Source organism: Rhipicephalus microplus, unplaced genomic scaffold, assembly GCF_043290135.1.
Source record: "Rhipicephalus microplus isolate Deutch F79 unplaced genomic scaffold, USDA_Rmic scaffold_42, whole genome shotgun sequence".
In the NCBI taxonomy this organism is placed as follows: domain Eukaryota; kingdom Metazoa; phylum Arthropoda; class Arachnida; order Ixodida; family Ixodidae; genus Rhipicephalus; species Rhipicephalus microplus.
The window spans coordinates 1,136,464-1,274,966 of NW_027464615.1; the positions used below are offsets into that span (position 1 = coordinate 1,136,464).

Below are 138,503 nucleotides of genomic sequence, written 5' to 3' on the forward strand. Positions count from 1 at the left end.
CACTTTGGCATGTAAATATAGGAAATACGCTCATTCCTCTCTTCCGTGTGTTTGCGAGCTCCGTAACAAATTGGTGGGAGTGCTGGGTAACGAAGCGCCATACAACGGAGCTCCGCAGTGGTCGTCAAATCGGAGTTTCCGTGATGGAACACGGGACTGATCCCACGGCCACCTCTCCATCGGCTTCGGCGACGCCCGCACCATCCACGGCAACGCCTCCACTGGCCCCACCCCCACCCACGTACGTGCTGACGCATCCGAAGCATCCTGGAACGTTCTGCGGTACGGACCAAGTTGATGTCGACGACTGGATAGCCGACTACGAACGCACCAGTGCTCTCAACCGGTATGATCCGACTCTTATGCTGGCCAATGTGCTGTTTTACCTGAAAGGCACGGCCAAAGTCTGGTACGAGAACCATGAGGAGGAGATCGGCAGTTGGGACACCTTCAAGGAAAAGCTTCGCGACTTATTTGGGAAGCCCATCGGTCGAAAGGCGGCTGCAAAGAAGGAGTTGTCTATACGTGCTCAGACGTCCACAGAGCCGTATATCTCATATATACAGGACGTGCTGGCTCTATGTCGTAAAGTTGACAACGACATGTCGGAGTCTGACAAGGTTGGCCACGTCCTCAAGGGCATAGCGGACGACGCGTTCAACCTGCTAATGTGCCGGAACTGTGCGACCGTCGACGAAATTATTGAGGAATGCCGGCGTTTTGAACTGGCCAAAAGCAGGCGGATTTCAAGATCATTTACTCGACTGCCGAACACCGCAGCGACGTCCTCCTGCGAAGATGGACTGTCCTCCCATCGGCAGTCTTCACCAGCGTCTGAAATTACGCGAATTGTCCGGCGGGAAATCGAAGCAATTACACCTACTCTTCCCGCCAACGGCCACGTCGATTTGCAAGTACCTCAGGTTTGCTTGGTACAGTCGATTGTGCGGGAAGAACTGAGCAATTTGGGCTTCGATGTCTGCGCCGTTGCTCAGTCTCGACCAATTGGCTTCCGTTCAAGGTCGCCGCCTCGCCCCAGGTCACCACCCCAAGAAAGGTCTTATCCACGCTCTCGCAATCCGGCCGAATGGAGAACTGCGGATGATCGGCCGATCTGCTTTAACTGCCGCCGCATAGGTCACGTCGCACGGTATTGCCACAACCATTGGTCTTCGTCCCGAAACCAGTATAACACTGCTCGCCGCACCGATAGCTACCGTCGTTTCCAACCTCCTGAGCCGATCGCCGACAACTACCGCCGGCCTCTGCCCGTCGATTCCTACGCCTGCGATGCCCCTGATACGCAGCACAGCCGCTCACCGTCGCCTCGACGTCACCAGTCTCGTTCGCCGCCAGGACGTCGCCCGTCGTCCCCTTCTCCTCTACGACGACGCCCGACCTCCCCGCTCAATTCTCACCAGGGAAACTAAGCGGTGCAGCTCTTGGAGGTGAAGCTGCATCCTCGGTACCGACCTCAAATCCTCTCCTTGTACTGCCGACACGACGAAATTTGATCGACGTCGACGTTGACGGCCTGACTGTTTCTGCACTTGTTGACACTGGGGCGCATATTTCTGTGATGAGTGCCCGACTTCGTCGCCGCCTGAAGAAAGTGCTCACACCGGCTGCCCCTGGCGTTATTCGTGTCGCCGACGGAAGAAGTCTTGCCATCACAGGAATGTGCACAGCACGCATCACTATCGCCGATCACCCCACATCTGTTCTCTTTGCAGTTATTGAGCAGTGCCCAAATGACCTAATTCTTGGTTTAGATTTCTTGTCCACCCATGCTGCTCTCATCGACTGTGCAACCGGCGTTCTTCAACTTGAACTGCCTCGACTTGGACCTGTGCCGTCCTCACCGTCACACCGCTTGTGCGCTGTTGATTATGTTCGGCTGTCACCGCAAGCCACCACGTGTGTTGCCTTAACGATATCACCAGCTCTTCCTGACGGTGACTACATAGTGTCTCCATTGGTGGATGTGCTCTTGGCTCGAAGTGTTGCTGTGCCGCATACAATCGTGACTATTGTGGACAACTACGTTCAGCTTCCGCTCCTTAACTTCAGTAGTTCGACCCAAGTTCTCCCGCAAGGCATTTCGTTAGCCCACGTTTCCCCACTTGATGCATGTAGCATCGTGGCATTGGACCCTGAAGACTGTTCGTCCCCTACTGCAGCCAGCCGAGCAAACGCACCTAGCGACGAAATCACGATGATGATCGCCCCTGATCTTCTGCCCTGTCAGTTGGCGCAACTTCACCACGTTCTGACTACCTACCGAGATATTTTCGACTTCGATGACCGCCCTTTAGGGCAAACGTCCTTCGTGCGTCATCAAATACATACCGGCGATGCTAATCCTGTTAGACGGCGACCGTATCGTGTTTCCCAGTCCGAACGCCAGGTCATACAACGAGAAGTCGAGAAAATGCTCTCCAAAGGAGTCATAGAGGCCTCTTCAAGTCCATGGGCGTCACCTGTTGTTTTAGTGAAAAAGAAGGATGGCAGCTGGAGATTTTGCGTTGACTACCGTGCCTTGAACAAGATAACCCGCAAAGACGTATATCCGCTGCCACGAATCGACGACGCCCTTGATTGCCTTCATGGCGCGCGATACTTCTCATCTATTGATCTGCGTTCGGGCTACTGGCAAATTTCTGTCGACGACTTAGACCGAGAAAAGACTGCCTTCATCACACCGGACGGCCTTTATCAGTTCAAGGTTATGCCTTTTGGGCTGTGCAACGCCCCGGCAACGTTCGAACGCATGATGGACTCTCTTCTTCGTGGTTATAAATGGTCCATCTGTCTTTGCTACCTCGACGATGTGATTGTTTTTTCCCCAACATTTGAAACTCACTTAACTCGTTTGTCGACCATTTTAGCCGTTTTTCGTCGAGCAGGACTCCAGCTGAACTCGAAAAAGTGCAATTTCGGCCGACAACAAATCACGATCCTTGGTCATCTTGTAAGTGCTGCTGGCGTCCGACCTGACCCTGACAAGATTAGCGCTGTCAAGAATTTCCCTCTGCCTTCTTCAACCAAAGATGTTCGGAGTTTTGTGGGCTTATGCTCGTACTTCCGCCGCTTTATACGCGATTTCGCTACAATTGCACGACCACTAACTGATCTTCTCAAAAAGAACGTGCCCTTCTCGTGGGGCCAAGACCAAGCAGCTGCGTTTTCCACGCTGATCGACCTGCTCATTTCACCACCAATACTGGCTCACTTTGACCCGTCTGCGACGACTGAAGTACGCACAGACGCCAGTGCTCACGGAATCGGCGCCGTCCTCGCTCAACACCAGGGAGGCCAAACGCGTGTTATTGCGTATGCCAGCCGCCTTCTCTCCACATCTGAGCGAAACTATTCGATAACAGAGCGCGAGTGTCTTGCGTTGGTCTGGGCTGTAGCGAAATTTCGCCCCTACTTGTATGGCCGCGAGTTTTCAGTTATTACGGACCACCACGCTCTGTGTTGGCTGTCGTCGCTCAAGGACCCAACTGGTCGCCTAGGTCGCTGGGCTCTACGTCTCCAGGAGTATAACTTCGACGTAATTTATAAGTCGGGCAGGTTGCACCAAGATGCTGATTGTCTCTCGCGTTATCCGGTGGACCCTGCTAGCCTCGCTGTCCATGAAGGCGATTCTTGTGTGCTCGCCATATCTGATTTGCACGACATCGGCACAGAGCAGCGCCGGGACGCAACCCTCAAGAAGGTCATTCAGCGAGTATCTTCAGGACATTCCGACCCTTCTCTCCGTCAATATGTCCTTCGCAACGACATTCTGTATCGTCGCAACATGAAGTCTGATGGCCCGGAATATTTGTTAGTTATTCCCCAACACATGCGTGCCACTATTCTTCAACATCTGCATGACGCACCGACGGCGGGACACCTGGGTTTTTCACGCACCTATCACCGCGTGCGGCAACGGTTCTTTTGGCCTGGCATGTATAAATTTGTGCGCCGTTATGTCGCTGCTTGCGAGCGCTGCCAGCGTCGGAAACGTCCTGCTCTCCGTCCGGCTGGCCTGCTCCAACCTATCGACATTCCCCCGGAACCATTCTTCCGCATCGGCCTCGACTTGCTCGGACCTTTCCCGACGTCCGTGTCAGGCAACAAGTGGATCGCTGTCGCAACCGACTGTGCGACCAGATACGCGATAACTCGTGCATTGCCAACTAGCTGCGCTACAGACGTCGCAGACTTTCTCCTAAATGACGTCATTCTGCGGCATGGAGCTCCGCGCCAGCTTTTGACGGATCGGGGCCGCTGCTTCCTCGCAAAAGTTATCGACGAAATCCTCCGGAGCTGCTCTACCGAACATCACCTTACTACTGCCTACCATCCCCAGACTAACGGTCTCACGGAGCGTCTCAACCGAACTCTTACAGACATGTTGTCTATGTACGTCTCTGCTGACCACCGTGACTGGGACGCAATGCTCCCCTACGTTACATTTGCATATAATTCGTCAAGACATGACACCGCCGGCTACTCTCCATTCTTTCTTTTGTACGGCTGCAACCCTGCGTTGCCATTCGACACACTCCTTCCTTCTGCTACTATCCAACCAACGGTGTATGCGCAGGACGCTGCTTCTCGAGCCCGCGTCGCTCGCCAAATCGCGCACACTCGGCTCAGTGCTTCTCAGGCCGCACAAAAAGTCCGCTACGATGACTCGCACCGCGACGTTGACTACCCTGATGACTCTCTTGTCCTACTCTGGACGCCGTATCGACGTGAAGGTTTGTGCGAGAAGCTCCTCCCACGATACACAGGACCCTACAAAGTTCTCCGCAAGGTCACCGACGTCGACTACCTCATCACTCCCGTTCAACCGCACTCATCCTCTGCTACACCATCTACTGATGTTGTTCATGTGTCGCGCCTAAAGCCCTACTATACTGCCAGTCCTGATTGACTTAGGGGCGCCGTGACGGCGCTTTGTTCGCCGGGGGTGATATTACGAGGCAGTGGGCATGGCTCTACCGTCGTGGACAACAGTTCGATGAAAAAGAAGTGGACTCGCCGCGCGAGAGACTGGCAGCTCTGAAGCGTCACTTTGGCATGTAAATATAGGAAATACGCTCATTCCTCTCTTCCGTGTGTTTGCGAGCTCCGTAACAATATCTCACTTTGGACTTACTCGGACTCAGGTTTACCAAAAGTTTACTTAGCCTTACTGACTAAGACTCACGCTCAGAAAAATTTTATTCTACTGGATTTACTGGGAGTCAGACTCATTACGATATTACTTGCTCGCAATCACTCAGATTAATGGCTCGATCTTAGTATAAGTGAGTTCGAGTGAGTTGAGACATGAGTGAGTTCGCCGACCTATCGTTTGTAGAGGCTGTGTTGTGCTTGAACAGATGCAGTGTTTTACGAAATCTGTTTTCACAGATCAAGCGGTCACGGCTCGTAGTTTACTGTAATGGTGGGCTGCTGGGGCAGGGGATTGAATCTTCCCGAATATAATGTTGGACATAACCATATTTACTTTCGGTTAGTACTCTAGCTGCTAGATGAAAGATTTTGAAAATCGACTCCGCATTTTCTTGTGTTTAATGAAAAAAAATTCGAATGAGGACAACTGGAGTAATTTGTCACCTACTGTACTGGTGAGTCCTAGCCATTCCACTTAATGGCTTGGAAGAATACTACGGCTTGTACAAATGTGCAACGAATGTAACAGTGACCTAACACGGTTTATTAAAAAAAAACGAAAGGGCAAGATTTCGCAAAGTAGCTTGAGTGTCGTTTACAAGGCAGTCACTCATGCGCTTTAGCCCATCAAGAAAGCTTGCGTGTGCACGTGTGCTGCCAAATGTGCTGGGTTTATTTCTCTCTGCTCTCTATCTTTCCTCGCCCCCATCCTCCTCCCATGCGCAGGGTAGCAAACTGGCAGCCTAAAGGCTGGTTAACCTCCCTGCCATTCTTTTCCTCCTATTTTCCTTCCATTCCTTGCATTCGGGTCGGTTTGTCATCGCCGGCCAGTTGCATATCTGCCGCTCAATGTCGAATACAGTTCCCCGGGCACACTTCTGGAGGTGTGGTTTGGAATTCGCGCAGTGATAGTATTTGGTGCAATCGGACTCGTGCGGCATCAGGGCATTTTCATTGTCTTCTCTACAGATCTCATCGGTACTCTTTTTCGTCGCTGCCTCTGTAGCTGCAAGAGTCGATAACTCTGAAGGCAACTGAGCAGGTGTCATTGTCACTTCTTCATCGATAGCGGGCGTGCTGGTTTTCACGGCAGGCGGCACCTTCTCGGTTGTACTCGGCACCATTCGCGGGCCATTCGAGGAAGGTACTGATACGGTTGACGATGCTGCCTCTTTAACCGCGAGAGTCGACGATTTTGAAGGCAACTGAGCAGGTGTCACTGTCACTTCTTCACTGATAGCGGGCGTGGTGGTTTTTATGGCACGCGGCACGTTCATGGTTGTACCAGGCCCCATTCGCGGGTCTTCTGAGGCAGGGGCTGTAACGAATGACGACGCTGCCTCTGTAGCCGCGAGAGTCGACAATGTTGAAGGCAATTGAGCAGGTGTCACTGTCACTTCTTCTTCGATAGTGGTGTCGGTGGTTTTTATGGCAGGTGGCACCTTCTCTGGTGTACTGGGCACCATTCCTGGGTCTTTCGAAGCAGGTGCCGTAACGGATGATGTCACTGCCTCCGTAGCTGCCAGAGTCGATGATTTTGAAGGCAATTGAGCAGTTTTTGCTGTCACTTCTTCACCGATAGTGGGCGTGCTGGTTCTTACGGCAGGCGGCACCTTCTCGGTTGTACTCGGAATCATTCGCGGGTCATTCGAGGCAGGTACCGTAATAGATGACGCCACTGACTGGCCTGTTGTAGGAATCATCGTGCTCGCTGGCTCTTTGTTGTGAGTCCGCGTCGGCACCTCAGGTGGTTTTGTCGTTGTCTCCTTCGGAGGCGGGGCGGTGGTGGGCATCAGTTTGAAAATGTCCTCGTCCCACCATGAGGCCGTTGGTGGATTGTAAGGGTAGTCCTTGTCAGGCGCTGCTGTGTCAAAGCTAGAGCGAAGCATTTTGACCAGGTTGGACTTTCCCGTGCATTTTGAATTGCAGTCGTCCAGGTCGACGCTCCTGACAACCGCGCCTCTGAACTTGCGACCGATGATCATGCTTGCCTGCGATGTAGCAAGAGGTGTGACGCCAATGATTGATAACTTATCACAATGGACGCATTAAATTACGGCACATTTCTAGATGCTAGCGACATCGGCATGCTTTCTTCAACATTATACGTTAACTTTCAACTACGATGTACTTGACGAATTTAATTAAGGCACTTATCAGCTTAATAAAACAGAAATACACCTTATGGCGAACTTTTAATAAAAACCCAAGTATAACGCCTTTGTTGTGGGCAGAATAACTCCGTTAGGATCAAACTATTTCACGCTGATCAGAAAGCTTCCCTACCTAAAGAAGAAGTAAGGTACCTTTTCTCCTTTTTCACTCCTGTCTGTCTTTTAGAAGACAGACCGACTCTTTTTGGAGATTAACATGCTTTTGTCGGAGAGTAGTGGCACCCAAAACAGAGTTGATGAGTCGGCTTCAAGAGAGTCATATTTGTGGAAAATCAAGGCTCACCGAAAAGACTAACGCATACAGTGTCTTTTTTAGTAGCGAGCAGCGTGAAAAAAATGGACACACAAGAAGAAATGCCAAAACACGCCTTCTTTCTATGCTTCATTCTTGTTTTTTTTGCGCTACTACTTTTTACCATGAATCCAAACAAACTTGCCCAGCTGTCTAGGCATCTGTTTTTCTTAGAGTGCACACCTACTAATGAAATTTCTCTTGCAGATTACCAACTGGTACGTAGCCCATAGTAATGCACTTTACGCGCTCTTATGCACTTGCTCCCATCTTTGAAATTATAATAGATGATCGGGACAGAGCAGGACTAGATACGCATGCATGACTTATAGAATATCCGAGTATTCAAACGAAAAAAAAGCAAGTATACCACGTCAAAACAACCAATGTTTGGGCCCTAAATGTCTTCCTCAAGTGCAATGTAACATGGGACGCACTCGAGTTTTTATTTCTGAACGTCAAGTTATAACCTGCGTCTCCAAGAATGGCTGTTCGTATCAGGTTATCTTCGTCAGTTGCACAATACACGTCTTTAGCCTGGAGTTACGGAAAATCCTTAAACATAGCCTGTCGTAGGAGCCACCGTCTCGCCATATGGTCTTCTTTTAGAAAGCAGCAGCAACAAAACTTGTCGAAACATTGCCTACAACAGCATTCCCCTTGTAGAAACATTGCCTACAACGGCATTTCCCATGTATGAAGACTTTTCATGCGTCCAGACTTCCATGTTTCCCCGAACGTCCGCCTTATCTAATGTGGCGCGCATAACTTCCCCACAATGTCCTCAAATTGAATCTTTCAGGTTTTTTTTGGGGGGGGGGTTGGGGGGGTTAGGATGAGGTGGTTTTGTTCTTTTGGCGTTCCTAATGGTATAGGTGGTGTTCGATTTTGGGTAGTGCCATTCTGCTATCGCGGAAACGGACACCAAGGGAAGATACGCGTGCATATTATTGTATATTGAATGATTTCGCAACGGTAAGCGATGGGGCAGGTGTACAGTGAATATGCCTTTTATAAAAGTTACAGGACCTGAACAAACAGGTGTCACCAAGCTAACCTATTTCATGTTCACAACTGCTCCTCGTGGCGTCTTCAGGGGTCTGAGCTTACTCAATGATGGTTACGAAACGGAAAAAAGTATTGATATCGTACGAATACACGGAGCCGTTTTATTTGTTAGTTTTGCCTTCAAAAACTATGGCACGTTCTCACGGGGTTCTTCAGAATAAGTGAATTACACGTACTTCATTGCATCATTGGCCACAACGTCCGTGAGAAAGACGGCGAGGATTCTTTTCTGTTTGCTTCCCTGTATCAAAACAACACACCAAAATAGACACGCAACAAATACCCTATACAGAAACACAACGCGATGCCACCCAGAAAAAAATCCTTGAAAAGCAAAGCACGTGAGGAGTTCCACCACGAGAGCGCCTCATCGGTGATTGCTTGAAGCTTATGCGGAGTCCGTCTACTCAGAGGAGATGAAACAAGGGATTGTCGGTACCACAGGTATTCGGCGAATATCAAGGAGACGCTCAGATTTAGGCACCACGCAACAGGTAGTTGCCAAAGACTAGGCCGATGAAGGCAGGAAAAGCGCGAGGTGCGTGCACAAGAGCATGAGGCAAGGAAGGCTTGCGAGAAGGCGGCGTTAGACAAGAACATTTCGTCGCTTCGTTTGCGTCTAGTGGATGCCGAGGCACCTTGTGGTTGACTCAATGGTGACTGAGCTGGTGACTGAGCTGGTTGACTCAATGGGTCGACTCAATGGTGACTGGTGCTTCGCTTGACCTCAAGCTTCGATGGCCCACGAAGCGAGCGGGAAGTCACCGTAGCCACCAGGTCCACTGTCAGGCGTTTGCCCGAGTCCTTGGCTGTGGCCCCTGGTCCACGCGTCCGAGAAGAAGACTGCCTGACTTCGTCGGCCCTGTCTTCGACACCTACCTAATGTGTCGGTGCATACGCGTGAGCGTCGCCCTCTTCCTCGCCGAGTTCCTTCGACGACAGCATCCTCGTGCGGGTGTCTGCTCCCCGTGTACGTCCCCGACGCCTTCTAGTAGAACTCACCGGTCTGAGTCTTTTGGTTAAGTGTGAACTAGACTTGTTTATGCGACTGCTCAGGGCTGTTTGAATAGGTTGTGGAATGTTTTATTGCCATTAGTACGTGTTATGTGTTTTATGTTCGTGTGTTGCTTTGATAAAGTGAGGGAAACAGAAAGCAGCCTCGCCGTTTTTCTTACGGACGTTGTGGTTAATGACGCAATAAAGTCAGTCTAATTCAAATATTTCTAAGAACTCCATCCCACACGCACGTGTTCTGGGGGATTGGCCAAAGAAGAATAGATTAAATCTTGAAAGGATATTTTAATACATTCGGAGATTTAAAAACAAAATTATAAAATTGACAGGCCCTACGTACAGTGGGAATTGAAGATATGTGAAGCGCGAATTAAAAAGGTTGATATGTCATTTTAAAATCAGCACGACGTTATGAGGTGGAGATAAATGATGCCGCACATGACTTTCTTGTCATGATTATAACGTGTGGATGTGTCGTTTACCTCCGTCATCTATTCACGTCACGTGATACCAGTTGTAGTATATGTGGAGCTAGCGAAACGACCGCGAGCACGCTATGAGCGTGGTATGTTGTCATGTTCTCACATGACCCGCTTCTCAGGATTATCATGTTTGCATCAGTCATATATTTTTGTCATCCATTGACGTCCTTTAACGCCAAATCTGGTATATGTGGAGCTAGCCAACTGGCCGTGAGTGCATTATGAAGGGCCCGATATACTTCAATGCAGCGTTGACGCGCACGCATGCTGGGCACAGTGACGCTACCTTAGCAAAACGCGAGCACTCTATAGTCTGACGCCAGGCGCGACCACGCGAGCAGCGTCCGTTGGCGCGGTCCGACGTCAACAGGTGCGAAATGGACATGCTGCATTTGGCGCCGATAAATTACCCAGACAACACTGCGTATCCCTCTTTTTCGTGACGGAGAGACGCCGGACGCGCTGAAACGCGCATGCATCAAAGCAACGCCGCGCGACGCGCGCCTGCCAGTATATGGCAGGACCGGCGAATGGCGTCGCAACGCCGGCGTGACGCGATGAAATGAACGCCGGCTAGCACGCGCACCGCGTCACGTCGAAATGTATTGTGGCTTGGACTGCGGCATGTAGTAATGTTCTCACATGACACAAATCTCTTGATTGCCATGTTTGCACCAGTCACACACCTTCGTCATCCATTGATGTCATGTATTACCGAATTCGGCATGTGTGAAGCTTGCGAAACGACCGCGAGCGCATCATGAGTGTGGCATGTAGTCATCATGACACGCATCCCATGATTATCATGTTTGCACCAGTATCATACCTTCTTTTCCTATTCACGTCCCGTAATACCAAATTTGGTATATGTGACGCTTGTGAAACGGTTGCAAGCGCATCATGAGCGTGCCTTGTTGTCATGTTGTTACATGACACGCATCTCATGATTATCATGTTTGCACTATTCACGTACCTTTGTCATTCATTTGCGTACTGTAATAGTAAATTTGGTATATGTGACACTAGCCAAACGGCCGCGAGTGCATGATAAGCGTGGCATGTAGTCATGTTGTTACATGATACGCATGTCATGATATTTATGTTAGGGTCTGTCGCTTGTGTTCGTCATGCAATCGTGTCATACTATACCAGTTTTGCAACATGCCATGTGAACGAAACCACCGCAAGAGCTGCAGGACCATGAAATGTAAATCATGACATTCATGACATAGATGTCATGATTTTCATGTTATGACTTGTCAAATATGTTTTTCATACAGTCGTGTTATGCCATACCAAGTTTGGTATTGATATCATTATCCAAACGGCTCGGAGAGCTAAAGGTCGTAGGCGGCTTGATAGATAGATAGATAAATAGATAGATAGAAAAATAGATAGATAGATAGATATATAGATAAATAGATACGCTCAGAGTCGCCCAACTTCGCTAAAAAATGCTTCGCATTTAAATTGGTAATAATACGTATTGCAATAAGTTAGGACTACATGTATTATGCTTTTAGTTCGTATTTCAGATTGCCGTAATAACCTGATAAGATCAATTTTTAAGAGATTACTTATACCTTACCGCATTTTAATAACGACAATTTTTGAAGAACACACAGACATGGTACTCGTGCAAAACTTGAATATCGTGGACCCGACGTAAAGTAGTGTGCAATATTTTGGTGTTCTGCACAGATCTGACAGAAGCGTGATATCTTCAAACCAGCACTGTGTAAGTAAGTTTAATGAGGAGACACGGCATCAAAATCTAGCGATCGTCACTTGTGACTGACAGGACTGGCTTGAATAAGCATTGCATGAAAAATACGGGTGCTTCTATTTTTTCCACGTTGTTACTGATTCCATCTTATCTGTGTGAGTTGCTAATTTTTTACATCTAATTGCGGTGAAGCATTCTACGACTGGAAGTACCTGCACTATTCGGAGATATAGTGATGCCCACGCTAAAGCATAGACTAGTTCACTCAATCTTAACTCATAGTCACCTGGCATCCACCCTAATATTGGGCGCTTGAGCTGAGACGGAGCTAACGATAATAACATGTTGAGAGCACGATAGTTTTGTGAAGCTGAAAGAGCTTGGTGGTAGAAACATTTATTGCCACTGTGTAGCGTGGGGGCCGAGCCCCCTCATGGCACGTGGGTGCACCCTCGCAGTGAGGAGGCACCCTTACAAAGCAAAGGAAAGCCCTTGAAGTGCGATCCTCTTCATGGCGCACGAGATGATCCGGCGCTGATCGAACGCAGAAGTGCTGGTCATGATGGTCTCCCAGTATGACACTGCCACAGCCGGAGGTGGGGGATGTGGGAAGGTGGGACATGTGAGGAGGATGTGGAGGAAGTCTCCTGGTTTGTCGCAAAGTTTGCATGAAGAGGGGAAATGGTCTGGGTAACGGGCGTTTAGTAATACGGGGTATGGAGCAGTTCGAGTTTGTAGGCGTCGCCAATGTGTGGCCTGCGCTATGTTTAGGGATGGGGCTGGGGGTGCGTATATTCTTCGTTGTTCCCGGTAATACGATAGAATATCACGAAAAGAGAGCAAGCGCTCCTCGACCTGTGGAGGGGGCTCCATTTCTCCTGCCCGGAATGTGAGACCTCGGGCTAGAGAATGAGCCTCCTCGTTGCCAAGGAGGCCGGCATGTGCTGGCGTCCAGATCAGGGTTGTGGAGCACTGAGGCTGCCAGAAGCGTAGCAAGCGAGCAGCGCTACATGATATCAGGCCATTGGCGTAGTTAAGAATAGCTGATTTCGAGTCGCTAATGATAGTGGTGGCAGGTGTGGAGATGAGAGCAAGCGCGATGGCTGCCTCTTCTGCCTCTGTGGAGGAATTTGTGACAATTGAGCAAGAAGTTAGGAGATTTGCCTGATTGTCAGCCACCGCAAGGGCCATGCGGGATCTTGACGCATATTCCGCTGCGTCAACGTAGACTACATTCTGGTCCTCGCCATATTGTCTCTGGAGGGCCCGGGCCCTTGCCTTTCTGCGTTTCTCGTCGCGCACAGGATGCATGTTCTTGGGAATGGGCGGTACGTTTAGGTGAGAGCGGAGGTTAGAAGAAAGAGGGACCCTTCCAGGTGATTCTGTTATTGGGGATAAGTCTAATTGGGTCAAAAGAGCGCGGCCACTCACCGAATTAGACAGACGACATATTTGTGCCGTAAAGGTGGCTTCAGCGAGTTCCTCAAATGTATTATGTACACCAAGTTTGAAGAGTCTGTCATTGGATGTGCTTGGGGGAAGGCGTAGAGCTGTTTTTGTGCAACTTCGTAGAAGCGCGTTAATGCGGTCTCTCTCTTTTTGTCGGAGAGGTAGGTATGGGAGGGCATACGTGGTGCGGCTGACGATGTAAGCCTGGGTGAGGCGAAGCGTGTTTCGCTCGCGTAGGCCAGCCCGACGGTTCGCTATGCGACGAATCAGCCGAATGGTCTGCTGAGCATGTGTTTGGAGAGTCCTGATGACTTCTCCATGTGCGCCATGTGAGTAGAGTACTAGCCCTAGCACCCGAATTTTTGAGACAAGTGGGATGGGGTGGGCACCTAGCGTGAGAGAGATAGGGGGAATGGCTGAAGCATGCTGCTTCGGTCGGTAAAGAAAGAGCTCTGATTTGGAAGGGGAGCAGGTAAGGCCACGTTCTCGAACATATGTGTCGATGGTGGTTAGTGCCAACTGTAAGTGTTCTTCTATTTCGGCGTCACTACCACGGTTTGCCCAGACGGTGATGTCGTCGGCATAGAAGCTGAAGTGGATGTCGGGGATCTGACCCAGTTTTTGGGGCAGATGTAGAAGTGCTATGTTAAAAAGAATAGGTGAGAGGACTGCTCCCTGGGGCGTACCACGGGCTCCAAGCGTGATGCCTGGCAGGCTGTGATCGCCAAAGGTAAGTGTTGCTGTGCGGTGGCTGAGGAAGTCGCGGACGTAGTTGTACATCTTTACGCCGACTCCCAGGGTTATAAGGTTCTCTAGAATAGCTGAGTGCGCAACGTTGTCAAATGCCTTTGTTAGATCTACTCCTAAGATAGCTCTGGTATCGCAGGTTTGAGAGTCAAGAATGTGATGTTTTAGTTGTAGGAAAACGTCCTGTGTGGAAAGTCCAGGGCGAAATCCAAACATGCAAGCAGGCAAGAGATTCTTGCCTTCTAGGTACTGGCAGAGCCTGGTTTGGAGTACGTGCTCCATGAGTTTGCCGACACAAGAAGTGAGGGATATGGGCCTGAGGTTAGACGTAAGGAGAGGTTTCCCAGGTTTGGGTATAAAGACAACCTTGGCCTCTTTCCATTGTGGTGGGAGGATGCCCCTTAGCCAGCACTCATTAAAGTATTCAGTAAGCTCGGCAATTGATTGGTCGTCGAGATTACGGAGTGCTTTGTTGTGAATATTGTCCGGACCGGGGGCTGAGGAAGTGTTTAGTTTCTGTAGTTCGGCTTGAACTTCGGCTACTGTAATGGGTTGGTCGAGGAGCTCATTAGGAGGACCTGTATAATCGGGATACAATACGGCAGGGTATGTTGGGAAGTACTGATTTCGAAGTTCCTGTAGTAGTTCTGGTGGAGGTTTATCGCAAGTATGTAGGAGTTTGGTGAGGTTGTGTCTTTGGGTAGTCTTTGACTGAGTTGGGTCAATTAAGTGTCGGAACAAATTCCAAGTCTGAGGCATACTCATATTGCCATCTAATTTGTTGCAAAGCGATTCCCAGTTCTGTCGCGAAAGAGTGGCTGCATGGGTCTCTATCTCTTTGCTCAGGCGGGCCAGGCGACGTCTAAGAGTTCGGTTCCAACGCTGGCTTTGCCAGCGTCGTTCTAGGCTTGTTTTAGCGTCCCATAAATGTAGGAGACGAGAGTCAACTGTGTCGCTTGGGCAGTCCTCTCGTACTAGACGAGTTGCGGATCGGACATCACTCCGGAGTTGTTCTGACCATTCAGTGATGTCCGTGATAGAGGCGTGGGTGCGTGTTGCCCTATAAGTGCGGAAAAAATCCCAGTTGGTAAAAGTGGAACCTCTGAGAACCCTGCGGGGTAGTTGCATATTTAAGAGAATTTCGATAATGTAATGGTCACTACCCAAATTCTCTTGTGTGTTGCACCATGTGGCATGAGGGAGGCGATGTGCGAACGAGAGATCTGGTGTAGTGTCCTTGCAGACACTATTCCCTATGCGTGTCGGAAAGGCAGAATCGGTGAGCAGTGAGAGGCCGGCTTGCTGCGCTGCTAACCACACCCGACGTCCTTTTGGTGTGTCGCGCGGATAACCCCAGGCTGTATGTGGGGCATTGAAATCTCCCACGACGAGTAGGGGGCACTTATTGGCTATGCGTTTCGCGAGCGTAAAGAGGCGCTGGAAGTTGCCCTGTAAGCACTTAGGGCTGCTGTATACATTCAGGATGAAGAGGCTTTTAGCTCTGGCATGTTGCGGCACAAGCTCAATTAAGAGGTGATCAATGTCTTGGACTGCTAAACAGTGGGAGATGGTGGTGATTGAGCGATTAATTAGAAACGCCACCCGAGAGGGTGTAGGGGATGTGGGTGTAATAGAAGTATAGCCGGGTAAGGTTAGGGGGTTGGAGGGTTCTTGTAGGGCAAGGATATCGGGTCCCGCAGCGCAAGATAGCAGTTGGTGGACAACATGACGCTTCTGGCCAAAACCTCGGCAGTTCCACTGCCAGAGTGTCAGATTACGGTTTAGAGCTGCCATCATGAGAATTGAGAAGGGGCGTAGCCGCCGCGCAAGGTTGGGAGTCGTTAGTGACGTCAGGGAGTGGATTGTCTTGCCCTTCAGTTGCTTTGGGCTTCTTGCGTTTACTTGGGGTGAGATCCCGTTTTGCAAGGCATGTTGCGAACAAATTGAGCTGTGATTCAAGATTGTTGTAGCGGTCAGTTAATGTTTGAGCTAAAGCATCAAGACGATGATTAAGTGCTGCATTGTCTGTTGTTACACGGATTACCGCATCTTGGAGCGTTGTGCATTCCTGATTGATGCTGGTGATACCTTCCTGCAATTTTGCCTCAAAACGAGCAGTAAAAGACTCAAGCATGGTTGGAATATCGGCTAGTGAGCTGTGTGTTGAGGGACGCGGGGTAATGTCCCGATTTGTGTGCCGAGGAAATGCCGTGTCGATATCTAACTCAAGCGAATCAGAGCAGGATGTCGCGTTGACATGGCTGGGTGGGAAAGACATGCTAGAGGTGTTGGGTGGGTTGTGCGCAGGAGTTTGGGATGTAGTAGGAGTTGGGGTAGGTGGAGTGGCATGGCTTGTGGCGAGAGTACTTATCTGGGTCTCCAGCTTCGCGATGTGTTCTCGAAGGGCAGCGGCTTCAGCTCGGGCTGCTTGAGCTTCTGCTTTGGCTGCCGCTGCCTCCTCCCGAGACTTGGCCAGAGCGTCTTGCAGACTGGAAGTCACTGTTGATGATAGTGCGTTCTTGCAGGGCGAACGGGGAGGGCCCCAATCTTGTTTAAGCGGCTCGGTCCAGGCTTGCTTGGGTTGGCTGAGTTGGCTGGGCTGAGTGGGTCCCGCTGACAACTGGGGGAAGTTGTCCCCGTGTGGAACCGGTTCTTGTCGCTGCGTTTGAGGTTGCTTTGTCGTTTTGCGTGGCTGGTGAAGGTTGCGTCCTTTGCATGAACCAGTGCCGGTAAGATGAGGGCCCTCGCACAGAATGCACTTAGGCGTGCAAGGAGGTTCCTGGGGTGAGTGTTGGCTGCCACAGCGTGGGCAAAGATTAGTCTTGGGGCTTGGGCATACGTCGTGACGATGGCCCGGTAGTCTGCAGTTCGTACAAGCATCCGGACTTCCGCGGTATGGAGTACAGCGGTGAATGGCTCCCATGTATTTAATGGAATGTGGCACCTCATTGGCGTCGAAGGTGATGAGAATGGAGTGCGTCTTCCCCATTCGTCGGGCTGCGAGTATAGAGTATTCAGGATTCCGTTTGACCAGGTCTTCGTACAGCTGGGTTGGCGTCTCGTCGTCAAAGGCGTTTGAGATGACCCCTCTTGTAGCTCCTGGTGGGGGTGCCACGTAAGCCATGCAGGGGTAAGCATGGCCACCAATGGTGAGTGAAGTCAGCGTCTTTAGGAGCTCGGCTGCGGCGGAGTGTGTTGTAGCTGCCGTGAATGTATTATTAGTGGGGTGTATGCGCAGGCAGAAATCATCGGGCAGAGTGGTTTGAAGTGCGGCCTGCACTGCCTTCATGAGTCGAGGCGTTGGGACATCTAGGAGTCGCAGTTGACCTCGCGGACGAACAACGACGCGAATAGCGTTCGGTGGGAGTGGCGGCAGTTGCTTGCTGCGTTTTACAATGATGCGCGTCTCCTTGGTAGCAGGTGGTAGGTGGGTTGGCGTCTTGCCTCTTCCAGTTGCAGCTGCTTCGACGCGCATGGCGTTCGGGTTGGTCTCCTTGACGGTAGCGTTGGGTTGCGAAAGTGGTTTCTGTGAACAGGCTGGTCGAGACGCATAGGCTTTATAGAGAACTGGTGTCCAATTGCCTGCCTGGAGCTCTTCAGCGGAGATGGTGTGGCCCTCAACCGTTACTTCCATAATAACGGGAGGCGTTGCTGCCAGTGTCGACGAAGGAGCGGAGTCTCAGAGAGGCTTAGCTCGGATGCTCAGCGTCTCGGTTCATGAATTGTTGCACACAGAACGTCGGAGCTTGCCCGGAATGGGCGTCGTCTCTGTCTTCCTCAGACCCTTATGTCGCTGTTCGAACAGGCTAGTGACCGCAGGAAAGGTTGGTAAAGAGTAGCCGCTGAAAGAGCTTTGCTTACCGACAGTGAACCAGCTTTTACCACCCGGCCCTCATCTGTCGAAAGTTTTTGCACAGCCAGGATGGTATGCGTTCTGTCTACCATGCGTTCTGTCTACCATGCGTTCTGTCTACCAGGATGGTAGCCACAAGCTTGAGCTTCAAAAACCGGAGTGAAACCGGGTAGCCACACGGTGAATGACCAGCGAAGCGACAGGCAGATGGCAGATGCCCACACCTGCCGTTTCCTCATTCACGGAAGCATCTGTAGATATTACATTACGTGTTTTTGCATGTACGAGAAAATATTCTAACCTTGTTGCGAATGCTCTCTTCATCCTCGTAGGTCACGTAGTCTTCGTCGTCCTTCAGATACGGACAGGAATCTGGACTTGAGCGCCATTGCTGCCAACCGCTTAGAAGATGGTCGCAAACCTGGAAGGCATTTTATAACAACAGAGAGCCGAGCTTATGGGTCAGTACTCGTGCCCAGTAGGACATTCTGGTACACACTTGGGTACTAAACGCAACAACAAAAAAACGTGGGCTGCAAGGGGCCTCTTGATGAACTCTTCCTCTGTGTATGGTCGTGTCGTGTGTGTTTTTATATTGCAGCACTGTGATAAGGTATGGGAACCTACATTGATGGGTAAATTCGTAAAGTTTCATGATTATTGACAAATCACGATGAAAGCTATCATGCAAAAAAAAAAAAAGATGTGTCCGGGGTAAATATAAGCAAATACCGATCAAAATGCGTTTGTACTCTCCCCCTCGGAAAAAAAAGAGAAATTGGCCTTGTATCTGCGTTCTTCGCTGGAAAAGGTCGTCAAAAGACGATAGCCTTCTGTCTTCAGAGAGAAAATAAAACGTTTATTTGTCATCGGTGAGTTGGATACTTAGTGTTGTATCCCATCGGAGTGAGTTGCTGTGAGTAGGCGCTGCATTAGATATAGACGCTATCTGACCGTAATTTCAAGAAACAAACGTTTTTCTAGAACCACAGCTACTGGTATGCCATTGATGTGCCGGTATGGCTCATTCAGGGACGTTTGCTAACTACAAACACCAACGAAACCGAATTGTGCGCATCGCGACATGTGCGTACGGTTTTCAGAAGTAGAGCTGCTGTAGCGCTGGATCAGAGGAGGGATAAGTGAGAGCGCTGGCGAAGCTCCGTTTTCCAGGTACACCCAAAAATGGCCTAAATGCCTCGGTTGCGAACAAAGCGGTAATCACAAGGAGAACACAGAAGAACAGCAGCTCTGCTGTTTCTGCAGATTTCGCACTATATGCAATCGTGGTAAATTGTTATTTACAATTACGCTGCACTGCAACCAAAATTGGGGTTATACAGTTTAAAATTTTTTTTTATAAGGTGAGTAAGCCAGTTTACAAAAAATAAGCTAACTTCAATCTTCTTGAAGTTGGTTTCACGGTGAATTATACGCGCAATGCCAAGAAGATTATAAAAGGGTACTATCAACTTGGGCTTCGTATTACGCGTAAAACATGCACCACTAGTGTCTTAATTGTAGGCTTCCGACCATGTAGCAGCAGAACCACTCTGCATTTTCTCACCTCGAATGACGATAAGAATCCTTGTTGCTTGGTGTATTTACCCGCTGGCCCGGCGAATAAGGTGCGCCTACCCGAGCCCGTACTCGTGACCGAGTAGGTGCGACCTGACAGGGGGACTTCCAGAACAATTCTCGTGCGCTCGGCTCCCCTTTTCACCATGAGTTCTATTCTGTCAATCTGCGAGATAGAGGAACAATAACGCGACGAATGTAGCCAATCCTTGATACATTGAAGACAGTTGGATAGGCAAGTTATTTCGTTGCGTGAATGTCTGGTTGAACTGAGATTCGCTTGTTCAAGCGAATGCAGACGCAAAAGACACTGTCTTACATGACAAGTGCCGAAATAAATGCTTAAATAATGCGGAATCCCAATAAAAACCAATGGCCATAACGCAGTAATAATATTAATAATATAATAATAATAATAATAATAATAATAATAATAATAATAATAATAATAATAATAATAATAATAATAATAATAATAATAATAATAATAATAATAATAATAATAATAATAATAATAATTATAATAATAATAACACACGCTCTTTCAACCTGACATCTGGCCACCGTAGCTTCATGCTGCGTCGCTGGAGACCACTTTGCAGTGGCCGAATTCAAGTGCTAATCCGAAAAAAAATACACGCCTGACGCACCATGACAGTGTAGGATTAGCGTTCCCGAAACCTGCGTATGATTCAACCATATCACCACTGGCCCTTAATGAAGTTCTCATTCATCACTTCAATCATCATCTCAGCATATCGAAATTACGTATAAATCAATTTGTTATAAGTGTCCCAGCATAGAGGAACTCGAAAATGAGCAAAATTAAATGCTTTGTCTTAAATAAATTTCGTCATACTGTAGGAAAAAAGAAACAGTAGAAAAAATAGTATACAGTAGCAAAACACCATAGCCTAAATGCACTCAGCGTGAAATTTTTTTCGGCAAGGACGTGACAATGACGCATAACTTCATTGAACGTCCGTGACAAACACATCTTGCATGATTTATTAACGAAGCTGCGTAGTGACTGAATGCATTCTATGCATTTCTGCTGAAGGGTTATTTACTAGAAATTTCACGAACAGTTATACCGAGAGTTAGACGGATGACAGTAAGAGCAACATTACAACAGGGAGGTGGTTTTCGCTTGAGAGATCAATAATATATACAGAAGCATACAAAACAGTTTTGCAAAACCTACGAACGTAAACCAAAGGTGACGTAGTCACGAAAGAGAGCTGCACATTAAAATACCGCAGATAAAATATGCGTCTGCTCGTTTTTTTTTTAACGCGGAGCTCGTTTCGCTGGAATTACAGCCTCGGCGTCAGTCTCCGCGTCAGCGTCGTTGGTTATGAGCGGAAAATCATCAAATACTGCGTGGCCGAAACAGCTAAAACGATACAAATAAAATAAAAAAAAGCCCTGGGTGATTGTGGGGACCAAACCCGAGTTGTTTGCGTGGAAAACGGATGTTCTACCACACGGCGATGCGTTTGGTTGTGAGTACATTGAAAATAACTTCCTCTGCACGGAAATACAGTGAAAGTCCCACATGCTTTACAAACATCCGCGTCCCGTGTACATGCTTCACAATACAACATAAAATATTGCAATAGTAATGCGTGGTCCAGGCGCCCACGCAATCAGGCTTCAGAACATATGCTTAGCATAATGACATCGTGGTTTAAAGGCATTGACCCACTGCGAAAGGCACACACGTTATTGTGCCCTTAAGGCCATGTGGCGGGTGCATAGGATGTTCGAAGCAGTGTCACGCACTAAGTGTTTGAAGTACGCACCAAAAACAGGACATCTCTATGGCATTCAACTCCTAAGGGTGAAAATTAGGGTCCTATAATTTTTAACACTCTTCATCAGCAAGAGGTTGGGGCAATGATAGGGAGGGAGAGAGTATAATACAAGAGAACGTGAAATAGAGACGTCCGGTGCATTCGTTGGAAAAATGTTATATGGGAGTTCATTTATAATATGTTTTTTTTCTTATGCGAGTATTTCACTGCCCATGCTGAACCAGACGAGACGGCAGTGGTGTGCTTACATCAGACATGTCCATGGTCGTTGATACGTTCAGCCGGGCAAGCTGTGGAAATTCGAGGCAGTCACTGCTTTTCACAAAGAAAAAGTTCACCTGCCTGGAAAGAAGAAAAAAAAAACGATAATATCACGTGTATTTCAGCGAATGAGTGAGTGCATAAAGTGTTATTAGGCACCGCAAAATGTGATAAAACGCGCACCGGGCTAATTCCACGGTGAGACCGCCAGGTGTAGCCTACCGGCCCGATCAAAAGCACCCTAGGGGGCCAGAATTTGTTCTTCATAGACGGGACTTCGCAAGAGCATGTCGCATTCTTCGTCGGTGAACATCCGGTCCAGTGACTCACGCTCCCAGAGAATATGAAAAATAGTACCAACTTCGCGACAGGCCACGCAAAAAGCTTTTGTGTACTATAATGTGCATTTCTCCAACTGTTTATGCAAGTATTCTGTCCATCCTCAGGCATACCGATGCACAATGACGACTTTGAGTTGTTTCGCGCTGTCAAAGAGTTTTGGCCAAGCTGGATGACCATGCGCTTGCATGAGCACTTTCATGTTTACTGTGCATATTTTCTGATTAGTTCAACGAATTGCAAACTTTTAATGTGAAAGCCTTAGACTATTGATCAAACGAAAAAAACAGACCGTTGGTGGCACTGACACGAGTGATGTAACAAAAAAATGATCCGTTTACCATGGCTCAATATTACCTCATCGTGGCGTCACCTTGACGCCACTTGATGACGTCAACGGTTGACGTTGTCACTGGACACATTGGACCAGGAAGAACAACAAGAATGGTTTCGCATTTTCGTTATCTTAAGAAGATAATAATACTAATAACTTACTGGGTTAAGCACCACTAAGCCACGATATGGTTATGAGCGACGCCATAGTAGAGGGCGCCAAAAATTTCGACCACATGGGTTTCCTTAGCATGCCCCTATATAGAACACTGGTCTCAAGCATTCCCACCTCTTTCAAAAATGCAGCTCCTTTGAAATACCGCAACCTACTGGTAAATAATAAATTGCCACATTCTCTGGACCACCATGGCTGGGGTCTTGGCGAAAGGCATAAGGCACAGTGCGACTTTCGGCGTACATAGAATGATGCCATGTTTAGCATCGTTCAGCATTTCACCTGTCTGTTTCATTCTAGCCTTACGCGTCATCAGCTGCATTTTGCGTCTACATGCGCCCGATCCCTATTTTCAGTGGTGACGGGTCGATGTGTCTTACTCCAACTATGGCGCTCTTGGAAAGTCAGGCGAGAAAGATAAATACACATTTGACATAGGGCGTCACAAACATCTACCGCCACCGAATGCCACAATATTTCGGCTTACCACACCCGCTTTTCATAGCCGAATAGTTGACACAAAATCGTGTACACTGGCGTGGACGTAACGTTTACAAGAGGTCAGAAAAGAAAGAAAAGTCTAACAGCGATAATTCTCCAGATTTTGGTTCGCGAAATCACCACATCATTACGAGACGACGTTCAGGCCCCATTTGGGTTCGTTTAACGTGCACCTAAATATAAGTGCGAGCTCGCCCTAAGCCGACGCACAATATACTATATTTAAGCTTGAATTTTGTGTATAGAAAACCCACTAGTGTATATGAAGGCCTACGTAGTCAGAGAAGTATTAGATAAAAGGTTTGCCAGCCATTTATAATTATACTACGCAACAAAACAAACACCTTTAATAAATGCGCAAAACAGCGTTGCAATTCAAACTTACTCTTTTTACCGCGTTACGAGCGCTTACCATATGTACACGCTGCGCAGAAATTCAGAGAGTGCGCATTCTGATATTCTGCCCGCCCGCCGCGTTGGCGTAGCAGCTGCGATGCTCTTCTGCGGACCTGGTGGCTGTGGGTTTGATCTTCGACGCGGCGCGTGGATTTTGGTGGAAGCGAAACGCGAGAAGCCCGTGCAATGAGCGATGACAGTGCCCATCGAAGAACCACAGGTGATAAACGTTTCCAGCGCCTTTCCCGATAGCGTCCCTTATAATCGTATCGGGATTTTCGGCACGTAAAGCACCAGGTATTATTATTACTTTTATATGAAGTATGCAAGATCTTGGTGCACAAATATGGCACCGGCTACTAGCTAGTATACATCTTTTCACAGGAAGGAAAAAAAAAGACACCGCCATGATGGGCTGTGCGCGGAAGTACAAAGGCTAAAGGCGCAACGTTGTCAGTGCATTTTCGAGGGGACGCGCCAATTTGCACAGCCCAAGGAGGCCTATGGTGGCGCCCAGGGAGGCGTTTATGAAAAAGTGAATATGCTTCATACGGGAGCAGAGTACCGCATAGGTCCGCCACCTTGCCCTGCTTAGCAACTGTAGTTACGCGGAGAAGCCACGCTCTGCTTTTGCAGGCGACTTGCTCAAGCCTGTCGCCGATCGACGAAGCGTGTCACTGATCGCCAGTCAACGTGCTTGGCGTGTCAACGACCGGCGGAGAAAGAAGAAACATCTGTTTTCGGGACTGTGCCACGGGAGTTCAAAAGCATTTTTCAGTCTGTCCGGTAACGCGAAACTCAAAGGCGTAGCGCAGTGCCGAACAACATGCACCACCGCTGCCGCACGGACAAGAAGCGCCAGCTATAAAAGATAAGCGACTACTCTCAAATACAAAATATAGCTCTTCAGAGATTCAAGAAGCGCCCCACAGAGTGTACGGCATTGATTATTTCAGTATGTCTTTGGAAAATAGTGCTGAATTCAAGCGAATACTTTGCTCTCGAAGCTTAAGGACATTTATTTAGTGCAAACAAGATCACTAGCTCGTAACTAACGATCGCGCGATGGTGACTTGATAAATTCCAGGTGGACGGCGACAGCTTTCAGTGGTGCGGCCTGTGAACCAATTTTTCCTCAGTGTACGATTGCTCGCGGCGTTGAAAAATGAATGCGCTACCCTGCTGCCTAGAGGTAGCATATACAGTTATTCTACTACTACCTATATGCTAAGGTGTCGAATATAAAGCATGTAGTGTCCACATTTTCCAAGCATAACGAATACGCAGGACAGTTTACAACTTAGCATAACAGCTAAGGTAGCATAACAGTCAAATGAACATACTTATTGCTAAGACATATTGTATACAAATGCGTTGTTAAAAAATAAAGGTGTATGAACAATCTACCAAAACTGCATAGAGCTAGTTGGCACGTCTGATGTCTTGATGCTCGGACATGACTTGGACAAGAAAGACAGGAGAAACAACACAGGTTGACGCTCAATCACCCTGTATTGGGCAATAGCCTGTGCCGTTTTTTGTTTTTTTTGCTCCGCGTCATATTTGGCAGCCCCTGAAAACATGAAGAACAGTCATGACATAGCAAATAATGAACAAAATAACCAACAGTCACATGAATATGCACTATGAGCTAACAACAAAACGAAGCCTAAATGCGCCATAGGGACGGCCAAGAATGCCGCTGTTTTTAAGGGAAAACTTTTTATTATTGCTGATATCCTGCACGTCACACCCTCTGAACAAAGCCTGATCACTACTCACTGCGAGAGTCTATTGATGTCGAACAGGTAGTGATTGGAACTGTCGAATGCGGGCAGCGTCAGGATGATATGCCAGTTTGGCAAATATTGCTTGAACCTCTGGCGTATTTCCTGCAAATAAACGAGTAAGTGACTGAACGTGAAGCCGCATCACAAGTTCGGGAAGTGGAAACGTGCGCTGTATAGAAAGGAACGCATGCAAGGGAAGAATATTGAAGGATGGTAGTTGTCATAACTGTCAGAATTAAGGTAATTGTCAGATGCAGCTTCTGTTAACTCCTGAACAAAACAACGACAAGAATTATTATAAGCGTTATTGCTAAATACTACATTTCATAACTGTAATTAGGTTGTTCTTTAAAATTGAGTGTTTAAGATTTCGTGTCGCGAAGAAAGAATACCTCAAGAGCAAATAAGCGTCAAACATTTGTGCTTTCAATTACAAGTTTTCTTCAAAGCACCAACGCGCTTTCACCACTTTAAGGTAAACGATTCTCAAGTGTTTCAGAATAGGCGCTTCATGGTGCATTGGGGCAGGTAATAACTGCGGAGCCGAACCACGAGATTGAAGAAACTAGAAGAATAAGAATGGGGTGGAGCACATTTGGCAAGCACTCTCAAATCATGACAGGTAGATTGCCACTATCCCTCAAGAGGAAGGTATGTAACAGCTGTATCTTGCCGGTACTTAGCTACAAAGCAGAAACCTGGAGACTTATAAAAGAGGGTTCATCTCATGTTGAGGACGACGCAGCCAGTTATGGAAAAAAATTGGTAGGTGTAACCTTAAGAGACAAGAAGAGAGCAGAGTGGATCAGGGAACAAACGGGGGTTAAAGATATCATAGTTGAAATCAAGAAGAGGATATGGACATGGGCCGGGCATGTAGCGCGTAGATAGGATAACCGCTGGTCATTAAGGGTAACTAACTGGACTCCCAGAGAAGGCAAGTGGGTTAGGGGGAGACAGAAGGTTAGGTGGGCAAATGAGATAAAGAAGTTTGTGGGTATAAATTGGCAGCAGCAAGGACAGGACCGAGTTAACTGGCGGAACATGGCAGAGGCCTTTGTCCTGCAGTGGACGTAGTCAGGCTGCTGCTGCTAATGATGATGATGGTACATTGGGCCTTTTGCATAAGATAATTTGTTGCATGCGTTTCTACTGTCCTTAGAGCTTACATATTTTGCTCCTTCAAAATTGAAGACATTACGTATGGTGCGACAAATAAGATTACGTACGCTTCTTATTTTAGCACAAGGTATGCATTACGTCATGTTTAGTTGGTGACATAACCCTTAAAAACCATCTTGCGAAACTTTTTTCTCATTGGTGCTATTTTTTGATTCTGTGTTCTTGGTGTTGTGGAAGCCAAAGGTACCAGATCCGTTAAATTTCCTTTATTGTATATTTAAGGCTGGATGAGAACGAATAAACAAAAAATTGAATTGAAAAAAAAAGAAAAGTAAATCCGAAGTGTTACAGCAAAATATCACGTTACAGGAACCAAAAACAGAATGACAAAAAAAAAAGAGCTCGCTTATTACAACATCATAGAAGCAATCACGGGGATAGTGCCCACAATTGTCATGGAACAATAATTGAAAGTAACGCATTAACACACACTTATTTCTATTTTTAAGCGGCGTTTTTGATTAAATACACAAAACTTTTTTAGCGTGTCATGTATTGAATTTATGAGTAAAAGAAATTATTATAATGCCAAGTAATGCAACTTTGAAGTGGGGCGTTAGAGTTTGAAGCGAACATGCAGGTCGCAAAATTTCGGAAACTGCATGTCCTTTTCTTGCTCACGTCTTTGTTAGGTAGAGAAAAAGCCGTGTTCGTAGCAACCTCTCGTGTTGGAACACGCCCGAGCCTTGCATGTTTCTTAGAAACGTGAACCTCATACTCGGAGTCTTAGATAAGCCTTACCCAAATGAAAGGGTCAATCAGCTTAGCAGTCTCCCACTTCCACTCGCGGTCGTGCGCTGTCCTCGAGCCCGAGAAGAAGTCGAGCACGATGCCGTCGAAGCCGTACGTCTTGACCCACTGCGCGATGCTGATCACCATGTCCCTCCAGAGGTGCATTTGCGGTATGAACTGCCAGTAGCGATCGATCGTCTCGTGCGGGCCTCCTATGGCGAGCAGTAGCTTCAGCTTCGGGTTACGCTTCTTCAGCTCGCTCATTTCGCGGAAGGCGCCTTGTGGAGAAAAAAAGTAATAAAGCATTAAGAAAACTGGAACCTGAAACATTTTGGGCGAAACCACGACAGGAGAATAGGAAACGACCAGGTGACGTAATGCAGGAAGCAGGTTAAGTTTAGAGCTTGAACGTGTTGGCAATCGACTGCGATTCATCAGAGAATGACATGTAGTTTTTGCTCAGTAGTTTCGAGCAGCAGTTCATAGCAGATTAAGATAAGGGGAAGTACGTATACTTGCTTTATTGAAATACGCACGCTAGTGCAAGACTGCGTGGGCGTGTTTATTTTGTTTGCTCTTTCAAGCAGGTATTATATATACCTGTTATATTAACGCAAGATAAACAAAGAGAACATAGTGCCAGTCGGTCAACAAAGGCCATTATGTGGTACGAGTAAGACTGAAAATTTTGCTGCATAAAACACCGTCTGATGCGGAGTTTATCGAAACTTCAAGGGAGAGTCTACAGATGGCCCTGCTGATTTTTAAAAATAGGCTAAAAACATAACATTAATGGTTTTTGAGAGTAACGAACGATACTACTGAATTTAACAACAAGATGAACATGCAGCATTGTTCAGTTTGGTGACTATAAACAAGTGGCTCAGTTATGGAGAATTCCATCAAAAAGATAACAAAACGTGCGCTACACGTTGTGACCAGGGAACATATCAAAATTTTAGCTAAGGTACCTTGACCTTTCCCCCTCACGTGACATAGTACCAGCAAGTGATGAGGCAGATTTCTTTTCACAAGATCGCACGAAATAACCTGCAAGGGCGCATGTATGCAGACGACATCCAATGTAAACTCAACTCGTGTTTCTGTTCCCAATGATGCCCCCAGTAAAATCGGCATTGGAAGGTTGTAAGGCTACGTTTGCGGTTAAATAGAGGAATTTCTGTTCTATTCATGCGCCCATTAAAAAAAACGAATAGTATGCTATGCTGGTTTCTCGAAGCGTTCGTCGCACCACTTTTAAGACACCTGAAGAAAGCACACTGAAGATTAAACTTTTGAGATAGTTCTCACAGCAGGCTTTGGACGCTGGTCTTAGAAAAGGAAAAGTTGTTAATCAACGAAACAGCGTGTGACTGCTGTGAATACCATAACCATACACAAAATACTACTTTCATACTATTCATAGAAGAGACAGCGCGTTCACTTACGATGTGGGGGTAGCATCCATATGGGATTGTACATCCCAGATTTTGAGTAAGCCTTTGCCTCTGGGTCTAAAGAAAAAGAAGAAAAACTTACTGCTGCATGTTTCCAAATCTCAGGCGACAGGATTCAGACTCTGTATTTACGTAATTTGTCTATAGGTGTGCGCAAGAAGAGGGGGGGGGGGGGTTCAAATTCTGCCCCATACTCTGACTTAAAATAGGGCAGCGTTGTCACGAACCTCTGCCCCACCCCTTATAGGTATGCATGTGCACGCCGAAGGCTGCGTCAACACCTGTCTTGAGTGATCGCTCGGAGTAGATATAGACACGTATTCTTGACATGAACAAAGACAGCAGTTCCTTTGTCGAAGATGAAACTCTTCGTGCAGAAGACTGAGGCGCAAAAAACATGTCGTGACGCAGGAAGAGCAGGAGAGAAGACAGAACAGACAGAACAGCGCCTGCTCTCCTGCTCTTCTCTCCTGCTCTTCCTGCGTCACGATATGTTTTTTGCACCTCAGTCTTCCGCACCAAGTATGCACCAACTAGCCCAAAAACAAGTCTTTAAGAAACTCTTCATTTGGCCGAACTTGTAGCCGTGATACGGAAGGCCAGATCGCCGGAATACACGCTGTACAGTGACAACGGCGAATAGAGAATCGGTGGTCGATAAAGTAACCCAAGAAGGCGCGTCGGCATTCAAACGAGCGGCGTCGAACATTCGAGTAATATTACTGGTGGTCGCGTTTGTTCTAGAAGAGATTCCGCGGTTCACGTTCGTGCTAAAGCCTAACCAAACGTTACCAAAATGATTTGGAAGGCTCCCAGACATTTACGCTCATTTTTCACAAGGTAGTATTTATACATGCAATAGTCCAGCAACACGAAACTCAGAAACAAAGGAGCGTGCGAGGCAATATGAATACAAATGACGTTGAAGTACTTCGTTGCTTCTGTACTTCAAATAATAAGTCGCTGTACCTAATATGTGCCCAAAAGAAATTCGGGAGTACAACGGGAAGAAACGCGGATGTTTAAGAAACACGAAAACAAGACTACGCTTGCGTTTTCTGCATGTTTCTTATCCGTCCGCGTTTTTCTCATGGTGTCTACACATGCTTAAAGAATGAATCAACAATCCAAAAAGCAAGGTTTTACTAGGAAGGCGAAGATCGAGGGGGCTACAACCCGTCTCCCTTGATGAGAGCGCGAACTTTAAAGACTAAAAAAAAAACACTTTTTTTCAGCGTGGCTTGTAATTTTTTTTTACTTTTTCTTCGTATTACTGTCTGTTTGTGTTGCAAAGAGCGCATTGAAGAACGGGCTGCTTTCTCTATATTTTTTTTCTATCACATGTACAAGTCACAATTATACCTCAGAATGAGGCATTGGCAGCATCTGTAAGATTTTTAAAACCTGCTTCAGTCAAAAGAGAGGAACATTTGTGAATAAAATATGATTTTTGGATCTGATGAGTATACTTTGTGATACCTTAAAAAAAGGTACATCAAAATGACCGAAAATGCATAGAATGTATAGGGCCTACCCGGTACACTTGAGATCTTGCAGTGTTCACCTGATGTTTTGAATTTCGTATTCTTTTTGTTGTGTATGGCGTCGGTATTTGTTTGCTCCTTCCCCGAGATACATATGCGCTGTTATATAGATTGTTCACTTTACTGTGAGTGATGAAGCCTTCAACCTAATAGTCGCCACCCCATTGGATCAAGAAGGTGAACAAACAAACAAACAAACAAACAAACAAACAAACAAACAAACAAACAAACAAACAAACAAACAAACAAACAAACAAACAAACAAACAAACAAACAAACAAACAAACAAAAAAACAAACAAACAAACTAACTAACTAACTAGCCGATTACCTAACTGACTAAGGAACTAATCAGCTCACAAACTAGCGAAACAGAAGAGGAATACCTCAATATAGGCGTGTTTTGGTGCCATTTAGGTTCTAGTGAATGTCTCAGCATGTACCTCTGTGTCCCTGCCATACTGCCTACTATATGAGAGGACGAATTCTACAAAACTTTAGTTAACGCTAGTACTAGAAAGAGTCGCCTGGAATACGTACTCGAACGGCAGTGCAAACCAACCAACATAGAGAAGAAAAAATACGTAATAACAAGGCGCGTCGTTACCTAGCTGCAGTTCTTTCTCCGTGAGCTTTACCGAGCCGGTGTTGTTGTCGATGGTCACGTGGGAATAGATCACTGCATCGCACAACTCGGCGGGAATGTCGCTGACGGTGAAGTTGTGTGGCGCCGGCCGCCACCTTGCGAAGGCGTCCCAGAAGCAAAACGTGTAGAACGTATGCTTTGTGGTTTGCGCTGCAGCAAGTGGAAACAAAATAGAGTGAAGAAAAAAAAAAGACATGTTCAGCAAGCACAGGAGTTAAATGAGTGGTTCTGTACTCAGAGAAATATGCACTGTTTTGTGTGCGTCTGCCATTCGACCAGGAAAATCAAGTCCCGGGGGGAGCAAGCAACATCGGCTTACAGAGGAAATCGCGGCGCCTTTACATGCAGCCACGGAGGAAGGAAAGGTAAGGAGAGGCCCTGACGTCACTCGTTGTGAAGCCGCGATGAAGCCGGAAGTCGGCCATATTGACTGGGCTAATTCTCCTCTCTTGTTTACATATGAATGCGAAGCAGAAGGCGCGGCTGCCTCTCTGTCTCAAAAAGCACGTGGCCTGCGCGCCGCGTGCGCTGGTACTATCCGAAACGAACGGAACGGATATCAACACGCTGTCTTGCCGTGATACGGTTGACAAAATCTCTGCGTATGGCTGTTGTACTCTTGCACTGCCGGCGTTTACGATAAACATGGCAAGTTGCACGTTAAGTTTTTTTTATTTGATTTGTTTTTTGTGAAAATAAAGATGATATTTCGGATATTTCCGCGCGACAAACCAGGCACCGAAATTTGTACAGCTTCTTACAGATCAGTTTTCCCCCTTTTGCTGTTTTCATTAGGCTTTATGAAAATTTTCGGTAAGGCTGTGGGCTAGACACAACGATAAAAAAAGAAAAAAAATGTCTTCCCTGCAATAAACCTGGAGGTCCGTAATTATGCAAGTAAAGTCGGCGTCGGTGGAGTTTGTGTGCGTGGCAGCCCGTTGAGTTCGCGCCGGCCTCTTTGTTTTCGCCCCTCTTTTGTCCGACGCGCACTGGTTCCTACGGATATCCCAAAGGCAATGATTTCATTAGGACGAAAGCAGCGAGACCACCCGAAAGTGCGTGGGAACACGTCTCCAGTGTGATTCACGCGCACTAGTAGCTACGGAGAATGGAGACCAGGATCGCGTTAAGGCAAAAGGTGGGAAAGTTAGCCGAAGGAATGCGTGAGAAAAAGTCAACATCACTTGGTCGACATCGTTCGAACGGCTTTGTCAGCTTCTGAATGCACAAGCACGCGCATCTAGTGAGGTGCACCTAGTTACCTTGCACAGGTGCGTTAAGACATTTTAACGAGTTTTGCTACAATAGAGACAATATTGCGGAGAGCGTGACAATATTGCGAAAAGGGAGCATCTTAAGCGAAGCATAACAGGAACTTTAATGCGCAGAAGCATGTGGTAACTGTACAGGAACATGAAAAGCAAGATTAGATTACAGTTTTAATAAGGGCCTGTGGACCACAAATGCATCGTCCGTTGTCATAAGAAGCAACACCGCAAAGCCGTCACTAACCTGCAAGGCATTCATTGAACGAATTCTTGAGCATGGTCGCTATCTTCTATGATGTCTTTTCAGCATAATTTTGACGGACGCTGAAAATTCGGAGTACGTATACGCGCGCTCGTTCCGTGGTTTCTGGTTCAGACACCTGGTTACAACCACCACTGGTGTAAAATCGCGTAGCTAACAATGCGGCACAAAGAATGGATGCTGTCGAAGACCTGCAGTACGCCACGGTTAGGTGCGAGGCCCATGAAAACGCACACACCGCCGCTGGACCGCCTGAACGGTGCCGCACCGCACTACATCAACAATAACAAAACGCCGCCATTGTGCCTAGTGAATATGGCCGCGCGTGACGTAATTTCCGCCACATTTTTTCACGCCCTGCGCCTGCTGGGCATGCCCTCTCCTTACCTTTCCTTCCTCCGTGTATGCAGCGAATCGCCGGCAAGCGTCCGTACAGCTAATACCGATTCCAATGGTGTCAATTTTTTTTCTGGTTATTACGCCTAGAGTTTTTTTTTATAACACCAGTCGTTAAACTTCCCTTACAATCTAGGTATGCGAATCAGACCCGACGTTGGTAAAACTTAACAGTACGCTTTGTCCGCCCAGTTGTACACGCTTGCCATTTTTTGCGCCACCTGTTAGCGGGAAACGAAACTAATGAATGGCATTTTTGTGCGCGTTGCATTGCACTACGGTACCGCAAACTTCGTGGGGTTTGCGGTTTACGTTTTCCTTTACGATTTACTTGCTCTGAGAGATTCTGCAACCGAAGGGTCCCAGCTATACTTAAAGCATTTCTAATAATTGCGCGATGGCAGCAAACACTGTAGTGTTGTGGGGTCTTTGTGCCGTCGCTCCTCGGCAGGGCATCAGTTCGCCAAGATCAACATATATGCTCACACGCAAGTCTCGGTTAATTCGCTGATTTGCACATCTGGACTGACTCATTAGCACTGACTACAACTGCATGACGTAAAACAGAGGTGTGTGTATGTCGAGTTCTTCATTCTTAAAAAAAAGTCACAGCTTTGCTGCAAAGGCAACGCAATGAATGCTGTAGCAACTAGTTGGGAGGTCACGCGCAGAATGGCAAGCAAATCGGAACGTGCCCCACGTTTCTCACGCACAAATGACGCACAAAACGTACTCGCAGGTACAAGTGAACGCGAATAAGAGTAGGAGTTGGTACTTCGCTGTGTCTGAAAAACACGCCCCTTTTCGCAAATGGAGACTGTGCAACTATTAAAGTCACCTTTGTGCGCCCGGTAACTACAACCTAACTGTTCCGCTGAAAGCCCAAGGCCAGCCAAGGCGTACGATTGTCCCCACCGCAAGATAAACAAGCAAGCGCGTGAGTGGGCACCCTGCCCTCTCTCCGCGGAGCAGAGTACGCTTGGGAGATGAGAAGCGCGCGCCACCGCGTTGGGACGATGTGACGACGCGCACTCAATGCGCCATCTCGCTGGTAAATCTAAAAACACGACAGTTCCCCCGACATGCCCATCACATTACTAGCGGTAAATGGTAGATTTAAATAGCCTGCCATTTGAACGACGTAGCAGATGTACTCCTTCGTGGCTCAGTGGCTAACGCCTCGCACTCACAATTCTGAGGGCGGCCGTTTGATTCCACGTCCCGGAGTGTTTTTCTGGATAATGTTTTTTCTTGTGGTTTAACATATCTAGATACGTATACATAGAGAATGAGCGACAGCGATACTGACTCTGGCGGCAAAATCCAGCCGAGTATCCATAAGATTACTACCGCAATTAAAAAAGAAGTGAAATTATTTTGTTATATTAGTCCACTTACACAGAATACCTTAAAGTTGCAGTACTCACACGATAAGAAAATTCACAATAGAGTTTCAATCCACGATGACAATTTTAGCATTGTAATTTCATCCTTTTCCTAATTCTAAGCGTAAAAATTCAGCCACGTGACATCTAGCCAATAAATTATTCATGGTAGAAATTACAATATACCCTAAGCTTGAATTTATCGCGATGTCGTAAAATAGGCAATAAATATTGTGAGTGCTCATGTAAGATCAAAACAACGCTCTTATGAAAGTTGACCTTGTAGGACCGCTTGACAGGAATGCCGAGTACGTGTCGCGAGTACTGTTCCATATATGTACGACCTTGAGCTGCCTAATGTGTGCCGAGAGCTCAAGGTTGTCAGAAAGTTTTTTGTTTAACAGACTGCGTTTTCCACATTGCCTCCTCATGCCGAAAATTAAGAATGAACTTTTATTCAATAAATGCAAGTACATGATGTCTTGCACTGGTCTCGGTTGCTGTCTTCTTCCTATGGCTTAGTGGCGGTCATAAAAATTATTGGTTAATACAAGCAAAATAAAGGATCAATACTTTCATTTTGTGTCAAGGAAAAATTAAGCATACGTATGTAGGCAGTGTGCTTCGCGAAAGTGCAAGTGATATATTTAGACTACCAAGCATCAGTCGCTTCAAGGCGCTGCAGCGGTTTACACAAGGTTACCACATCACACAAAGTTTTAGTTCGCCAATACGGGCTGCGCGAGAGGCAAGTCGATTCGCAGTCCACTATTCTGATAATTGCCAGAGGTTTCGAGTGCTATGTTTGCACGATTCTAAAGTTGAGCTTGCGTGAGCGAGCATCGATAGCCGAGACCAAAAGGAAACGAAAGTTTGCGTTTGAAGTTTAGTTTCTGCAAGATTTTAATGTGCCTGAAGGAACATGCCCCTCAGCTCACGCTTCATTCAGTCCTTGTAGACCAGATAATCTTAGTTTCACATAAAATTTCAAAGCAAGCAAACATAATTGGTTCGATTTCGGCAGCGGTGTTCACATTTTCGTTAAGGCGAATTGCTAGGTGTGATGACGTATCATGTCATACCAAACGTAATGTTCAATGTGAGAGAACGTTGAAGAATCTCAGGTGTATGAAATTATTTGGCGCCTTCCACTTTGATGTCTTTCTTAGTGTGAGCCATTTTGGAAAAGTGAACCCTATGCACGAACATTTGATTTAGCTTAACACGTCGTAAAAGCAAATGCGGAGTGTGTGGGCGCAGCGTTTACAAGATGATGGCGATTGAGCAACATCTGCAATGATGCGATAAGGGCAGACTAAATGCTATCGCGGTCGTTTATTGACCCGACCTGCGGCCCATGATCAAGAATCACTACACCGTGCACGCTATCAGAGTTCTGTTCTACGGGAGCAGTAACGTACCATGACAGCAGCTGGCGCACGCCACCGCAAAGATTATCAAGGCCGCACACAAAGACCTGAAACATAAAAGAGCGATGACTGGGTAAGACAGCATTGCTCTGAAAGAGTGAAAATCGTTGATTGATTTGTGGGGTTTAACGTCCCAAAACCACCATATGATTATGAGAGACGCCGTAGTGGAGGGCTCCGGAAATTTCGACCACCTGGGGTTCTTTAACGTGCACCCGAATCTGAGCACACGGGCCTACAACATTTCCACCTCCATCGGAAATGCAGCCGCCGCAGCCGGGAATCGAACCCGCGACCTGCGGGTCAGCAGCCGAGTACCTTAGCCACTAGACCACCGCGGCGGGGCAGAGTGAAAATCGTGGCCCAAACATGACTGAACTTTCAAAATAAGTTCGGAAAAGTCTACATAACAGACGGCTAAAACAAATAAACAAGATGAGGCGTTTTTTTTTTAAAAGAGGCCAATGAAGAAACCGAAACTAGGCTAAGTTTTATGGGACGTAAGGCACGCCATAGTATCGTCAATTTCCGGAGCAGTTAGAATCAGAATGGGGGAATGCCTTTCTGCACCAAGAGCTCAAAAAGGTATTTTCTAATAAAAAATAAGGCAAGTACTCCAAATGTTTCAATGAAATTGACCCGCATTCATTAAACCAGCACTGCGCAAGCAAGCGTGATCAAATTAACCAGTATGGTCCCACGCAATGTGTTTCCTTTGTGTCTTAGTCGCTCTGTGATCTTGTTGACTTTACACAATTATGTTTTCTAGCCCGAGTTGGCGCTTACTGAAAGACATGATGTTCAATGACAAAACTCGATTGTAAAGAGCGAGAGGCTGACTTGCCCTTTTTTCCCCCTCTTATAGTCAATCTTATTGACTTTAGCGCAACAGTATCTTGTTATCCGTTCACTCCAACACGGTATATTTGAATAATTTACACATAAAATTAAGATATGACGCGTACTGCCAAACAGTTGTTTGAGCAGGCCCAACCAAATTGTCAGTAAAAAAAGTGCCTTTTTCTCAGTTTCATTGAAAGGGCATTTGGCTTTTCTACAAAAAAAAAAGCCTCAGATGTACTACAGTTCTCTGGCACAAGCTTCATGACTGTTAGATCAGTACATGAGAGGAATCTGGACCTTCGGTCGACGATTACACTTTGATAAGCTTACGTTATAGTGGCGCTAGCCACTATGTAAGAATACGAGTAAGTTCCACCCCCAGCCATCACTGCCACACAGAGAAAAAAAAAATATTCCATAGGTGGCTTGTCCGACTGGATGTGCTCATTTAAGTGTCGCGCCGCCGCGGTGGTCTAGTGGCTAAGTTACTCGGGTGCTGACCTGCAGGTTGCGGGATCAAATCCTGGCTGCGGCGGCTGCATTTCCAATAGAGGTGGAAATGTCGTAGGCCCGTGAGCTCAAATTTGGGTGCACGTTAAAAAACCCCAGGTGGTCAAAATTTCCGTAGTCCTCCAATATGGCGTTTGTCATAATCATATGATGGTTTTGGGGACGGTATACTCTACTCATCAATCAATCATTCAAGTGTCATACCCCAGAGTAGAATTCTATGTGCTCACCTGCACGCCATGGCTACCTTCAGGATATTGAAGTGCTCACCACGGACGAAACATTGGACAATGCCCCCAAAAGGTGCAGCTCGCACAATCAGCTGACACTCACCTTATTTATTGCACAGGGCTCTAAGAAATTTTGAAACTTGCGCCAGTGCCAATTGTTGTGTTCTCTTATCGAAGCTTTATCACTGGCTCATCCGACGGCAACTCGTGCAATCGGCTCTTCTTATAGATAGGATTCGAATTCCTATCTGGTACACGTAGAGTGTTTCATCAATGAATCAGTTTAGCTCGCATATGCACGCTGTTCTGGGAAAATGCTCAGACGTCATAAAGGGTGAGGAAGGCGCATGTAATTGCATTGAAAGAGAGGCACCATTCTTTTTTCTTGCCGATTATTGTGTTTATTTGATGACGCTTGATGAGGGTGAAATTAAAATCTATTGAAATCTATTAAAATTAGAATCTATTGAAACTGTACAAGCAAAGCTTCATTTTATGTTAGGTCGCGCTAAGAATTTATTATTTTAAAGCAAAAATATATGTGAAGTGCCAGTTCTTGATCTTCAAATGCACTTGATTGTGGTTGTCTAAATGGAACCGATTAACATGTATAAGGATGTTTGTTGGGGTTTAACGTCTCCACGATAAGATTGTGAGAAATGCCGTAGTAGAGACCACCGGAAATTTCTACTACCTGGGGCTCTTTAAGCTAAATCTAAGCACACCGGCCTCAACAATTTTGCCTCCGTCGAAAATGTGGTCGCCGTAGCCGGGATTTGATCCCGCGACATGTGGGTCTGCAGCCGAGTGCCTTAGCCACGGGACCACCGTGTTGGGTCTAAATGTCCGATATACTACAAGCAACGCTGAAATCTATGCAATGTTTTTTATCGCTACTTTTCTCAATATCGAAAAAATTCAGTGAAGCGGAGTGTTCCTTGTTGATCTTAGTAATTTGGCAATAAAGTTCACTCCATCATTATTCTCATAATATATCCTAATATTACACGTAAACTGCACAGACGAACATATGACTACAGGGAAATAAACCGCTAACTTAGGAGTATAGGAAAGGTATACATCTTTGTAAAAATGATTAATTATTGCATTACCAGTGGCAGGGACACGCTCGGTTGGATTTTGCCGTCACCACCACTAACGGCGAGGTACTTACGTGCACCACTTACGGCGGGTGGTACGCCAACCTCGGTGGGCTTCCTGCGTGGTCTCTTTATTACCAGCGAGAGACGCGAATAGCGTGCTCGGTGCCCCGCTCGATGCCACGTGTGCACTCGTTTAGGACTTGCATTTGGTTCAACGAGGCATGGTCTCACGTGGGCGTTTGCTTATCTCGTGAGGGTGAGTCGTTTCTACGTCTTGCACTTCCACCGGAAAGGTCGCGTTGAAGTTACATGCCGTACTACGGTCATCTCGCTCCCTGCTGAGGCCCAAATTTGCTTAGGGTGCGCGTTGTTCAAACAGCGAATTAACATTTGTGAGACTTGTTAGAGTTCATGTTCAACCTGTGTATAGCTGTTCTTACGTTTCATACGTCTTTTGTGTTTGAGAAGTGCATTAAATGTCGAGTTGTGAACGTAGTTAGCTCGCGCTCTTTCTCGGTCTGTGTGTTCTTGCGTGCTTCTTACTTCAGCAGTGCGCTGAATGTACCGATATGATTGCCCTTCTTCGCGTGACACTCCAATTCATTGCTATCGCATATATTTCTTCACCGGGTGAAGCCCATGTGCAAAAAGCGAACGTCGTTACAATAGTACACGATGTTTAAGGTGCTCGGCTGCTAAACTGAAGGTAGCTGAATGACATCCAGGCTACGGTGGTCTCATTGCGATGGAGACGAAGTGCTAGAAACCTGTGGGCTGTGTTATGTGAGAGAACGGTAATGAATATCAGGCGGTCAAGTTTTCCGCGGTTCCTCGCTGCAGCGTGCCTTGTAACCATACAGCAGTTTAGTAACATATCGTGAATATTATTATTGTTCAGATCTACGTTCGTAGCACGACGTACTGCTCTTGCGTGACATAGGCGTTTTATTATGGGCAAAATGTCCTTTGTGTAAGACACGGGCGCTGACGATAGTTATAGCGCGAGAACAAAACGGTGACACAGAGACAAGAAGGACACGAAAGACCTTCCTTCTTGTCTCTGTGTCGTCGTTTTGTTCTCGCGCTATAACTATCGTCATGCCATACCAACTAGCCCAAGCTGCCCCACTTCTAAGTTTCACGGGCGCTATTGTGGGTGTGCTGCCAATGGCACCTAGCAAGGAATGCAGATGAAAACAAGGTCATGCGCGCCTGTTACAATTTGACCGTTTTGCGTAAATGCCGGCGTACACCCATAGCGTGCACCACAAACCTACTGCATGTAGCGTGTCTATGTCAATTTCTTTAGTAGTGTCTAACACAGAAGCGTAAATGAACAAGTGTTCTGTGCAGAAACCGTGCCTAATGCGATAACCAATTTTGAGGCATGTGATATACTACCTAGTCAAGAACTTCTTGAACTGAATACTCATTTTTGTCCTTTCTAACATGGGTTTCCCGAAAAGTATTCTTGCGGAGCTCAACTCGATATTTTGCATTACGATCTACGTTCTCACCTTGACTGTAGTATTTACACTGATGCACTTTTTTACCTTTCTAAAGCACATGATATTGTCCCGCTCAAACACTCAATCCCGAAATTAGAGTTTTAGAATATATTGGGGCCCCAAACGTTTGGGCCGCCAAAGAGCTTCGGTTGTGCTGGCTTTGGGCAAGGAGGAGGTATAAGAGTTTCCGAATAGGTTTCATGCTCAGCGTTGGCGTAATGCTCTTGCAGTGCCACGATGGCGAAAAAGTCAAAATAAGATTTAGTGATAACGAAGAGATTTTACCGAAAAATTACCTTTGCTGCACATATTCTTCACATTTTCAATTTGCCAGGTGTAGTGGATAGGAATTTAGTGGTATTCTTCATCAATTCTGAGAGCCCACATCTTTGACGCTATCAGCAAAGACAATACAACTAGAAGCCACCTTTGCCGTGCTAAAGCTACGAGCTCTGAGATAGACATCTGGTAAAAAGGCGGTCTATTTTTCGGACATTTTTTGTCGTATATGTGAGCTTTGTTGTATAGCCTATGCCAGCATTTATTCATAGAGAGCCCAGTCAGGTGCTCATAAACCAAGTCGTCTTCGTCTTAGATGAGAGCTTTCGCTTCAATAGATGCCACAATGTTTATTTGGAGCAACGCTTTTGGGAAAGGTCTAGCGGCTCGTGCTAAATCCGAGAAATAGCATCCCTGACGCAAAACTGTAGCACTGTTTGGGTTTCCCGCATGCGCAGTGACCTCGACGATATTTTATTTTATTTATTATTTTATTTATTACATACTGCAGACCCTTAGGTCCAAGCAGGTGGGCAGTTACAAGGAGACATAGTTGAAACAATAAGTGGCATAAGGATTGTTTTTTCTTGGTAGCTAAAAACGTTTGTGACTCTTGTTCAAAAACTTCCTTATTAAGTGTGAATACAGTTTATAAGCGACCCCAAACCATCTACCGCCGTCGGCGGCGTCCGCAGTCTTCTCTCTATCTTTAAAAGAAAGAGGACTTGGCGGGCCGCAGCGCGACGCTCTACCGAATAAGCCACGGACGCGACGCTGATATCGGTGTCAGTAACGCGCCTTATACCCCCTCCCCCTTCGCTCGCTCCTCCGCTCTCCTCGCTCGCTGCAGCTGCGCGCGCACCCCTCTCTCTCGCGCGCCCGCCTTCTCTCTCAGTCTCCCGTCGAGAGCGGGTCGTGAGGGGGAGTAAAGTTAAAATCCGTTGGCATTCGCCAGTGAGTTAACGTAAACTCCCCCGTGTGATCAAATTGCGATTCCCAGGAACCATTACACCATAAAGGCACCATAGTGTGATTAATAAATATATTAGTGCGAATTAATAAATACCCCTCATAGCATCACCCCGTGTATTCGCACTTAACCATGTTCACCCTCGGGGAAATGCTTGGGAGTTTTTTGTTGTAAATATACTTACTTACGTTGCTGCATGTATACTAGCAACCCTGACTAGGGTTATCAATTTGTGACTAAGGTTATCGATTTGTGACTAAGGTTATCGATTTGTGAATAAGGTTATCGATACTGTTCTAACGTTATACCTGTGATGCCAGTCATTCAGCGAGGGTATGCCTTAGGACGTTTCTTTTTTTAAACAATGTTAATAGTCTACCGAAGCCAGGATAATGTTGCTTTCACATGTTTGAAGATGACTTTGTAATCTACCGTACAGTAGCCAAAACTTGTATTCACAGATTATTTCGGCACTTCCTTGGCTATGTAAAAGATGCTTTTTTTTGTTGGCCAGTGAATGTACACTCTAACAAATCAGAACTTATCTCTATTTCTCGCCATAGTAACCCCTTCATGCTTACCTATTCAGTCATTATTGTTCCAGTTAAATCACTCCAGTCATTCAAATTCGTTGGTGGCACATTGTCTCATCACCTACCATGGTGTCATCACACTATACTAGCACCATTTTGGTTGCTAGTCAACCACTACGATTTCCTAGGCGGCACTTACGTTATGTCATAATGCTAGCGTACATACCACTTGTCAGGCTGACGCTCCAACGTACATCGTTCGTCTTGAACCCCAATAAACAGATATGCCGTAAATGAACTGTAATCGGTTCAAAATCAGGCTACTAGGTTCATTCTTTGTGCATATTCATATGGTGTGCATAATTTTTCTTTGAAAGCTCAGTCAGGTTTAAAAACGCTTGTTTTACAATGCAAGTTGTCCGCCGCCGCCACCGCCGGTGTCCGTAACCATTATCGCACGAAATAAAAAAAACACACACACAAAAAAAACAGCCGGGGGCACCCTAAACTTCGCCTTTAAGCGTTGAACGCGATAGCGAAATCTGGCCCCGAGTGCGCCCTTGCACCTCGGTCATGTGTAACCTCCCTCGTCATCGAGAACCAGCTGACACAGATGCTGCAATAAGTGCCGCAGATAAGGCAGTGTGGTTAGTGCTACCAGTTGCTCGTGCTTGAACGTTAGCATCGTTCTGGCTCGTTTGTTGTGGGGCACTACTTCACACAAATGTCCCGCAGGCACTCATTGAAGAGCGAGACTGTGTAGTGTGGCCATTTCTCTCTGCTAGAACGGTGCTCTGCTGTTGTCGAGACGCGTCGTTCACAATGTCTCACAGTTGGCTCACAGACGCACACACGCGCACGCATGAGCGCGCGCGAATGGTACGTACAGGTTTTTGATCTAAAGGAAGAGTCGCATGGCCTCCTAGATAGACGCGGTGTGCTTGCCATCTTAGAGGCCATAAAGGATCTCAAAATGCCTCACAGTTGACAGCACGTTATCTAGCGTTTGCTGTTTGTGAGACCAGTGAGGACAGCGGATCGAGCCAGTGGGATCCCGGACTAAGCAGCTCACTCACCGACACTCCTTCCTCGGTCGCTAATAAATGTTTTATTCTCTCTCTCTCTCTCTCTGTTTGCTTGATAAACGCTTCTGGAAAGACATGATATGTTTTTCGCTAGATGAACACAGTTGTGCATTCTAGATCTGTTTGAAAGTTCCCGTGTGTTAGAGGCGACGCTCTTTAAAGCGGTACCCGTTTGTCCCTCGTCGTAGTGCGTAACCAGTCTTACGTTTTGACCTGCAAGGCGGTGCTGGTGGGAAATTTCTCCTGTGCGTTGTTCAACAATAAAAAAAGTCGCAGCGTGCGCGTTAACTAAAAGCCGAATTCTCCTTTCTTTCATTCCCCATTAGCAGCCATTGAGCATGTAGATTGAGCCCTATCTGACAAGAAAGGGTTGTTACGTTATACTCGCTGGGCGTAACCTCCTTGGTTTTAGAAAGGTTTAGCGAGCGTTTAGCCGCCGTGCCATGAATACAGTGAACTAGTATATATCATGAACTCGAGGTGGTTAAATGTGGGAAGTAGACACGAAGTCTAAGCCGTAAGAAAGTGTGCGTGTGCCTCCTCTCGTTTAGTCCTTGGAATGTCCACTGGATGGCGGTGATTTATATGCGGAATATATGATGAAAAGATGCGAGATGGCGGTACTTGGAGTGCTGACTAGATGGACGAAAGGACGCACAGACAGATGCATGGACTGACGCATGGATGGCTGCATGGATGGATGGACGCATGGACGGACGCAGTGGCGGATGCATGAACGAACGCAGGGACGGACGCACGGATGGACGTGTGGAAGCACGAACAGACGCACGCATGGACGGGCGGATGGACGCATGGACGGACGGAAGCAAGAACGAATAGACGGACGGGTGCTTCACCCCACTGTCCATCATTTACCCCGTGGATATGCTGCCATTTTTTTAACGACGATGGCTGCACTATCCCGGCCTTTTTTGACGTAGTTTGATGGCCTCCCAAATGCGCCTACAAATCGCTTAATGGGCTCGTTTTCGTCGTGACACCTGTCGAAATAAATGCGTTAAGGAGACTCCTTCCCCAACATGGCATTTACTAGAGTTTTTTCAAGAAGCTGTTGCAGGTAACATCTTGGCTTTGTGGTAGGAAACCTGCTTGTCACGCGAATGGCCCAAGTTCAATCCTCATTAGGACCGAAAGTTTTATTCTTTATTTGATTTGCTTCTTTCTCGATTTTTTGCTCACGGACAATTTTCCATCACAAGCAACGGTGCCGACGCTGACGGCACACTTTCTGCCACACGAGCTCACTAACGCTGTCGCGTTAAAAGGAGCTCGAATGACTTGGTTACTGGTGCATGAAAGGCAGCAGTGTTGTGCCTGCTAGCAGACGACGCGGGTTAGGTTCAGAGCCGTGGCGGGAGCATATCCATGCTGCGAAATGCTAGAAACCCTGAGTACTAAGGCTTCGCGCTGCTTTCAAAGAAACCCTGCGGACAAGTGAGTGACAGAGAGACAGAGTATGAGGGAGAGAGGAAGAAGAAGGCCGGGAGGCTAACCATGTATCAGCATACTCTTTCCGACTCTGCACTTTGGTGTTGAAATAGGGGCCGTAATGTGGGTGTCCCCCGTGTTATGGTGTGCTTCGCCATTGTGTCGTGATATTGGCTTGTGGAACGAATGAAACGAACTCTATTTGAACAAGGCTCTATGTACTTCAGCCCTAAGGTGGGTGGTCTCCTCAGACCAAATATATCCGTGCTTGAATTTTAGAAGTCCCGATCATCTCGTCTCGCACGAGAGAACTTTGTTGGATAACTTTTCTTTTATGCAGCTTTGATTTTGTGCGTGAGCGCCTCGACCTACTTACTTTTTGCATCTCGGGCCTATTGTTCATTGTTAAAAATACGACGCTCGTGCAGGCGCAAAATGACACACAGACTGCGGGGTTTGTGATATTACCGCCGCAGTGCCGGTTCTTTTGCCGACAAACATATTGATAACATCTGGGATTCTACGTCCCAAAACTACTATATTTATTGGGGACGCCATAGGGGAGGACTCTGGAAAATCTGACCATTCGGTGTTTGTTAACGTGAGCTGACATCGCACACTACAGGGGCCTTTACCATTTTAACTCCACCGAAATGCGATCGCCGTGACTTGGATCAGACGTGCGACCTCCACATCAATAGCCGAGTGCTGTCAGGTGCTTCGTTACACTTCATAAAAACAATAAATATAAAAGAGCATACAGACGTACACAGCAAGCTAAGCAAACAAACCAATGAGCTAATAAGAATAGCTCACAAACGTAGCGTCTTGAAAGAGTGTTTCTAGGCTGACACAAGCTCAGCCATTGAGGAGTCGAGCGCGCACTTAGAGCGATACAATGACGCTGCATAGATGCGAGCACTGCAGACTAGACTGGAGTAGAATTATTGTATTTGCTACCTTTAGGCATAAAAAGGTAGCATATACATTAACTCTATCTTGAAGAGGCCACTGGCAGCTTGCGGAGGTTACCAAGGAACCTGAAGTGTTGGTGAAGAATGGTGTTGCCGACAGGGCACGTCTGTGGCCATAGTGACGTCGTCTCAACAACGCGTGGACCGTGTCCCAGGCGTCGACCATCGGTACCTGTAACCTGGCTCCGTCGAACGCCCGGCACCATCTCTCCCGTCGCCTCCCTCTCTTTTTTATCGCCGCTCGCCGCGTTCAAGCCATTTCACACGAGAGCAATTGCCATCGTCGTCTTCTACCCCACACCACACGGGAACACTGCCAATCTTTCGCGCGCACATCCCATCGCAGTTTTATGCTTCAAAACCATAATATGATGATGAGAGACACCGTAGCGGAGGCCGCCGGAAATTTTGACTATCTGGTGTTGTTTAACGTGCCCCGACATTGCACAGTACCCGGGCCTCTACCATTTCGCCTCCACCGAAATGCCATCGCCACGGCTGAGATCGAACCCGCAACCTTCGGGTAGCAGCCGAGCACCCTAGCCACAGATCCACCGAGGTGAACAAACGCGGCGATGTAAGTGTTAAAGGAATACTGAGAAATTCAGATAAATGTGCTGTATCAAGAAACAAACAAAAAAGACTGACAGATAGATAGATAGATAGATAGATTGATAGATAGATAGGTAGATAGATAGGTAGATAGATAGATAGATAGATAGATGGATAGATAGATAGATAGATAGATAGATAGATAGATAGATAGATAGATAGATAATCGGTATGCTGCGCTCTGATTGATGGAGCAGTACATCGACGGAGTCCTACATTGTTTTCTTCGTCAAATATCTCTACGCTGTGCTTCCAATGAATATTTACCGAGGCGTCAAAAACGTGCGCAGCTGCGTAAGTAAGCATGTTGCCTTGCGGACGTGTATGAGTACTTAGCCAGTTCGCACAAGGAAGAGTTGCGCCGTTGTGCGCACTTCGCAACTGCTATTGCAGCAGACATTCGAGTATAGATCGAAGGGGCCAGCTTACAAGTGCGCAGACATGCTCTTCCTTACGGAACGCCTCAAGGGTTCACAGATAATCAGAGCGAGGTTAGCGTCTAAAATAACCATGCGAACAGGGTCGCAGGACGCTATCGCATTCCACACTTGAAGACGAAGTTCAATCGCCTTCGGCGTTTTATTAGGGGCAGAGCTTCTTAAGGCGTGGGTCTGTACATCCTCTGAGTTATTTAGTTGTAGTAGTAGTAGGTAGCCACCTCTGGTTTAGTTCTTGCAGTGTTCACTAGATGGTGGTAGTTGATGTGGAGTGTTATAAAACTAGATGGTGGTACTTGGAGTGTTCACCAGATGTCGGTACTTGTAGTTGATGAATGTATGCGAGATGTTATAAAACTAGATGGTGGTGGTCGATAATGAAAGATGCGAGATGTTATAATAGGAATGATGTCACATATAGCGCGTGTCGTCGGTGGAAGGCAATTGTTCGGTTTAGTGTGGCGATGTAGGCTAAGGGGAGCGTTGTAATAAAATTTGCTTGCTGTTGGCGCTCCGTGAAGCGTCGCGACACCGCTACCAAGATCATGCTGTAGGAGAGTGGGAGGCCCAAGCGGCACGACATGTGCACACAGGGTTTCTCACGTGTTTAAATGATGATCGTCTCTGTGAATTACACGGAAGATTCACGGTTTACCGTTGATTCTCTCCGGAGCTTCGCCCACTCAACATCATTCAGTCCATGGATATGCTGTGATTTTGTTTTTCTCTCAGCAGAATATATCATGTTTTCCTGATGCCTTTAATTTCCCCGCCAGTCCTCTTACTACACGCTGGCCTACAGAGAGATTTCAGCAGTGACGAGGCGCGTAATTGCGGCGGGGGTCACACTCACAGCACCCATGGGTTACTATGAATCCCCGAACCTAGAGAGGCTGCCAATGAAAAATGAACCTGTAGGGGGAACTATCCACGCATGGACGCCCTAAAGTCAAGCTGTATTGCGAGATCACATACGCTGAGTAAGACATTAACCATGGTTAGTTTAGGAGTGCTGGACAAGCATACACAGCGCTGATAATTAGGACTTCACATCACGTGTTGCAGAAGACTCACTGAGAACAGAGTAGGATACGACGCTTCTAATCCACGAAGACTCTGCCGCAAACTATGGCAAGCTACGCTCTCCGGATTTTGTGCCGACCGGTTGCGACCCCGCGATCTCCGACGACAGCGCAGCTTTGGCCGACTGGCTCACCCTACGCCACCTCCTGCCGCCGACAAGAGCTCTCACTGAGTGGTGCCCCGTCATCGGACTCCTGTGACCGTGTCCATCATTCCTATTCCCTCTTCCGTCATTTTCTGTCGTTCGCTGACTCGGCGCCTTGCACTCTCCTTCCTCTATCTATTTACCTTTTAATACTATCTTTTTATACTCTCCTTACCCCCATCCCTCGTGAGATACTGTTGAGGTGTCGCACCCTAATACAGATAGTTACGGGGCTAACTTATGTATTTTTTTCTCTTTAAGGATGACATAAGAGTTATGCAACATGGATCCATAGGTAACATGCATTGTAACTACTCAGGATATTGAAGATGAAAAAAAATGCTGCGTTGCTGCAATTTCAAGCAAAGAGAACAAGCGAATGAAACAGCTCTATAAGGATGCGAAAAGTGCAGTCACAGTAGGAAGTAGCACGAATGAAAACGAACAATAGGCTACTATGGAATAGGCTCTGTGGGTATGGTACAGCACATACGTTGCACAATTTGGCAAAAAAAAATGGCTCCGTGTAATGAAACTTTCTTGAGAATGCACAAAAATAAAAAGTGCGCATAGAAAAGCCATAATAGGGGAAAAGAAACAATTGAATGAGTTTCACAATGCGCGGAGATTTAAGTGTAATATGAGGCATAAACGTAACACGGCATGTAAAAAGTACGGACTATATGTTCGTGGAGGTAAGACTGGCACTCATATAGAGGAGAACAAGAACAAAATTAACAACTAAAACACAGGCTAACCTAGATGTTCTCATGTAAAAAATCATTGAGACTTGCTCCAACGCTCCACCTTTGTCCACAAAGAGCGCGAGCTGGCTTCAGAAAGAAGTAATCTACGATGAATCGCAGCCAGGCATGGACCCAGCGACTCATTTTAAGGGGGGGGGGTTGACTTGAAGTAAGACTGGAAGAGGGGGAGGCGGGATCCTGACTCTTTTGTTATTAGTAGCATGGTTACCCGCCATAGCATAAATACTCCCAATGTATGCTCACAGTGGTCCCACTTATTTGTTATAATTGCTGATGACAGAAGCTTGGGGGGGGGGGGTTGATCGTTTCAGTTTGGCACGTTTACTTAGCGCTGGTCGTGTTCACAAGCTATGCATATTAAAGGCATCTTGCCTAATTGCATAACAGCCACTTTACTTTTCGGTGTTGTTCTTAGATCGTGAGATTTCACGAAACGTTAGACGCCACCATTCAGATATGGCCGATAAAGAAAAATAACAGCATATCCATGGGGTGAATGATCATGAGTGGGCGAAGCCCCGAAGGAAATCATCGGTAACCTTGAATCTTCCATGTGATTCGCCCTGTACATCACCATTTAAGGATGTGAGAAACACTGCGTGTGTATGCCATGCCACTTGGGCCTCCCGCTCTTGTACGGCAGGATCTTGGCGGCGGCGGTGTCGCGCAGTTTCACGGTGCGCTTCTGCCTCGCGGGCTCGCACATCCGGATTCTGTCTGCGAGCAGGCGTTGCCGTCGCCTTACACGCTAGCCACTCTGCAGCCTTGTCCATCCGGTGACAGCGAGCACGCACCGACAGCGAACGAATTTTATTACAACGCTACCCATAGCGTACGTCGCCGCACTAAATCAAACGATCGCCTTCCACCAATGACCCGCGCCATACTTGACAACATTCCTTGAATAAAGTCTCGCATCTTTCATCATCAACTGCACGTATCATCATCTAGTTTCATAAAATCTCGCATCTTTTGATCATCTCCAAGTATAGCCATCTAGTTTTATAACATCTCGCATGTTTTCATCAACTACAAGTACCTCCATCGAGTGAACACTGCAAGAACTAAACTGAAGGTGGCTACCCGCTACTACTACAGCTACATACCTCAGAGGATGTACAGACCCACGCCTAAGGAGCTTCGCCCTGAAATTGGTTCATGACCAAATGTCCTGCCATCCTGTCATAAAAGCTTCATGGGCCCCTTCAAGGACAGATTCTCTAAAATATGTTGGCACGACGAGCTGGTTGAAGGTTCTGCCTGTAGAAAGTTGGCACTGGGGGTACAGAGGTCCAGGTAGTGGCCGTACTGCGACCTCAAGTTTTTGTCTAGTTCAGCCAACAGGGACTTGAGCGTTTTGTCATTCTGCTGTTGCTCTGCGAATCTCTCTGCTATTTTCAAGCTTAATGACTGGTTCACACAACGGTGTTATCTTGTCGCTTCGTGGCGGGACCATTAGAGAAACTTGGAGAAGCATGTCTTGTACGCCGAGGAGAAGTCGGATCTTTTCTTCTGTGAGCACGTGCTTAGTACGCTATACTTGTATATGGAGGAAGTAATGATTGATATGTGGGATTAGACTTCCCAAAATCACCCTAGGAGGGCTACGGAAGTTTCGACCACCTGGGATTCTTTAACCTGTACCGAAATCTGAGAACATGGGCCTACAGCCATTTTGCCTCCATCGAAAATGCAGGTGCTGCCACTGGGATTCAATCCCACGACCTGTGGGTCAGCAGCCGAACGCCTTAGCCACTAGACTACCACGGTGGGGCTATATAGAGGAAGCAGGGGTGGGGATTCATTTCAGTGGTGCGATTTTTAAGTGGGTTTGACAGAACAAAAGGTTTCGGAAAAGTCAAACGTAGTCAACGACACAACCGCTGTGTACAGGGTTTCTGTAAGGTTTGCCCCATTTTTCTATTACGCTTTGTTTAGTGATCACTTTCATTGTTCAGCTTGCACCTGGCGATGTTCGCTGCATAGAAACACATTAACGCCGTCACCAAAGAAGTTACTCTGCAGTTCTTGTGCGAGCTCACGGGAGGCGCTCGGTTTGTCAGGCTATTCTCTAAACAGCCGCTTGGACCGCGAGCATGCAGGTAAGGCTGACAGCTTGATGCACGTCTTCCACCCATGAATTCGCTACGAGAGGTCGTGCGGCCTAGTCTGTTACACAATTTCAACTTTACGGCGTAAGTTGTTACGAATTCAGAAGAACAACTTCACTTGCATGAGTGTCGTATTGCGAATAATGACAAGAAAAAAAGAAACCAGGTTTTTATAAGGATTTGAACTAAGCTCACCGAGGGGCAAAGTGTTTTACTGCACCTATTTTTGTTTTGTTTTTAATGATATTACCTACAAACGTGCTTAAACACGAAGTGAACGAAAATTGCCAGTGCCACATCTGCATGCTCAAAAGAAACGTTGCAGATGTCATAATAATGGCACTAAGCTCTCCCATTTCATCATTTCAATAAGTAAAAAAAATACACACAACAGTTTTCTATAATGAATATTAGAGCACATATCATGAGCAGCACATGGCAATTCGGCTAGTAGTGTGCTTTTCGTAAAATCATTTAGCCATAATGTGGTTTGCAGAAAAGGCGACCGCGTACAATTTGCTACGCGTGCTTGTCCAGCTTGCGAGTTTTTTTTTAAAATCTGTGCATACCCATTAGTTAAAGATGTCAGCAAGCACATCATTAGTTTTGGACGGTACTAGATAACGTATACTAGGAGAATGTAAACCAAGTTTTTTTTGAAAGCCACGTGGATAGCATACCGAAATTGGCCGTCGTCCATTCAGCCAACAAACTTCTATTGGTACCGAAATGACGTAGTCACAGTAGAATTATAACGTAATAAAATGCCTTTCTGAATTATTTGAGCTTTCCCAAGTGATGTTTTTCTATGCAGTCACGATGTGGCCATGCAGTCCCATAATGATTGATATCTGGGATTAGACTTCCCAAAACCACCATAGGAGGGCTACGGAAGTTTCCACCACCTGGGACTCTTTGACCTGTACCGAAATCTGAGCACATGGCACTTCGGGCATGTGGACGTCTGATAACCCGTTCGTCTTCCTTGTGCAGTTTTTCCTCGGCCTGCTTCTCACCTCCGGTGGGGGCAGCTTGCGATCCGGAGAGAGCACTACGGCGCAGGCCCACAGTCTGGCGTACTACCATGCGCCAACAATCCCGTCCTGCACGTCATCGGAGATGTCGCCTCATCATTCGCCGTTACCCATCCTGATTCTAACTGCGCATGATCAGCACCCAGGACCACTCCCCAGCTCACCTACAAAAGCTCGTGCAGCGCACTCGACGCTTCTTGGGCACGGTGGCACTTCAGACATGCGGACGTCTGATAACCCGTTCGTCTTCCTTGTGCAGTTTTTCCTTGGCCTGCTTCTCACCTCCGGTGGGGGCAGCTTGCGATCCGGGGAGAGCACTACGGCGCAGGCCCACAGTCTGACGTATTACCATGCGCCAACAATCTTGTCCTGCACGTCATCAGAGATGTCGCCTCATCATTCGCCGTTACCCACCCTGATTCTGACTGCGCATGATCAACACCCAGGACCACCCACCAGCTCACCTACAAAAGCTCGTGCAGCGCACTCGACGCTTCTTGGGCACGGTGGCACTTCAGACATGCGGACGTCTGATAACCCGTTCGTCTTCCTTGTGCAGGTGATGAAGAAATACGGAAAATGTATAGGCTCTGACGATCCTTTTTTGTCTGTGCTACCGTGCCCACGGTTTTCTTGTATGCCATGTTGTGTTAGGGTGTTTTTGCGAAAATTACTACTCTTGGGGGGAGACATCGAGACTAACCCGGGACCTGCGCAAGATCAAATCGCAAGCGCACTAAAAGAAATCGCCGCGGATATTAAGTTCATCAAGGAAAAGCGTCTTGTCGATATTGATAAAAAGCTAGACGCTTTATCAAGACTCGAAGAGAAGGTTAGTCTCTGTCAGGATGAGCTTGTCAGCATGAAACGTACATATGAATTGCTGGAAAGGAAGATCGACGACTTAGAAAACAGAAGTAGGCGATCGAACTTAATTGTTTATGGCCTACCTGAAGTTGACGGAGAGACGAGTGAAATTCTTGAACAAGCAGTGAATAAGACTATTGTTCAGGACACCCTCGGCCTTGAACGAGTTTCTATCGAACGAATACACCGCCTAGAACGAGCGGAACGGAACAAAAATAGACCAGTCATTTTCAAGTTGCTAGATTTTAGGCAGAAATCATCGATACTTAAAAGCGGATACAAACTGAAAAACACCAGCTTCTCAATCGGAGAAGACTTTTCGCCTAGAATCCGAGACATCAGGCGAAAGCTATGGAACAGCGCCAAAGAAAATTGAGAAAAGAAGGAGAAGGTGTCGTTAGTGTTTGACAAATTGTTCAATAATAACCAAGCCTTTACCTGGGATGAAGAAAAGAACGACAAGGTTCTCGCCCAAAAAAAAGGACGAGGTGCGATCAAGACCGCAAACTCGGCAAGCTCGTCTACACGCAAAATCGAAGCCTTGACTATATTGAATGTTAACGCAAGAAGTGTTCTAAACAAAATAGATGCTCTCGAAAATCTTCTGCTAGAATACAGTCCTGATATAGTAGGTGTCACTGAAACATGGCTTTCTTCCGAGATATACGATAGTGAAGTTGTTCCTTCAAATTATTACGTTATCTGTAAGGATAGACCTTCTCGTGGCGGGGGCGTCGCTCTACTCATAAAAAATGCCATTCATATTGTCACGGGGTCGTGACGTGGCCGAAGACAGGAGACTTCGTGTTGGGATTTAACTGTTTATTAGGGCGAACCTGTGCCCGGTAAACGGAAAATCCAATTACAGCAGCAGTCTCGCACAGATAGCAGTCTCGGACTGATAGCGGCGAACGGAGCGTCGGCCTTCGATCAACAACTGACAAGCGGCGGAGCGCGTCGGCATTTATATTCTTGCCGTCCAATGTTCTAGCGTTATCGCTGGCGGTGGCGTAGGTTCCAGAACAATCTGTACCGTTCGCACAGTGGGCGTGATCTTATCGAAATGATCTACTACAGTCCGGAACCTTCTCGAAAACTGCAGGCGCGGTCCGCGCTGAGAATCGTGTGGTGTTTTGGGACGATAACAAAAACTTGGGAAATGGAACGTGGCATTGCCCCCCTTTGAAAAAAGGCATCGTCCCGATGCTTTAACTAAAGATGAAGGTACAATAATAATGCAAGAAAGTACAATGAATAAATTACGATACAACAATAATACAAAAAAAACACTGTTTCAGTTTGTTAACGCGCATGAAACGGCTTGAGGCGCGCGACATGGACGACTTCAGGTCGCGATCGGCGTCGTTGAGAGTTCGTGATGCCGTCGGGGACAACCTCGTAATCAAGTAGGCCGAGACGTCGAACCACCCTGTAGGGTCCGAAGTACCATCAAAGAAGCTTTTCACTTAGTCCGCGTCGGCGTATCGGCATCCACACCCAAACACGTTCACCGGGCTGGTATTCCACGAAGCGTCGTCGAAGGTTGTAACGGTGGCTGTCGGTCGTCTGTTGATTCTTGATACGGAGACGCGCAAGTTGTCGGGCTTCTTCGGCGCGTTGAAGGTACTCGCTCACATCGAGGTTTTCTTCGTCGGTGACGTTGGGTAACATGGCATCGAGCGTCGTCGCTGGGCTCCTTCCATAGACCAATTTGTATGGAGATATCTGCGTCGTCTCCTGCACCGCCGTGTTGTATGCGAAGGTCGCATACGGAAGAATGGCGTCCCACGTCTTGTGTTCGACATCGACGTACATTGACAGCATGTCGGCGATCGTCTTGTTAAGCCGCTCGGTGAGGCCGTTGGTCTGTGGGTGGTAGGCTGTCGTCCGGCGGTGGTTTGTTTGGCTGTATGCCAAGATCGCTTGAGTTAAGTCGGCAGTGAATGCCGTTCCTCTGTCGGTGATAAGGACCTCCGGGGCGCCGTGACGTAGGAGGATATTTTCGACGAAGAACTTAGCTACCTCGGATGCACTGCCTTTTGGCAGGGCTTTTGTCTCGGCGTAGCGGGTGAGGTAGTCGGTAGCTACCACGATCCACTTGTTTCTGAAAGCCGACGTCGGGAACGGCCCCAGTAGGTCCATACCGATCTGCTGGAAAGGTCGGCAAGGTGGATCAATTGGCTGCAGAAGTCCCGCTGGCCTTGTCGGCGGTGTCTTGGGTCGCTGACAGTCCCGGCATGTCCTCACATAACGAGTGACGTCGGTGGTAAGACGTGGCCAGTAGTACCTTTCTTTTATCCTCGCGAGCGTGCGAGAAACACCGAGGTGCCCTGCCGTCGGATCGTCGTGCAGGGCCTGCAGGAGTTCTGGTCGCAGAGCTGAAGACACCACAAGGAGGTACTTAGCTCGAAGCGGTGAAAAGCTTTTCTTTTGTAGAAGACCGTTTCGCAGAAAGAACGACGCAAGTGCGCGCTTGAATATATTCAGGACTTCGGCGGTCCTGCCTTCGAGGTATTCTATTAGGGCCTTAAGTTCCGGGTCGGCCCGCTGTCGTTCAGCGAAGTCGTCGGTAGTTATCGTTCCCAAGAAGTAGTCGTCATCCGGGTCGTCGGGTAGCGGTTGGTCGACAGGCGCACGAGAGACAGTCGGCGTCGGAGTGTTTTTTGCCGGACTTGTAAATGACAGTAATGTCATATTCTTGAAGTCTCAGGCTCCATCGTGCGAGGCGACCTGAAGGGTCCTTCAAGGTGGCTAGCCAACACAAGGCGTGGTGGTCACTGACAACTTTGAAGGTCCTGCCGTAGAGGTAGGGGCGAAATTTCGACGTAGCCCAGATGATGGCGAGGCACTCCTTTTCTGTTGTGGAATAATTTGCTTCTGCTTTGAATAGCAATCGGCTGGCGTAACTAATAACCCTTTCAAGTCCGTCAGCCCTCTGCACAAGAACGGCGCCAAGACCTTCGCTGCTTGCGTCAGTATGTATTTCTGTCTCGGCGAATTCGTCGAAATGGGCAAGTAACGGAGGCGTCTGGAGGCGATGTTTAAGCTCCTGGAAAGCGTATTCCTGTGGTGTTTCCCACTTCAACTCCACGTCGGCCTTGGTAAGGTTAGTGAGAGGATCGGCGATGCGGGCGAAGTTTTTCACGAACCGCCTATAATAGGCGCACAGGCCCAGAAATCGGCGCACGGCTTTCTTGTCAGTGGGCGGCGGGAAGTCGGCGATGGCGGCTGTTTTCCGTGGATTGGGACGAACTCCAGACTTGCTGATAACGTGCCCCAGAAACAAGAGCTCCTCATACGCAAATCTGCACTTTCCTGGCTTCAGTGTGAGTCCGGAAGTCTTGATGGCTTGAAGTACAGCTTCAAGGCGCCGAAGATGCTCGTCGAAACTCGAGGAAAACACGACGACGTCGTCCAAGTACACAAGGCAAGTCTGCCACTTCAATCCTGCCAGTACTGTATCCATAACGCGTTGAAAAGTTGCAGGCGCTGAGCAAAGGCCAAAGGGCATCACCTTAAACACGAAGAGGCCGTCTGGTGTTATAAACGCCGTCTTTTCTCGGTTTCGTTCGTCGACTTCGATTTGCCAAAAGCCAGTCTTGAGGTCCATTGACGAAAAGTACTTGGCGTTATGGAGCCGATCAAGTGCGTCGTCTATTCGTGGGAGAGGATACACGTCCTTTCTTGTAATTTTGTTCAGGCGGCGATAATCGACGCAGAAACGTAGGGTCCCATCCTTTTTCTTCACTAACACCACGGGGGATGCCCATGGACTCTTGGACGGCTGGATAATGTCATCCCGCAGCATCTCATCAACTTGTCTCTTCATGGCTTCACGTTCTCGCGTCGAAACCCTGTACGGACTCTGGCGGAGTGGTCTGGCATTTTCTTCAGTTATGATGCGATGCTTCGTGATTGGGGTCTGCCGAATTTTTGATGACGACGAAAAGCAATCTTCGTATTGCAGTAGCAGGGCCTTGAGCTGTTCTTGCTTATCGTTGGGAAGTCTGGGATTGACGTCGAAAGCTATGGGAGGGGCTTGGTTCCTCTGAGCAGGTTCCGCAGAATCGGTGAGGGCGAAAGCACTGGTGGCTTCGACAATTTCTTCGATGTATGCGACCATTGTTCCTTTGTTCACATGTTTGTACTCATTGCTGAAATTCGTGAGCATAACCATTGCTTTGCCTCCCCGCAGCTCTACAATTCCTCTTGCGACGCAAATATTTCGGGTGACCAGCAGATGCTGACTGCCTTCAACGACGCCTTCCAAGTCAGGTGATTTAGGAGCGCCAACTGAAATAATGACGCTTGAGCGAGGCGGAATGGTGACTTGCTCTTCCAGCACATTCAAGGCATGGTGTCCTGACGGCGTGCGTGGCGGTAGTGCTTCTTCTGTGGATAACGTTATCGACTTTGTTTTTAGGTTGATGACAGCACCATGGAGGCATAAGAAGTCCATGCCAAGGATGACATCTCTCGAGCAACGCTGTAGGACTACGAAGTCTGTAAGATAAATACGACCGTTAATGGTGACTCTCGCTGTGCAGATTCCTGCAGGCGTTACGAGATGACCTCTGGCTGTGCGGATCTCAGGGCCTTTCCAATCTGTCCTAACTTTCTTTAACTTCGCGGCGAACGACCCACTGATGACAGAATAGTCGGCTCCAGTATCGACGAGAGCGGTCACACTGTGGCCGTCGATAAGAACGTTGAGGTCGCTAGTTCGCCGTCTCGCATTACAGTTAGGGCGTGGCGTCGGGTCACGGCTGCGTCGGCTTGTTCCGCTGCTTCCATGTTGCGTCGTCAGGCCACCTTCGGTAAATGAGCTTTCGCCGTCAGGGCTTTGCCTGGTTGACGTTGTGTTCGGAAAGCTCCGTCGCGGCGTCGTCGTCGTCGGAGGATCTTCGGTAGTTCGTCGCACAGCAACCGCACCTCCACCGGTTGCTGCCCTTAGTTTCCCGGATACGGGCTAGGAGACCGGCCCCGCGTAGGGCCAGAGTACTGCCGGTGGGGCGGTCACGTGCGGCGGCTGGGCGACGGGGAACGCGAAGGGCTTCGTGGTGTCCGCCGAGTTCCTGTCAGGTAGTCGGCGATGTCACGTGGTCGTTCTCCTGTCTGTGGACGCGGTGCATTGACGACGAAGCCACGCAGTCCCATCTGTCGGTACTGGCAACGGCGGTATGTGTGTCCGGCCTCGCCGCAGTGGTAGCAGAGCGGGCGATGGTCAGGGGTGCGCCAGACGTCAGTCTTCCTCGGTGCACTGCGCTGGGCCGCTGGCGAATGGTATGACGTCGGTGGAGGTGGTGGCGGCGGTGGCGTCTGTCGACGGAAGTTTGACGGGGCGGCGTTTTGGCGTGGACGGGGAGGAGCGTTGTGGCGCAGTGCAGCGGCGTAGCTCATAGCTTCCAGCTCTGGCGGCGGTGCGTGGGGAATTTGAAGTGATTGCCGAACTTCTTCTCGCACAATGTCGGCGATTGAATCCACTTGAGGCTGCGCCGAAGGCAACAGCTTGCGCAGCTCTTTCCGCACGATCGCTCGGATCGTTTCACGCAGGTCTCCGGAGTTACTGGCTTGAGCAGCAGCGCAGGCTGCAGTCATGCGACGATTATATTGTCTGGTGCGCATGTCCAGGGTCTTTTCGATAGTGGTCGCTTCGGCTACAAATTCTTGGACGGTTTTCGGTGGGTTTCTCATCAGTCCCGCGAAGAGCTCCTGTTTGACCCCTCGCATGAGGAAACGAACTTTTTTCTCCTCAGGCATGTCTGGGTCAGCGTGACGGAATAGTCGGGTCATTTCTTCTGTGAAAATGGCGACATTTTCATTTGGTAGCTGAACCCGGGTCTCTAATAAAGCAGCGGCCCTCTCTTTGCGAGCGACGCTCGCGAACGTTTGCAGGAATGCGCCGCAGAAAACATCCCACGTTCGGAGCGTGGACTCCCGATTTTCGAGCCAGGTCCTTGCGGTGTCTTCCAAATAGAAGAACACACGACGCAGCTTTTCGTCATGGTCCCAATGGTTGAGGGCGGCCACACGGTCGTATGTTTCTAGCCAGGACTCCGGGTCTTCGAACGATGACCCATGGAAAATTGGTGGTTCCCTGGGTTGGTGCATGACCATCGTGGGCTGGGACGCTGCGGTTGTCATTGTCGCTGCAGTCGCGGTATGGCCTTGGTCTTCCGCGCCTTGTCTTGCAGAAGCCCGTACTCCGGTGGTAGCCCTTGCTGTCGGCGGCTTGTTCGCTGCTCTTGGTTGGCGTCGATGTCTTTTCCGCGACGTGGGCTGGGTTCACGGCTTGACGGGGGCGTCCGGTACATGAACAAAGCAGCACCTCCACCAGATGTCACGGGGTCGTGACGTGGCCGAAGACAGGAGACTTCGTGTTGGGATTTAACTGTTTATTAGGGCGAACCTGTGCCCGGTAAACGGAAAATCCAATTACAGCAGCAGTCTCGCACAGATAGCAGTCTCGGACTGATAGCGGCGAACGGAGCGTCGGCCTTCGATCAACAACTGACAAGCGGCGAAGCGCGTCGGCATTTATACTCTTGCCGTCGAATGTTCTAGCGTTATCGCTGGCGGTGGCGTAGGTTCCAGAACAATCTGTACCGTTCGCACAGTGGGCGTGATCTTATCGAAATGATCTACTACAGTCCGGAACCTTCTCGAAAACTGCAGGCGTGGTTCGCGCTGAGAATTGTGTGGTGTTTTGGGACGATAACAAAAACTTGGGAAATGGAACGTGGCAATATGTATCGCTTCCAGCTGTAACAGATGCTGAGACAATTTTCTGCCGGATTCTTTGCGATAGCACTTCTATATTCGTTGGATGCGTTTATCGAGGTCCATCATCCGGACACGAATGCATAACTGCAGTTCATGACTTCATGCAGCGTCATGTTCGCAACTCTCGTGTCCTGATTATGGGAGATTTTAATCTCCCAGACATTGACTGGACTACGCTAAACCACACATCATCTGCCTCGGACGCTCTTATAAACATAATGTTGAACTTTAGCCTTCAGCAAATCGTGTTATCTCCAACCCGCTTACAGAACACTGCCGAGAGCATATTAGATCTGATACTGATTAGTCAGCACTTCCCGGAAGACCGTGTTCGCACTGACGTAGTTGACGGCATATCAGACCATCACATAGTCATATGCTTGCTGCCGCTTGACTCCAGTATTGCATGTGAGCAGCGTGGATCAACTGTAATCGATTTCAAAAAAGCTGACGATAGCAGCGTATTAACCCATCTCGCACATGAGTTCGAAAACTTTTTGCAGCTAGCTTTTGACGCATCCAGTGATACTAATCTACTTTGGCTAAGTTTCAAATCTACTGTTATGTACTGTGTCACTGACTTCATACCAAAGAAACACAAGAAAGCTCCAAGGAATAATCCTTGGATATCACGTGAGGTTATCCAGGCCAAGCGTAGGTTAAAAAGGTTGCGTGTGGCTGCGAAAAACCTTAAGTGTAAATCATCCATTCAACAGAAGCTGCAGTGTGCAAAATCAGAGTTTAAGCAAAAAAAGAAAACTGCCAGACAATATTATTTTAGTGTTACACTTCCAAGCTTTATTAAAAGCAATCCAAGCAAATTTTGGAGATACCTTCGCACTAGCAATAATACACAGTCGCACACGAATTCAGGGGAAAGAACGGAAAAGGCTAACGAATACAACTTTTTTTCCAATCAGTGTTCACGACTGATAATGATGCCACTCCTCCAGTATTATCCCTTGATTCGCCAAGCATCGATCACCTAGAAGTCACAGATACAGGAATACTGTACTTGCTTCTTAACTTAGATCCTAAAAAATCGAGTGGTCCAGATGATATTCCTAACGAGTTCCTTAAGAGGTACGCGGAATGGTGTAGCAAGTTTCTTGGGTTAATCTTTCGAAAGTCGCTTACTTTAGCCCAGCTGCCAGATGACTGGAAGATTGCAAAAATAATACCTATTCATAAATCAGGAGAACAGTCATTGGTTTCAAATTACCGGCCAATATCCCTCACTAGCATTTCATGTAAGCTACTAGAGCATATCATCCTCAAACACATAACTGTTTTTCTCGAGAAAATAAAATTTTTGTCTCCTAGTCAACATGGATTTCGTAGTGGCCTGTCCACTGTTACGCAGCTAACGGAGGTAGTTCATGATCTAGCTTCTACCATAAATAATCGTGGCCAAACAGACATAATTTTACTTGATTTCTCTAAGGCTTTCGATTGCGTATGTCACAGAAAGAGACTAATGAAACTGAAAAGTGCGATAGAAGAGGGGTTATTGTTTTCTTGGATAGAAAATTTCCTAACAAATCGCTCACAGTTTGTGCAGTATGAAGGTCATATATCAAACATAGTCCCCATAGCTTCTGGGGTCCCTCAAGGTTCCGTCTTGGGACCACTATTATTTCTGAATTCATAAATGACCTCACGTCAAACATTAACTGTAATATCAAACTGTTTGCAGATGACTGCATTAGTTATAAGGAGGTAACCAGCTACATAGACCACATTAATCTCAATGAATGTCTAACCAAGCTAGCAGATTGGTGCGCTAAGTGGCAAATGTCCATCAATGTGAAAAAATCCGCAGCTATGACACTAACACGTAAGCAGAATCCATCGCAATTCATCTACACCATTCATGGTTGACCACTGACTAATGTTGTGCAGCATAAGTACTTAGGCATTACATTAGCGCCTGACCTGAGATGGGATACACACATAGCTAACGTCACTGCTGCCGCACTGCGTAAACTTTTCTACCTAAAAAGAAGACTTAGAATTGCACCAGCGCCCGCAAAACTCTTGGCTTATACCATGTTCGTAAGACCAGTATTAGAATATGCCAACGTAGTTTGGTTTCCTTATACGCTAAGTGGTATTAGTAAATTAGAGGCAGTACAACGCAAAGCCATACGGTTTGTACACAACAAGTTCAAACGTACAGATTCTCCCACTAACCTTCTGGCTTCTTCTGGCATTGAAAAATTAGCTACTAGGGCAAAAGAGGCACGCCTGAGGTTCTTGTACCAGTTGTTACATGGCCACTACAAGGTAGATGTGTCTAAGTACGTCACATTTTCACAGTCACGCCCTACTCGTCATAAGCACAAATACAGTCTGCAAGAATATTCCTCAAACAGTGACGTCTTTGGAAAATCGTTTTTCCCACTAACAATACGTGAATGGAATAAACTGAATGCAAATGCTACTAATGCCGACACACTATCCACATTCACCACAGTGTTAGAAACCATGCGTAATCTACAGCTGTGCTTGAATGCTTCACATACCTTTGCTATTTTCCTCTTTTCTTTTTCTTTTTTGCACGGCGCACTGTAGCAGGCCAGAAGGTACTGGGTGAGGTTCATGTATGTCAGTTGGAATGTTATTGTTTGTTCTTCATGAATGTATACTACCTGCAATGTGCCCTCTGTAATGACTCCAACATTGGAGTCGACAGTATTGCAAATAAATGAATAAATAACGAGTCGTACAGTATAGCAGCGAAAATAGCAATTGCACTATAGTGTTACATAAAAATTTTCTCTGGTATAGAACAGAATCTCCTCTGAGAAACGGACTTCCAGGAAACGCACTTACTCGTACACTTCACGCATGAATCATCGCACATAGCGAACCTCTTTAAAGCTTCATTGCATGACGCTTCTGTAGTTCTCGTTCATTTCTTGATTCTTTCAGATGCTAAATACAACAGAGAAAAGGCAAATGTGGCAGTAATGCAATACTTGATTCCAAGGTATCTACCACTTGACTCAAAAACACAGGCTTTATAATAAGATAGCTTTTTGCACACTTTATTTTACAGGACAAAGAGAACAAGACTGCAAACAGTTGTCCATTTCTTTGCGCGTGCATTCTCGCCTGCAGCTGTTGTGTACGTTTATAAAAATATATTTGTTGCGCAGTAAGTATTGCCCCAATTTTAGGTATACGAATAGAATGGAAGCATTGTAGTGCACATGTCACTTGACTGTGCCCATTCGGGCAAAGCAAGAAGATTCGAAAGCATGTTACACTTACTGCATGGCATTTCGAAAGAGACGCGCGCTGCGCAGTCAGTGATCAATTAGGTTATACAATCGTGGGCCATACTTTTCGGAAGACATTAGAGGACCCCTGACACCTGAGTCGGAAACTCGAGATGCTTGCGTTGTTTGAGAGTCCTGCATGCGGCGGTATTTCTAACCGATCATTAATGATGAGCGCTGCCTAGGAGATATTACAGTTTGATTTAAAACAAAAATTAGGGCTAATTTAAATTATCAACACCAATCAATATCTTCTCTTGATTGACGTAGACAGAAAATCACCGCATAATATTTCACGAGTATTGCGAATATCGTCGATGCCACAGAACATTTGCAGGGGTGCGCAATACCCCGTCTGGAATCCGGCGAGGACTATTGTTCGTCATCGCTCTCGCTCTGTGGTCGGACTGCCCTCAAGGTGGTTTGACTGCTTCCGCCAGCTACCGCTACTGCCAGCGAAATCTAAAGTACGAACCTCGATCGAGCAGCAGAAGAGCGACCAAAAGTTGGCCACCACCACAGACGGCGGCAAGCTGGTTGTGAGCTAGCGTTGGGGAAGTGGATGATAATCCGAGTACAAAACTTTAGAACAGCATACGCGAAGCTTTGCGTATGCGTTACGTACCCATCGCACACTAACCTCTTGCGGGCTAGCGTTAGGTGACGTCCGCAATGTCCACGTGCTTTGTGTTCGGTACTCTAAATCTCTCTAATGAAGACAAACTTCCTTAGAGCTCCGTTTCACAGCAAAAGTCGATTAGCAAAAGCACCCGCCCGCTTATGCTCATGCCGTGCGTAGCACAACGTCACAATCCCTCGTTTAACAATTATGTAATCCGCCAACGGGAAAAATAAACGCCAGGTTTTGCTGAACCCGGAATGAAACCTTAAAGCTTGTACGAAGAAACTGCAAATCGTCAAATCAAGAAACCTCACAAATGAATTCTTGTTCCATTTCATTTTGTTTAAACGCAATTAGTATGTCCTCAATTTTTTACAGCGTGTGACTTGCGAATTAAAATAAAATAATTACCTCTGTATCTGAACACTGCTGTAGTTTGGTTGCACGCGATCATAGACCATTTTTATTTGTTCAACTTATCAAAAAGTAATCATTGAATAATTTGAAATTCGATGTTCAAGCTCCCACTGCACACAATAGCATGTTTTGACAGTATATATAGATGCGTCATCAATCATTCGCGTACGGCGTAATTCGTACAATCTGGATACATTCACTCGGTTATACCTATATTGAACACATCATATATATTATACCTATATATATTATACCTTTATTGAACACATCATTCCTTGCGCATGTCATGCAAGTGCGTTCAGACATGTATAGTATTTTGGATATAATAATAGTCAACATGCAGAGATGCCTTTCGTTTTTTTTCTCGTTTGGTGTGCTCACGGCGAAAACAAGCAGCCGGCGACAGAAAACAGCCGGTGCACTTGACTGGTTCGACGTACACACTGGTTCCACGTGTTTCGCGCGCTCGCGTGGGTTCTGTGATTGCTTGAAACATGCCTATAGAGAGCTAATTTGCAGATGGCCACAAAGCAATGGCGAGGTGACTCCCAAGCTGGCCTTCGCGGTACGTTTTGTGCACGCAAAACAAAACATGATCGAGCCCGTTGTCGGCAATTGCGATGTGTTCCGCAGAAGCGCCCTGTATGACAGAATAAAGATTGGTTGCTTCTGAAGGAGTAATTAATAACTTGTAGGGTTTCATGTCCTAGAACCACCATGTGAGACACGCCGTAGTGGTGGGCTCCGGAAATTTCGGCCATCTGGTGTTCCTTAACGTACAATGACATCGCGCAGTAAATGGGCCTCTACCATATCACCTCCATTGAAACGTGACCGCCCTGGCCGAGAGTAGCCGAGCCGAGCCCTTGTCACTGATTTCTGCCCACAATGAGATCGAAATTGTGAATTTGATAGGCGTACTGTCCTCACGGCTACCTTTCAGAGCCGGGACGCAGTGCCAGAACTATGCGCCGGTGAAGTACAGCGTGGCCTCGTGTCGAGACCACTTGCAGACATTACGTGTGCGGCAAAACTTAAAAGCCGTATACCACAGTCTCGTCACAGCATAGGCGTGTATCTCAGGTATCGTGGCGTTGTTTTTATTTCGCGAAACTCTCCGAGTGTCATACTACTGCCAACACGCCACTAGGAACGCAAGTGGGACCACTGACCCAAGAGAAAGGAAGATGGTTAGTTCCTTTTACAACCATTTTCACACGGAACGTATGTCTGCACAAGTGCTGCATCCCTCACGTGGTTTATTTCTTTGTATAAGCTAACTGGTTTGCGCACAGCGCGTATTCATTTGTGTTTGCTCTGTCACGGCCGGGCTAGACTGCACCTGCGCGCGCTTCTTTCCTTATGGTCTTCTCACCCGTCGCGAATACAATGGGAGAGTTTCTGAGTATGTTTTGCCACCTGTCGGAGGTAGGGGCGCAGCGACCGTGATAAACCTTTGTAGCACTTATTACATTGTACGGCTAAACGACAAACGGGGGTAAAACAACACATACGCTCAGTTTGAGAACAACTTCCCAAGAACCGGTATGGCTCAGTGGTAGAATACTCGGCAAGGAAGCAGTGGACCCGGGTTCGAGTTCCCTTGTGCCCTTGCTGTTCTTTATTTACTGAGTTTTTTCTCCATTTCTCGTTATACTGGTTGTGGACACTGGCGGACAATTACGGCGCCGCGCTTGACACGGGTTCTGATCTCATCACAGCTTTCGCTTTAAAATTACAGAAAAACCAAGAAGGCTCCCTAGCTTCGCACATCCTCCTAATTTGACACCAGTAGTGCAAAGTTGATTGATTTGTGGGGTTTAACGTCCCAAAACGACCATATGATTATGGGAGACGCCGTAGTGGAGGGCTCCGGAAATTTTGACCACCTGGGGTTCTTTAACGTGCACCCAAATCTGAGCGCACGGACATACAACATTTCCGCCTCCATCGGAAATGCAGCCGCCGCAGCCGGGATTCGATCCCGCGACCTGCGTGTCAGCAGCCGAGTACTTTAGCCACTTGACCACCGTGGCGGGGCACTAGTGCAAAGTTGCTACAATTTTCGGTTGAGCCGTGGCCTGAGTGATACTTTTACAGGAATCACGTTCCCTTAGCCATTATCCTTATTCTCATTATCATCAGTCATAGGTCCACTGCAGGACAAAGGCCTCTCCTATTTTCTGCCAGTCAACTCTGTCCTGTGCTTGCTGCTGCGACTTTATAGCCGCAAATGGTCTTATCTCATCTGCCCATCTAACTTTCTTTCTTCCCCTAACCCACTCGCCTTCTCCGGGAATCCAGTAAGTTACCCTTGATGACCAGTGGTTATTCAGCCTACGCGCTACATGCCCGGCCCTTAGTTCTTCACCCCGAATGCTCTTCAAAGCAGTGTATGGCGGCAACCCACAACAAAGCTATTTATATGTTTTTGTTTCATAATTTTTTTTCTTCTTTTTCACTTTCGCTTTATTACATCTACGCTTTCAGTAATTTGTCTGAAATGTGTATTGAGTTCCGAGAGAAATCCTCGCGAAGTCAGAAATCCTTTAGATTTCTTTATGCACAATATACATTGTGAAATTTGATAGAACCATGAGGACCAAAAATTTACTTTTAATTCTCATATAGATACAAGTAGAAGCTCCCAGGAGGAATAGCCACAGCCTCAACAACTAATATTCAGGCTGGGCCATACCCTCGTCAATGGGCAAAACGAGAAACGAGCGCGAAATACTGCCCCCCCCCCAACCAGAAAAAAAAACACATCATCGATATATAATGGAGCTCTCCTGACGAAAACAGCTCGTCTTAATATTTTGGCCTGCGACGTTTCAAGTTGAAGGGCTGAACTTCAATTTAGTATAATAAATTTAGTATAATAATTGTTTCGTCATGTATCAGCCAATTTGTTCGCTACAATAAGAACATTGCATTACCAAAACAAGCGGTAAGCAGTGTTATCCGCAAAAAATAATAATTATTAATAAAGCAATAACTACAGGAGCGTTGCGTACAAAAACGTCCGTATATATTTGAGGGACACCGTAGTAGTGAGCGTTGGAAAGTTCGACCTCTGGAGCTTTTCGAACGTGAATCCAAATCTAAGTAGACGGGCCTCAAGCATTTTTACCTCACCCGCAAAAAAAAAAAAAACATCTAATAACTCTTGATTTTACAACGCCACTCCAGTAGCCACGTGGCTGTTTCGTTGCCTTGCACACACCGAGGAAGGGAGTTTAATCTACTCCGGTAGATGCTCATAAGGATTGTATGAAAAGCATTCCTATCTCTCTAAATAAATTTCCACGAGTAATATAAACAACCGTAGGCTACAATTTAAGTAGTCCACAATTACGACATGCTTTAGATTATGCTTCGGATTATTGAAACGTGAAATAAAATGAGTTTAGCAGTTTTGTCAGCGTATCGGCGCCTAAGAGAGAGAGAGAGAGAGAGAGAAACAGAGAGGGAATGAAGGGAGGTTGACCAAGCTTGGCTCGGTTGGTTACCCTATTTTTGGGGTGATAGAAAGCGGGAGTAATAAAAAGGAAAGAGATAGAAAAAAATGACAGCATATCCACGGAGTGAATGATGGATAGTGGGGCGAAGCATCCGTCCGTCCATTCGTTCTTGCTTCCGTCCGTCCATGCGTGCGTCCGTGTAGCTGCCCGTGCGTCTATTCGTGCGTCCGCACGTTCATCTGTGCGTCCGTCTCTGCTTTCGTCCATGCATCCGCTCCTGCGTCCGTCCATGCGCCTATCCGTCCGTGCAGCCATCCATGCGTCCGTCTATGCATCTGTGTGTGTTTGTTCGTCCATCTACTCAACACTCCAAGTACCAGCATCTCGCATCTTTTCCTCATATATTCCTCATACAGAAGCACCGCCATCCAGCGGACATTCCAAGGACTGAACGAGAAAAGGCACACGCACACTTTCTTACGGCTTGCGCTTCGTGTCTACTTCCCACCTTTAACCACCTCGAGTTTATTGTATATACTAGTTCACTGTACTCATGGCACTGCAGTTCAACGCTCGCTAAACCTTTCTAAAGCCTAGGAAGTTACGCCCAGCGAGTATAACGTAGCAACCCTTTCTTGTCTTCTGTGCGTTGTTGAACAATAAAAAATTTCAGCGTGCTCGTGAAGTTAAAGCCAAATTCTCCGGTCTCTCATTTTCCCTTAGCAGCCATTGGCATGTACATTGAGCACTATCTTTTATTGTTCAACAACGCACAGAAGAAATCTCTCACTAGCACCATCTTGGAGGTCAAAATGTTATACTAATGACACACTACTACAACGAATACGAGGGATGAACGGGTGGCGCTATAAGGAGTTTCGCCCCTAAAAAGATGTACCAATGGGCCTGCAGGCTAAACGCAGCGTTACTAAGTGCACAGACGTTTTTTCATACGTTTAGCTAGGGCTGCTGGCACCTCATTGCTGTCCAATAGCTAATCATACCATTATTGATTGATTTGATTTGTGGCGTTTAGCATCCCAAAACCACGATATGATTATGAGAGACGCCGTAGTGAAGGGCTACAGAAATTTCGACTACCTGGGGTTCTTTAACGTGCGCCCAAATCTGAGCACATAGAATCACACCATTATTGTCTGTTGCATGCAGACAAATGTCATGCAAATCTAACACTCGGCCGCTGTTTTACAGACTGTAGGGAAGAAACTCGTAGTGCTCACCATGCAGATGCAGAGGATCATTAAACCATTTGTTTGCGTTTTCACAATTGCCCCGTTGCTATCAGGCGGCTGGACTTCGTCTGAAGTCATCCCTGACATGACAAAGGTAGGCATTGTCAGCTACTTTTCATAGCAAAAAATATTTCTCAAAATACCTCAAGGTAATGTACCAGCTCGAGTGTCATTCATGTTCACCAGAATTCTTTTATTGTATGTCTAGGAGCAGGTGCGTCACCAGTATGGTAACCATAAACAAATCAGCGTATGTTACAGACACGACAACCATAGCCCGGTTTGTTTGCCACGTGTTTCCGGAGTCGTAAAGGCAGCGGTAGCTCAGAATAATCACGTAGGACAGTACAAGAAAAAAATTATATGGCGAGCCATGTTATACCAAAAACCGCGCATACTATAAGCCAACGCAATAAAAATTTTTGTATTCAACTTTGGAATTCCAATTTTCTCATATTTCTTCACGCACTTGCAAGCCCTCGCGCCTATTTATTTAAAGACGCTAGAGTGCTTGAAGCCTTTACCGATGACTGCCTCTCAAAAGGAGCAAGACAATGCACTAACAGTTGAGAAAAGTGTGCCCTTCGGCTAACTTGAAATGAGAAATACAGCTGTGCTCATTTTCGGCATACATATCGGGCGTAGCAACGAAACCGTCGTCTCGGTTATTTCCAAGAGATTTCTGAGAACGAAAGAAATAGTTGTACCAGATTTAATAATAACAATAATTCATGGCACATCAAACGAAAGAATACGTACATCGTAAAAATACACAGAAGAAGGTCTGGTAGTCACAAACTGAAATAGAACTTTCCATGCATAAGATGGTGAATAATATACACAAAATAGTAATGCGGAGACTGGGTATTGACAAAAGGTAAAAGAAAAATAAAACAAATCAACAAAGGGAATAAACAATAGTCATTGAATAGGTAAAATAATGTGGCTAAGTCAATAGTCTCAATCGCGTTACAAGCATAAAAGTTCCACAGATTCAGGCAAATATTTTCGTATATTGTTTGAATAATACTCTTTGTTATGTCTGCTGTGTTAGGGCGTTGGTGCGGCGGCAAATATTTTATCAAAGCCTATCATCAGATCAGCTGCAGGATTTGGTAAAATTAGTCATGTTATAAGCAGCACTGAGCTATTATATAAATCAATGGCGCATGGGAAAATATCTAAAACTTATCTACAATACAAATACCCTGTAAATGTTAGACAATGCGGATTTCCAGTTTGCTGGTAAAGATATTACCTGTGCCTAAATTCGCTCCTTTATGACCAATTCAAAGGATTTAATCATTGTGAAAATAAAACAATGGCGTTGTTCGTTTTCGTTATAATAGTGAATTCCAGTACTTGCAAATCATTGCTTCATTTCGGTCATTTGCTCAAAGAATCATATATTCAACAATAACATTGGGTATTGAACTGTAGTTACCTTACACCAAGGTAGTTTTTTGGTGTGTATTGCCATTCTATATACTCCATTATACTGTTCTTTGGATATGTCACCTTTGAATGGCTTTTGTGTTACTGTTTGATTAGTGTTAGAGTAACACCACCTTTGTTGGTTGTTTAGCATTTTGCATATAATTTTTTGATTGTGTGGTATGGGGGGGAAATAATACATTAACGTTGGTTCAGTTCGGGATCTCTCAGCGTACCATGCTACAATGTCAGATACAGTAAGGAATAACGTAGAATAAATCATACACCTAAGTCAATCTGAGGTTCTTATAATTAGCAATGTGACGCTGTTATTGATAGTCGAAATTGCCGTTTGGTGTGATCAGTACATGTTATATTATAATTTATTGTTTTCACATGAATGCATAAACAATGAATCAATAGCACGCAACACAAGGAAGTGTACGAGTTTTGTGCACGAGTTAAATAACGTGCATCCATTCACGTTTACTCTATTCTGACACTCACAGTTTCTGAATACAAGCGATCCCATATGGTCATACATGACGACATCGATGAGGAGAGACTATGACTGCAAGGTGGATGTCATTGACAGTATACAGAACACAAATGTGATTTTTCGGAGGTTTTTTGGGTATCGAAAAGTTATAATCAGGTAACTTTCAAATGTATACGTATGGCTATTGCCTTTACCAACCTATCCACATTCTTCTTCAGTGACTGGATGCTGTTTCTTAATGGACGCTTATACTATGAAAGTGCTCGACACCGAACAAACAACCCGATATACAATGCAATGAACGTGAGTTTTAGAGGTACGTATGACTCCTCTCTACTAATATTTAGCATTACTGAGAGCCTTACCTGAACTCACATTTGTACTCACGCCTGCTCACACGTATTTCAAAGCAGTATCGTTGATTGATTGATTTGTAGAATTTAACGTCCCAAAACCACCATATGATTATGAGAGTTGCCGTAGTGGAGGGCTCCGGAAATTTCGACCACCAGGAGTTCTTTAACGTGCTCCCAAATCTGAGCACACGGGCCTAAAAAGCAGTATCGTCCTTAAACTATTTCAATATTTATTGCTCATAGGCGTGAATTACGTAAGGGTGGTGCCTTATTCTCCACCCTGCCTACTTTTCCAGGGATGTTCTTGATAAAATATATATTATGTTGTCTTTCTTCAAGAAAAAGTTTTATGTTGATTTGTAACCACTCATAACTCGTATTCTAAGGTACTATATTAAAAGGCGCAAAAGAGCACATATTGCGCTATATATCAGTGTTTACGAGCATTTATACCATGTTCGAGAGAGTTGATTCTGGACAAACAGAGTCAGGAGCCTACTCACTCGGTCTCACTCAGACTCAGATGTAGGCGTGAGTCTCAGTCTGAGTGAGCCCGGGTGAGTAATATTTTAATGAGTTTGAGTCAGAGCGAGTCTTGATCAAGAAAATTTTCGTGAGGGTGAGTTCGAGTGAGTCAGGCTCAGCAAATGTTTGAGAGCCTAAGTGCAAGTAAGTCCTCGCAAAATATATTGCGCGAACGATCTCCAGAGGTTTCGCTGACCTATGCATAAGACACGGCTGCTGTCATCTGTTTCCTCCGTTTTGGCAAATGTGCTTGACTGGGCTAGTTGGTGAATATCATGTGAACAATAAGCTAGTTCTGAAGACGGGACAATTCGAGTGAGTGAGAATTTATTAGAAGGCAGAGAGGTCGGCCTGAGCTAGTTCACTCTAGCCTGCTACTCTACACAGGAGATAAGGGAAAGGAGAAGGAAGGAGGGATGAAGGGTGATGATGGGGACAAGAAGAGGTGGTGTGTATGTACAGATAGCCACTTAGCATAGTACCCTACAGTCTAGTTTCTAGTCCAGTGCTTTTTATAAAGTCTACAAAAGCCTTTGTAGCAGTTTTTGACACTGTTTGGTCGTTCATTGCTGACAATATGTGGCTTTCATTTAATGGCGTTCATCCAATGCTTGCCAACGTTGCAGTTAGCATTTTTCTTTGCACCACGTATAATGCACAGTCACAAAATATGTGAGCTATCGTTTCGTGCACTTGGCAGCGCTTACAATTCGGGCTGTCCGCATCGCCGATTAGGTGGGTGTAGTGGCGAGTGAAGGCGACGCCCAGGCGAATTCGGTGCAGTATATTAGCATGTCTTCGGCTGATTTTATCTGGAAGACGAAAAGTCATACTGGGGTCTGTTTCCCGCAGGCGCTTGTTCCGGTGATCTGGTAGCGACCAGTAAGTGGCAGCGCAGTCGCGCATGAGTGATCTCAACAATGTGTGGACGTCACTTCTCGAATGCGGTACTTTGACGTACATAGGAGCGTTGTATATTGCCGCTCTTGCTTCGCTATTGGCTGTTTCGTTGCCAACCAGGCCGCAGTGTCCAGGAATCCATTGGAGTGTGATCAAGTGACCGCTCCTGTGTGTTAGGTCAAATTCTTGGACAATTCCTAACGCTAGCTCGTAAAATTGGCTTCTTCTTGAGCAAGAATGGATAGCTTGAAGCACTGATTTTGAATCTGACAGAATCGTTCATTTACGCGGTGCTCGGTCGTGCACAAATTTTATGGCTTCTTGTACAGCAACAAGTTCTGCAGCTGTCGAAGATGACCTGTGGTATAATTTGTACTGTCGGGAAATACCGAGTTTAGGGATCACGAAGGATGCAGCTGAGGCGGATGAAGTCACGAATCCATCGGTGTAAATGTGCACAGAGTCACTGTATCGGTCATGGGCCAAGGTGAGTTGCTTGAGGGCAATATAAGAAACACGCGACTTATACGAAATTCCACGTATGTGAAGGCACACCAGTGGTTTAGTCATTGTCCATGGAAGCACTGCAGGGATTACGGCAGGTGTAAAGCCTGAAGGGATCATGTGTCTATGCGTATCGAGGCATCGCGAATAGGTACAGCCTGGTCGGTCCACTTGTAGCGAAGTCAACGGGTGCTGTGCATGTCGGGTTGGCAGACAAAGGTGCACTCGAAGAGGCTCACAGGACGTGTAAACCTGTATAGGGTAGGTGCGGGACTCCTATATAGTGCCAGAGGTCGACGTGCACCGTGGCAGGCCAAGGCATATTCTCAGTGCTCGTGCCTGAAGGCTCTCTACAGTACGAAGGCACTTTGCCCGCAAGCTGGAAAGCACAGGTGAGCTGTACGTTATATAGCCCACAAACAATGCCTTGTATAACTGCAGAAGACTTCTCTCCGAAGGGCCCCATCTCAGTCCTGCTATAACACGAAGAACATACACAAAACTGATTATTTGTTTCGCAGCACAGTCACTTGCTTTGACCAGGATAGGTTGCGATCAATGACGACCCCTAAATAGCGGTGGTGCTTAACCACGGGAACCACTGCTCCGTGAGCGAAGATTGGGTACCGCGACATTGATTTCTTCGTAAATGCCAATGCAGCACAATTTGCTATTGAAAGTTCCAGGCCCTGACGACGTAAGTACTTAGATGTTATTGATGTGCCTTGTTGTACCCTTGCTCGCAGTTGTGGTCGCGTTGCTCCAGATGCCCATATGCATATGTCGGCCGCATACGCACTGATTCTGAAAACGTCGGGAAGCTCAGCTTCAAGGCCAATGAGTGCTGTGTTAAAAAGCATGGGGCTCAGGACGGTGCCTTGCGAAACTCCATGACTTACGAGGTGCCTGGCCGCCGTGTCACCGTCGGATGTCGACACAAAAATGGTACGCCCTCTGAGATAGCTCGCTATCCATGCGTGTAGTCGGCCACCTACGCCGATGTCTTTAAGTGCGTCAAGAATGGCCTCATGGTAGACGCTATCATACGCGCCCTTTATATCTAAGAAAATGGCCCCTACCAATCTCCGACGTTGTTTTTCCTTTTCAACAGAGGAAACTAGATCTACAACACCGTCTATAGATGATCGACCTCTACAGAAGCCATTTACAAAATCTGGTAAGCCGACATTATTCTCCAGCAGCCATTCCAATCTTGCCAGCAGCATGCGTTCCATCGCCTTACCGATGCAAATGGCTAGGGCAATGGGTCTATAAGAAGACAACTCGTGTGAACACTTGCCTGGTTTCAGTATGGCCACTATGCGGCTGCACTTCCAACTCTCTGGGACTGTCACTGTTTCCCACGTAGAGTTGTAGAACGACAAGAGAGCCTGCCTTGCTTCTGGGCTGTGGTGATATAGAGCCGAATAAGTAATTCCGTCAGGCCCTGGTGCGGACGACCGTCGGGACGCAGAAATCGCAGCGTCGAGTTCGTGCATTGTGAATGGTAAGTCGAGGAATCGTCGCTGGATGGCGGTGAGGCTAAACACGAAGGTGATATCGATGAGGAGGACATACCTACGAATAAGTGGCAGTAATCTTCTGCTACCTCTACTTCAGGTCGACCTTGCTTTAGAGCCAAAGATCGGAAAGGGAACAAATGTTGAGTGGGCGTCTGAAGGCTTCAGACAGTTTGCCATATTCGAGACAGGGGTTTTCTGGGATCAAGAGAGCCACAAAATATTCTCCACCGTCGCCTATCGAGCTTATCGAGGTGTCGCAATACATGTCGTTGTGCTTGGGGTGCTGTAGATAGGTCAGATGGTGATTTCGTCCTCCTGTATCTCCTCTCTGCCCAGCGACGGATTGCACGAATGTATTCATATTGTGCGTCAAGTTGTAATCTTGGTAGTGACACATTCACAAGTTTCGTATGGTTTGTTAAGGCTGATGCAATGAGGCTTTCTATTTCTGATATAGATTGAATGTTCCCGCACTGGGCATTTACAGAAGCTTGGAATTCTGGCCAGTTGACGCTTTTCACAGGCAGGGGAGTCGAACGACGGAATCCTTTTAGCTGTATATATGTAGGGAGATGGTCACTTCCATCTGTTTCAACGTCTACGAACCAACATGTGGTAGGCAAGAGACTTCTGCTCACAAAACATACGTCTAGACAGCTGATGTACGATGCGCCACGGAGGTAAGTAGGTGAGCCATCGTTAATGGACATCAGGCCCTGATTGAGCACAAAATCGGCAATGTCCCTTCCGCGGGTGTTCATTGAAGCAGAACCCCACATGGGATGATGTGCATTAAAACCCCCAACTAATACATGTGGTCCAGGGCAAGCTTGGAGCACAGAGAAGAGATGGGAACAGTTCACTTGGCTTCTACGAGGAATGTATCCACCAATGATTGATATTGAACGTCGCTTGTGCTTTATAGATAGGCAAATATTGTCGTTAGAAGCATGAGGAGCCACGGCATGTCTCACGTACGTTAAATCTTGACGTACGCATATAATTACTTTGCTTGCATTTCGATCATCGGGTGACCACAAAGTGACGTATCCAGGAATACGAAACGACGACATCATACTCGGCTCACATATTACAACCAACGGAAATTTGTATTTACATCCGTTGTCGAAAGTCAGACAATCAGCTTCGCAAACCTCGTGCGTTCCACTGCATTATAGCAGAGGTGCGCACACGTTCTACGAAAAAAATTGCCATATTGTTTATGGAAGGGTCAGCAGTAGCGGTTTCAGCACGTTGAGGATCTGCGCTGCTGTTTTCGCACCTGGTGTGTGTAGCTCGTTGAGAATGGCATGAATCGCCCTGCCGCGGTGGTCTAGTGGCTAAGGTACTCGGATGCTGACCCGCAGGTCACGGGTTCGATTCCCGGCTGTGGCGGCTGCATTTCCGATGGAGGCGGAAATGTTGTAGGCCCGTGTACTCAGATTTGGGTGCACGTTAAAGAACCCCAGGTGATCGAAATTTCCGGAGCCCTCCACTACGGCGTCTCCCATAATCAAATGGTGGTTTTGGGACGTTAAACCCCACAAATCAATCAGAATGGCACGAATAGATTTTAGTAGATGCTTCAGCATAGTTTGGTTCTTCTCAGTGTCTTGCCTATCATTTTCCGCTCTCTTTGAAGTTGCAGCCCATGATGTGGTCTTTTTTTATTGCTCCGGTCGGTAGCGAAGGCCACTCAGTATCTGAAGCATCGGCGTGCAACGCGGGCGTTGGTCCACTTTCTGCATCCCTTGGTCGTGGCGCGTACAACATGGGTGTAGTGGCCTGATAATGCGCACGCGTATGTTCATCTGTTGCTGATGGTGATGCATCACTCCTATGTCCACTATGCTTTCGCTGGTGCCTACGTTTTGGACGACGTCTGTGTCGGCGGATGGACGTGGCAGCCTCTCTGTGTGTCGAGTTGTCTCTGACCATGTTCCGCAAGACGCGAATTTCTTCTTTGATCTTCGGGCACTCCTTCGACGTTGCTTCATGTGCACCAGAGCAGTTTGGGTATTTCAATGGAACAGCAGTATCGCAGTTTTCCACCTTTTGAGACCCGCCGCACTGCTGGCAAGTTGTCTCACTTTTGAACACTGCGCTGACGTGTCCCAACTTGCAGCACTTGTGACACTGCAAAGGCCGTGGCACGTAAGGGCGCACGGGATGTCTCACGTATCCAACCTTCACGCTAGGGGGAAGGGTCTCAGAATCAAATACTAGTTTGACGCAGCGAGACTGCCCGAAGCGGCGTATGGTCATGATTCTGACTGTCGACGTCACAAGATTCTGGAGGTCAGCGTTTTGGATATCAGCGTCGACATCATTTATCACGCCAGTCATTGTTCCTTTCCCATGATCGAGGAACGCGCGAACTGAAATACTTCCGAGCTGCGTGACGGCCTTCAGTCTGTCAAGAATGGTTTTGTTTGTCACATCAACTGACAATATGTTTTTCCTGCTATTTATGCGAACTTCATTCACTTGAGCAGGTGCAACTCGCTCGAAATAATTAGTCAATGACTGCCTGTTTAGTGAGTTCAGGTTGTCTGATGTAGAGATGGGTACATACAAGATGGTGAAACATCACTTGCCTTTGTCTAGCGCTGGTTGTGGCTCCGCCGTTGATGACGTCCTGCGAAGCTTCCTTTTCAACCAGCGGGTATGGAATGTCCTGAAGTCGGCTTCCGATTCTATCTCTTCCACTGATGAGCTCTTGGTAGAATCATCACAAGGAGCAGGTGCGCCAACGCGGTCACCCACATTCGGTTCATCCTTATGCAAACGGCTGGGGCCGGCGGTCTCTTTGGATGGATGGTCCCCCATCCCGGGGAGTGACGTCCTCCGTTCCACTTGTTCAGAGAAAGTCAGGAATTCTGACAGTTTACGAAAAAACGATAGTTCTTCAAGGGAGAATTATGCCCGAAAGCACTTCTTCTTCTTCGCCTTCCTATGTCTATCCAAATCCAAGACGGGGCAAGGTGAACACATGGGCACTGGGACGAACACAATCAGCACCCAGTCTGCGCCTTCTTGTCCTTTCTTAAGCACTGCTTTAGTAATGATTTTCTCTGTTTTCACACACATTTTCATGTACAGTTGTCTTTGAAAAAAAGGAAACTAAAAAATTGGTTTATTTTGTTTCATAAAAGCAGGGTAGAACTTAGTATTTTATAGCTTGTACTAGTTGTTGCAGTAACATGAAGCGTTTTTTAGATTCCACGCTGCGCATAGTACACACAGCGCAGCAGCTATGCCACTGTGTACCTATTACTGAAGCTTCATGGCAAACATTTTCTGTTTTCGTTGACTAGTTTTGTGCGCTGCCCTATGGTGTAACTTATGGGAAGCGCTTGTCTTGGGGTTTTCACGCCCCAAAACCAAAATATAATATTGAGGGACACCATAAGGGAAAGCTACGCCAAATTTAGGCATCTGACATTTCGTACACATGAACCCATGAACGGGGGGTCGTCCAGCTTTTTACTTCTTTCGAAATAGGCAATGAGTACAGTTCGAAGACCGGCAGTCACGAGAATGTAGAAATCAAGATTTTCACCTTTTTTTAGCAACGACGTTGTTCTTAGCCGATGTTTTCATATCCGGCGTGGTGATAGCGCTGACCACATGGCCTCGTATTGCAGCGAGAGCGGGCCTCCGAAGGAATAGAAGGAGCGCGTGTGCTACTAGAGGCGAGGGCAGAGGATGTCAAGGGAAAACATTCGAGAAAAGCGCCAAGTTCTCGTTCTACCGATGTAGAAACCGTCCAACATGGGCGTCAGTGAGAAGTGACGAAAGAACGGGCATGTCGTCGCCGAGCCTACCGCTATGTTCTCAAGAGAGACCGAGACCAAGTGACAACAAACGGAAGACATGAAAACTATATATAAGCACAATAGAACCCGTCAAAAACCGGTATAAGCTTCGGATATTGCTCGCCAAGTAGAGCTAGCTTGAGGTTTCTGCCTATAGTAAAGATGAACCAAATGAAACACGAACGCTGCTGCACAGGTATCAACAGTGTCGAGCGGAAACATAGCCCATACATTTCACTCGTGAAGGCACCGCTTAGAGGAAGGCGCCCCTACGCTAGTACCTGACGAATCTTGTCTAGAACGTTTCTCAGCCGCCGCAGTGGCGCAGTGTTTGATATGCTGCAATACACGGGTTCAATCTCCATCAATGGCAGTTGCGTTTTCAAGAGATGTGCACTTCTAGAGGCCGTGTACTGTGCGATACACTAAACGTAAGAGAGTAGAGAAAAGGATTATTATAGATCATTCTGAGTACGCCGTAATGGCTGCGTAGCCTTCCTTGATGTGGTGTCATTGAATCTGCTCACGTTGGTTAACTTCCAGAATCTTTTTTAATATGTGCGTTTTTATAGACTTGCGTTTGTTTTCTAATATGCGATGACGATTGTGGTGCGAAATCAGTGGAACAGTCAGCGCCACAAACAGTTTGCAACCTATTCTTATATACTTTTATTAATTTGATAAAGCTAACCTTCGCTAGATCTATGAAGTAATGATTTGATAGAATATATCCTAATTTGTGTGTATTTTGCTGGAGCTTGTGCGTCTATGTTCAATGTAGTAGCACCATCAGGGCAAAGACAACACAGAGAAAAAGCGGCGAAAGCAACAAAGGGTGCAGGGGCGTCAAGCGAGCTTCGCTTTGAGGTGGGGTGAGACTTCATTGATCAAAACCTTAATTTCGTGATTGTAGAATCACATGATGAAGAATTTACATATGTCTTGTAAAATATATCAAACTTGGGCACTTTCACTTTGAAAAAAATTTTCTGTCCTTTCCCTCTGAGTTTCTACTTAAAACGTGTTTAGAATTCGCATACCTTTTTCTAAGAAGCTGGCGGGCTTAAGCGAACAATGTTTTTCACGCGTCCTAACTATTTGCATTTACATAACTTAGACACTCGAATAAGTAGCCTACATTATTTGTTATTCATAAGTAGCAATGTTCACCGAAAACCATCAAAGAACATACAAAATCTTATTTCCCTTGTACCCTCACGACTTTGGTTTCACTTGTGCAGAGCGTCAGCAGCTACTTTATGGAATATTATTTCAATGCACTGCAGATGACAGCTCATATAAAAGGTGCATATGCATGAAAGAAAGAATGTACTAGACAGAATTTGAACCTGATTGTGATTTCTTATGCAACCCAACACGTTGGAGATTTTATAGCCATAACGTCTATTGTCGCTGCTGAACAGCCAGACTTTGAAAGTCCCTTTCAAAGTGTCATGCTGCCTTCACACATTGTGACATGACGTGAAACTTAAGATGCCGTCTGGTGGCCAATAATTGATTCACTTATATTGCAGCACATGGCAATCCTCTAGACAACGAGAAATTAACATACCAAAGCGTGAATAATACATGCGGCATATTTGAAGTGACTGACTTGGCACATGGTAAGAGTGTTTTCTTTTTACATAACTCAGTCAAACACTGCAAAAAAATGAAACGTAAGAAAAACTGGGCAGATACCATGCGAAACAGAAGGTGCGTAATATTCTACGCGACATGTTTTACTTCTGGGCCAAGTATTACGAGGTGGATCAACGCGATTTCATAAGCGCGTTTGCTATGTGAACAACGTGAGCTTATCAGGAACGCCGACCACAATGGCTTTTGAAAGGTAAATTATAGTCCGGCAGTAAGTCTTCACGTAAGAGCGCAGATGTCAGTGTTATCAAAACGAAGTGCACTGCACTCTGTGATTATCAAAGCATAGTACGCAAGTTTCGTTGGCGTATTCCTCCGTGGTTGGGCAGCATTTGAATACAGCTTGCCGAGTGATAGGAATACAAATGCAATGCATACGAGACCGTTATCGAAGTGGATTCAACATGAGAACCACCATTGACGTTAACCAATCATGACTGCTGTATCGGGAGTACATACGTACCATTCATTGATTTGTTATCGAACTAGATAGCTGGCCGTGCAACCATGTAAGTGACGTTGCACCGACTTTACACCGGCATGGGGTCTTTCTACAACAACGGGTGAGGGTTTTCAACAGAATACCAAAGTTCCACGCGGAAGGCTTGAATTTGATTACTGCTGGGATCCCAATTTTTATTCCTTGAATTTGTTGCTTCAACGCTCCCAATATTGGTATTTGTTAACGTTCTCACATTTAATCGCTAATGTTTATCCTCGCTGTTCCTGTGTTGATAGAAACTGTCATAGCCGCATATAGTGACCCATTGGTACAGATATGTGCCGCGCTTGTCTGCAGGAAACGATGTTTTGGCGTACGGGAGTGGATGTTCACTTTATAAAAGTCATAGCCAGGCACACAATTGTCGAACCCTTTTACCTTTCTTTACCCGTTTTGGACGACACCTTATTAAAAAAAAAAAAGGAGCACGAGAGCACGCAGACGTAGGCGGATACACAGACATACGCGTAGATAGAAACACTCAAATCGCACTTGGTTCGCTATGCAATGCCTCGAAATTATTAATAACATTGTGGAGAAATTGCTCTTAGCATCGTAGGTATGTGCTTGAAAGCATATTTGCCGCTAGAAATTGCAGACGGAAGAACAGAAGCGTGACGGCAAGAGTGGCTCGTTGGCGTACATGACATTTTCACAACCTCTACGTACATGGTCAAAAAACACATCCCTTCAATCACTCGGCTGACAGTGATCACGCTGGGCGCAGCCAAAAGTGAGTTACAGCTTGGGTATCACTTCGGTATCACTTAGGTACCACCTTCCGTATCAAGCAAGAGCGACAATACCAGAGTGATGCCTAGTTCACCCTGAAACATCCGCTTTCAACAGCGACCGAAATTCCCCTGCCGCCGAAACGCAGCGTCGTTCGCACTGGACGCGCACCGTGCCGCCGAATATGCCATCTACTACGGGGCGAACGCGGGATGGATGCGCTGTCACCCGGTGGTTGTCGCGGCTCGCAAACGCTACTACGCAATCCGGTGGTGTATACTTCGACGATTCTCGTACGCAAGAAGCAAGAAAAGACAGTACTGCTTACTTTGCTGGCAAGTGGCTGTCTTGTAATGCTCGAAGAGCAGAAAAACCACCGACGCCAGCGGCGTTGCTGGGTTCGTTTTGCTCTGCAAGACCGCAACAAGCTCGGTCACGCCAACAGCAAGCTCGGTCACCTCTTTCACGAAATACGGAGGCGAAGTAGGCACAGAGTAGTTTTCCCGTTGGTTTCAACATTCAGTTACGTGCACTGCGGCATAACAAGTGAGTAGGGCTTGGCGGCAATTTTTCAAAATTACATGACTAGCGCTCCTATTGGTCCGCGGTGACCGATTCGGTGGCAGGCGCCGCAAAAATCGGTCCGAGAGCAATCGGCGCGGAGAGGGCCCTTTCGGCGGATCTCGCCGCCACCGAACCGGATTCGGAGCACTTTCGGCGGCCGGAATGTTCAATGTGAACGCGGCCTGACTGTTGCTTGAGCTGCTGTTCTCTGACATGCGGTGCGGTGAGATGTGTTGTCGGAGGTTGAGGCCATAGTTCCGGTATCGACAACAGCACTTAGTCTTCAGTAACGGCAAAGAGCAACAAATGCTCATTGAGAAGTGGTATGTGTGGCGTTAGTCCACTAAAATGACGTAATTAACCGTGCTCTGTACTATGAAAATCGAGCAAGCTTGACTAGCGACCGCAACAGGTATGGGAAAATTTCTACATGCATATGCACTCATCAGTCAAGTAAATGCGCTGGATGCCTCACAGACTATTTTACGGGTACACAACACACGGAACGTTGTAGACGCAATCGGGAAAGCTAGTTCTTATAATATCTGCAAGTCTCGGAAGCAACGCGTCTATACTTCAGTTACTTTTCTGCCACGCACACGTCGCCATTGCGCTGAACATCATGGTGGACGCTGCATAGGGCCACAAAATTGATGAATTTAAGCTGTACATCACACCTTGAGATGCTCAGATGAATGAAAAAGCGTATACATACTGCCAAGATGAATGTATACCCAGATAAATGTAACTGCCTAATATACATTAATCTGCGGATACCTGTACCCTCAACTTATAGGGTGATTTCAGAAGAAAAAATTAATTATTTATTCAGACTTCATCATCGATAAAGCGGTTGCCTGTGTTTGTAGATCATTTCAGCGCCTAAGCATTCTCTTGTACAGAGCTCAACATATTCTTTCGCTGATTTCCCATTAGTTCTGAAGTTTGGCAGAGCTTGCTCGATTTGAAGAAAAACTGGCTATGTTATAAAATGAACGAATAGTAGTGCGTATTCAAAATCAATGCATGTGTTATGGCTTTGTCTGCGGCACGTGAACGATGTATACATATATTGATTATGTGAAAAAAACTCTTTTTCAGCTGGACACGGAATCACGTATGAACTGCGGGTGAAAAATTCTTCAATAAAAACAGCAGCTGAGACCGACTGCTTCAAAGTATACGAAAAAATGGGGCACAAAGCTAAAGTAACGTACCTACCAGATTGCCAAGACATACTGATAGGAATGAACAATATTCTACCTGGTGGTAGCCCTGATAATGGAGCCATCGGGCTACTTTACTTGCTATACCCTTACGTATTGGCTCCCGTAAGCCTTTTCGAGCATCTGTTGTGATTGAAAAGAATATTTCTTCCGCCATGGCGGACCTAAAATGCGATCTTTGTCACTATTTGACTAGATACCAAGAGAATATTTGTTTTGAATTGACATACTTTGTATGTCCTTCGCCAGTGAGGGGAAATAAATCGGCCGACACGCTTTGGTGCCAAGATACCAGAATAAAACTTTGGGTGTGACACAGCAACAAAGTGAAAACTTGTCGACTCATTATTCAAGTGAATTTGTCAGACAAGCTGTACGGGTAGAATGGCAGTACTGTCGTGTTAAGTAATCACTCCCCGAACGCCCAGTGTACGTTGATGAACGTTAGATTATCGACTAGTTTTGAGCATCAGACTGTAGTTCACATGACATTCTAATACAGCCAAAAATCTTCTTAGTTCTGCATGAGAGACCCATACTAGTGACCTAATAGTGGCGGCAACGTTTCGATGGGGGCTAAATATTCAACGTCAGATATCCAGAACTCCCAACATGGGACGCTATTAAATGTTTGTTTTGAGAGATATTTAGACATGACGTCATACTACTTCCCAGACGCGACGTGTGAAACGAACAAGTGAAAATCGAAATCAACACAGGAAGCAAAAAAAAAAAACAAAAAAAAACATGAATGTATTGCGCTTCGGTCTGATAATTTGATAAAGTGTGCGCCAGATAAAGGAATAGCAGTGAATAAACTCAAAAGAAGCGTCCGACATGTACCGACAAAAAGTGTTGGGATCATATAATATTACAAAATGCTACTAGGCTTACATAAGTACGAAAATAGATGCGCTTTTTCATATCTGTTTATTAAGCAGACGTTTTGATACGATCAGCGTCTTTTTCAAGGGATAATAATATTTACAGATTTTCCGAGGGACAGGAAGGAAAGGGACAGAAGAAAAAAGTTGCACGAAGAAAAAGGGGGAAAAGAAAAAGAGCAAAAAATAGAAGAAAGGAAGAAACAAAACATAGAAAAGAAGAAGAAGAAAGAAAACACGACGGGATTGGGAAGGGATGATATCTAAAGAGAGTAAGGCGAAAGGGAACATTGTAATTGTAGGAGCCATGCTATCACAATACACCCCATGCATTTTCTTCCGATGCCATAACTTGCTCATCCCGCCATGTGTTTCTTTCTTATAATTCTTTTATTTTTCTTTCCTTTCTTCGTGTATTCTTTCTTTTCCCTTTTTTTTCTTCCCCCCCCCCCTTTTCTTCTTCGTTCATCTTACCCTGCTGTTCTCTTCCCTCGTGTAACTCAGAAAATCTGTAAAGTATATTATGTCTTGAAAAACACGCCGCTCCCGTCAAATCGTCGGTTAAACAAACAGTTATCTGAAACCGCATCTGTTTTCACACACACACACACACACACACACACACACACACACACACACACACACACAAATATATATATATATATATATATATATATATATATATATATATATATATATATATATATATATATATATATATATATATATATATATGGGATATGGCACAACGGGAGCGTTGTCAACAAGGGTAAATATATTTATTTCCCAACAGTTTCGGGAGGGGACCTCCCTTCATCAGGGGATGAGGATAACTCATCCCCTGATGAAGGGAGGTCCCCTCCCGAAACTGTTGGGAAATAAATATATTTATCCTTGTTGACAACGCTCCCGTTGTGCCATATCCCATACCTTCACGAAGACTAACTGGCCCATTGAATTATTACTCCCACTATATATATATATATATATATATATATATATATATATATATATATATATATATATATATGGTTATCTTTTCATTCACTTTTCTTTCTTCCTATTTACATTCCATTGGTTCCAATAACTTCCCCTGTACATTCCTTGGCATTACTGTCTGTTATATATATATATATATATATATATATATAGTCGAAAAAAGGAAGACGACAAACGTACGAAACGCAGTTTTTACTAACGTTTCGGCAGGTGGGCCTGCCTTCGTCGGAGTAAATGATGAGAGGCCGCGCAGGGCCTATTTGGGCGGCTGGCTCCAGTATCACCAAGGGTGATTTCTGTTATGACAATTTCTGTTATGACTCTCTTTGTTCACGTTCTCGATTTGATTTAAATCCCGTCTCTAAGAGCGTTACTGATAGTTTGTCGAATGCATGGTGGGGAAGATTGAGATGTTTTGATAGAAGTAGACTTGGGGCTGATTTCGCAAGAGCTCTGTGATTATTGAAGCGAATCCTAAATGGTGTGTCTGTTTGTCCGATGTACTGCATACCACACACGTTGCATTCGAGTAGGTATACCACATTAGAAGAATCGCATGTTAGGTTTCCTCGTAAGTTATTCGAAAACTTGGATTGCGTGCTGGTTGCTTTTTCTGTTTCTTGCATCGCCTTACATACAAGACTTCGTGGCTTTAAACAAGGGCGGCATGAATTATTGGGGGGTGATGTGTTAATTTGGGAGTGTTAATTTGGGAGTTAATTTTGTCGAATGCATGGTCTTCCCGACCATGCATTCAACAAACTATCAGTAACGCTCTTAGAGACGGGATTTAAATCAAATCGAGAACGTGAACAAAGAGAGTCATACCTTATCCACCGATTTAACATTCTCGATAGAGAAATAAATGAGAATCCCGGTACACTTGCAGCAATTAAAGCATTAGAAAACATTAACGGCAACAATGAAAATAGCAACTGAGTTCACGGCACTGCAGCTGCGAAGGGCACTGGACAACCCAAAACAATTCCAAGTGTAACTACTCTTCCTAAGTGCAGCTGTCTTCTGTTTTCTGTTTTATTAGGGGCGAAGCTCCTTAGGGCATGGGCTGTGCGTCCCCTGTAGCCTGTATGTAGCCACCTCTAGTTTAGTTCTTGCAGTGTTCACTAGATGGCGGTACCGTCCCCTGTATGTAGCCACCTCTAGTTTAGTTCTTGCAGTGTTCACTAGATGGCGGTACCGTCTCCTGTATGTAGCCACCTCTCGTTTAGTTCTTGTAGTGTTTACTAGATGGTGGTACTTGTAGCTTATGATGAAAAGATGCAAGATGTTATAAACTAGAAAGCGGTACTTGTAGTTGATGAAAGACGCGAGATCTTATAAAATAGGAATGATGTCACATATGGCGCGTGTCATTGGTTGAAGGCAATCGTTCGATTTAGTGCGGCGACGTACGCTAGGGGGAGCGATGTAATAAAATCGAGTGGGCAAAATGTACAGAGGATTCATGGTTTACCAGGTTTACCTCCGGAGCTTCGCCCACTCATCATCATTCACTTCGTAGATATGGCGGAATTTTTTTTTTACTACCCAATCAATTGTGCCATGCATGACATGCCCAACAGCAACCCTGTGCACTGCCGGGAGGCCCCCATTACACGCGTAATCTAGAAGCGGGCAAGGAATTCGCATTGCGCCCGCTTACCAGCCTCTACCGCAACACGGGGCACCCCTCTTTTTACGACGAAATGTTGACAGGGCGCCGAGTAGTTAAAGGCTTAGAACTTCCTAAAATCCCACTTACAGGCCTCTGCCACAATACGCGGCACCCCTCCTTCTACGACGAATTGTTTACGGGACTCCGAGTAGTTAAAGGCTTAGAACTTTCTAAAAAAGCTCTTTTTTGCCCCACACTGAACCGCCAGTGCCAGGAAGCGCCGTCTGGTCGGGAAGAATGCGTTAGTGAAAGGAAAGATACACAGACCACTGACATCAGAAAGGTGAAGGGGAGAAGGGGGAGGGAGATGAAGGGGGAAGTGGAGGGAAGAGTGGAAGGGGGGCGTCCGAGGGGAGTCCACCGTATAATATTTTTCTCTTCTTCTTCTCTTTTTTCTTCTTCTTCTTTTCTTTTTCCTTTTTTTTCTTTTTTCTTTTCTGTCTTTTCTCTGATGAAGGCCAGACTCTAGGCCGAAACGTCGAAATAAACCACTTTGTGACCACTCACGGAGGATCTACTGGACTATATGCAACGCTACGGCCACTCAACCACCATTGATTGATATGTGGGGTTTAACGTCCCAAAACCACCATATGATTATGAGAGACGCCGTAGTGGAGGGCTCCGGAAATTTAGACCACCTGGGGTTCTTTCATCATCATCATCAGCCTGACTACGTCCACTGCAGGACAAAGGCCTCTCCCATGTTCCGCCAGTTAACCCGGTCCTGTGCTTGCTGCTGCCAATTTATACCCGCAAACTTCTTAATCTCCTCTGCCCACCTAACCTTCTGTCTCCCCCTAACCCGCTTCCCTTCTCTGGGAATCCAGTCAGTTACCCTTAATGACCAGCGGTTATCCTGTCTACGCGCTACATGCCCTGCCCATGTCCATTTCTTCATCTTGATTTCAGCTATGATATCCTTAACCCCCGTTTGTTCCCTAATCCACTCTGCTCTCTTCTTGTCTCTTAAGGTTACACCTACCATTTTTCTTTCCATTGCTCGCTGCGTCGTCCTCAATTTAAGCTGAACCCTCTTTGTAAGTCTCCAGGTTTCTGCTCCGTAGCTAAGTACCGGCAAGATACAGCTGTTATATACCTTCCTCTTGAGGGATAGTGGCAATCTACCTGTCATATTTTGAGAGTGCTTGCCGAATGTGCTCCACCCCATTCTTATTCTTCTAGTTACTTCAATCTCGTGGTTCGGCTCTGCGGTTATTACCTGCCCTAAGTAGACATAGTCTTTTACAACTTCAAGTGCACTATTACCTATCTCGAAGCGCTGCTCCTTGCCGAGGTTGTTGTACATTACTTTCGTTTTCTGCAGATTAATTTTAAGACCCACCTTTCTGCTCTCCTTGTCTAACTCCGTAATCATGAGTTGCAATTCGTCCCCCGAGTTACTCAGCAATGCAATGTCATCGGCGAAGCGCAGGTTACTAAGGTATTCTCCATTGACTCTTATCCCTAACTGCTCCCATTCTAGGCTTCTGAAAACCTCGTGTAAGCACGCGGTAAATAGCATTGGGGAAATTGTGTCCCCCTGCCTTACACCCTTCTTGATTGGTATTCTGTTGCTTTCTTTATGAAGCACTATGGTAGCAGTTGATCCCCTGTAGATTTCTTCCAGAATGTTTATATATACTTCATCTACGCCCTGATTACGCAGTGTTTGCATGACGGCTGATATTTCTACTGAATCAAACGCCTTCTCGTAATCTATGAAGGCTATGTATAGTGGTTGGTTATACTCTGAGCATTTTCTATTACCTGATTGATAGTATGAATGTGGTCAATTGTTGAGTAGCCTGTTCGAAATCCTGCTTGTTCCTTTGGTTGATTGAATTCTAATGTTTTCTTTACTCTGTTAGCAATTACCTTTGTAAATAGCTTGTATACTACAGAGAGCAAGCTGATCGGCCTGTAATTCTTCAAGTCCTTGTCATCTCCTTTCTTATGTATTAAGATGATGTTAGCGTTCTTCCAAGACTCTGGTACTCTTCCCGTCAGGAGACACCTCGTAAACAGGGTGGCTAGGGGTTCTTTAACGTGCCCCCAAACCTGAGCACACGGGCCTACATTTCCGCCTCCATCGGAAATGCAGCCGCCGCAGCCGGGATTCGAACCCGCGACCTGCGGGTCAGCGGCCGAGTACCTTAGCCACTAGACCACCGCGGCGGGACCACTCAACCACCATGCCTGCCTATATATATATATATATATATATAAGGCTTATATGCAGAAGAATAACTTCGGTTGGCGCAAGGTTATCAGTATAAAAGTAGATGCGCTTTCACATAACTTGTTTATTCAGCCAACAATTCGACATAATACTATTTATAGTATTAGGCATATTACTATTTACACATTTTCGTGCCTTCTTATAGCTTCTCAAGACAGGAGGGAAGGGGACAGAAGAATAATATTAACAGTAACAAAAAAGATGAAAAAAGAAAAAAAGGGGAGGAAGAAACGTTCCAAAGAAGCAAGAGGGGCATGGCAGAATTGGGAACGAACATGAACTGAACCAAGGTGAACAGAAACGAGCTATGCCATCTTTGTCAACAGTACCTGGGTGAATGGATGAATATGGCTGTACCCTTGAGATCGGGGGGTGGATAGCGCCACCCAGCCATAGTACTTAATGAACGAAAAACGATTTTTTTTCTCTTTTAAACAGTTGGGTTGAGGTTTCGTACTTTGCAGTGAAGGGTTTAATTTTCACTCGTGCCTTGACTTTAGCCACCAATCAGATAACCTCCTTCTAGTCAATTCTACCTACTTAAAGTCTATTTGTCCTCCCTGTCTCTGAATGCCAGTGCTTTGAAAAACTCCGTGCCATCATCCGGAACTATAGGGCGAAGCCCTTTACAGAACATTATTAAGTGTTCAGCAGTTTCTTCGTCCTCTTCACACGCACTGCATACCGTATCTACCCCTTCGTATTGGGCCCGATATGTTTTGGTTCGCAATACACCATCCTGGCCTCAAACAGTAGAGAACTACCCCGATGATTATAAGAGATCCTTTCCTTGGCAATTTCGTGCTTAAAACTTTGATAGATCTGTAGTGCGGACTTCTTAATCATGCCAATTCTCCACATATCAGTCTCAGCTTCCTTCACCTTCTTCTTCACCGATAATTCTTTTTGGTTTGGCCCCCTGCTCTTTTCCAAGTATTTACCAGTCAATTTTCTGGTTCGCTTCCTCCATTTTGTATCGACATTCTTTATGTACAAGTAGCTGAATACCCTCTTAGCCCAACGCTCCTCCCCCATTTCTCTCAATCGCTTCTCAAATTTTATCTTGCTGCTAGCTTCCCTGCCCTCAAATGATGTCCATTCCATATCACCTTGTACTCCCTGATTTGGTGTATTCCCGTGAGCTCCTGAAGCAAGCCTACCTATTCCACGTTGCTTAATTTCTAATCTTGCTTGAACTTCTGATCTCATGCACAAGACCGCATTGCCGAACGTCAGACTAGGAACCATGACCAGTTTCCATATTCCTCTCACACCATCATACCTATTGTAATTCCACAGTTCCCCGTTTTTCATTACTGCTGCATTCCTGTTACCTTTAGTCGTTACGTATATTTCGTGTTCCCTTAGGTACTCGGCCTCATTGCTTGTGCATACGCCCAGATGTTTGTTTTTATCTGTTATCTCTAGCGTGACCTCCTGTATTCTAAGCTCACTACCTTCATTGTCATTAAAAATCATGACTGCTGATTTTTCTTTACTGAATCTGAAATCTAACCTATCTCCCTCATTACCGCAGATGCCCACCAATATCTGCAAATCTTCCTTGTTGTCGGCCATTAGCACTATATAATCTGCGTACATCAATGCTGGTAGTGCCTGATCAATAAGTTTTCCTTGTTTGACTAAAGAGAGGTTGAGGCCCAGTCCACTTCCCTCTAATTTTGCCTCTAATCCTTGTAGGTACATCATGAATAATAAAGGTGACAGGGGGCACCCCTGCCTAAGCCCCCATTTTACCTCTGCAGGCTTGGATACCTGTTTTTCTCACTTTATAACTACCTTGTTACCTTTATAGATACCCTTTAAAAGATTAGTGACTACATGTTCCACGCCTAGTGTGTCCAGTATTCCCCATAATTCCTCTTGAACCACGCTATCGTACGCTCCTTTGATATCCCAAACCTCCCGAGCACCCACCTTTCCCCCAAGTGGACATTTTGACCACCGTTTCTCTATTCACCCTCCAGTGCAATCCGCTGGCAACTTGCCCTCTTTTGAAGTTTACGACAAATCAGCGAGAGAGCTTAAGCGCTTCAAGTGCATGTTGGTGGCTTTGGATTATATGAAATAGCCGGTGATTGTGGTGCCGCTATCAATATTCATTAGATGCATTGGCTCCTGTCAGTGAAGGAAAAGACAAAAAAGACAAGAAAAAAGAAAAAAAGAAAAAAAGGAACTTGTACGACATCCGGGACCACTTATCTGTGCGTTCCGGCTGTGCTTGAAGTGGCAAACCATTTCTCTATTGTCCCATGTTTACGCTAAAGGATCTGTGAGGGGGTAATATAATTTATTATTGTTTTAATGGGAGGCTATGGGCAGAGTACTGAATAAAGAAGAGCGCTTGCATCTTTTAGTGACCTTAACGCTGACAGAGTGCCTGGGTGTTCAACGATTCCGTTTTTTATCGTGCTGAATTTGTAGATAAAGTGAGATTCCCGTTGTTACCGCTCTCTGATTGCTCGAAAGTTGCTTTCAAATAGTGAGACTCTGATCTCATCATAGCTGTGGTCTTTCAATGTACTGTGTTTAGAAAGTGGAAGGCCTGGCAGGGAACGTACATGTGCTCGATGGTTGTTGAATCTAATTCTAAACGGTGTGTCTGTCTGGCCCACGTGTTGCATGTTACACACCCCACATTCCGGGAGGTATATGACGTTATCCGAGTCACAGTCCAGTGTACCTCTTATCCTGTGCTTGAAATCCGAGTGGGTGCTTTGCGGCACTGTCGTTGTCTGCATGTGCTTGCATCTGCTTTTTCCGCAAGGGCGACACCCGGTTTGAGGTTTCACGCCTATTTTTGAATTCATCAAATGCTCCTTTATACTTTTCGGCCGCCTGTATAGAACACAAGGAGAAGTGAAAATTTTGGATAGTCGCTCGCTCTGTTACAATATGTTGAAGTGTTTTCTTAAGACCTTGTTTATATTAGGTGGGTTGCTCGTGAAAGTTATTTTTGTTACGGTGCTGGTCGGTATCTTTGTGGTGGTGCAGAAGAGTCTGGCAGTGCAGATTTTCCTCTTTTTTGACGGCGTCATCAATGATAGCTGGTGGGTATTCTTGATGAAGGAGTATTTTGCGCATATGTGTGCTGTTTTTGTGGAAGTCCTCGGTGCGGGAGCAGATACATCGGGATCTGTGTGCTTGGGAATAGGGAATGCTGGTCTTGCAGTGTCGCGGGTGGCAGCTTTTGAAGTGCAGGTATTGTTGCCTGTCCGTAGGTTTTCTGTATACGCTAGTTACCAACGCACCATCGTCCATTCGAAGAGGTGCATCAAGAAAACTTAATTCAGTGTTGGAGTACGAGTGTGTAAAATAAATGCTGGGGTGTACTTGGTTAAAGACCTTTATGAATTTAAGCAGCTCGTTTTCCGAATGTGTTCAAATGATGAATATATCGTCTAGGTACTGTTTGATACCACAAGATGAAAGAAAATTGGACTATATATGATGCATGAATATGTTAGCGTAGTTTGGGGCCATTCTTGTACTTATTGCTGTGCCGTTGATTTGAAGGTAGTACCCATTGTTAATTTCAAAGCTGTTCAATTTGAGTACAAGTCTCGTTAAGATTTCAATCACTTTTTTGCTTGGATATTCGATAGGGTTGTGGGTGCCATTCGATTACATAAGTGCCCTTACGCTATCCTCATGTGCGATGTTTGTGTAGAGTGAATTAACATCTAATGTTACGAGGAAAGCACTTTCTGGAATTTTCACGTCCGATATTTCCCGAAGGAAATGGTTTGTGTGACGCAAGAAGAACTCATGTGTGGGTGGTATGTTTTTGATTAAAGAGTGAATATAACTGGAAATTGGTTCCATTAACGTTCCCGTGCCTGATATAATGGGTCTGCCAGGGTTGCCCTCCTTATGGATTTTCGGCAGCATGTAAAAACGACTAGGCGCCGAATGTACCATAGTAAGTGCCTTTTGAAGCTTTGAATCAATGGCGGCTTCACGCGTGAGATCCCCTAGGGTTGTTACAATGATCTTTTTGAGCTCGGTGGTAGTGTCCGAGTCGAGTTGTTTGTAGAATGGTTTGTCACTTAGTTGTCACCTGCCTTCCTTGATGTAGACCAATTTATTCAGAACAACAATCGCGCCTCCTTTGTCTGCTGGTTTAATCACGAGATTCGCGGTTGCTCAATGCGATTAGTGCCTCTCTTTCTTTTCTTGATATGCTATTTAAACCTGGTTTAAGAACCTTGTACGCATGTATGACATCTTTCAGAACCGCGTCTATATATAGATCCAGATGTCGATCTCTGTCGGCGTCTCGGGTCCATTGCCGTCCGATTACCCCCCGAAATAGCGGGTTGTCTTTCTGGGGTTTATCCAAAAAATATTCATCCAATCGTTAATTTTGTGCGAGGTCGTCTAGGTCTTTTAAAAGCGTGAATTCATCATACTTTCCATTGCCAGGGCAGAATGTAAGTCCGCGTGATAGTACACTCAGTTCTTGATTGTTAAGTTCTACATCTGAAATGTTAATGACATTTGGTTCTTTTGAATGTGGTGGCAATTTTTTCTGAACATGAGGTATATATATATATATATATAATTATATATATATGTATATATATATATACTGACGAAGGCTGACCTACCAGCCGAAACGTTTGGGATTAATAAAAGTGTTTCGACATACGTCGCGCAAATACAATCAGTGTAAAAATCGCAATGCGTAAAGTGACATGGGTGCAGCATCCACTTTTTACCGTTATGGCGACGTCAGTAAGAGTGTATAAATATAAATGGCGAATGGTGTGAAAAAGCTTTGCGACAACCATACGTGCAGATTGAAGGATATAAACAAACGAATACATTCTAAAGATGACCAGGTAAACTGAGTTTTTTGAAGCAGGCAACAAGAATGGTTGTGCAAAAATTAAAAAAATAACATCGAAACGAAGTAGAACAGCAGAAAACGAAATAGACATCTCAAAAGTGCATGAAAAACGTTAAGTAGTGGAAGGTAGACTAGTAGTACTAAGCCTGCGTGCTCGCTTGTTCCAGACTTTTGTGTGCCGAGCTTGTAGATCTAAAACGATTCGAGGGGAAACCGGATTCCAATACCGCTGCTTTAATTTTGTCGTAAGAATGACCCAGTATTGTTTGATGTTTTGATAGAGGCAGATTTGGAAGAGTTATAACGTGAGGATTATGATTATTAAATCGCATTGTAAACTGTTGTTCAGTATGACCAATATATTATAGATTACAGGTATTGCATTCAAGCATGTATACTATGTTGGAACTGTCACAATTTAGATTGCCCCTGATTGTTAACTGATTTACTGAAAGCCGGCAGATGAACTGGTGAGAGTTTGCGCAGCGCAGTTGCCATGTTCGCTCACACCTTGCACCGCGACTTCTCACCAGGAGTGCAGCCATTTTGTTTACTGGCAGCGATCTTATAGAAGATGAAAGAATATTGCGGAAGTTCTGTGCGCGTCTGTAAACGACCCTGGGTGGTTCTGGAAACACACTTTTGAGGCGTTTAATTTGAGTTTATATGTTGTGGTGTCGCTTCAGATAGATATATATATATATATATATATATATATATATATAAATATATATATATATATATATAAATATATATATATATATATGTGTGTGTGTGTGTGTGTGTGTGTGTGTGTGTGTGTCTGTGTGTGTAAATAGAGAGGAAAGGCATGGATGGAGGTTAACCAAGCTTGGCTCGGTTGGCTACCCTACACTTGGGGTGGGGGAAAGGGTAAATAATAGAAAGGAAAGAGATAAAAAAGAAGAGGAGTAAGAAAGAGAACAATGAATAGTCAGCTCGAGACTACACAGCATGGTGTTACACTGTTCTTTCTTCAAAATGACGGTGACATTAGGGGCTGACGTTGAATGGGTGAGCACTAGATTAACCTGGGATTAACCTGAAGCTTTGGGGTAGGCGTTGAGCAGTTCAACCCGGTTTAGTTTGTCGGCGCGTTTTATGGTGTCATCGAATCGACTTTTCCCGGTGGGTATTTACGTTGAATGAGCAAACGCTTTAGATACTGGCAATTCGAAAGAAAATCTTCGTGATTGGAGTATATTTTTTTAAGCCTGTGAGCTTGGCTGTATCCCTCTTTTAAAATGTTTACGTGATTGCTATGATAATGAAGGAGTTGATGCCTATCAGTTGGTTTGCGAAAGAAATTTCTGGAGAGCCGTCCTTCACTTGCTGTAACGGTAACGCCCACAAAGCTTATGGTTGTTAATGAGCAATTATGAGTGAACTCGCTGATGAAAATGGTAAAGACGTGAGTTTTCAGATTGGTGAGACTTCATACGGCGCTGCACGAGTGACGGGCTTCTTCATCATGTTGATCGAACATGGCAGCGTCCGTCTTGAACATTCCTTGAATGTCTGGAAAAAGCATGATGTCGAGCACTGTGGTTAGATCTCATCCGTGCACAAGGTGAAAGGCTGCGAGCCTGTACTACCTCGAAGTATACAGTGTTATAAGCAAATGTAACGAAAGGTAAGATACCGTCCCTGTTCTTGTTGTCAATAGTTACATACTTTGACAACATGTTTCCAGTGCTCTTGTTTCATTGTTCAGTAAGCTCGTTTGTTAGGGTGTGATATGTTGTTGTTTCCGGGTGTTCCGTGCCAGTTAGCTTGAAGACTTGCTGTAGCATCTTTTCGGCGAAAGCTGTCCCACGATCTTTGACGACGACAGCTGAATACCCTGATGGCGAACAACGTTGCTAAAAAAAGTGGGCGGCGTCCGCTGTGGCATATTTTGGTAGTGCCTTTGTGCCAGAAAAAACATGGCGTCGAGCACTGTGTAAACACAGTGCTGGACGCGCTGTGTAACTAACGCGTAAGCTTGTTGGTGGTTACGTTGGTGGTTACAGACGTCCCAATAAAAAGTATCGTTAGATAAGAGAAGAAGCATTCGGGGTGCAAAAACACGATGCCTGTAGAACACATAGCGAGAACGCGTTACAAGCAGGAGAGCCGTCAGTAAGTAATGTTGTGCTAATTTTAAAACACCACTTTTCGTGAAACAAACATTTAAAAATGAGAAAGACACCACCAAAAGTGGTGATACCAAAACGAAGAAACATATCGACTGAGTGCTGGCTAACAAGAGTGACCTCTATGTTCTTTCGGTGCCACCTAGACTCCTTTCAAGCTCCTTTCTTTTTATTTACAGAACGATAAACTAGCTAATGAACCACACTCTAGCAGATATATGACATCTGTGTGGTGAGGGTATTTGCAGTTTGGCACATCGGGCTTACATTCGTTGTACAGTACGTGCGATCAAGTATTTTGAGCGTTCTAAGGGCAGGCCGTAAGTTCAGTCATGATCTATTCAGAAGAAAAAAAGAAAAGAACGAATAAAGCCCACACCATTTGGGAATCTAAGGCACAGTGCTTGTTTGAACATTAATGAGGTATTCGCTGAAAAACATCAGTCGGCTTTGTCATAACAAGAAATTGGCATTGGTATAAGAGTTGTTATAAACTATAAGAATATTTCCTTTCGACGTAAATAGCGAACGATACATTCGGAGCAGAAAAACAAGACGAGTGTTTTCTATCAGCTGAAAGGTTTATTGAAAGAAAAAAAGGTTAATAAACGGAATTTGCAGACTTGCGTTGTGTCAGGTGAGAAGATGCCAGCACGGTTACGATACTGCTATGAAGCAATTTATAAACTAGGTGCACGACAAGTGGCCTCGGAAATCCAGCCCGCAACTTTGCAAGGTCACTTACACTTAGCTAACACATGCGACTTTGTTGCGATCGGCAACAAGGACACATCTGACCTTGTTGAGAACGAACACGGCTTCTTTTCACCCTTTTCGAGCTTTTAAAGCACGTCGTTGGTGCGTGATCGAAACACGGCATAGTGTAGCGCTATACGATTTTCTATTATACAGGAGGAAGTGAAAAATAGTGTCACTGAGTATTCACAGTGGTGGTTCAACTGTATTCCTGCGGAAAGGCGTTGTTAGACGTCAGACATGGTATTGTGCATACAATAATGAACATAGCCTGCTCTATCTATTTCGAGGGGAACGCCTTCGAACATGAATATATGCACTCTATTAAACTGTGAGGATGCTCACGTGTCTTGCGTGTTTGAGAATGGCCGCATGGGGCTTGAAGTAGGCCACTAGAACAATACGCTTTAAATTTCAGGAATATTTCGTTATATGCCTTGACAGCTAAAAGCATATAAGTTCTTTCTGTACATGATATACGTTTGGTACAAACAACTATATAATTTGACTATCGTCAGGCAAGAATAATTACAAAGAACCATATGCAGTCGTACATTAAAACACTGAGCGATATATCACTGGAGTACAACGCCGTAGAAACAACCTGCTGAATTCCTGCGTCCACGTCTTCGCAACTATGGCATATATTATGGCGATTTTAGTGGTAAAAAAAAACGTAGGGAAACTGATTCACAATGTTGCTCGCTACGTTTGACCACTATAGGTTGCGCCTGTCTTCCATTGCAATCTTTGCAATAAGTCAGTTTGTAGCGCCTGTATGTCGTCTATCTCTCACATGTGTACATCGTTTGTAGCGCTGAGATCACCATGTTATATAATAACGAACTCGTCCAAAAATATATTCTTACTTTGCACTGTGTAGTTTGCTAGCAAAGTAGTAACAAGTGTCGGCTATCATTACCCTCTGCGGCAGAAGCTCTTTCATAAAGGGGATGAATTTATTCATTCGATGTAGAGTGGCGAGTTTATAGCCTTAATGCGTGGACGAGGCCACTGATCGGCGTAAGCAAGTGTGCCATGGTACAGAGTTGAACGGTTTCACAGGGAACAAGATCCATTTGGTGCGACACAATTAAGGTCCCATACTGGGACACGCTTTTTTCGGGAAGCCTCATACAGCAGTGACGGGACCACAGGAGCTGAAACACTCAATGTGCTAAATGTGTACCGCGTTGTCGACCATCGTGTGGAGTTGCGACCATAAGGCAGCCAAGCTGGCGTACACGATCTTCATGCGCAATGACATAAGGGCGCTGGTGCCGAAAATAAATGATATAAAACCAAGGTTAGGCTATGCGCATTACATACCAATTATCACTAAAGATCGCAAGTACGCAAGCATTGTAATTAGCTTGTTCATACATTGTTGCATTTATAGTAAGTGGCCGAACGTTTGGGGCGTAAATGTTGGCAGGCTTGCGATTTTTATGACGACTATTTATCTTAGCAGGCCCGTGTACTCAGATTTGGGTGCACGTTAAAGAACCCCAGGTGGTCGAAATTTCCGGAACCCTCCACTACGGCGTCTCTCGTAATCATATGGTGGTTTTGGGACGTTAAACCCCACAAATCAATCAATCATTATTTATCTTAGCGTTACATGCAACCTATGACCAAAGCAGTTTCGGTTTACAGACTTTCATCTTCTGCTCGCAGGGCTTCCGGTCTCCCCAGATTATGCGTTTTTATCCGCGTCTTGAAAGCCATGCAGAGGCGTGTCTGTACGCTTGGTATGCCGGAGTGGAGGGCAGACGCGACGTAAGTTAATGAGAACGCATGTCACACTACTCCTTTAGTCTAACCAGCCCAGCAATGACGAAACACGCGAACTTTGCTAGGGTGCAGCAGTTGTAGCTAGGAGGGGCAGGTGATTGACGTGATACAGCTGTTACGTAATAGGACTCTTAAGACAGATGTGACTGCAGTATGAACGCGGCTTAGCGTTATTTACAGAGGCATGGTCGAGGATAGGTGTCTAATGACCTTGCTCCTTAGAATAAGTTCACTGCGCTAGTCCATCGAGCCAGATTCTGTTCGGCCTATAGTTGTTGGCCACTGAGCAGGGTCACCTCCCAGCCCTCTCAGAGACTGAGTCAAAGAGCAAAACGGGAAAGGGGATGAAGAGGGAAAACTTGCCTGCATCCTCACACCATGTGGGTGCAGTAAGCCACCGGCTCACAAAACAAGCAACGGCCATCCCAAGATAACTATAAAAGTGCTTCAGAACTGTGGAGCACGGCAGGAAGTTTGTAAAACGTTGATGAACGTCCATTCGTCAGATTTACGCAGCTGGTCACCACTCACCAGCCTCTGTTTCTCGACAGCGCCCGTTTGTTGCTCGACATTCTCCAGTATAGAACCCTAAGAACCCACCCAGTTTGAGTTCTTCACGTTTTTCATTTCTACATGAAAACGTGAGCGGATAGGTCCAGCATGGCATGGAATAAGTTACGGGGAAGAGGACGAGTGCTTATAGATATGATAATTAACAAACTTTATTTTAATCGTGAAAACGCGCCTCCCCTTTCCCAACACGGTAGCACTTCACCTAGACATCAGACATGTTCTAGTGGAGACAAATGAAGAAATAGAAAGAAAGAAAAAACGAGGAATGCGAGGTAGCTTAAATTTGTTGAAAAGGTGGAATTGGAACTCCTGTACTCACGAACTGAAGGTGAGCATCGCTAACACGGCTATCGAAGAAAACTTACAGAAAAACATAGAAGGAGAGATGAAAGAGGGTGATGATGAGCTAAATAAGAGGGTTTAGAGAGTGTAAAGCGTACCGTAGGATGAAAAAGAGAAAATCAAAAAGAAATATAGTTAGAGAGAGAACTACAGACAGATTGAAAGTGATAGCCAGTTAGTAGTAATCAATCAATAAGTAATACATTTCTGAAAATTGCTTACAAATACGCCGACATGAAGGTTTACACATACTATAAGCCGATTGATAGTTAACGTAAAATTTATAAGTAGTCTCTACATTAGGTGTGGTTACTTTAACAGGTGGAAAAATAGAAGTAATTAGTACGCTGGTGAAATTAGCACACTTAAATGTCACTTGAGCATGCCTTCATATCACTGACATATTAATACTGAGTTGAGTATTCATCGAGTTAGAAATATTATTAGGAGTTCTTAGGTAAACGTCCTAAACAAAAAATTTACTAGTGACTACTGCAGAGTACAGGAAGAACCATGCCCGAGCTGCGCTTGGCGTGAAAGACTGTCATCTTTTTTAAGTTGATTGGCATGACATATCTCATACCCTGTATAATGCAACATACCATAAGAGTAAAAATACAACCACGCATCTGAAAATGTGAATTATGAAACAAGTGGCAAGTTGAATCTTTCCAACACATTACAAAATGCTCTGGTACCATTATTTATCGCCATGAGCCACAACATTATTAAAGTTCATATAAAAGCTTTAGAAGCGTGTCGCAGCTACTGCACTTCTTCCATGATGACGAGTAATGACGTAAGAGGTGCTTCCCTACTTGGAAAAAGAACTAAAAATACGACTTATAGTGGTGCGGGTACCTCGCAAGTGTAATTGTACTAGTTGCCAAAAAGAACCATAAGACCAACACGATGGGCTTCCTGAGGAGATGAATGAAGTTATCTCTCAAGTTAAGGTATGTAATATGGTGTGGTAGGAGAGTAAAATAACAACGTTCTTGACACTACATGAATTACGCAACCAGAGTGTTGTTTACATCCTACAACAAATTACAAATAGAAATAGCTTCTTCGGAAGGGCGAAGAAGTGAATGTGATCGCGAAAAATTGCAATGTGCCCCCAAAAAGCACAAGCAGCTCGGTACTTGCACCTTCCCATTGAAGAACAAAAATGGACGTCTGAAGAGAACGCGCAGCTATACACAAGAGAAGCGGGAATTAACGACTGTCACAGTTGTTACACTTTGAGCTTCAGCGATGCGCAGGAAGTGTCGACAGCGCAGAAACCGACTCTTAGATAGTTATTTGTTAACACCCGTTGCGTCTGCTGCGACTTGTTTACGTCTGACACAAGGCATGCGTGGTGTTCATTTTTAAAGACGATAGTATTTTTTGGGGTACTTCGACGCAAAAGTTTTGGTCTGTCTGTCTCTCCGTCGAAACGATACCCCGAATTGCCAAAATCCCATCCCATCCGCCGCTCCCATCACTATTGTTCAAGTTTCACCGTTCATACTTGTGTGATTGTCAATCAAAAAACAAATGTTGCGCATATCTGAGGCACAATAACAACACGTCAATATTTTGTATGTGTGTCTTTATACTAGAGAAAACATACATAAGTAATTCTAAGGACCATAGCAATTATCACGCAGAGCTGGTGGGGTGGGGGGTGGGGGGGGGGGGAAGTGATTTTTAAAATTGGAAAAGAAAAGTGAACACCGCAAATGTCTGCAGCTAAGTGCGACACCTCAACAGTGTTTCACAGGGGAAGGGGAATGGGGGGGTGGTAATAGACTTGAGCGAAGAAAGGAAAGAGGAAGGAGAGAGCGAGCGAACAGACCGAATAAGAAAAGGGGGGGGGCGCACAGGTGGTCTACCAAAATCACGGGGCGCGAATTTCCTAAATTCGCTCACGCAGTCCGCTTTCGTCAACAAAGTGCAGCAGCGTTGAAAAGGCACGCTTGATATGCGCGCGGACACTGTTCGGGAACAAGAGGTGCTCAGTTGTTCGAGGCAGGCCGAGAGCTCCGTACTTTGCGAGCATCACTTATCTGCTCACGTCACCAGCCGGGCAATGAAGCAAAAGGTGGTCCAGAGTCTCCAGGTCGCCGCCGTCCATGCAATATGGACTGCGACGCCCGGAGTGTCGATGTTTTCGCTCAGCGGTGTAGTTGTCTCCGGTGTGGAGACGGAGAAAAAAACCGCGGTCTCGTCTTGGAAATCCCTTGAGAGGGAGCAGTCGCGGCGGCTTTCCAGCTGCTACGCGAGGGTCGGGATGACGCTCGCGCACGTAGCGGGCGGTGAGGAGACGACCGGCATCCGCGGAGCACACGAAGTTGGTGACGCCGCGGTGTCGGTGTCGTACACATCCCTCGCGGCACAGTCGGCCGCCTCGTTGCCGGGTATACCGATGTGAAGGCACCCAGTGCAGCGAAAGGTCGCAGCCCGTTTGCTCCACGGCGTGTAGCTTCCTGGCAACTCTCTGCGCAAGAAGGCTGCCGTCTTCCTCGCGCGAGATTGCGGCCAAGGCCACCCGGGAGTCGCGACAATGCAACGCTACGCACAAAAAGGCAAGTGTTTACAACGCTTTGCTAAGACGACATGGGAGTGGCATCTTCCCGTCGCTTTTCGTTCTACACCTTATTGCCTCCGAGACAGGCGCGCACGCCTTCCTTCGTTTTCGAAGATAACTGTCAGCGCTTGTGTCTCATGGGCCTCCTCGATGTTCTCGTTTGCCTTCGCTGTACCGATCGAGGAACTTAAATGCAGTGCCTCCAGAATACGATTCATCAATTTTCTCGTGCAGAACATCAAATAAACGTTTTGTTCACTCTCTCCAGACGCAATTACTATTGTCTTTCGACGGCATTTGCAATGAAACATGAAGATACACAGCCAATTCGTTTTAATGCTCCCACGACTAAGGCACACGAAGGCACAGCTTCATTGTGCGTGCTTCAAAGGTAGCTTTCAAATTCAACAAAAATGCAGGAGCTTCGCGTAATAAAAACATGCTAAAGCTACCCAATTATTTGTGAATTTGTGCAGTAAATGATGTATATTTAAATAGCTCATCAATAATACGCCAGTGCATGCGTGACAAGTGGCTGGATAACGACTCTCCGTGCCAGAAACCCAAGCGCTTTCCCCAATTCATCAGACTATCAGTTGCATTGCCGAAACTCCTTACCAAGGGGTTTCCACTGCAACACCTTCTTTGTGCAACAGACTGCGACATTATCCACGTATGCCAGAATGTTTACATCTGTGCCTGCCACATAAGGCCATGATTGCTGTTGTTTTCACTCATTGCTAAGCATATTGGTTCTATGTAGAATCAAAAACGGGTTTAGTGGGCATCCTTGACAGACGGGACGCCTAACGTTAATGGGGGCAACTAATGACTTATTACCTGCTTGACGTGTCGCGCAGTTGCCATATTCCAAAGCTACCTATCCGGGACACGGTGACGACAAATATCAGCTGTTAGTGTTCATATATTTCGTGGACGAAAAAAAAACAGTAGGATGGAGCACGCCAAGCATCCACAAGCCAAGAACCCCTTAAGCAACTTGCTTCTCACGTTTGTACTCATTTTCCGTGATGCTCCTCTTTCACTTCTTTTAACGGTGGCCTCGTAAACAGAAACAAAAATTGACGAGCACACGTGTTTAGTGTCCACAAGCTAACCTGCCAACCTTTTTTATGCTACCCAACCCCGTGCATTCTCTAAACACGGAGCTCACTTCCCAGCATTATTCTGTTTCATTTTTTTTATGCGTGGGCGTCGAAATTCTCACGTAATACTCCGCGCTACTCAAGTTTTCTTCATGATATTATTGTTAGCACAATAAAAAGCGCAGACGCGATTTTACGTCGTCATCAGCCGCCACATCAACTCGTACCCGTAATGCCTTGTAAATATGTAGTAGGCACTTCGCTTTTCTGCAGAATGACCAATGATGGTGTATTGGATGCTTCTCTATTTAACAGTTTTGATTTATGGCATAGCGGCTACCTTGCAACTGTACTTGTAGGCCCAAGAGTGTTTACAACGGCATCTATAAATGGTGCTATTCCAGTTTTTGCTGTAAATGTTCTGCACTGTCCTTGAAGGCCGGACATTTCTGTCTGCTTTCATTTTTTTTTTAAATTTCGCACGATGCAAATATTGACTGCGGCGACCTTCCAAATAGGCTGAGATTGTAACCAAGAGCCCCAAAATATTTTTTTCACCACTGTGAATACCGAAATCTTCACCATCGTCGCCATCCTATGGTCCCACTTTGCTGCTGTTTGCAATACGCGAAGTGTTTCTACAAAGAATTGCTCATCCCAAAGGAAACTTACTGTGTGTCCGGTAACACTGTAAAACGCTGCGAAATTCCAGATGACGCTGAACTTTTATATAATAGGTGGTGCTTACAAACAGAAGTGGAGAATCTCTCTCACGATGTAGTACAAAGAATCAGTGAAAATATGCTAACACACATGAGAATGCTTCCAATACACGAAAGCGCTGCCCCGACCAAAACTAGTCCTCGGCCTTATCGAAAAAATGTATGTGTAAACAAACTATGAAAATTCTTTATTCGTGAAGAACCCCTTATTTATGGCTATTTAATAGGAAAGCTAAATTACCAAAAATAAGCCAAAAGTTTCCTTATCAGCAGCGAAAGTCTTTTATAAAAACGTTCTGGTTTTAGACGCCTGCTGTGGGAGTCATGTGCCTATTGCATTGCGTCGAAAAGCTTGTGGATGCGGATTCAATCTAAACAGAAACATGCTCACTTTCTTGGTGTCGAAAAATTCAGCAGATCGCACTTACTATGATGTCACATGAAGCAGGTGGAGGGGAAGTGACGGGGGTGTAATTTTCGGTGTGTATTTTGTTGATGGTGCTGTTACAGAAATGCTGTGACTGTGTTGAAATGTAGTGCGTGTTCTTGCAAGAATGGTAGCCCGGAATTGTCCTACGCAGACCTAATTCAGCGCATTCCTTTAAGACGACGTAGTGGTTGAACGGAAACTTTTAAAACATTTCAAGCGCTTATTTGCTTGTTGTTCGATATTACATTGAAAGCAGCCATATACGAAGTCATATGCGAAGCCACTTTCTACTTCAACAAAGGCAATGTAGTGATTCACAATTTAAACATCTCGGCTCAAAACAAACAATGAAAAAGTATGTACTAAGTGGTACATACTTGTACCTCTTAGTGCGCACTTGGGACCGGATAGCGCTATTGCGTTCAACTTTCAAATGTGAGGCTTAAGGGTGACCCAAATTTTCTCGTCTTTAGGCTTGACCTATGTTGTGTTTACGTATGCTCGTTTTTATCGTAGAGTTTTCTAACTAGAGAAAAATCTAGCACTAATGTCTTTGGGAGCTCCAGTGCGTGGCGTTTCAGGGAGCATGGGAGTGATGGGAGTACATGAAGTTTTCTAGGCTGTGTTATTTCGGCTTCGTTTGGCTCTGTGTTCAAAAAACATTCAGCAGTTCTACTTTACCATATTAACATTTTTAGGCTCATTATTTCAATTGGCTGACGACGTTCACAGCCACCCAGTTTTCACTCTCAACAAGGCTGAATACTATCGAGAAACAAAGGTACAAGTGCATTCGAAGCTTAAAACACGAAAGGCAAAAAAAAAAATCCTTGTACTAGCCATCATTCCCACGGTGGCTCAATAATCACAGCGCCACAGTTTGTTGTAGTATGTATCAAAAGAAACTCCATGATTCTCATATTGATAATTACAGGGTTTCACTGCCTAAAAATAGCAGCTGCTGTAATTTGGAACCACGGCTTGAAACTGGTAACACTGTGACGCGAGTAGGTCAGTTTATTGTTGAACATACACGAGCCCCAGCGATAACATAAGAATGCAATGGGTCGCCATATGAATATATGCCGACATATTGTGCCAGCTAAGCTTTTGTTGAAGATTGACGACCATGTTCGCTGCCATCACTGCACACAGTACGCCAAGGGCTTGTATTTCGAGCATATCTCTTGCAAGGAACAACTTCGCGCTTTGAGTACGCAGATCTCTGAAAACTTGATTGGTTAGTTCTTGACCTGCATGCGGCCTAAGTCCGATGCTGTGAGGGTGTATTAACAGACTTCAGGGAAGCAAGCCATCCATACATGTGTAAGATGAAAGTTTTCGCTATGCAGCAGGATAGAATTTTTCAGCGTTTGTTTACGTCTTCATAATTGCACCGAGGAAATATGATGATCAGATTTGCTCGACACCACGAACGTAATATTTACTGAAAGTGTTACGTTTCATGAATCATTATTGAAACTGTCCTCCAATATAACTGCTATTTCATGTATTGTTCACGTTTTTCAGTACTGATCTGCACGAATGTCCCTTTGATGGCAAACTGAAAAAAGATCATGGCGTATGCAAGACATAAGATCTTCTGCCCAATTCAATTGCCATGTGTTTGTGGCGTTCCACAGAAAGGTACTTTCAAGAATGAAAATGCAAGGCTGTATACCTCTGGCAGAGTGAAATGGAAATTATGTACGAATCTATTGTAAACGGGCTGCAGGAGTTTAGACCTGCAGTACAATGCAACAACAGGTTGTATAAATCATGCAGGCATGATTCATGATCCATGCAAATCATGCATTCTGGTTCTGTAGTTTTTTGATGAGATTTTTTGCCACTTAGGCAAAAATTTTAACAAATAAATTTGAGTCGTGTAAAGCTGCTAAAAACGCCAAACTTCAAAGTGTTAAAAAAAAACAACGTCAGGCCTGCTAGGTGCAGCACAGTCACTGCGAAAACTATAAGAGTGACCTTTTAGAGCCTTTTCAAAACACTGATTAGGAAACTACTGCAAGCACACATGCTTCCTACCCACTAGGGCATTGATAAGGCACTTTTTGTGTAGTAGGCTGGTATTCGCTATGCTATTTCTTTAGTCATTTTTCTGAGAAGAGTGGTATCCGCTATACAGTTGCAAGGAATTTTGTGCCAATTGTTTATGCAGTGGCTGACGACGATGAGGAATTATGGCTGAAGTGGGTATGCGCCACAGTTAATAGGTGAACAAGAACCATATTTTTAATCAGTTGGAGCATCGGACGACCCGCTTGTTACGTTATTCGCATTGTTCGACGATTGGTTGTTCTTTCGCCGTTTTAAAACACTTTATAAGTCGTATTAACACATTTGTTCTCCCGACATCAAGCCTGCCTATGGCAAGTTACTTGTACCGGCATAGCTAAAGGATAGAATACTGGGGTGGCACCCAGCGGACTCGGGTTCGAGCACCACTGTGTCATTGTTGCTAGGTTTTTTTTTCTAATTCCGCGTAATGCGGTTACAGACACCGGCGGCGGCGCACAACTGCACGTGACCCGATTTGTGATCTCAAAACAGCTTCTGCTGTAAAAAAAAAGAAAAAACTGGCTTGCGCTACATATAACAGCATTTTGGTACATAGTGTAATGACATAAAGTTGTTACGATTAACACAGGCTATAAATGAAACTGGGTCATTGATCGTTACTCCTTTGTTTGATTGATTGATATGTGGGGTGTAATGTCCCAAAACCACCTTATATATGATTATGAGAGACGCCGTAGTAGAGGGCTCTGGAAATTTCGACAACCTCCGGTTCTTCAACGTGCACCCTAATCTGAGCACATGGGCCTACAGCATTTTAGCCTCCAACAAAAATGCAGCTGCCAAAGCCTGGACTTGATCACACGACCGGTGGGTCAGAAGCCGAGTACCTTAGCTACTAGACACCGCGGCTGGCTACTGCTTTGTTTATAGAGTGATGTAACAGTATATTATACTCATTCAGCTAAAACACAAAAATACTTAGTGGGCACTGTTATATGATGTAGCACTGTATTTCTTCAACGTTGTTACATTTCCCTTTCTAAAAGAGACACTGATATAAATCTTGCCACTGTTTTTGAAAATTTGTACAGCATAAAAATTACTTTATTGTACTTCAATTAGATTTATTAGTGTAATCCCCCCCCCCCAGTGAATTTTTTCAAAGTGTCTTATGACAGGCAAAACAATACATTGGCTTGTCTAACCTGTATTTGCTGAATGCGCATTTGCGAAATCATATACCATATTGAAATAGTAAAAAATCTATCAAATACAGATTTTCAACAAACAGTCATTAACAAAATGAATCATTTCTTTGGCTCAAGAATTGAAAAGGTTGCCTGAATCGTTGTTAATATTCAAATCAGCAAATAAGTTGAATTAACGCTGAAATAAAGCGGAGTCAATCGACAACCCGCATATTTTGCAGACTACGCCTGGGCTCAGATAAAACGGGAGAACGTGTATTGATTTACTAGGCGACCAAAATTTTGAACCACTTATAGTTATTGAATACAAGTGATCCGATATTGTTATAGATGACAAGTTCAACGATTACAAAATATGACTGCAAAGTGAATGCCATCGGCAATATAATAGGCAGCGATGCCAAGCGTGTTCGGATATTACTTTCCCATCGAAAGCTTATAGTCAAGTAAATGTGAAATGCTTACATTCGAGTATTCTTTTTATTACCGTAGCGATCATGTTCTTCGGTGACTGCGTCCAGTATCTCGTAGGACGCTTCTACCATAACAATGCAAAGGTCAAGCCAACATCGAGACGTACAATGCCATGAACGTCAGCTTCCAAGGTGGGTTTCTTGCTGCTTCTGCACCTTTCATCCGAGTTTTTAGCCGTAATCACTAGGGTGATTTTGGCTACGAACGCAAAACACCGATCCTCTCAGTCATCAAATATGTCACGCATTGAAGAGCTAGTTCGTAATGGTATTGAGCGCAAACACTAGACAATACGAAAACTAGTGTTTGCAATCATTGCGATTACGAATGACATTTTCTAACTCGCCTCACAAGTCACGTTGTAGAATGCTAGACCACGCACTTACCTCTGCTGCGATTTTTGTCGCATGTGCTTCGTTCTTTATTTCATGCGATATGGTTTCAACGAAAAATGAACTGATATCATTTCGCAGGTCAGACAGCACCGTAATTTTTCAGAAACATCTGGAATGTTAGTAGGACCGCTCTGCTAGCTTTACGCGGCGGCGGACCGTGAGAGCTGGAGCTATTGCCATGGTCTGGTGTAAGCTCGCTTTGTCTTCTTTAACCTAATTTTCACTACCACGACATGTGCGCCAGCTCAGCCGGCCTGAAGTGCAGTAGTTATATTACGCGAGTTGGTTGCTTGGCTGAAAATTGCGTAACAATATGAAACTGGTAACGCGACAAAATTCAAGTAACACCACATAACTTTAGTAGTGTCCCTACAAATAACGTAACTTCCTGTAAATACTCTCGTGACTAAAGGTCACACAACATCACGCAACATTTAGTAACACGACTAAACTTAATGAAACATCATATAACGTCCACTCAGCACGAACACGCAAGCTGGGGCTGATTGACGCAGTTACCTCTCACGACCCATGTGTGGCACAAAATAGCACGGTTAAAAAGTTGCTATAAAACATTTGCGAAGTTTCTCGCTCTTGTTGGGAGATGGATGTTGTTGAGAGAAGCAACACATTACCTGTTTATACATAAGCGAAGACTCTGGAAATTATTTCAGCGCACAATATATATAAATCATTCAAGTTAAATTGGATTTGGTTTCATTTATTGTGTTCTATTTACACACATGTGCAACATAGTGGTAAATGGAAGTGGATGAGAGAAAAAAGCCACACAAACGCGTCTTGAGGGAGACCCTACCCCTTAGTGCAGTAAGGATACATATGGTAGGGCATATAATACACTTGTATAATACACCTATACAGTGACTATAAGGTGGGGCAACTTTACAATGAAGAGATAAAAAAGCGAAAACAAAAGAAACACTTGCAATGTTCATTACATTAATCCCACAAAACAACGAAACAAAATAGCTATGTATTTCATATGCAGGATTGATTGATTGATATGTGGGGTTTGGCGTCCGAAAACCTTCATGTGATTATAAGAGACGCCGTAGTGGAGGGCTACGGAAGTTCCTACCACCTGGGGTTCTTTAACGTGCACCCAAATCTGAGCAAACGGGCCTACAACATTTCCGCCTCCATCGGAAATGCAGCCACCGCAGCCGGGATTCGATCCCGCGATCTGCGGGGCAGCAGCCGAGTACCTTAGCCACTAGACCACCGCGGCGGGGCTGCCGTGAACTTTCGGCATCTTTGATGAAACCTCAACACCACCACCTCCCGTGCCTAAAGCTTCGCACCCACACCAAGTACCCCGACTGGAATATTGAAGGCTGCGAATAACACTGAAATGGAGATGACCCACAAGTTTCCAAGTGTGAACAACTTTGCAATTAGGCAGCATCCCCGAATGAGACTTGCCGCACTCTACGTCGATAGCCTAGCAATACTCGCGTTAGTTTCTCTTTGAGGTAATTTATCAGCGAATGCTCGAGAAGTACTCTGTAATGCCAAGTGCGCGCTCCGCAAGGCCGTCAGACTGTGGGTGGTAAGGGCACCGCCGTGGTTGTTTAGTGGCTAAAGTACTCGGTTGTTGACTCGCAGCTAGCAGGATCAAATCCTGGCTGCGGCGGCTGCATTTTCGATGGAGGCGAAAGTGCTGTAGGCCAGTGTGCCGAGATTAGGGTGCACGTAAAGAACCACAGGTGGGCGAAATTTCCGAAACCCTCCATTACGGCGTTTTTCATATTCACAGCTTTAAAGACGTGAAACTCCACATATCAATCAATGTGGGTGGTACGGGACATGCGAAAATACGTTGTGTTCTTGTCTGCCATTAAGTGGACAAACTAATGACTTGAAAACTGGGCCCATTTATCTGACACCATTGTTTACGGCAAGCCAAAACGCTCAAATATTGGGCGAAACGGTGCACTTGGAACTTTGATTGTCGCTGAACTGACCGGGAGGGCCTCGATCTACTTCGGGTGTGCGCTGACGATTATCAATAGCATGCGCCCCTCCATTCGTCAGCATAATCAGTATGATGTCGTGACACTTCGTCTCCGTTTCGAAACGAGTGATAGGCTTCTGGACATGTGGAAATGGTTGTTCTTGTACATATGACATGCACGAACGCTTTCGATCTCACCAGCCAAACCCGGCCACCAGAATGGTGTTCGGGCAAGTCTTTTCATCACAGATGCTCCCTGGTGTGATCGATGTAGCTCAGATAGAGTGCGACTCCGCGCTTTGCAGGTTACGATACCTCGATGCAGGCCTCCTACGTTCGGCAGGTTGAGTCTTCTGCAAGACTTAAGAGTAAGTTGACTGTGACAGGATGACAAGCGTTTCGGCCATTCATCAAGTACGAAGTTCTTGACAACACAGAGTTTTGTTTGTGCTCATCAGTGCCTTTAAGGCACCTACTGGCACGAAAGAACTGCCAGGATGATCTGTATACAACATGTAATCGAGTGGTGTCGGCACTGGCAAACGCCTAAGCGCGTCAGTATTGAAGGTTCGCTTCCCGGCCCTGTGCTTGACGAGGTACCGATATTGACTTAGAAACAGGGCCCCTGTAGATACGTGCCGATGCTATTAAAGGCACTGGTCTATAATTTGATAGAAGACCCACAAATGGTCGGTGGTGCGTCTCCAGCACGAACTCGCCGCCCCACAGGTGGTCGAAACTTCAAGACTCCGAAAACCAGCGCCAAAACTTCATTCTCGGGCTGAAAATTGCTTTCAGCGTGAGTCAGTGGTGAGCCGAAAACGATGAACTTATCCACGTTTCGCAAGTGGTGAGATATGACGGCATCTATATTGACAATGACGCAGCACTGAGTGGTTGTCTGAAAATGTGATCACCACTGGTTAGCTGAGAAGCGTTCGTTCAGCTTTCAGATAAGAATATTCTCGGCCTTCCTCCTTTTAGCTTTCAGATAGCTTTCAGATAAGAATATTCTCGGCCTCCCGCGGCCTCCCCCCACGAACAGATGAATTTGCGAAATGCTTCCAGCAGACATTGCTTCCGCGAAGTCTCTTGTACTGTGAATTCTCTCGAAAGATCACTTTAATCTGCTTCATATGCTGCGCTTTCATACTGAACTGCGTAAGCGGTGCCATCATGCCTACCGGATGGCCTGAGCCTCGATTAGAAGCGCCATTTTTTGCGATATCACTTATTTTCTCAAATTCAAACCATTGCGCTTTCAATCATGTGATTATAGTTTTCACAGCGTGTGCTATCTGCAGCACGTCGCGTCTTATCTTTGGCGGCGTTGTCATACTGGTACGAATTTCCATCTAATCTGCACACCGCTACCTCATTATAAGATGTGGTCACGGCGCTAATTTCTTGCACAGCAGCTTCAGCAGCCATGGCAAAACTTTCAGTTTCGGGCAACGTGAGCTTACTTCTTCTGAGCAGCACTGCGTGATTTCGAATTCCACAAACGGTACGGTCACGTAACGTACAGTCAAGGCCCGTGCCGAAGTTATACACTTACCTGTCAGCTTTCAGAGCTCAGCAACAGTCTTGGAAAAATTCGGTGCAGTTTGTACCCTAGTGAATTGATTGATTTGTGGGGTTTAACGTCCCAAAACCACCATATGATTATGAGAGACGCCGTAGTGGAGGGCTCCGGAAATTTCGACCACCTGGGGTTCTTTAACGTGCGCCCAAATCTGAGCACACGGGCCTACAACATTTCCGCCTCCATCGGAAATGCAGCCGCCGCAGCCGGGAATCGAACCCGCGACCTGCGGGTCAGCAGCCGAGTACCTTAGCCACTAGACCACCGCGGCGGGGCACCCTAGTGAAGAACTGATGACTTGTGGGGACTTTTCATTTTACAGCACGGTGGACATTTAGCAAGGTGAGTGGTACTTAGAAACTCGGCTCATTTACTTTATAGAGAGCGCAGTGACCTGCAAGAATGCCTGCTACCTTTGCTGATAGCGTCGACATGAAAAGCGCTCTTTTCTTGTTCTTTTAATTATTATGAAGTTGCTTCCAGCTGAGTAAAGTAAATCTCGCGCTTATCTGGATTTTTGTCGAAACTTGGGGTGTCGATTCTCGTAGCCATGAACATGACCGTCGACGTTCTATGGCGGTGCTTACATTCAGCGGCCAGAAATCGCAGCGCCTACTCTTGTCCCCACTGTTGTAGCGAGTGAGGCCAGCCAGGAACGGACTGAAATCATTATTACTTTGCAGGCAACGAATTATCAGTATGCTGCTTGCCTATGACGTAACAGAAGGCGCTGAACGACGTTCGACACGTGTTGGTACTGATGATTTCATTGATTTGTGGGGTTTAACGTCCCAAAACCACCATATAATTAGGAGAGGCCGTAGTGGAGGGCTCCGGAAATTTAGACCACCTGGGGTTCTTTAACGTTCACTCAAATCTGAGCACACGGACCTACAACATTTCAGCCTCCATCGGAAATGCAGCCGCCGCAGCCGGGCTTTGATCCCATGACCTGCGGGTCAGCAGCCACGTGCTGGTACTATACCCATTGTTAGTAATATCACATTAAGGCTAAGCCACATGACACGTTTCCACAAAAACCGTTTCACAGCTCGTCCCATGATATGTTGCCGCTAAAAGCCTGTAACACCTAATCGCGCGCATAAAATCATGTGACTGGAATTGCGTATACTCACGTGACAGGTGGTGACGTGTACAATAGGCATCAGAACTAATCACGCGGCATTGTCCCAGCAGAAACACGTAATAGATCATCTTCAGAACACAATCAGAACATCATGCGACAACTAGTGACGTTTCATCTACCCGCTAGAAACCACGTAACCGCCAGTGACGTGAGTAAAATCACGTAAGTTCACGTAACGGCTAATCACGTGAAATCTCTGTGCCAGAACCGCGAGTTGTAACATGAAATGCACCCGAGAAATACGAGGTAACAGGGTGACGTAACTGAAATAAAGTAACCTAACGTAACACTATTCACGTGACTTAAGATGACTAGACTTCACGTGACTAAAATGGCGTGTATTTTCTTATCTAGTCACGTGACTAAAAGTATGCAACATCAAGCAGCTATTGACGTGACATGTTCCCGCCAAAAGAACGAGATACTTGTGTAAAATGGGGAACCGGGAGAAACCACGGAATAGTATCAAAGGGACTGTGACAGGCGTATAGGCCATTTGTCAAGTACGAAGTTCTCGACAACACAGGTTTTTCTTTGTGCTCATCAGTGCCTTTAAGGCACCCACTGGCCCAAAAGAACTGCCTTGATGATCTGTTTACAAGAAGACTTGAGTATCTCTACCTCAATATTAATGACCGTGTTCATATAAGGTATGCTGAATATTTCGATATTTTTCGAACTGAAACTTCTAGACATCGCGATTCAATGTTTATTCCTGCACCTGCTATTTCCACTGATTGTTTTAAGTATAGCTTTTTTCCAAAAGCTATCAATGAATGGAATTGTTTGAGCAGTGAAGCCGTTTCAAGCTCATCCATAATGTTTTAAAACACCTAGCACATATCCTCATTTGTAATTAATATTGTTTTTATTTGTTTCTGCATGTTCTAGTGCATTCAATGATTAAGTTCTTGGTTGCGTTTTTGGTTGCGGTTTTTTGAAAACTTCATTCTTGTCCTCTAATTTGTTACTTCTGATTATAATTGTTAACTATGTTCTGTTCTTCGAAGGATCGCTGTGTTTTCTTGTACTTCTTTTTCCACTCCTGTAAAAGCGCTATGTAAGGGCTGACAGTACCCGTAAAAAAATAAGTCTATCTCTAATATTGCTATTAAAAGATAAGCCTCTCTGGCGAAAATTGGGCGACCCTTAAAGGTCCCCTGACGGCATATTTGGAAACTCGAAAGGCTCCTGTTGTTTGAGGGTCGTGCCTGTGTAAGAACTTGTGGCCATTATTAGTGCCCAGCGTAGCCTATAACATATTTTAGGTTGATTTTAAGATAAACGTGAGTTCCAATCCGAGTATTCATGTCCAAACGGCCTTTCCTGTGGTTTGTCGTAGTCGGTGCTTCAGCGTGACGCTGCAGAGGTCAAGCAGGTATTGCTGATGTCAGAGAACATTTGTGAGGCGCGCACTATTCCCCGACTGGCACCCAGTGAGGCCTATTCATGAAGATTTTCGGTGAGGACTATTGGCAGATAACTGGAAGCAGATATTTCCAAGCGAGTAGTTAGGCAGGACCTCTACTATTGCGAACTTTCAAATTGTATTTGCGCCAGATGTATTTGCGCCAGAATGATGGCATGACAATAACAGAAAATGAAATACAGGCATGGTGATAACTCTAACATAACAGAACTATGTTCTTTGTGCTCATGAACACGTCCGACGCTTTTTCTGGTAATCAGATACGTCTGAAGCGTACAACCGAGAGCCACCCACTACTTCGTTTCCTTTTTTGGTGCGGAACTCCTTAAGCCAGGGGTCGTGCGTCCACGATGTTTGTTTTAGTTGTAGTAATAATAGTAGTGGTAGGTAGGCACCTCTCCTTTCGTCCTTGGAACGTCCGCTGGATGGCGGTACTTGTATATGATGGAAAGGTACGGGATGGTGGTAATTAAAGCCTTGACTAGATGGACGGATGGACACGAATGGACGCACGAATGAATGGAAGCAAGAACGAACAGACTGACAGACGCTTCGCCCCACTTATCACCATTCACTCCGTGGATATGCTGTAATTTTTTTTGCTTCACTCGTAAGACTTGTTTGTTAGCCGCGTTATCTCGGCAGTTGCCCACACTACCCTACCTAATTTTAACCGCTTTATTGCAATTTTGGTTTCGCTGGAGCGTGAACGTCTTTTTGTGAGGTGTTTACTATCGGTGCGACAATAAGTAACTGTGCAAGGTCCCAGCAAGTGCCTGCCAGCGAGGGTTGGAAGAACAAAAAAATTTCTTTGAAAGCATTGAAGCGTGATGAGCTACTTCGAATTTCTTTGAGTGGCCATGGTAATTGCATCTTTCTTGCAGACCGTGGCGCTCTTTTTGATACCGATACATTCACATTCCAAAGCTCGAACAACACGTGTGGTATATTCGTCGTTGACGATGATAATAAGTACGTTTTAGGAGCGAGCCTCCTTAAGCCGTGGGTCATGCTTCCGCGATGTATGTATGTATGTATGTATGTATGTATGTATGAATGTATGTATGTATGTATGTATGTATGTATGTATGTATGTATGTATGTATGTATGTATGTATGTATGTATGTATGTATGTATGTATGTATGTATGTATGTATGTATGTATGTATGTATGTATGTATGTATGTATGTATGTATGTATGTATGTATGTATGTATGTATGTATGTATGTATGTATGTATGTATGTATGTATGTATGTAGGTATGTATGTATGTATGTATGTAGGCATGTATGTATGTATGTATGTATGTATGTATGTATGTAGGTATGTATGTATGTATGTATGTATGTAGGCATGTATGTATGTATGTATGTATGTATGTAGGTATGTATGTATGTATGTATGTATGTATGTATGTATGTATGTAGGCATGTATGTATGTATGTATGTATGTATGTATGTATGTATGTATGTATGTATGTATGTATGTATGTATGTATGTACTAGTAGTAGTAGTAGTAGTAGTAACGGTAGTAGTAGGTAGTCACCTCTCGTTTAGTCCTTGGAAGGTCCACAGGATGGTGGTACTTCTACATGATGAAGATATGATGAAAACATGCGAGATGGCGGTACTTGGAGTGTTCACTAGATGTACCGACGGATGGACGCACAGATATACAGACAGACAAGTAGGCGCATAGGTCGACGACAGGAGCGTCGAGAATCCCGACAGGGATGGAACGCAACAGATTCCGGACTCTGAGAAAACAAGTATTGGCCTTGAGAACATACCGTGACGCCACCTACGTGATGACGTCACTCATAGGATGTCTGCTAAAACACCGCATTTTTTTTGCGCTTTTGCTGTGGACACCGTGCGTGATTCTTTTTGTTTTGAAGCTCAATACTTAAAGGAGCGATAAGACGTGAAAATACGGGTGAGAAAACTACAAATCGATGCCCCCAGGGGCACTCCCATGCCTGATTTGGATCGTACAATAGCGACTAAAAACCGCTGCAGTCACAGGGGATGATGCCAGTGGTGCTGCGAAAGCAAAGCTGCCGAATTCCACAACTACACTCTATATTCGACGTCAAACCCATCGCAGCGCAGGCTCCTCTAGTTTAGGCCCTCGCGGCCAATGGTCATCCTTTCGGATCAGGAACGACCAGGCCACAATATAGGGATCTCTTGTTAGAAAACACTCGGCGAGATTATTTAGCGTTGACATGCAGGAGCTTTATTTTTTAGTGTTAGTTTTTACATCATTATTTTCAAGAATAACTGTATTTTTGTGCATTATTAGAGTGCCGTGCGTGTGCGTATTAAATGTGTTTTGATGTTAAGCGTGTCCTTGTCTCAGTATAATAACCTGTAACTTATCGAATCTGTGACGAGTGGGCAATTCATACATGAAACATTCCCCTTACGCCCATACCATGCTATTGTTAGTGCCACATTTAATGGCTTGAAAGACGCTCAGCAACAGAAGTGACGAGTTATTCTCTTCGACTATTTTTACAGGTACACAGCGGTGTTCTTTTAACTGGTACTTACAATGCAGTAGGCAAATCAAATAATGCAGTAAAAACAACAACATAAAAAGCTTGGTCGGGGGTCAGAAGTGCGGCTGTATACGCATTATTCACTGTTATAGAGGTTACGTTTTCATTACAATGCGAAATGCTATTGAACCCATAGCACATGATAGCCCACATACTATTCGTTCTCGAGAACAAGGCATAATAAACAAATTTACTATGTTAAAACTATTGTTCGTGGGCTCGTTTGCTGAAGGCGAACGGCCTTTTTGGCCTTGTCCTTGTGAGCCTTCCCTGTACAAATTAAGTTTTTCTGCTTGCATAATATCATTATGCAGACTGGCGCCTATCCTGGCAAGCTCTTCAAACCAGGATTTTGTTGCGACGATCACTCGTTTTTGTCGATTTGCGGGAAGCAGCCCACCGTTTCACCAGAGGAAAAACAAATATCTCGCCATGTATCAAAACGGAACTACTGCACCATACGTGTATGTGTTCGTTTTACTAATTGGGCTCCTAGAATCAGATGGCTCCATTTCTTCAGGGCACACCCCTGATATGAAAGAGGTAAGCCTTCGTTAGCAATGTCGCCTTGTGCATTAGTAATATCCTTCGAGATGACTTTCGCAAGAGTCAGTTGCCTTGGTCTTGTGGTTGCGATGTTTGGAGCTGACTCGAAGGTCGCGGATGCGATCTTCGAGTCAGCTCCAAACATCGATAAAGATTGCTTTACACAGAACGTATCTCAAAGCAGCCTTTTTGTGCAACCTTTATGATGACGTTTAGTTAACTAACTCATTTACCAAATGTGACACCTTAGCCGCCTTGCACCACTCGTTTGGAGAGCGCCCTTGCTTGGGCAGCGCTGGTACAGCATTGACTAGCATGCGCAGATCCGATCTTAGGAGTGCAGACAAACAGACCCAAGTTTAGGGTGTCCATAGGGTCCCCGATGTGATGGTAGGTGTTGGCTAGATGGTCCTGCTGTGGTGCAGCCAACCATGAAGGGGGGACAAAGTAATAACGTTTTTCGAGATCAAACCAGCGAGACCATAGGAATGCACCATAATGCACATGTAAGTGATAATGTGTCTCACCGGTAGACTATCAACGTTTACAACGGTGCTCGCTTCAATCAGTATACTCTGCGTGGTAACTGCTTATGTTGTGTGTATTGCTTTAATGAAAAAAAAAGGTCGTCAATTGAAGGGCTCAGTCCTGAGAGGTTTCGTTGCTAGGTTCTTCAATGGCACAATTATGTGAGACTAGTTATGTGTATTTATCCTGTGAAGACTGGTGATAGATTCAGTTAATTAGTACACGCTACATGAATACCAAGTAGTAAAAGGAGCCTCTTCAGCAGACGTGATAATGCATTCTAGAAGCCTAGAACCATACCAGGCGCCAAACGTTGGGAATTGCGCAACAAGAGGATAGTTGTAAGCTGTCCACCAACTACAGAGTGTGCAGCTGTGCTAGAGTGTGTGGTATCTTAAGGACTAGTAATGGGCGCTTCGCTAATTAGTTATAAGGAAGAACTGTGGCATAGTGGGGACTTAGCAGCTGCCCATCTAGTAGGCGTTCTACGGTAGTTTTAAAGGCGCAAGCTTACGCGCGCAAATATTACTTTACCTGCAACATGGTTAAGGACTATCAGCACGGGGCCCGAATACGCCACCGCATTGTACTGTTGAAGGCAAAGTGCTAGCGACCTTTGCAATTTTGCAATATATTGCAACGGGTATGAGCCTACTTTAGCCGTAACAATGCTAAAAGACCCTGCAAAAACTGTGGAGCTCATTCTGACTCACTCATAAAAATATTTTGCGTTTTTGGCTCCCTCGGACTCACACTCAGGAAAGTTTTCGCGCACCGCACCAACCAGGACTAATACTCACCTGGACTCTCTCAGACTCAGAATCACGGCTCGACCTGAGCCTGAGTGAGGCCGAGTGAGGGAACTCATGAGGGAGTTAACCGACCTTTGATAGATAGAATGTGGGCATTAGAAACACCAATTCACGTATAGTAGCCTTCGTGATCGGAGCTACACTGAAGAGAAGCTATGGAATATTTCTGATCAATCTTCTGACGCGGCACTTCTGTTAATACAGAGAACGGCGAACGCACTCAAGAAAAAATGCCAGCTCGGTATATACGAAACATTATTCACGTTATTTCACGTGCATCTTGCTTTGTGTTGTACTTTCAGTTTATGAACAAAAGGGAGCCAATATGGTTGTACATGACGACTACAACGGCGAGACGCTATGATTGCAATGTATACATCATTGATAATATTCAGGGGGAAGACGTGGAATTTCGGAGATTTCTTGGCTATCGAAAGTTTATCAGGAGGTAAATTGCAATGGCCCAAAATTGTGTATAAATGTATATCCAAATTCAGTAGCTCATTTCTTCTTCAGTGAATGGATGCAGTTTCTTCACGGTCATCTCAGGCATAGTACAACAGCAACATTCACTATGAAGCCTTATGATGTGATGGAAGTCACCTACCGTGGTATGTATCTTATAGCTGCCTTTTATTTTTGACATTTATCTTCAAACATTCTCACTATATCGTACTTTAGCTGAAAAAAAAAATCAGACGCAAATAGTTTTTCCATAAAAATGTTTTCTCAGTCTTTCTACTTATTCTACTGCAAAATATTTATTGCAGTAAAAGATTCTTTAGGACAGGGCACCTTAATTTTTGACAGAAACCACTTCATTCTTCGTACCTCTTGAAGAAATCAACGGATAGAGTCGAATGAGGAGATGCACAATAAAGGTCCACTGCATTTTTGTGGGAAGCAATGAGGACATATGCGCATTCCGGAAACGAATGAATGACGTCGTAATACCCAGCTTAAGTGAAAGTACGGGATTTATTCGACAAAATACGTCTGCTGGCTCTAAGGCATTGCCATGTTTTCACTGTAAATTGTAAAAACAATAATTTATTGATTACGAAATGATAAGTTCTAGCCCTGCATGTAATGTTGTCGAGCTTTTATTACACCATGATAGATACTTCCTGACATTTGTAAAGGTGTTCATTGGCATTACAGAGGTTAAACGTCATAATGAAAAATTCGTACAAGCCGTCAAGCTTGACAAAAGTGGTCTTCGCTTTAGCGTTATAAGTCATGGGTACTTGCTAATACCATGTGTGCAAATTGAGAGAGGAGAATAATCGTGCTTTGGTAGTCTGTCAATCGCGTCATCTATTCACGGCAGGGGCAAACGTCCTTGACATTGATCTTCTTGAGCCATTGATGGTCTATACAAATCGATCGAACAGCCTTTTTTCACAACGAAAAGGACAGGAGTTCCAGGCGCAATCTGGCCGAGGAATAAAACTGCGTTTAAGCATGGCGTTGAGATGTTCCTTTATTACACGACGCTATGCGGCATATATGGTATAAACGCGGTCCAGTAGTCGTTCGGTGCCAGAGACGATGTGATTCGCGAAAAGGGTGTGCACCCGAGACGAATTTCCACAACATAATAACAAGTATGACATTCTTCCAACAGGCACAGTAGCTGGCAGCGCTGTACCGATTTAAGGTAGTCAGCAATAGCAGAACTGAAACGGTGCGTGTCGTCGGTTGTGCCCATCGCTTGTGCGTCTTCGAGAGGTTCCACTCTGCCGGAAAAGTTTCGCGATTGCTAGCTAAACTTTCCTAAATGACTGTACACGCCACCGTCAAAAGATGTATAACAGAGTTCCTGACCAATCGATCACAATGGGTCGTTATAAACAAAAACCCGCGTACTACCATTTCAATAACAGCCGGCGTACCTGAACGCTGCATCCTTTTGTCCGCTACTATTTTTAATCTATATAAAAAACTTACCTTCGCATATAACCAATATTATACGTATGTTAGCAGGTATCTGCTTTGTCTACCACCCAGTACTAAACACTTCTGACCAGTTAACCTTAGAGAAGGATCTTGCTAATGTTTCCACATGATGTTTCACATGGTTAATAACATTGAACGTAAATAAATGAAAAACCATGCCATCGACATCTAGCATCAATTTACTCCTATTCTTGTAGATAATTATCCCTTTGACCACCTTGCTCCTAAAATGAACGAACTCTCATAAATATTGTGGAACTGTGTCTTAGCGACATGCTCTGGCGTACGCATGTCCGAAACATCCCTTCATTGTCTAACAAAACCTTACGTTTCCTTAAGCTTCACCTGAAAAGCAATCCAATGCATGTAAGTGTATTTGCCTAAACATCACTAGTACGACCGAAATTAGAATATGCACCCGAAATCTCCAACCGGTATCAAGCATGCCTTATCAACGCTCCGAAATTGCTTCAAAAAACGTGCAGCTCGCTTCACTCCTCCTTCGTATTCGTAAGACATCAGCGTCATGTCCCTAAAATGACTACCAGCCTTCCATTAATGGTTATTTGTCAGCGCATTTCTCCTCTTTGTCTTCACCATAAATTTTTTCACAATTAAATGCTGCATCAATCACCCTACACCAAACCCGCAATAAGTATATCACTCAGGACAAGTTGAACGGAGCAGCTTTGTTGATACGCGCTCGAACATTAACATTTCCCTCGTTATTTCTTTCCCGCGCAACGAACGACTGAAACGACCTTCCCTCTGCCATTGTCGGCATGATATGCTCATTTTCATCTGCGCAACATGTAACTGATCATCTTCAAACCAGTAACCTCTGAGTGCGTTTAGTATTATATGTTGGTTACGTGTATTATTTGTTGTACATATATGTTTGCTAGTAATATGAACGAATGTTTAAAATGGTAACTTATTTATGATAACTCACCCCTAATGGTTTTTAAGGAAAATAAACTGACTTACCGACTGATCGACCGACCGGCTGACTGACTGACACGCCCCTCGTGCCATCGTAAAAATGTGCAGGAATGAGTTGAAAAAACAAACAAACAAACAGCGTAGCTGCATTAATTGTCCTGTACGGCCACAAATTGAAGCAGCAAGCCCTTCTTAGAACAAATGCGGTCAGGAGGCGAAACAATCGCGACGGGAATGATGCGACTGGCGGAGTAGACTGACACTGCTGCCGACGAGCCTAGAGGCCATTACGTATCGTTTTTTGATAAGAATCTTGCTCGAAGCTAATGAACAGTCTGCCGGCTTGAAATTTGAGAGCATTGATAGTCCAGGTTTGGCTGTCGCGCGACTAATAAAGGCGTTGTGGCGGAATGGAAAATTCCACCCCAATATGACTTCGTGAGGGCTTGTAGAAATTATGAGTTCGACGTCGTATAGAGCGTCCTGATTGACCACGCGCGAGGTGCAAACTGCCATAAGATGAATAATTTAGGCTCTAACTATACGGAGTGGCATCCCTGATGATGGTATCGTCAAGTTTCGTAGCAAACGGCTGTTTTTTGCCGGCAACGAATACGGCGACTCCATTTACGACAAGAGCAGATACGGGAACATCATCCACAAACCCGTCTTTTACAATCGGCGGTCTTCCCTGGAGGCTTTCACAATTTGATAACGTCGCTGTCATTGCCTCGCGGACAGCCATGACTACTTTTGCTGCTTTCGTGCAAGAACCTGTTGACGCACTGATGGCAGCGAGAAACGTCGCGGAGAAGGAGCGTGGCGACAAAAAAAAAATAGAGCTGTGCGCGACGTCCGTAACCTAGGTGGAGGTGCGTCGAAAAAGCACGACTGGACTGGCTGGCGACAAGAGCGGGTTGTCGGATGTGCGTCATTGATTCACTAGGACAGGTTGCACCCATGTCGCCAGATGCCATTGACGGGGCAGCTACTGAAATGGCTGGATGATGAGCACCAGGGGACAAATGTCCGCTGCTGGGGACCTATGGATGAAGTATACTTACTGGCACGCACGTTTTTTATTTTAACTCTCGTTCTATTCGGTTTTCACCGACAGAACCTGTCGGGAACGCTCGGCACTCTTTTCGCAGCTTATTAGAGAAGGTTCGCAGTTATTGTATATCATTCTGTTATGACTGCTCGCAAGACATGAACACTCGAGATTGCTCGAGAGCTTTCGTGACGACCAGTGATAAGGCTGCAATGTTCGAGGACACATCCATAAATTCCAACGTCTTTCACAGCTCGTCAGGTCATCAATGGCCGATGCTTTTTTCGCCGCTATCAGTGGCAGTGTGTATTGTTGTAATAAGACTTTTCGTTGACCGGCCACAAGTTCGAGAAAATAAAACAGTTTGATCTTCGATCAACAGTCCACTCCCTTCATCGACGTCACGACCCCGGGACAATATGTTGCCAGCCCAACAGCTTGGCAAAAGGGAAGCCTAGCGGCGGCTTTAGCGTTCCTCGAAGGAAGCACAGGTATCGCTTGGGGAGTCTTGTCCACAACCTTAGCGTAACTAATGCAGCAGGAGCCGGAGGGGACACCGACCTGACTTCTAGAACTTCGTGCTTAATCGTTCAGCGGAGGGAATGAAGTGAGTTCGACAGCTGTTGAACATGCGGCGGGTGGGCGCAGACCAGGTGTACGAACGGGCGTGCAATTCTTCTGGCGTGCGATTTACATTACTTCTGCTACGAACGTGAACTGGCTGGTCACGTTCAACATAAACGTTGGTCTCCTTTGACTAAGATGGCTCTACATAGTTAACTATTGGTACCGGATTGTCTTTTTCTTAATTCGTTGGGAAGTTCAAATTTTATGTTGATAACCAGTGGTAGAAAGGCGATTCTACTTTAAAAAAAAGCTTGTACTATCTTGAAAACAGGAAAGTGCTTAACAGCATGAACATCAGAAAACAACAATGGGTGGAGCGTGTACGAGAATTCTCATTGACTAAGAAGGACGCAAAGCCGAGCCAGTGAGAGCAGATGAAGGAGCAGCCTACCGCTGGAAGAAAAGGAAAATAAGGATATCGTGCTCCAGAGGAATGTTTTATTTAGAAAACAATCTATTGTAACTATTTTGAGAATATAAACAAAATCATTCATACAGCAACGCACCGCCCACCTCATGACCAATCTTCTGGGTGGGTTGTGCCAGTTTAATACGAACGGACCGACGGACCGACCAAAAGAAACAGGGCTCGTGCAGGCGAGACAGTTTGCAACGTTGCCAGGAGGACCGGAGGACTACAAAACCGCAGCGCGGCACAAAGTTCACGCTGGCAACGCTTTACATTCATTGCCTCGCAGGAGTTCGAACATGGCCTGCTGTTGTAAAAGAACTCCCATCTACGCACGTAGTTCAATATTACAAGCTTCCTTCGGCGTACGCGACAGCGAGCGTCGCAAGGTCTTTGTCTCGTGTTGATGAGACGTGCTTTGCTATAAGACGGCCTACCCAGCGGTAGGTCACTGACATTCTGCATGACCCCTGCTGCTTCCACGCCACTACCATGCCAGACACCTACACGTGAGGACGACTGCATCACCGTCGGGACTCTACTAGCCCGCTACTACTAGCCCCCGCCTTGTTAGATGATCTACTATAGACCTGCATTGTTGATTTCGTGTGTGTGCACTGTTCAGTATAATGGCCGTGTGGGTTTTTACCACTGGCCACGGTATCTTTTTCTTTTCAATGCATCATATGCTTTACGGCGTGACGATCGTTACAAGATAGCATCACGTGCACACATTCTCCAGCTGTGAGACGAGCGCGTGAAGCCAGCCGTGTCCAGTGCTTGTTACGCTCTCTAATAGATGGTTGAGAGCATGACCCAAAACTGCGTCTTCTCCTTCTCAAGTTGCTAGTCCTGTGGCAGTTCTGTCATAAGTGGAAAACTTTATTCTGAAGTGCTTGCTGGGAACGGTGTCGCCGTAGGTATATCATTTCGCAAAGAGTGCATTAGTTCAGCTCCTTCATAAAAAAAGAAAGAAAACATGAGGCCTGCGCGGAATGCGCAGCGCTGTCACAGCGAACGCTAGAAGAGTGGCCTTTTAGAGCCCTTGTTAAGCATTTTCGGGTAATTGCTACAAGCACACTTGCAGGATACCCGCTACATACTTGCAAATAATGTTGTGTGATTGCTTTATGCTGTGGCTGACGAACATGAATAATTATGGATAAAGTGGGTATGCTTTTCAGTTTATATATGGGTGAACAAGGACAAGCTTTTGTATAGAGTTGGAACATGCTATTATCCACTCGTTACGCAATTCGCTTTGTGTGATGCCTTGTTGTTTCATTGCTGTTCTAAAGCTCTTTATGACTCATATTAACGCCATTCATTTCCCTGCCTGCCTAAGTTCAGTTTTCAACTGTGTTTCAGGCACAGGGGTAACATTGTGGTCGAATACTGGACTGGCACTAAGGGTACCCGGGTTCAAATTCAATGTTGTGTTTGGTGTTTTTCACCCACCTATTTTTCCTTTCTTCCTTATTTCGCGCGTTAGTGGTTACGAGCACGGACGGGGGCGGAGGCAGCGGACAACTAAAGCGCACGCGACCCTTATTGTGATCACATACAGCTTTCGATGTAAAAGTTGAAAAACTGTGTAGTGTTCTTAGAAAGACAACATTAAGGTCACTGTTTTTGAAATCGACGTCTCAAACAATTTAAAGCTTATTTCATTTTTATTCGTTGCCTCCGTTATGAAAGGTTCTCCACTTGTCTTGAAAGGATTGAGTTGGACTTACGTAATTGAGCCAAAAATGACACAGTAGAGCTTGAAATATACCGAATAAGGTAGACTCTTGCATACCTTTGCCCAATGAAGCACATGTTTAGGCATGCGCTAAGTTGAAAAACGTGTACCCTAGGTCACTAAAAAAAGAATCCCTGGTATGAAAACAATGTTCCAAATATGGAAAAGAGCTATAAGGAGAACACGTTTGCAAAACTGTGTTACGTGTAGTGCTGTTTGAAAAGTGAATAGGCATATTGTGATGTACATGAGATTATAAAGCGTTCGAAAGTTCGTTAGATCTGTCAAAAACTTCACAGATAGACCCGACCACGGCCGGTCTGGAGGCGCGCCTCCAGACCGGCCGTGACCCGACATAGTCGCTCAGAGGATGCGACTTTCCTTTAGGAGCGTATGGTCGCATGCTCATTTGGCGTGAATATTATATCATTGGAGCCATGCCATAACTTTTGGGGGCCAAAGTTGGAGTGTTAACACAATTCATAGTTAACACCCACCTTCCCTACTCGTCCAAGCCCACGGTTAAAAACGCAAACGACATTGCAAAATTTGTGTCTGTCCACGGATGTTTACGCTTTTTTTTGCAGGGGGTGCTCCATTACACGTGGAGACACTGTTGTACCAAGACAACGAGAATAAGTGTGGTGTAGTTGCCATTGATGATTCCGGAAATGGTGAGTCTAAATAATATCATCACCTGACTGCGTTGAATCGTCGTAGGTGTTAGCTTTACACTTATATAATAACGGTAACATGCTTTACCAAGTCATTCTCTCCGAAAAAAAACAACAGAAACCTTACATGGTCTTTTATGCATTCACTTAACACGAGAAGAAAATAGAAGTCGTCCTTATGTACTTCTGATTCGATATATTGATGTTCCCCGGCCACTTCCGAAAGATTTCTGCGGCTAACGGAGTATTGCACTGCCCCCTGAATCCGATTACTTGCAGAATTTCTCCGCGTCACCAACTTTTGTTCTTTCTCCATGACTGGCCCACGTTTGACCGAGTGATGACTTCATGGGACGGCGTCATTGTGTGATGTGACGTAATGTGCGCCATGTGATGTGATTATGACGTCACACATTACGCCGGTTTATGACGTCACGGTGACGACATGATGAATTGATTGTTCATGTGATGATGATTTTTGGCAATACTCGTGCGGACAGCTATGTCAAGTTTTGTGTTTGAATGATGGATGAGGCTTTCACATCAATTGTAAACAATTAGATCATCACGGCAGTTTGTCCAGCACGTTACCAACAATACCCTGCTGAATATAATAAGGCGAGCTCAACAGTGTAGCAGGCACCCGACAATGACACCTCCGAATAAATAAAAGAGGGAGATAAATCATGAATAGGTGCAGTGCAGACACCTCAAGACATCTGAGATGATTATGAATGAAAGCCGGCAAAATTAATAGTTTCAAATGTGTGGCCATATCATCCACAATTATTGTGCTCGTTACGAGACTGAGCCTTTCGTGCACTACGTCACCAAAATTTGTGAGTTGGAAAATATTAGAAAGAAAAACGAGAAAAGTGTGTCACATGAAAATATTGAAGATTAGCTAAAAAATTAAAGCAGCGGCACGCCAGAAACTTCACCATGAGTACCCATCAGCAAGAAAGAACTACTTCAAAGGAGCGTGAAATGTGAACGCTAGGAGTGCTTCATTGTAATATTTCTTTTCTTCATGTAGAAAAGTGTAGCCTCAAAACATTCTGTCTGGGTCACCCTATGCAGCCAGTGTTTACAATATGCTTGGCTGCAAAAAATACGCAATCACCCTTCTTATTTGTGCTGGCAGTATGTATTTCTCGAGAAGGCTAGCCTAGTTCTCACTGTAGTGCGGTTGAATTTATTCAGTAAAAATACAGGCATTCAAAGCAATAAATCAAGCACGCTATTCTGTTTAGTTTGAGTTGCGTTACAAGGTTTTCATAAAATTACACATCTACCTATCTTACTACTGGAACGCCAGTCCCGCTTGCTTAGTGCGGAAGTTGGCGGCTGCAGTATCGGCGAAATACACATATTCAAGAGTTTTTTTCTCGAGAGCGAAATTGCTTGTAATAGTACACCACGTTATTTTACAAATAGTTACGCATGGCTATATAAAATGTTTAGTTTTGACAATTTCAGTATGACTTGTGGTCTTATGGAGTAGTGGCGCGACCTTTAGAAGTTTTCAAACTGTTCTTAATAACCTACTGGTTTCAATAACAATATAATATATATCGAGGTTGCACAAAATACGAATGATGTATTTATATTAACGCTTTGCTAAAAAAAGGCTCTCGATTTCAGCATCAAAAAATCGAACAGCGATTTTGCCTCTAGAGGTCTTGAGAGCGATTGCTGTCGCATCCAGAATGTAGAGTTTGCAAATACAACCAGCTATGTTGCATTTTGATAATGCCCGTAGCGATGGGGTTGTCCTGCAGATGGCAACCGGGAGGAATCGTGAATCCAAGCAAAAAATAGTGTACATGTTATTTGTAAGTATTTTGTTGAGAGCTTCGACATAACATGTGAACCAATCAAAAGATGTTGCTTTCGTTATACCTGCAAAATGTGGCGGTTCCTCTCTAAGCCTATAGATTGAGACAATGAGGACATCCCTGTCAACCAAAAGCACCCAAAGAGGACTAGGCGAAATACACGAAAGCAATGTGCGTGTGATGAATCGCCCAATCTTATATTAACAAGCTCGACTGTTGTTGCTGCGTGGTACGTTTCAGGTAATAAGGGCACTACGTATGAACTGCGTGTCAAAAACTCTTCGATCGAAGCAGCCAACGCTACCTCCTGCTTCAATAGGTACAAGAAAACAGTGGGAACGCTGACAGCGAGAGTCTCCTACGAGTCTGCGTGTCAAGATATACTGATAGGAATGAACAACATCGTTCCTGCAAGTGACACTGATAATGGGGCCGTAGGTTTCAATGGAATCACCTACAGCGAACCTGCTTTCCTCTTTCCCATGACGCTTATGTTTATCCCGTTTCGACTAGCAGCAGTTTCAATACCCACATGGCTGTACTGAACTAAGCTTGGCCTTTACCTTGCTCTTTATTTACTCTTTCAGAGAAGGACGCTGTTTACTTGAAGTAACCGACATGTTTGTATAATTTGGTACAATAAAAAGTATTGGCGCTGTTGCCCCCATACTATAGTGAAGAGCTCGCAAGTTCCTTATACAATCGCCTACGACGGATGAAGGGTGAAGTGATTCAGTGTGAATTTTTTTAATGTGATCGTTATATGGCATGCACACTACACAAACGTAGTATAGGGTGTCATGCATAAATTAAAACAGGCTTGACAAAGCTTGAACAATTTGATCTTTCAGCAATGCTGACGCAGCTCTTTATTCACTTACTTCTCCCTATTCCCGCTAGACCACGCTGATATGCAGCAAACGTTTTAGTCGCTACTTGGAGCTAGTATAATTCTTTGACGCAAGTTTATCGGCACAACTGTGGTAAATATAAACCACACAGCAAGACTTGTTCACGTTCTAAGTATTTGCGTGGTTTGTGCCTTTTAGAAAGCCAATGTATGTGTCTTCGTAGCAGCATTTGCACGAGATACACACATGCCACTTTTTTCATTCTCTATAAGGGGCCCGGCAACAATACATGCCTTCCGTTGAGCACAATGAGTAACAGAGGAGGCCTGAATCTACATACACTTCCGAACAAGACCTGTGTGCAGCACAATATACATCACATAACTTTATAATTCTCTTTCACTGGGCTAGGAGCTAGGAGCGTTTATCTGCCGAAATATATTTAAATAAGACTTGGTGCAATTTTGCGGAGAATTCACCGAGCCTATTTTCTTGATGTTTCGAGAATTCTTGGAGGAAATTTAGGCGTGGTGTTTACTTAATTGAGAATCAACAAAAGGTGAGGCTTGTTTTTATAACGTGTATATTCACAACTAGCTGGCACAAATAGTATGCCGGGGCAAGCTCTGCGTGCTGTCATAGGTACCATTCACTGTGCTTCAAGAGAAGCGTATGCTTTGCGTTAACGATAATTCGATGTAGTCTTCCGTAATAAACCAATATGAACAAGAATACTGTGGCAGCCCCAAGGTAAGGTGGTGAAAAATGTGACAAATTTTATTGCAAGTTCATGGGAAGACGGGAACACATTAATTAGATGGGGAACACACTTACGCTAATTAATAATGATGGGAAACCATACAAACATTCGTGAACAGCCCATTTTTATTCACAGGCATGTAACAGCCACTTAACGAAATGAGCAATTGATTAGGCTACAAGCGTAGTAGTAGCATTCGAATCACGAGTTTTTCATTCGAGTCTTTATCGATCGTGTCTGCTCAGCCAGCGGCCGCTGCTGAGATCTGTTGAGAAAGCAAGACCGCCACTATGACACTGAAGTCTTGGACTAGGCCTAACGAGGGTGCCCGGACATTGACTCATTAATCAGGTTGCTGTGGCATCGTTATGCGAACATGGCATTCCGGTTTCGTACTTTTTGACCCAATCGGGTCATACCCGAGCCGTGTTTGTTCATTTCCTCGCCACAGGCCCAAAGTTACATGCAACTTGTTAGTGTGAAGAGGCAGCGAAGCGGCGCTCTTGCTCTATACGGCGTTGCTTGTCTGTGCAATCCGACACAGCAGCGGCAAACCGTTCAGCGGGCCGACAGGAAACAAACAAGAAGGGGCACACACCGAGGAACGAATTGAGCGCGTTCCACTTCACTCTTACTATGACGAGTGAGAAACGTTGTATTGTAAAACACACAGATCTATCTATCTATCTATCTATCTATCTATCTATCTATCTATCTATCTATCTATCTATCTATCTATCTATCTATCTATCTATCTATCTATCTATCTATCTATCTATCTATCTATCTATCTATCTATCTATCTATCTATCTATCTATCTATCTATCTATCTGTCTGTCTATCTATCTATCTATCTATCTATCTATCTATCTATCTATCTATCTATCTATCTATCTTGGTATACGGGTATGTGCCACAGGTGATAGAAACTACCCAGGATGGATGAGAATACACATCCAAAAATTAATGTCAGGGTTCCAGCAGGAAATGAACTCAAGCATATGGCGTGAAAATGAAGCATTCTACCACAGAGCCATGCCAGGCCTCGGAACTGCTTTCTAAATGTTCGTGAAACGTCAGCTGTGGTTGTGGTAATGGCAATCTGATTTTATAAAGCTTACATGTGTACTCTTTTGATACAGCCATCACGTCGGGATAACGTCAAGTGTAGTTGAGTGCAGTGCGCTGTAGTTGATTTATGTAGCAGCGTGCAGGGCTACCATCCTTGCGAGCGCCAGCACTTCATATCAGCTTATCGCTTCTGGTGTTGCTGGTACTCGTGTTCCAGTCAGCATCGTTGCGGAAGTGCAAACACGTCAAATAAACACCTGCGATCCTTTAATATATGTCTGCGTATAGAACATTTATACGAGCGTATTGGGTCATTTCTTGACCTGTCACTCAATAAAAAAAACACAACATGGTCACCTTTTCTTTGCATGCTTCGCATAACCTCAATTTCCCATGTACGTGGGATCTGCTAAATTAATATTTTTTGCATTGGTCGGGTAAACACAGTGATTGTTAGTCTTTCTTAACAATCTCGTATTTAACATACCAATGCCTGTTCTCATCATTCGTTGGTAGATATAAACTGTCAATTACCTGCGGCACCTAGCCTTCTACCACGACCGGTGGTACATAGGCGTATGCACCGCACATGTTCGGCAGAAAGAGTTTGGTGACGTGCATGGCGAGTTTTTCGCGTCATTCATGTCATTTTACCAGCCGGGCATATTCGCCCAACACTGGTAATCCCCTCCCCTTCCACCTTTTCATTTCGTTCTACTCGAAGTTATGGAGGTGATCACGAAAACACCAAAGCATACGTGGCTAGCTATATACATAGGTACACATATACGTCGATAGAAACGCTCAAAGTGCCTGCAGTTTGGTACGAAATGCCTAGCGTTTGAAAACAGGGCTGCCCAAATATTACTACTTTTTGAAAAGGAATAAATAGTTTCCTTAGTCGAAGCATATGCGATTGGTGCAATTGGAGTATTTGGTTTTTACTGAATTTGAGGTCATGGCTGATGAAGTATTTCAGACATCAAGTTCCGTTATTGGAGAAAACAAGGAACAAGACTAACGTGCGAAACGCAAAGCGCTTACAGTGGGACGCCTCTAGGACACACCTGTTTGCACCCATTTTAGCGTATCGCTAGAATGTAATTATGACGGATCCCCAGTGCATACGCTGTCTTGGTGCCTTACACTCTGCTTATTGCAATTACGCGATGCAATCTCAATTTCTAGCATATAGGTAAGGAGCGCCTCCGGACTTGCGGTGTGATCGATGCCACTGTGTTCGCCATAAAACTGCATTTTCGGGGATGTACAGGGAAAGGTCTATCTATTGCTACGCCTTCGGTGCCAGTGCTTGCATCGGCATTGCTCCGGTAAGAAAAAGAGAGGAAAGAAGGCTTCATGGCAGTCACCTTGGAACGCGCCAGAATAGCCCAGCCTCATCACGATGGTGAACATTGGGCTATTTTCTCAGCAGCACGTGTAAGGCAGCATTGTTCTAAGCATAATGAATGATCTTAAGCGACGGTACTAATGAGTAGGGTGTATGTTTGCCGGCTTAGGCAACCTTCTGCGGGGCTGTGAGGCGCAATCTTCCGTTGCTCAAACAAAACACATCGTCTCAGCATGATATTTTATTGGGATAGCAATTATATGGACACTCTCGGCTGGATTTCACCGCCGGCGTCGCCGTTGATGTAAAGTACCTTATATATATACGTACCTATATATATGAAAACGCAAGAAAGAAATAAATCCAGAAAAAGACGCTGGCGTGCAGAACCGAACTTGGGACTTCCGCGTCGTTAATGCGAGGCGTTAACCACTGAGCCACCAAGAAGTACCTCCTTCTACATTTGAACGGCAAGCTATTTATATATACCACTTACCGTTGGTGGCAGGTGTCTCCCGGGGGGGGGGGGGGAGGGGGGGGTTCCGTGTTTTCAGCATTATCAGCGAGATGGTGCTGTGAGCGCGCGGCAGCTCTCATCTCTCACGCGTACTTTGGCCCATGAAGAGGAGTGGAGTGGATGATCTCCCACGCGCCCTTATCTCCCGGTGGGGAGGATCATACGTCTTGGCTGGCGTTGCGCTTGCACTGGAACGATTGTGGTTTAGTTATGGTACGCACAAACGTCGCTGCAATTGTTGCACAGTCTCTGTTTGCGAAAAGGGCGCGCTTTTCAGACACAGCAAAGTAATAACTGAGGCGCTTATTCGCGTTCATCTGTACCTGTGAGCACGTTTCATGCGTCATTTGTGCGTGAGGAATAAGGGGCACATTTCGATCTGCTCGCCATTGTGCGCTTGACCTTCCAATGCGTTGATATTATGTCCATTGCTTCCCCTTTGAGGCAAAGCTGTGGCTTTTTTTTTACGAACTCGCACATGATGAGAAGCAGAGCGCGTACGAAGGACACTATGACACTAAACGGACATGTGTAATCCAGCAAACGTGCAGTAGTGATGGCGTGGGCACGCCTCGAGCTCCACACATAGCCCCGCTCATCGCGCTCAAAGTAGCCCACGCATGTATTTAAAACAGCTGCCATTTTAGGCTTGTCCGTTAGCATGGGAGTTGTGTACCGTAGCCATCGCTGACGATGACAATGGTGCTGATGACGATGAAGAGCAAGCGTATTCCAGACCACATATTTTCTTTCTGCCATCATGGTGCAATGCATGCGAGGTAGCTACTATACTTCATGACGATGACGATGACGCTTATGACGATGATGACCACAGACAATGACTGGCTTGTGCAGTATTTGACGTCTTAATGGACTCTATGAAGCATTTCGTATGACTGGAAACAACCAACAACTATACCAGGGGAACGTGCACAGACCTCACTTTTGCCAACTTTATTCACTTCAACGTCACCAGTGATTTACAGTAGTACCGAACGATCCCATGGCTTTGCACAACACATAATCATTCACTTCATGGATATGCAGTGTGTTTTTCATAATCTGTTTCTGCCGCAACGGGGCATTATTTAAAGACAGTAACGAAAAGTTGCAGCGTAAACTACAGCGTCCTTGCCGTGATAATTTTTGATATTGATTGGATCGGCACGTTAAATTTTGATAACCTATATTCCAAGACACTTGTGTTCCAAGGCACTGGAAGGCAATAAACTTGTGTGAAACACGTTATGTTCTGGTACTAGAGTAAGTAGACACGTAAGTAGAACTACAAACGTAGTTTATACGTAGCACATCACGTATATGTATACTACCGTTGGTGTAAGCGAATTTTAGCTCAGTTAAACTAGTTAGTATGTGCTCTGCTTGTTGCAGTATTTGTGTTAAAAAGAAGGTAAATATTGGCCCTGAAACATCTTATTTTCGATTTTTAAAGATCATACATCTGTTCAGCAAATGTTCTTGTAACACTGAAGTAGCCCCCTTGCATTGTGAGCGAAAATGGGTTGGCTATTATATATTTTGCACATGCTCTGTCCCGAGTTTCTTTGTGTCTTTTTGTATACTTTTTTGTTTAAATCCCTGTTGTAAATCAGCGATTGTGCTCGTCATTTTTTCTGCGTGATTCTCCACATTTTCCAACCAATTTTCATTGAGAGAAGGCGTTGGCATTGGCTATAGACTAGCCTGCAGAAAATGTAGGCAATCAGTAGACCACAATCTACAAAAAGTGCGAGGCCATAAGTCTGTAGAGAATCGATATATTCGGTTATAGATATAGTTTACTGAAATCTATAAACATTTGTCTTTAAAGATTTAGAGCAGACAAAAGTAAACAAAGGTGCATTTATATAAACCTATATACTTTCCTCTAGAGACAATCTGCAGACTTCAGCTTAGAATATTTTTTTATTATTTTACAGATTTTATATAGCCAATCTATAGTCCAGACATTGTGTAGACTAGTCTATACACGTGTGTGGCCACTATTCTATAGAGAGTCTATAGACTAGTCCAAAGAATTCAGCTATTGCATGTAAATTGATTTAACTGACAAAACTTTATATGTATTATTTAAAAATATTTATTAGGGTAGTGGGGATGCTCAGAAGTCTTACACTCGTTATGTTTTTTTTTCTGCTGACTCCAATGAAGCAGTACGCCTGCAGTGCTGTTGCAGTGCGCAAATCTGGAGTTAAACACTTCCGGTTGCCACTTACTGTACAGTCGAGAGTTTGGAAACACCCTGGTTTGCAATTTTTGCCACATAATTTTCTGCTTTTTGTTTAGCTGTTTAGTTGCCTCTGGGTAAATCCTACGGTGGAATTTATAATGTGAGGTGATTTTCTGAAATGTTAATAGTTCACCTTTTGTGGAGAGGGGCTGCTCGAGCGAAGGCGGCGGGTCAGCGTCGATCGACCGGAGAGTGAACCCTCGGGTGATCGCGTGCACCTTTTCTTTCTCCTTCAGACCTTGATGGGCCCGGGACCATATCAGCGAGGTTTGCTCGGGGGCAGAGGCCAAAGCCTCCTCCCCCGTCATTCTAGACGGGTGCAAATAAACGTTAGTTTTCTCTCTCACTCTCTAACGAAGCTGTCTTTAGGGACGTTCTCTTACCTTCAACAAGGTGACTAAGCATTACTAGCTGGCCAGAAGGATCTTGCCGCTTTCTCATGTGAAACTTTCCAATCCACTATCATCTACCCTTTGCATGCTTGAAATCACGTCATGCCCAGTATTCGTTCCCACAACCTCTTCACTGAAGGCATTGATCCAACCATAGAGGTTCCTAAAAAACTAGAAGGGGCTCTGGCGCTGCGTTCGTTCAGTGACCACGGAAACTATGGGTGTGACATGAATTTGCCTAGTCTTCGTGCTTGTGGGTGGTGAATAGCCCTTATGGCCTCGTTTATTGCTGCGTTTTGGTATTGTTTCGAATGAAAAACCAACCGTTTTGAACTTCGTGAGCTGATTCGATATGATGACCCTAAAGGATGACTAAAATAGGTGAAGCGTAACTGCCGAACATTTGCCTATTGTTTTGTGACAAAGGAGGTTCAAGCCACGTGAAACCAGGAACGTAAAATACGAAGATTAGGCAAATTCATGTACAACCCCTAATTACCATGCTTGCTGAGGAAATATATGTACTGCAGCACCCATAGGCACTAGCGCTAGAGCTCTTTGTTGTGTATATTGATGAAACTCTATGGATCCAACAGGCCCAGATTGTGGCACCGCATGTACATTAGACGACATCTTCTGGCACATGATCCTAATTACAGAGTTCCCAAAGCATGACCAAAAGGCAATGGAGCTTTCTGCTACAGAGCTCAGAACAACTGTATACACTGAGGGCTGACCAGAGGGCCCGCGATTCGGCGATGAGGCTTGTCCTACCCGTCCTGACGTGGGAGAGGACTGCCGGTATACAAGCTTGAGTTGTAGTGTTCTTCAGGACCTTAATAATAATAATAGTCTGTCTGTCTGTCTGTCTGTCTGTCTGTCTGTCTGTCTGTCTGTCTGTCTGTCTGTCTGTCTGTCTGTCTGTCTGTCTGTCTGTCTGTCTGAGGGAACATACTACAACCCACATCGTTTCATTCTACAACGAGCACGGGTTCTAATTTGAAAAGTGCGCGTTCAGCGTTTTTAAAGCGTGAGTGCAGGTGGTCTCAAGCACTTCCCAGCATCAAGACACTGGTTTTATATAATTTCAGTTTGGTGCTTTAAAGTGGCACCAATATTTGGCTAGGAGTAATAATACGATACCATGGAACAAGTACAGTATAATTTCGACATTTCACAGCTAGCTTACCTTAATGTTACATTATCTAGTCATCATCATCATCATCATCATCATCATCATCATCATCATCATCAGCCTGACTACGTCCACTGCAGGACAAAGGCCTCTCCAATGTTCCGCCAGTTAACCCGGTCCTGTGCTTGCTGCTGCCAATTTACACCCGCAAACTTCTTAATCTCGTCTGCCCACCTAACCTTCTGTCTCCCCCTAACCCGCTTCCCTTCTCTGGGAATCCAGTTAGTTACCCTTAATGACCAGCGGTTAACCTGTCTACGCGCTACATGCCCGGCCCATGTCCATTTCCTCTTCTTCATTTCAACTATGATATCCTTAACCCCCTTTTGTCCCCTAATCCACTCTACTCTCTTCTTGTCTCTTAAGGTTACACCTACCATTTTTCTTTCCATTGCTCGCTGCGTCGTCCTCAATTTAAGCTGAACCCTCTTTGTAAGTCTCCAGGTTTCTGCTCCGTAGTTAAGTACCGGCAAGATACAGCTGTTATATACCTTCCTCTTGAGGGATATTGGCAATCTACCTGTCATAATTTGAGAGTGCTTGCCGAATGTACTCCACCCCTTTCTTATTCTTCTAGTTACTTCAATCTCGTGGTTAGGCTCTGCGGTTATTACCTGCCCTAAGTCGACGTAGTCTTTTACAACTTCAAGTGCACTATTACCTATCTCGAAGCGCTGCTGCTTTCTGAGGTTTTTGTACATTACTTTCGTTTTCTGCAGATTAATTTTCAGACCCACCTTTCTGCTCTCGTTGTCTAACTCCGTAATCATGAGTTGCAATTCGTCCCCTGAGTTACTCAGCAATGTAATGTCATCGGCGAAGCGCAGGTTACTAAGGTATTCTCCATTAACTCTTATCCCTAACTGTTCCCATTCTAGGCTTCTAAAAACCTCCTGTAAGCACGCAGTAAATAGCACTGGGGAGATTGTGTCCCCCTGCCTTACCCCCTTCTTGATTGGTATTCTGTTGCTTGCTTTATGAAGCACTATGGGAGCAGTTGATCCCCTGTAGATTTCTTCCAGAATGTTTATATATACTTCATCTACGCCCTGATTCCGCAGTGCCTGCATGACGGCTGATATTTCTACTGAATCAAACGCCTTCTCGTAATCTATGAAGGCTATGTATAGTGGTTGGTTATACTCTGAGCATTTCTCTATTACCTGATTGATAGTATGAATGTGGTCAATTGTTGAGTAGCCTGTTCGAAATCCTGCTTGTTCCTTTGGTTGATTGAATTGTAATGTTTTCTTCACTCTGGTAGCAATTACCTTTGTAAATAGCTTGTATACTACAGAGAGCAAGCTGATCGGCCTGTAATTTTTCATGTCCTTGTCATCTCCTTTCTTATGTATTAAGATGATGTTAGCGTTCTTCCAAGACTCTGGTACCCTTCCCGTCAGGAGACACCTCGTAAACAGGGTGGCTAGTTTTTCTAACACAATCTGTCCTCCCTCTTTCAGCAGATCTGATGTTACCTGATCCTCACCAGCAGCTTTGCCTCTTTGCATGCTCTCCAAAGCTTTTCTGACTTCTTCTATCATTACTGGTGGGCTGTCATCTGGGTTACTGCTAGTTCTTATAGTATTAAGGTCATGGTTGTCTCGGCTACTGTACAGATTTCTGTAAAACTTCTCCGCTATTTTAACTATCCTATCCATACTGGTAGGTGCCTTCTTTGTCCCTTAGTGCATACATCCGACTTTTGCCTATCCCAAGTTTCCTCTTCACTGCTTTGACACTTCCTCCGTTTTTCAGAGCGTGTTCAATTCTCTCCATGTTATACCTTCTTACATCGCATACTTTACGCCTAATAATCAACTTTGAAAGCTCTGCCAGTTCTATTTTGTTTGTTGTACTTGACACTTTCATGCTTTGACGCTTCTTAATTAGGTTCATCGTTTCCTGGGAAAGCTTGCCAGTGTCCTGTCTAACTACCCTGCCTCCAACTTCCACTGCACACTCCGTAATGATACTCGTTAGATTATCATTCATTGTATCTACGCTAAGGTTGGTTTCCTCACTAAGAGCCGAGTACCTGTTCTGCAGTGACACTCTGAATTCCTGTACTTTCCCTCTCAGTGATAGCTCATTGATTGGCTTCTTGCGTATCAGTTTCTGTCGTTCCTTCTTCAAGTCTAGGCGAATTCGAAACCGTACCATTCTATGGTCACTGCATCGTACCTTGCCAACCACTTCCACATCCTGCACGATTCCTGGGTGTGCAGTCATTATAAAGTCTATTTCGTTCTTATTTTCACCATTAGGGCTCCTCCATGTCCACTTGCGGTTTCCTCGTTTTCGGTAGAAGGTATTCAAAATCCGAAAATAGTGCGTTCTGCGAATTCTACTAGTAGCTCTCCTCTGGCGTTTCTAGTACCGATGCCATAATCTCCTACTGCCTGGTCTCCAGCCTGCTTCTTCCCTACCTTTGCATTAAAGTCACCCATCACTATAGTATACTGTGTTTTTACCTTACTCATTGCCGATTCCACGTCTTCATAGAAGCTTTCAACTGAAGCATCATCATGGCTGGGTGTAGGCGCGTAAGCCTGTACTACCTTCATCTTGTATCTTTTATTCAGTTTATTTACAATACCTACCACTCTTTCATTAATGCTATAGTATTCCTCTATGTTGCCAGCTATGTTTCTGTGAATTTGGAACCCCACTCCCAGTTCTCTTCTGTCAGCCCAGCCCCGATAGCAAAAGACGTGCCCATTATGTAGCACTGTATAGGCCTCATCTGTCCTCCTAACCTCACTGAGCCCTATTATATCCCATTTAACACCCTCTAGCTCCTCAAATAGTACAGCTAGACTTCCCTCACTAGATAAGGTTCTAGCGTGAAAAGTTGCCAAGTTCAGGTTCCAAAGGCGACCTGTAGTCCAGAGATTCTTAGCACCCTCTGCTGCGTTGCAGATCTGACCGCCGCCGTGGTCAGTTGCTTCGCAGCTGCTGGG

The 138,503-nt window shown here is 45.4% G+C and overlaps 2 protein-coding genes and 2 long non-coding RNA genes across 6 annotated transcripts; 3 read left to right on the forward strand and 1 right to left on the reverse strand.

Annotated features, from left to right (window-relative positions):
- Positions 1-5,698: 5,698 nt before the first annotated feature.
- On the reverse strand, positions 5,699-37,158 carry LOC119183008 (uncharacterized). 2 transcript variants are annotated; one of them, XM_075884667.1, is made up of 10 exons: positions 37,055-37,158; positions 35,463-35,518; positions 30,692-30,880; positions 28,533-28,598; positions 27,094-27,362; positions 25,163-25,272; positions 21,624-21,717; positions 19,548-19,724; positions 18,282-18,401; positions 5,699-7,166 (listed from the first exon to the last, which is right to left on the reverse strand). In XM_075884667.1, the coding sequence occupies exons 1-10, from the start codon at positions 37,063-37,065 to the stop codon at positions 5,919-5,921; spliced, it is 2,340 nt and encodes a 779-aa protein (XP_075740782.1). In that variant the 5' UTR covers positions 37,066-37,158; the 3' UTR covers positions 5,699-5,918. The 2 variants fall into 2 exon arrangements, with proteins under 2 accessions (XP_075740782.1, XP_075740783.1); XM_075884668.1 differs by lacking the exon at positions 28,533-28,598.
- Positions 37,159-50,012: 12,854 nt separating this feature from the next.
- On the forward strand, positions 50,013-82,396 carry LOC142787042 (uncharacterized). Of its 2 annotated transcripts, XM_075884670.1 has the most exons (8): positions 50,027-50,101; positions 61,729-61,786; positions 61,856-61,954; positions 67,794-67,928; positions 69,778-69,923; positions 69,986-70,083; positions 78,929-79,018; positions 81,952-82,396. In XM_075884670.1, exons 4-8 carry the CDS (start codon positions 67,824-67,826, stop codon positions 82,206-82,208), a joined length of 696 nt encoding a protein of 231 aa, XP_075740785.1. In that variant the 5' UTR covers positions 50,027-50,101; positions 61,729-61,786; positions 61,856-61,954; positions 67,794-67,823; the 3' UTR covers positions 82,209-82,396. The 2 variants fall into 2 exon arrangements, with proteins under 2 accessions (XP_075740784.1, XP_075740785.1); XM_075884669.1 differs by lacking the exons at positions 61,729-61,786; positions 61,856-61,954 and having other exon boundaries at positions 50,013-50,101.
- Positions 82,397-116,346: 33,950 nt separating this feature from the next.
- On the forward strand, positions 116,347-118,519 carry LOC142787045 (uncharacterized). The gene is made up of 3 exons (XR_012889229.1): positions 116,347-116,564; positions 118,210-118,355; positions 118,424-118,519. It is a non-coding gene; the product is annotated as an uncharacterized LOC142787045 (long non-coding RNA).
- Positions 118,520-125,226: 6,707 nt separating this feature from the next.
- Positions 125,227-127,830, forward strand: LOC142787046 (uncharacterized). The gene is made up of 2 exons (XR_012889230.1): positions 125,227-125,313; positions 127,392-127,830. It is a non-coding gene; the product is annotated as an uncharacterized LOC142787046 (long non-coding RNA).
- The last annotated feature ends 10,673 nt before the right edge of the window (positions 127,831-138,503 follow it).

Bases quoted from the DNA above. Each gene is read 5' to 3' on its own strand.
- LOC119183008 (XM_075884667.1), bottom strand. The intron at 28,599-30,691 runs GTAACGACGCGC...CTTTTTCTTTAG, and splicing joins GGAGAAAGAACTGCAGCTAG to ACCCAGAGGCAAAGGCTTAC. The intron at 18,402-19,547 runs GTGAGAAAATGC...AATGCCTTCCAG, and splicing joins GATTCTTATCGTCATTCGAG to GTTTGCGACCATCTTCTAAG.
- LOC142787042 (XM_075884669.1), top strand. The intron at 70,084-78,928 runs GTACGTATGACT...CTTATATTGCAG, and splicing joins AATGAACGTGAGTTTTAGAG to CACATGGCAATCCTCTAGAC. The intron at 79,019-81,951 runs GTAAGAGTGTTT...ACTCTTTTTCAG, and splicing joins AGTGACTGACTTGGCACATG to CTGGACACGGAATCACGTAT.